Consider the following 144179-nt stretch of genomic DNA (forward strand, 5'->3'; position numbering starts at 1 on the left):
ATAACATATTTCATTTAACATTAATAACATAATTCGTTTAATATTAATAACATAATACGTTTAATATCATAATTCGTAATGTTTTGTTTAATTCCTTTTATTAGTCTAAGGTTTTTTTTTTAAATTCTGATATCTCAACAACTTGAACTAAAATTTTTACTTGATGGCACTCCTAACGGAAATTTCACTTTTCGAATGAAATGAGTTTTAAAAATTATAAATAGTTGCTCAGTCAAGTGTAATAATTAAATTTGAATTCAATGCCTTTAATATATTTATATATTGGAAAGTGTGACGTTAATCTGATAAACCATTCAATAAATTCCTCATACTTGTGGTTTAAAAGTGTCATTTTAGACAGACATCCAAGCAGTTTCATACGATAAGAGTTACGATTAGTATTCTTTCTTATATGGTCATCTGCCTGAATACGTTTCGAAACATAAAGTTTTTTCTTTACTTGATATTATAATTTTGTATGTGTTCCAAGAGAAGGTAAGCCGTAACAAAATAAATTTGGTAGAATTATGTACCTTCTTCACTCCTTTGTATTCTACACAGATACGACATTTATTAGCATACAAACGGACGAAAGTTTTTAAAAGTAATGCGAGCTATTTTTTAAGATCTGGAGAACATCTAGAATTTTGGCATTTAACTCTACTTTTTCTCAAAATTTTCTAAACGAATCGTTTATTCACTTAAATCTGAAGTCGTTGTCTTAGGGATGAATTTCAATCCCTGCAATCCTTTGATCGTATCGAGGAAATTTATGGAAATCTTAAATCATCTTCCCATTGTTATAGCTACGAAATGAAAGTCTGTGATTTTATGCGGATATAAAAGTTACACCGCTAGTCTCAGATGCACTTCCATAGTCCATTAACTATGTAGAATCAATCCGTGTTGCTTGTTTATACCGAGTGAAAGAACAGCGTTAGAGAGGCATTGCATCGATTAGAAACGTCACTCGTAGCCACAGGTGTCGCTGAGGTACTAGAGGTGAGTAGCAGACAGCTCTCTAGTACAACAGAACCATAACGAGACGGTCATTCAAGCTCAAAGATCGTTTAGTGTTCTCTGGTTGAAATGGCAACAAAAGAGGACGTACCGAAAAACGACTCAAAAACTGTTCAAGTGACCGTTGTGATTCTTTATAATGGAACGTACACAGGAGACACAAAAACGGATCCTGCATTAGAGATATTGGAAATAGTTTTATTGGTGATTGTCTTCCTGATCTCTTTTGTAACCAATCTCTTCCTTCTTGTCACTATTGCATCAAGTTACACATTGAGAAGAGTTCCTTTTAACATGCTCTTTTCAAACTTGTGTGCGGTATTTCTGCTGGAGAGCCTTTGGAACATGATTGTTGCAATAATCTATGTGTCCATGGATACTTGGAAACTTGGGGCTGTAGGTTGCGCCTTTAGCTCTTTTATGGTACAACTTGTGACACTGGAAGTAACTTTTTCTGTTTGTCTCATGTGTGCAGAGGGCATGGTGTCTGTATGGCAGCCATTTCGTTTTCAAAGTTATTTAACCATCAAGAAACAAATAGTCGTCATAGTGACCATGTGGACAGCAGGTATTTTGTTGTGTATCCCTCTTCTGGTGAAATCAATGACATCTCACCTATTTCCCTCCAGATATAATTGCGCCTCAGCAGGTAATTATAATAATCTATTTTACATTCAAATTTCTTATGCAGGGCAAAAGTCGTTGCCGAGCACACAGGTATCTTTCAGAGACATAAAATTTGACTAAAGACAAAGAAGGGCTTGTCTCTCGTCTACAGTGTTTAATATTTCATGAGAATGCGTAAGTCTTCATAATAAGTCATGATAGAGCTTGTTTTTTTTCGTGATGATTCTTTTATTAAAAGCTACATCGTCCACACCTAATCAATCAAGTTTTCATAAATATTTATACTGCCATGATGACAAAAAAGATCTTCACAGGAGTGTTCTCATATATCTGGATGATTGTTTACTACTTTGTAATCAAATATAAGGCTTGTCATCTATGAATAGCAACATTGTCTAAGGTAAAAAAAAAATGTTATTGCATATTGACTTTTATCAGTTATGTTTTAAAAAACTATAACAAAACATTTAAATATTATATATTGTTGGGTTTCCTTTTCAAAATAAACACAACAATTTAATTTTTAAACAAAATAATTTTTTCAACAAGACAATTTTTTTATTTTCAAAAAATATTATCAGGTACTTAAGGTTTCAAAATATCTCAAACATCAGGTTTTTAAAACTCATTTTTTATCATGTATTTCTCATTTATATATTTTTTTAATAAATAAATTTCCAAAAAATTCTATGTTGGTCACAGTTAGGATAATTTTAAACTATGAACAATAACTTGAATTTCAGGTGAAAAATTTTTTTAAACAGAAAAATCAACCCACTAACAGAGTCGTAACTAACTATAAATAAGTTTCTTCTGTACTTCAGAACGGAAATTTATTGATTTAGAAAATTTTTGTCAAAATGAATGAACCATCTGATAGTTACAATAGTAGTAACTTCGTGGTGTTGATAATTATCCAGTATTTCTTGTTTACATTGTTATGTATTTCATAGATACACGAAACCTTACCTTAATTTATTCAAAAGAAGTAATTATGATATAAAGTTATTTTTTGAACATTCATTATTATTTTAAATATAAAGTTATTGGAAAATACATATTTTATTTTTATCCTTTCCTTTTTATTTTTCGAAGTTTTTAATTGATAAGATGTTTAATATAAGTCAAAAAAGAAAATTTTTCGATTTCATATTTTATAATAAATTATACTTTATAAATCTCTACTAATAATAAGGATGGATATGTGGGTATGTTGACTCTTCACAGACCAGATCGCTTGAAGTAGGGCTATCAAACTTGGCATAGCAATAGCAAACTTGTAATTTTGGTCTCGAAGTAATTTTTTTTAATTAATTAAAAATTAAGTGAAGTTTCAATATATTTTTGCAGTTAATCCCAGTCTAATTCCAAATTCCGTATTACTCGTATATCATAGCTTAAAATAAAAATTAAAGAAATCTCTTTAGTGATTCGTTTTGATTATTATGGAAAAGAACATTTTTGCTATAAAAAAAATCTAGGTTAAAAAAAAAAAAACAAAAAACAAAAACGTCAACATATGAAGAGTTTTTATTATATATTTCAATTATTAATGAATGATTGAGAATTATCTTTTTTATGATATACTTTGTGGTTTTATTTTCATAATGCATTGCTTTTACTACTTCCTGTTTTTATGACTTTTGTTTTGATAACAGATAATTTCACCTACAGATTTTTTTTGCAGTTTTTTCAACTTATAAACACATTAATAAAAGTTTTATTTAAAAAATATTTTAATTTTTTTGTACCTTTAGTCTTTAATATACATGATAATTCATTTTTAAAATTATTACTTAACCCATTACACAATTTTTTTCTGATTCACTGCCAAGTAACACCTCTCATACGGAACCAAAATTAAACTTAGCTCTCGAAATATTAAAAAATTGCATTGTCAGGAAGAATATTTAATGGTTATTAATATCAGAACTCTATTCAGTAAGTTCAGAACTACGATTCAATGAGTAAAAAAACATTTACGATATTACATTCCTACAATATGAAAAAAGTCAAATTAAATAATAGCTTGTAATACAATGGAAAATTCATCACTGTGGAAGAGTACGAATCGAAAAAAGTTTTATTAGTTTTGGCGCGAATAGCAAACGGTGTTTTGACAGCTGCTCAGTAGATTTCTTAAGCGCGATAAATAAATGAATGTCAAATACTTTTATTTAAATTTATTTGTCTTCTTAAAATTATTTTATTTGTAAATGGCATGATAATTTTTGGCACACTTTATTGATTGGATGAATTATTGAAGAAATGAAAGTTAATTATATAGTATAATCTCACTCTTAGATTATATAACTATTTTCTAATAAGAAGATAATAAATCATTTTAGACAATTATTTTATAATGGCTTGTAATACAATAGAAAATTCATTACTTTTGTAGGAAACGAAAAAAAAAATTTTTTTTTTACTCGCTCGCGCAAGCAGCATATAGCAGATTTTTAATAATCTATTAAATACTGAGACAAATAAAGATTTCTGTATGTTTTAATAATGGTCAGTATGTCTAATACTGGGCAATCAGTTTGAAAGTGGTTTCATGAAGAAAATAACATATCTTAAGTATTACCTAAACAATGCTCAATACATACTTTAGAAATGAAGGCATTGACTTTCAATGCTATTTTTTTCCATACTTTCGAGTTACAAACAATTTTATGAAGCACTGTATTTTCGTACCAAAAAATATAATTGTCATTGTTTAAGCAGTATATCTTTCAAAAATAAATTTGGAATGCAAAAATTTATAAAACGATCTCTAGTTGTGTGTAGATATATATCTGATGTCAAAGAATTCAATCAACTTCTTCAAGGCAGAGATTGATATAACTTCTTTTAATATATCAAAACAAAGGCTAACTTCTTTTTTTCTGTGCATACAGACATGCGTTGGCGATGAAGAGTCTCTGTTAAATTTGGCGAGAAGATATCTTCATTTATCCTTCACTTTAAAATATCGTACCAAATGTCAGTTTTCGTAGGTTCTTATTCTCTCTTATACTAAAGTATAGCTATTTTCAGATAGCTCGGTCAGTGGCATTCTGTATGTTATATACTTAATTCTATGGAAATAAGATCTATTCTTGTTTTAATTTCTATTCTGAAAGACGCATTAGGACTTATATCCAGAAGACATCTTATGTTTTCTTGCAAAGTTTGCATTTATTTAAGCAAAAAAATTCCGTTTATTCGCTAAATGTTCACACCCAAGAATTTACATTTATTCACAATTATATTGTCTTCTGGAACATCGTTGTAAAGCTGATCAACTGTCGTGTGTGACTCTTGAACTTATTAAAATTGCAATTTTATTTATAGCAATCATGTTCGGAGGCAGGTTTTTAAAGAAATTGATGCCTTCAACGAAAGGCATTAATACAAATGCACGTTTAATCACTTTTAAATCTTTTAGCTTAAACATTGTTGTCGATTATATCAGAGATAATTCAAATCGCTGATGACCATCCTGTGGCAGGATGTTTTAAATTCATCTGTCGGTATGACTAATTGTGGTGTCTTTACAAGGGCAAATGCTTGAATATCAGCTATGCGAGTTTCAAAACTCTCCCGTTATCTATTAGAATTCGTTTCACTGATGATGTCTTCCAACTCATGAAATTGATTGAAAACTTGTTGACAAACTGATCTGCATTTACGCTTTTGAGCATTTCCTTTGTCTACCTGTTGACTGAGGTTATCGTTCTCTCGCCATTTTCGAACCACTTCATCCGTCTGTTGTTCTTAACTAATGCTTATTTTGGAGGACACGGCTAGTATTACAAATATTTTCAAAAACTAACCATATAGCTTTTTTTATTGCTAGATTCTGTGTTCGGAAAATATGGCACTTGAAAAGTTTTCCCGTTTCATTAATAACCTTGTATACTTTCCCGAAAATAGAATTTCTCAATCTGAAGAATCGAGTTATGAATAGAAATAAAATTTACTCAATTTATTCGTAGAATTTGTTTCCAACTTTAATAATTTGAAGCAATCTTCTGAAAAACCAACTACATGTATTTTATGGTAGTAATAATACTCGATGAAAACTTTGATTTAAATTAAAGTAACATAAATTAAATGCCATCATTAACACAATTGTTTTGTAAAGTACGATAGATTTCTCTTGTACTAAAAATCGTAATTAGTTATTTTAAGTTTTTAGATATATTTCCTGAATATATCTAAAAACTTAAAATAACTAATTACGATTTAATAGTGTTCCAGAAAAGGTATTTACTATCTTCAAAATTTATCTTGTAATTGTAAAAACATACAATAATTGTTCGTGGTATAGATAAAAAAAGAAACCGTTATTGTTATAAACTGAAATTTAGGTATTTATTCATTTTTATACTGAATAATAAGCTAAATAATGAAAGCTCTTTTTTTAAAATTAGATTTTTAAAACAAAAGTAATGTGCATTGTTTGTTGCTTGATTTTCGTATTTTTATGGAAACAGATTAGATAATACATATAAAAAACAATCAATGAGTTTTTATATCATTCCAACTCTTGCATTTTTTTAAAAGAAGAAATAATTTTGAAGCATGAGATACAAATAGTACAATTAAAAGGAAATTATTAAAATTATGAAATTAATCTAGAAGATGCAGATGATTTATAAGTATAAAAGGAGAAAATATTTAACGAATTTCGAATATCTATATATATGGTGACTACTTTTTTAAAATCTCCTTTCAGTGTTAAATTTCTGTTTATTGTCTAAGCCTCTTCAAGGGATTTCTTATCTATTACAAACAGAAATCCCTCTATTTTGAAATCATAAAAAGTCGCATCACTAATGTCACTTTGTGTGTGTTTGTGGTTTGGCATTCACAGGAGATACACGAAATGTTCATAGCTTAAAATGAATTAAATTCTTTTTAATGAAATGAATCTGATGAATGAAATGCTTATCTATGAATTCTTATGATTGGATATCAATGTGAACATTTTAAATTGCAAAGCTTCGACCAGGTTGTAAGGTCTTATCTATTGGATAAGAAATTTCCAAGTTTTTTCTTTCAATATGATGTGGAAGTTTGAAAAAGAAGATACGAGGTCAGATGCCATCAACATCTGACTACGGTTGATTGCGACACCCTTCTTAAAGAAGCCTTAACTTTGCTTCAAAATATCGCTTTAATATAACTGAATTAAATCACTGCCTTTTATCTCTGAAAATCATATTATTCAATATCTTTTAAATTTAAGAAAAGCCATTCAGTAACTTTTAATTAAAAAAAATGTGCTAATTATACAATTGGAGACTTTTGTTATTTGCCAGTATAATTCAGTTTCTTTAAAATTTTCAAAGCCAATGTCAAAACAAATATATTGGAAAATTCAACAATTATATTTAAATTGGAAAGAAATAAGAAAATAAGAATCTTTAATGTAAGAATTTTTATTAATCTTTCATATCAAAATAATCAGAATTTGATTATTCTTTCAAAAATTAAACATGAAATTTTTGTGTTATATTAGTTTCGAAAGATATAAAAGAAGTCCGCCTTATTTAAATCCACACCTAGATCAGATATTTATTTTATAAATTCAATTCTATTTGATTTTGACTTATGGCTCAACGATTTAAATGTGGCTTGTTAAATAACCTTTTAACACGAACATAATTACGCAGCTGCAGTTTGCATTTAAATATCACCAATTAAACCTTTGCATGGAAGAATAACAGTTCTTATTCTATTTTAAAGTAAATTGCCAAATATGTTATTTGATTCTTATAGAGAAATTTTCAAATTAGTGAAATAGTTGAAAAACTTTGTTAAATGAATATATTTTTATAAAAGTTGTTCAGTGGAATATTCACTGAGTTATTCCAATTTAGTGTCTGAATTGGAATAATTCGGACGGTAATAATATTTCTCATAAATTGGAATTGGATCATGAAAAGGAAAATAAAAACCGCATCAAGGATTGACATTGATTTAAAAAGAACAAAAGGAAGAGAAAACGAGTTAATTAATAAAATGTCATATCCAAGTTCATACATTGTATAATGCAGTGAATTACAGTGTCGAAGCATAACATTACTTTAATTATTTGGGAAACCTGTTTATTTAATAGGACCGATAACATAAATTTATATTCTATTTTTTATTAATGCTGTTATCAGTGTATTTCTTCAAAATTTAATTATATTATTCTGAAGGCAAATTAATTGCTTAAAATACTGCTACTTTTTTTAAAATTAAAATTTTTTTATCAGAGCACATTAAAAAATAGTTAGGTGGTTCAAATAAAGTATCCTTTAACTACATTTGGCAAATAAATATATTTATTGTTTGTCAACGGATTCTAAAATCCTCCGCGCTTTTGCGCATGCGTTAGGATGGGTTTAATTCGTCAAAATAGGGGAGATGAAAGATGAAAGTGGGAGATGTTTACATTTAACAATAAAGTAAATTTGAATTACTCGCAGACTAAATTAAAATAAAATAATAAGATCAGAAACGACAGGATACTCACATAACGTGAAAAAAAATGAACGAAAAAATATCGACTAGGGAGGAAATCAAGGTTAAGGAAAGACGAAGAATTCCGAAAATGAGCTTATCCTTTCGCGTCTTACTCCTTAGATAGATAGAGACGTCGAAAAGTGGTCATCTCAGGATACTGAAACAAACAAAAGAAACAAGAACACTCAAGAAAATAAGCTTGCAAACATTATATTCGATAAAAAATGTAACTATTCTATAGAACGAATAATTTAATTAATATAGTAAATACTATAATAATTGCAACCAAAGACCAGAAAATATCAAGTAAATAAATCTAGGATGATTTTTGTTGTCAGTTTTAACATTTATCCCTTTCAGTTCCAAGGCTGAATATATAAATAATTAGACTGGTGCAAAACTAATTGTGATATTTACAAATATTTAGTTTAATCACATTTTTGAATAATTTCTGCCAGTCTTTTCATTTGATGTTAATTATCTGATATTTTAATTTTACTTTTGGCGTAAATTGCACATATTTTTCCGTTAAGTTGTTTGTATGATGTTGATTAGGTTAAAAAGATGTTATATTAAAAGGCAAAGGTTAAAAAGCTGTTAATGAGGATGACAAAATGATACGCGAGTTTTAAAGTGTTGATAATTAAGTTAACACATTTCTCAGAACTATTGTACCGAATTTCTTTCGATACATTTTTCATTAAAAGTAAACAAACATAATAACTGATCAACTCAAATTGTTTATGGCCAAGGAATTGAAATAACCGTGTAAAATCAAATTAGGGAAAGACTTGAAATTCACTTTTTAACCATCAACAGGTAATTGTCAAAGCTGAGAGTCATGAAAAGGCCTATACAATCACATTGATTTAAATAAATTTAATAAATAAAGACTATCAAATCTGCAGTTTATATTCCAGACTTATGGAAAACAATCAATTCTTTATAAAAAGGTAAATGCCAATGAAAGTTAAATTGTTTATCCTATCTTATAACTTGAAACGAGCAATTCTTGTATATATATATATATATATATATATATATATATATATATATATATATATATATATATATATATATATATATATATATATATATATATATATATATTGTGTATCTTTCATTCGGCTCTAACGATTTCGATAAAATTTTATATATAGATATTTTTATAAGAAATTTGATATCTGATTTCCATATTAAATTATAGATCATAAAAAAGATAATTCTTAATAATTCATAAACAATTAAAATATATAACAAAGCCATTTCACATTTTGACGATATTTGTTTTCTTGTTTGACTTAAATTTCTTATAGAAAAAAATTTCAACATTTTAGTACAATAAGAATTTAAGTCAGGAGGAGTTATTAATCAGATTTCATTTAAGGAGTTATTAATCAGATTTCTCTGATTTTTATAGATCTATATGAAATCTTGTCTCAAGTCGGTCGCATCGTGGACTTTCTGTTAAGCTTATATATATTAACACAATAATTCAAATGAACTGAAGCAGTTAAATGAAATTTGATATTTGATTTTTACACTGAAATTGAAGTAATAGATAGCACTTTAAACCAAATCAATGGGCATGTAAAAGTATTGCTTTAAAACAGATACTTGATTCTTTGCATTATATAGTTCAACTTCATACAAAAACGCTCCATACTGTTAAAGAATACAGCGAAGACAAATGGAGAGAAATATCCTTATTATTTTTCTTGCAGGTCAGTAAATATCTGTAAACTCCTCTTCCTTTTTATTAGTGAAGTTCTCTGACTTTGCTATTCAGTTAGTGAAATAACTACGAGGATTTATCGATTGAAACAGTTCACTCAACAAGTGTCACTTTTCCTTTCTCCATAAAATAAAATTGCAATGAAAAATCGATAAAATTATAGAGAAGGGAAAATCAATGACAATTTCTTGAAGGAAATACAAAGTAATTTAAGTAAACCATCAAAAATGCATTGGATATTGATATGCTTCTTGAAAACTAGATGTAAGAAAAGTAATAATCAATGCGCCTTGATAGAAATGAATCGAATTATTTTTTTAATATATATATATATATATATATATATATATATATATATATATATATATATATATATATATATATATATATATTGATATTTTTATATCTCTATCATTTTTTTTTCAACTGCACTTACTAGTGACATTGTAAAAAATAAAATCAATCAACAAAAACAATTAAATTAATTAATATCAATAAGAAAAGTTCTTTAAGAAGAAATTTAAATAATTCTTTAGAAATTTATCTGAAGGTTTCATAATTTTTTACAGTAATACCTTTCTACTAATATGATAATAAGAAAAAAGAAAATTTTTCCAATAAATTTATGAAAAAGAAACGTTTTTGTGCTTTGTGTTATATTTAATTACCGTATATTTTCAAATATAAGCCGATCCATATATAAGCCATGATCGATCTTTTACTCAAATATTTACACAAAATTTAAAACCCGTATATAAGCCGAAATATAAAATTTAAAAAATCTTGCGACATTTAAACATGTCACCATGATAATGAAAATATTGTAAAGCAGGTAAAACGCGAGGAATATTTCCCAATCGAGGCGCTGTAAATGCTAGACGCCAATGGCAATAATTTCAACTCTGGCAATCTTATTTGAAACTAGAGTATTTTTTCCATTCATTTGCTATCTTGTATAAGATCTATTGTATCTGTGCTAGTTTTATTTTCTGTGTCAAGCAAGAGAAATTCTCATTTTTATAAAAAAAAATAAGTCATTTCAACAAAACGATTAAATCTTCATTTAACTTTAATTTTTTCTTAAACTTAAGAAGTATATGCTATAAATAAAAAGTGGCTGTATTTATACTAAATGTATACCATTTTTTTATGTATAAAATTTGGCTGCATTTAGAGGTTAATCGCTTGCGCACGCTCGTGTACCTACCTACTTTGTGAGATTAGCGGATCCGTAAATACTCCCCCCCCCCCCCAGTACAGCGATAAGGAAAGTTCCAAAAGTTATCAACTTATTCATGAAAATATACGGTATTGTCTATCAAAATAAATGGAGCTCAAGAAACAAAATAAAATAGCAAGTTTTTTATTTCAATAATTTAAAAAAATGCCTCCATTACTGTTGTGCATTAACTTCAAAGAATTTCAAAACATCATGGAACTTTCTTGTCAAAGCTTTTATTCCGTGCGCGAACTCTGCCCTACCCAAGACTTACTTTCTGAAATTAATGAATGCAGTCTTCCTGATTCTATTTTTCTTAAGAATTCTTTTATGCTTATTAAAAGAATTCTTAAGGACTGTTAAGATTAATTAAGTTTGCCCTAGCCAAGACTCGCTTTCTGGAATTAATAATTGCAGTTTTCCTGGTCCCATTTTTCTTAAGAATTATTTTATGTGGATTAACTGAATTCTCAAGGAGTGTTAAGTTTGATAATTTATTAAATCTTCAGAATCTAAAACTAACGGGTTTTAAATTCTTAAGATTTAAAAAATTAATAGCCTAAAAAATAAAGTTTTTGATATGTCAGTTGTTACAAGGAATGCAAAGTTGAAAGATAAATTCCCAAATCTTTTAGGAATTACTTATAAGACTGTATTTTAAAAGAACCAATAACGTTAAAAATTATTTATATTGAAGGAATGAAAGCATACCAGCATTTGAATAAATTTTACTTCGCTTAAGCCACTATCCTTTCTTTAACACTTTGGCTTTTGGATGGATTCTGACAAGGATATTTTTAATTCGAGCAATTTTTTTTTTTGCATTTTTACTTATGTATGTGCTATATAGGAGTGAATATTAAGCAATAATTTAAAATTGCAGTATTTTTCGGAACAAACAACGTCGAAAAATTTCAATAAATACTTTTCTATCTGCCCGAAAAAAAATCATATTTTAAAAGTGTTTTTTAGTTAAAAATATTTCCTGTATGTTAAATTTGCGGGCTGAGGTTTAATCTTATGACGTTTGTCGCTCGAAAAGCATTAGGATATCGGTGACTGGAGAAAAATGCGCATTCAATATTTTCTTCTGAATAACGATTATATAGAAATCATCTGAAATAACAAAACTTCATTAGAAAATATTTGTAGTCAGTTTTCGACAAAACCTTCGAAAAATAATATGGATATCAATCTGAAATTTTAACCAGATATTCTTTTTCTCCAGGGGGTACCTCAGATATGGGGATGGGGTATGGCATGGTGGTTAGTTCTTGCCGTCCCAGTGAGTATAAAAACGGAGTGGAGTTGGTTACTCTTTACTGATGACATGACGTGTCTCCTTCGGGAGGGGTTGTATTGTGTCCGGTGATGGCGTTAAGATCTAACTATACTTCTGAGTTTGCAGTTGCTGCGTTCTGCATTCAGATTTTATCCGAGTGCCTCAGGGAGGGTGGGAGTGATAGATCATGAATAACAGATGTTCTTTCTTGTATAACATGTACTATTGTGGAATTGTAAAAATTTCGCTTAACAAAATCCGGCGATACACTCTCATACCGACTTTCAAACATTTCAAAACATGCGGGAAGATAGATATACTTACCTTTCACAGATTCAACAGAACTTTATGTCAGTTTCATAGAACTGTGAATAGATTTGTGGAAAATTATAGTTATTTAAGATAAGTGGCTTCCAGCAAGAGAAAGTCACACAGAAAATTTATTAACAAATTGAAAAGAAATATAAACATATTAATTGAAACATATGAAAAAATTCATATGTTTTGAAGAAGCCTTCACCACAAAGAGCCAATTTCGTTTAAAAAATTCGATAGAGATAACGATTTTGTTGTCACTTTTTAACCATAGTCCAATTCGCCATGGCAAGTACAACATACTCGACTGCATTTAAATTGCTGCCTACATTCCTGTGGCATTGTTATTGTAATATCAGTGTCAGCGAAGTGACACGTCTAAACACGTAATAACAGGAGTCATATTCTATCCTCCTGCTACATGCAGTACCAGAAGAATCACATAGTCAAATTCCGTAAAAACTTTATAATTCAGACTCTAACTTCGAATAAATGCGTAAGTCCTTTACTTTAAATATATATATATTTCAAAGTTTTTATTGTATAATTATACTTTATTTAAGAATAAAAATAATATAATATTGAGTCATTTGTAACTGTAAACTTGCTATTTTCTTCGACAGTCAAGACCAAAGTCTTGCTCTTTGCTTTGGTTATCAAGACAAAAATCTTGCTGTTTTCTTTGACAGTCAAATCAAAAGTTTTGTTGTTTTCATTGACAGTCAAATCAAAAGGCTTGTTGTTTTCATTGACAGTCAAATCAAAAGTTTTGTTGTTTTCATTGACAGTCAAGACAAAAGCCTTGCTGTTTGCTTTGATAGTATTAAGACTAGAAATATTTTAAAATTGTATTTTATATATCTGGAATGTAATCGAGGTGTTCATGAGATGTGAACAATTCAATTGCTGCTGGATTTTTAGAAGTTTTTATTGCTTAAATATAATTCATTTAAGAATCAGAATAACATAATATTGAATAATTTGTAGCTGTAAACTTGCTGCTTGCTTTGACAGTCAAAACAAAAGTCTTGCTGTTTTCATTGGCAGTCAAGACAAAAGTCTCACTGTTTGCTTTGACAATATTAAAACAATAATTGTTTTTAAATAATATTTATATATTTTAATTTAATCGAGGCATTCACCAAATAGATGTGAACATTTAAACTGCTGTTGGATTTTTTAGAAGACGCGGAATAATTACTAACACTGAAAATTAACAAATTAATTATTTAAACACAAATGATTTTAGAAGGAAAAAAAATAAATCCAAGTTGCAGTGTTTATGAAGATTGAGCATTGATTCATCCTATTTCTTATTTTTTAAGAGAGTTACAAATTTTCAGTTTTAATTCCATCTACTACAAGAGGTAAAGCAGTTTTAATTCCATCTACTACAAGAGGTAAAGCAGTTTTAATTCCATCTACTACAAGAGGTAAAGCAGTTTTAATTCCATCCAACTGCGATTCTGTAGAAAGTCATTTGAGACGTGCCCATGCACATATCCGATGAAGATTGTTAATGCGCTCTGGTACATAAAAAGGAACATACTTCATGATGATCTTCACATTGAACTTGTTTTGGAATTTATTAAAAGAACATCAATTAAGTTCTCCCAAAAATTGCCTCAGATTCGCGATTACTTCAACTGCCAGCATATGATCCTGCTGTGTCCAGCTCTAGGAAAAGACTTAGGGCTGCTATAGACAATATTTAAATAAATTTCACATCTGTGAAAAGACAGAGAATTTCTAACTCCGTTGCCAATTTGGTGGATTAAAGTTTTTTCAAAATTATTTCTGTTTCGGCCTTTGATAGCTACGAAATTTTCTGATTTTTTTTTCAAAAATAACTCATCAAAATAGTTAATTAAATCAGTTCCCATAGTAGAAGGCACGTCAATCCATTAAAGTTCCCTATTCCACCATAAATAATCAAAATATTATTTTTCTATTAATAACTATATCATATCAATTAATTTAATAATTACACCAAATTTCCTGACTTTAGAGCTCGAAAAGCTGGTCTAAACTAGTTTCAATTAATTTTAATCTTTCCTTCAAACTTACAAATTATAATTGCCATTCCAAATTATAAAGTGGAGGTGCTCGTGACCACTTTGTGACACCGCAGCACCGCAGAACTCCGAAACATCACGACGTTGCCGAGAATTGTTTTTAAAATTGTTTTTTTTTTTGTGTATATTTCAAGTCGATATTGGAAAAACCGTCTTATTAATGACAAGTCCTATCGATTAAGTATTTGAATAAAAAGATTCCAGATATTTCAGTATTATAAGAGTTGTTAATCGACAGAAAAAGCAATTTCAAATAGTATTTTATTTTTTTCAATACAGTGTGAGTAGACAAATAATTCGTGACGACACGGTAATATTCTGTGTTGATATACAGTGTCAGATAACTAAGTAACCGTTCAGTTTATTATCTGACACAAAATTCAATTTCCTGGAAACTCGTTTCCCAATCGATCATCAACAATTTACTTGAAGTCTTTTAAGTTACAATCTTTTCGCCACTGGAATCACGCCAACTTTGGGAAAAATATTCTTGTCAAACATTCATTTGTCATCCATCAAAAGGTTTTGGATGATTATTAAAGAGCGATATTTTTGTCGGATCAATTTCGTTAATAGAACTGCGTGCGTATTTTTTGTGTGTTTTGGAATTATTTAGAACTCAGAACTCTTATTCAAATTAACTATCCAAGCCCATGGTTTTACTTAATTTCGATCCACGATCTTGCTCTTTAATTGCGTTCTATTTTTAGCTATTTTATATTTAACTTGATTAGTTTCATCTTTATAAAACTTTACTTTCGCAATCGATTTTTCTCTCACTTCCTGTTATGCAAGAGAATTGAAATTTGTACAATTTTATAATCTCGATGGTAGTACATTTTTTATTGCTTATCGAACATAATTATTATTTAATCATTGATTATATTACATTTTAATTTCATACCAGAGCCACCACCTGGTGGTGAATTTCATTAACTATATATCTCATTAAAAGGAATAAATAAGATAGAAAATAAGTTTTGCTATTCTATTTTCACTATTAAATTGTATGTTTTTGCTATTATATTCTCAATAAAATTTTTTATTTGGTACAGTGATAAAAGTTTGTTCGAAAATTTTTTAATTAAATTTATTTATTCATAAATTTATTTCAGATTGTTCATTTTTGATGTTTCATCATTTTTTTCTTAATTTATTTTTACATAATACAATTATTTATTAGCATTTATATATCAAGATATATAAAACTAATACAGCAAATAGAAAGAAATGAAAGTATGAGATTCCTTTTTTTTATGATAAAAAATGAAAGTATGAGATTCCTTTTTTTTATGATAAAATACTGTTCAGCTAAATACATTCTTTTAAAAGATTCCTATGATTCCCTTACTTGTGAATGACACGTGCTAAAAATCCTTATTAAAATCTCACAGTATATATTCACAGGGACAAAATTTTCATGAGTTTTTAATGATGAGTTTAATTGATGAGTAAAATTTTCACGTGTTGTGCCGTTCTGTGTTGTGCTTGTCGCTTCTGCTTGTGCAAAAAATCATGTCTCCCGGGACAAAAATAAAACGAAGTTAAAAAATCGAAAGTCTCTTCATTGTATTCAAACATATATAGAAAACTTAAATTTATCTTTTAAAACATTTGTTGGTTTTCAACCAATGTTTTAAGTAATGAAATGTATACAAATATATGTTTACTACGCCACTTTAATTTTGTATTTTCGATGCTGTATTTCCATTTTTTTTATAAAATAAGTTGACTCAGAATTAATTTTATTGCCACTTTTTTGAACGCATGATATTTCTTCTTTGCATAAATAAGTTTCTTATTAAAATTTTAAAAGCAATTGATGAATAAATTATTATCTTGATAACTAATGAAATTACTTGCGTTTAACATTTTTTATTTCAATAACAATTAATGTAAGATGTAAGAATGTAAGAATATTTGCGCAAATTCAATAAAGATGTATAAAGGTTATTGTATTTCAAAAGCATAATTTAAATGAAAAGTATTTAGAATAAAGTTTTACCATTATAATTTATTTACAAAATTAATTACATAATTACATAATTTATTAACAAAATAGATAATTTATTTAATTTTTTTCATAAAATTTATTGATTAAGTCAACTGTATTACACGAGTCAAAATAATTACTTTAAGTAAAAATAGGTAGAAAATTAACAATCGTATCTTGTACTAACAAGCCTATCATATTATATACTATATTAATTGTTCCTTTCTCCAAATTTGGTCTTATTTGCGATAAAAATTTTATCATTTAGATTTATCTTACCCGGTGAAATAGTAGAAAAAAAATTGATTCATTTGCGTTTCTTATGAAATATTTTTATCAATTTTTCAATCACAATATTTTTCAATAACCTATATATTCTCATAGTTAAATGTTATAGTCAATATATAACCAAAAATACCTGTAAACGTTAGCCTAACATTTCTACTATTTGTATACATATTATCTAATATCTTAAGAATAACCAGGATAAATGTTTTTAATAATAGGTTAATAAATTGTGCAAGTTAATAAAAATAAAAAGAACAAATATAAAATTGAAAAAAAAAAATTAAAAACGAAATAACACTATAACAAGAATTTAAAATGGAAATGGAATAAACAATATTGATGAGAGATTAAGATATGGCATGCGGGAATGAATGGAAACAATTTTAATTAAAAAATTTCAATTTTTTTAAGATTTGCTTTTTTTATTAGTAATTTAAATAATTTATTAGTATTTGTAGTATTGAAATTGAAATAATATTATTGATTTAGGGATTCTACTGTTTTAATTCATTATATAAACTTTTTTAGATTTTAAAGTAATATGCAAATTAAGACAAGATCTTAACTTGGTTAAATACTCTATAATTCGTTCTCTTTTCCGTTAGAGGATTCAATTTTATAGTTACCTTAAGAAATTTTCATTCAAATTTTAGTAAACGGAATACTGTAAGAGCATATTTTTAAAAGAATTATATCAATGCACATAGTCATTAAAATTAAACATATCCAAAAACGCATTCGTAAATATTTTTTATCTAGTCTTACATAGAATTCCGTAGACTATTCTAAGCTTATAAACAAAATTTAAGGAAAAACATTTTTTATTTTTTTTATTTTAGGTATATTTAGATATGTAAAAAAGTATCGGTAAAACATTGTTAAAAAGATACCAACCAGCATTAAATTAGTATAAGAAGAAACACTCGTACTTTTAGTAAACTATAATTAAACTAAAAAAAAAAATACATACATTGAAGTATATGCAATGACCAAAACCCAAAATCAGTCATTTTAATAATTGGCTATCCATTTCTCATATTAGAGAATAAGATGATATTGATGCGCTTAAGGTAAAATCAACCCAATATTTCTTAGATGGATGCATTAAATGTAATTAAAAGTTTTAAAATAAGCACGTTGATAATAAGCAAACCTATTTTGACCAATTGTTATTCCCAATTATTTAAGCCTAATTTTTTAACAATCACAAGTTCTGTACTGCTTGACAGTCAATATATTTAAGAGTGAAAAAAATATTGAATTAGGATATGTTTTACAATAACATTGCAAGATATATCAATGGATTTAATATTCAGTTTTCTAAAGTAGAGGAAATACAGAATTACGTGAATTCTGCGTAACATAGATATAAATATAATCCATTTATTAAATGGATACCAGTTGAATCCAGAATATCTCACTTATTCGTTATGATAAATTTCATCAAAAATGCTTTTTTTGTAAATTTTGGACAATACAATACGAGGATGCAAGAATTGATTTATATGCTTATGGAATCACGAGGAATATTCAAGGTGTAATTTGAATACAATGCAAATGATTTGTTCAGAGTCTTTTAGTATGAGTATTCTACAAACAGAATTAAAGAGACTTCAAAAGATACATGGCGCACAAGAATTTTAAAACACTGAATTAAAATATTTTTCACTAAAATTCATTAAAACATTGGAAAAGTGTTGGACATCTTTTTTTTTCTTTTTCAATTTTGGTTGAATCAACCTAATTTAAACTGAACGAAACTAGAAAGCATAAAAACTTTTTGCTTTCTTCAGTACGATTTACAATTAAAGAAGAAAGATTGTTTTGAAAAATGGAAATTTGTTCTTAGATCTTGCGATTTTGACACAGTAAGTATTTTGAATTTTCCTCAGAATTTTTAAATTCGAGAAAATAAGTTTTTTTTAATCGCTTTTAATCATTTTAACTTGTTTTCGTGTTTATAAAGATACAATTCTGTAATTCATTTTAATTGTCTTTTTGATACATTTGAACTCTGAACTTTTATACAATTGTGCGCTTCCGATGAATATATAGTATTTGAATTTATAAAAATTTATTTACACTTTTATAGAGTGATTTTAATTTAATTTTAATGCCATGTGACATGCATTATCTTCTAAAGAATTTAAAAAAAGTTATCGGTTTTCAGTTTCTATACTATTTATAATAATGAATTTTTAAATATATTGAATGCAAGTAATAATTATAATAAAAAACTAGAAACATATTTTTTGCTAGTAGTAGTATTAGTATTATTGAAAATATTATATTATGTAAGTTAGAAATATTAAATGAAAGAAGAAAACAATTTTTTTGTCAAAAATATTGGCGTCAAAATAAATTCGTGCAAAATGTATGATTTAGAAAAAATACGATAAAGAAATTCAGCCTCGATGAATATCTTAAAAAAGAAAATTCCAATAAAATTCAAATAAAAATGTATTATAAATACCAATTAAATCGCCATTAGTAAAATTCCACTAATATTACTATTTCTATCAGCGCCTCACGCCTAACTTCCAAATTTTTAATAAAAGAATAATTTCTATTTTACACTAATAAAAGAGCGTTTTGAATTTTTTTTATTAATTTTACATAAGCTACAATTTCAATATTGTTGCTTTGAATCCTCTGGAATGAATTTAATGAACATTAATTTAATATTTGTTATCACTAATGGCTTCAATAACTAAAAAATTTAAAATCTAGATGTACAAAAGTAAGTGGTTAAAATACTAACTTTAAAAGAAAATATATTAGTTGGGTTTTATGCTTGAATTTTGTATTATTTTTTATGGGAATTAATTATTTCCAAAGACATCACTTTCTAATTTGGATTATAAGAAGGTTTTTAAAAGGTTTAAAAGAAATCAGAAATGCACTATGAAAACGCATTTATTTGGAGAAAGATATATAATCAAAAATATGTGATTCGATCATTGTGGTTGAAAACTGAGATGGGGGGGGAAGCAGGCCTCCTTAAAAATTTATATATTTCTGAAAGGATATAGTAGTTTCTAAAAATTTACATTATGAATTTTGAATTTTTATTCTGAAATATGTTTTATAAATTGAAATTTTAAAATAAGATAACGCATGATGTTTAGTAATAGTATACTGTATAAATATAAATCTATATAAATGTAAATTTGAGTTGTGATTTTCCTAGTACAAAACCACAAAGCAAAATGTTACACTTCATTCATTAAAAGATGTGTTAATGCAAGAAAAAGCACAACATACAGTACAGAAATACAATTTTCTGAGTTTATTTAAAAACAGTTATTTCAATATAACATTTAATACAGTAGCTTCATAATTTATCAATAATATAACAATATAATTAGTGAGTATTTTATATTTTTTTGATAACGTCGCAATGCTCGTATAAAGGAGTATAAACATTTATTTCAAACGCAGAACTGAAAAAATACTGATGATAAGACAAAAATATTGAGACTATCTACATTTTAAAGAAAATAAATATATAGAGCTGTATCAATATCATTGTCCAGGAAACTTTTTATGATGGTTTTTACATATCAGATAAAAATAAAAGTCATCGTGTCTATGTATTTATATATGTATATATGTTCTGCATTCTCCTCAACGAGTGAGCCAATTTCAATCAAACTTTGCGTATTTATTCTTTAGAACAAAAAAAAAAGAATGTCGTAAACTTCTCCAAGTATAAAGTGTAATTGCTCATTCAATGAACGATAAATTAACTGAAATTTTGCAATTCTCTGCGGTAACTTCGGAGTAAATTATTTTACAACAAATATTTTAAAATCATCTTAAAATTCAAAACTTTCTGTTTCTGTAAAACTTTTTCATTCATTTTATTAATTCTTTTAAAATTTAACGCAGACAATTTTCATATACAGTAACAGTAAGATTGTGATCAACTCTAGTAATATATTTTTCTGAAATTTCTGTTTCATGTCTTTCGTATTTGTTTAAAAAATGTTATTTAACTTCGTCTAAAATAACAGGTATACATCTCATTTTCAAGCTTTTACTGGTGATATCAAGTCCAAGGGCAGTCAATTAAATAGTATGATGTATTAAAAAGATTGTATGTATTATATTAACTTATTCAAAATCAGTTTTCGTATTAAAAATAATATAATACATGAAGGTTTTGAAGTTCCGACCAATGCCAGATATATGAACTAGTATTTTATAAAGGTTGAGCATTGTGTCGACATCTTGAAGAATTTGAAGTTTGTATGCATGTGCGAAAAGATTTTAATTTAAATCTTCAAATACTTTTGTTATCGAATAAAGATTATTTTGAGATATAGGTTAAAGACTATTTTAATGTTATCTATTAGACTATATTAATATAAGATTCTTTTAAATGAATACTTGATTAAGTGGTACATGCAGAAAGAAAAAAAAAGTCCCCGCAAAACTGACTTTTATATTTTTGAAATGCCAAATCCCAAAAAAAAGAGTACTTTTATGTGAGTTCGGGAAAATTGGTGACTCGCACAACTCATAAGCTAAAATATAAGTGTTTTTATCTTTGAATTTAAGTAGGAGTTCTTTTTTATTTGTGCTTAAATGGCGTACAAAATTTTTTTCAAACTTATTGAGTTAAAATAACCTGCAAATAATATTCTTTTACTTGTACCTGCAAATAATATTCTTTTGAATTTAATATCCGAATATAACATGCGTGTAATATCCGAAGTGATATACTGATATTTTACAAGTAAATAAACTATATTAATAGCTTTAACTGCATTCTGTTATTTATTTTCTTTTTTTACAGGTCACGATGGATTTGTACATGCTTTATTCCTGACTATATGGTGCTACTGTCTGATGATAGCGATTGGATTTGGCTGTTTATTGAATCTTGGGATTCGGCAATGTAAAGAGTACAGAATTCAAAAAAAGAAAAACGCTGCTAATTATTCAAATGTTTTTATGCAAGGTGATTTGTGGACTGAATGGGTTAATTTTAAGTTAGTAGCATGGCTTTCCTTATTTTACTTATTGCTTGAGTTACCTTATATAATCATTCATCAAGCAGGGGCTTTGAGGACATCGCCTAGTGAATGTGACAACCAAAATGCTACTTTATCCTCACCTGTAACTGAATGTACACCTAAATATGAAACAGTTTTTACTTGGTTCAGATTCATCTATTCTTTCCTCTTCGCATTATTAGTCTTCATTATGCGTAAAGACATTCGAGCAAAATTTAAAGCTCTATTCAGTTGTTGCCATGGCAATGTAGTTAGAGACAATTCTGCTGGTCCAGTTGTTAGACATGAAAACAAAAAACCTCCCAAAACTAACAAGAAAGACTCTGTCATGCCTCTGAGTCTAAATACTCCTGTACTCTATATCTCACCTGATGGTTTGTGCCTGAGGCAATTAGATCCATCTTCAAAAGTGTCTAATAAGAATTCAAAACTTAATGGCAATGATCAACCAAAATTCGTGAGTTACTTATGTGATCTTGATAGTTCCTATTCTACAGAAGACTTTACGAATGGTTCACAGAGTAGTTTGAACTCTGAAACTAATTTTGAAAGAAGACTCTCAAAGGAGTCTGAAATCACTCTTCCAGACATGGGGACTGGTTCCTCAGACAATCGCTTGTCTGAAATACCGATGAAAGATATTCAGGTGATAGATTTAGAACCTGAACTAGAGGCAAAACATCCGCCTCCTAAAAAATCAGTTAGATTTGCTGATACTGTTACTATTTTCCACACTTTGTCAGGTAGTGAAACTCCAGAATGGGTTGTAAGTACGAAAAAAACAGCTAATGTCCGAAAAAGAAGAGGATCAAGAATTCCAACAAGAATACGTAGAACCGACAGTGTAAGTCCTTGGAAAAAGGAATTAAATTCAACTTATAGGGTGAACAGTCCTGTTATAGAGCCAAAAGTTTTAAAGCAAATAGTAAACGAATCCAAATTAGGTTCCGGAACGAGGTCAAACAGTTTGCCTAGAAACAACAATTTGAATAACAGAAACAAAATGAGGAGAAGAAGTAGTATGTCACCGCCTCAGTGGAAAATCAATAAATTATCAAACTGATTCCAGCTAGCTAAAAGAATATTATTTAGAAATAAGAATAAACAAATCACATATTTTTAATTCACCGATTTCATTTTTTTATATTATAGAATCTTAAGAATAATTGCTTAAAAGAAAAATTATAGGTGTTTGTGTGATATGCGGTTTCTGTGAAGAAATACTGTTTATTCATTTATTAATGATCCCATGCAGATAAAAATAAGACTGAGTATTCATATCACTAATTTTAGACAATTCATGAAAATATTTGTGATGGATTTCAATAAGCATTTGAAGTATTCATTGAAATAAAGTTTTTCTCAGATGTGACATTGTTAATTAAATAATCGTCGATTTTAACACACAAGAAAAGGAAAATATTTATTCCACTTTTACGTTCCTAAACCTGTTTGTACAGCATGTATTTTAAAATTTTATTACGATTACGATTATTATAATCGAAATTTAATAATCTTTTTGCTTAAACTCTTGGTGTCTTGTTGTCATAACTAGAATATTTCATCAATTAAAGAATGTTCATTTGTTGTTTTTGATTATTTTAGAATGTTTTCTTAGTAAATGAAAGCTAACATGTCTAAATCAGGGATCAGTTACAGTTTCAAAAAGAACTCGAGTTATTGATGATTGGTACAAAGGAGTTTCTCTTTCATTAAACTTAAACAACGTGTTGCCCTTTTTATACAAATTGCGTTACAAAATGGTAATATGCATGCTACATAAGAGTCTATCCTTATTGACAACAAAAGGTCTATCCTTATTGACCTTGATCTTTTCATAGACATTTTTGAGGTTTCATTAATTATGCAAGACTGTAAAAAAGATTCTAATTTTGACAATTGATTTTTAAATAATTTTGAGTAATAATTCCAAAAGCGAAATATGGTTTTTCATCAAGTAGCGATTTCATATTTTGGGGGAAATAAGTCAAAACATTTTTATATTTTTATTTTTATTTTACCACCACATAAATACAAACTTTGCATTTATATCCTAACTCTGAAACGGTTCAAATGTTGAATAATTTTAAGAAAAAGGTTACAATTACTTACGGTACAGAATTCTCTTTTCACGAAACTTCATTTTCTTCTGACCAATTTGCCGTAGATGGCCGCTTGTCAACAATAATCCGATATTCTATCTTCCTTAAAAATCTCCTTTTTTTTTTTTTTTTTTTTTTTTTTTTTTTTTTAGAAATGTGGCTTGGTGAAATTACTCACTTTGCTCATCTCTAATTATATTTCAAGCAAATGCAAATAGTCCAGGTGCAAAAGGGGAAACAAATTTTCACTCTCATATTATACCCTAATTTGTTGAAATCTGCTAATGTCACTTCTACCAGATTTTTATTTTGGAAACCACTGGTTTACAAAAGGCTAGTTATTACTGATTTGAGAGAATCCCAGACTGTTTTTCAATTCTTTTCATTTTTTTTTATTCTCGCTGTATAAACTTCTTGTGTGCCGACAAGTATATCATAAGGCCTAGAAACAAAAGTCAGCACACGATTGATAGTAGAAGAAATTTCAAATATAAAGGGTGCAGGTATAAATGCAAAAAACAAGAAAATACACACAAAATCGCGCGCATACTAACAGAAATATACAGTATTGTGACTTACTGCACTTTTTATAAGCCTGCTGACAGGCCATCTGTCAGCGATTTAAACCGAGTGAGCGTCTCTTGTTCTTTCAGCAGAGCCAACTAGGGCCAATAGTAAGCCTTAGCTACTTCTTGCGTTACATTCGCTTGCACAATCCCTTTTCACAGGAGGACATTTTCAGACAGAACACAGAAGAAGAACGGGACAACCAGATCCTCGAACCCTGGACAACCAGATCACGGGGAAGACGCGCTACCCCTATGCCATGACGCCAGCAAATATACATACGCTAAATGATATAATGAAATTGGAGAAGTATGATCAAATAAAAAAATGTATTCAAAATACAAATGCAAAAAGCATACAAGTGTATATGCAAACATATGTAGGCAAGCACACAGAAATAGTCTAAATAATACTGGGAAAAATACTATTAATATGCGTACAAAAGGAAATGATCGATGATTTGATGTGTACAAAGCCTGATAAATAAGGCAGGAGGCAAAGCTATATTGTTCTTGAGAAGGCATTTTTTTTCTTTTTTTTTTCATTTTGAGCTCAAAATTTTCATTTTTTATCATTTTTTTGATTCCAAGTTCTACAAATACCCTTTCATTCAATTTTTCTTTGGATAATCCCGGAAAAAGTTCATAAACGTATTTGAAACATCTTCCTTCTTTTAGTAATGCTCAAAAATTTTCTTCTAGGAAGTCAAATTTTTTATGAAACTGTGGAAGGAAATGTTGCTGACATTCAGTTTCAATGTTTTCTTCTTCCTGTTAAAGTAAACAAAATGCCCTTTTCCCAAAAAGTCTGAAATGTTTCCTTGCTATTTTTTTTACTCTATAGCTACTGCAAATTTCGCAGAAAAAAATTAAGTGAATTGATTCATCCTTTGAAAGCCATTTCTCTAAGCCACAGCACAAACTAAAAGGAAAAACCACTCAACCAATTGAAAACTCGGAATCCTATTCACATGGTCAGTACTGAACTAAGCAAAACATCAATGGGTGATTAGGAAAAACGGAAGGAAGTAAAGAGAAGTAATAAAAAAGGAATGAGAGGTGGGGGAGGTAGAGGACAGATATGCACCAATGGTCAAGTGGCTTGGTTTTCATTTGATTTCTCTCTAATAAGTTTGAATAGATTGTTTACGTTTTAGATCACTTGGTTTTAATTTAATTTCTCTCTAATAAGTTTGACCATTTTTGATCAAACTTCTAATAAATAAATAACTTATTCTTTCTCATACATAATTTATATAAAACAAATTATTATATGAAACACAAGGTCTTGGCCTTTGTGTCAAAAGGTTCCAGGCTCGAAATCCTATTCCACTGAAAATCTGTCGTGTAAATGGGTGGGATGTCATTAAATATGATGCTGCGGTGGTTCTCTCGCATTGATGTTGTGCAGACGTTTGGAAAAAGAGTGTCAGCTCAGATATTGTCCTGGTCATCCGATCGAGGTTCAAATTTACGAAATCCGTCGCAAAATTATCCTAGTATCGCTTTCTTTGTGGAAAGACTTGCACTTATTCCAAACATAATTATAACTTTAAATGTGTTTTTGCATTGTTAAAAAAACCATACTGTTACGTTGAAAAATAGAACAATAAAATTTAGCTTTAAACCTAAACTCAAAACAATCGTCATAGCTATCAATCCTTTTGAGAAAAGATTAAAAACGTATAAACGTTGCGAGTATCGTAATATGTAATAAGACTCCAGAAATTATGTAATAGTGTTTGTTATGTATTAAAATTTCAAAGTTCTTGAATTTTTTCACAATCTTACATTATGAACGTTAAAATACTTTTTCGTAATAAATATTACTTTTACTCTTTCTTCCTAAATGAACAGTCTATTTTTCAGTAAAGCTGAAATGCATTCTATTAAATATATTTCCTGTCAGCACTGGAAGGAATTCTTACGTTTATTTAAAGGAAGTATTTTTTAAATGCTAAAATAGTATTTTATAAAAAAATTAACAACTTTATTTAAATATAAATTTTTAGTAGATTTTTAATATGAAAATATCTGTTTTTAACATGTGAACATAAGATTTTAAAGTTAGTTTTTGTTTTGTTTATATTACTCCGTCTCTATATGAATTACAAAAAAGACCCTTCTTAGCCCATTGTTATCAGATACAAGGAGGTCTATAAAATTGAAAATTATTGTACTATGAAAATGGCTTAAAACTTGGATGAATTTCTTACTTATTAGTAGTATTACTTTCGGGTAAAATATTATTATGTAATTATTATGTAATGGATTAAAACTTAGATGAATTTCTTACTTATTAGTAGTATTACTTTCGGGTAAAATATTATTATGTAATTATTATGTAATGGATTAAAACTTAGATGAATTTCTTACTTATTAGTAGTATTACTTTCGGGTAAAATATTATTATGCAATTGTAGATCAACATAACAAGATATTAATATTTAAAATAGATATTATCATTGGGCAAAAGGTGCATATACTTTTCTATAAAAGCTAGAGCTCTTATTGAACTACAAAATGAGGTCTTTCGATAAGAATATGTCTTTAAAAATTACCAAAGAATGAACCAGAATGGCGTTTTTCTCCCCAAAGTTTAAATCAAAAATTGTTTATCAAAAAAAAAAAAAAAATACAGAGACATTAAAAAAATAGTATGCATAAATTACATGTGTTTGTATCTAAACTAACTCTAAAAAATGGATGAGTTATATACAATATTAATATTATATCCTAAAATTAAATAAATCTTTGTTCCTTGTCTTGAAACAACCTATGTTGAAATTTGTATCATGTAATTTTATTTATAATGCAATAACGTAAAGAAATATCTATGCTAAAAATCAAAAACAAAATCGATAAATCTATACAAATAATAGTGAAAACTTAAAAATAATTTCTAAGCGTACTCTAAAGTACAGAAAGACTTTCTTCAGATTTTACTCACAAATGATATGAATTATAAAGAAGGTTTTAGTAAAAGTGCAGTGAGAATTAATTTTATAAAACAACTAATTATTTATCAATTAAAAGCTATCCTATTTTGAAACCTACAACATATTGCAAAGATTATATTATCATTAGTGTTGCCGTTCCTTGTTAAGCAAAAATATCATAGATATTTTAAGTTATTTTATTTATTTGCTCCCGCTGCCTTTTGTATTTAATTTCAATTATATATTTAAACTAATTAAGAAAATTCATAAAAATTATTAATAGCTTATAAGTCATATCATATCACTGACTCTTCGACCCGCCAGAAGGAGCACGGATAAAAATTACTGAATGACGGGATCGCCGCAACAGCAACACTGGTGTGAACTGTGGTTGAGTCTTAAGGTCCATCACCGGCAACGGTACAACCCTTTCCTAAGGTAGTACGTTCCGTCATCGATGGGAGGAGCCAGACCCCCACCTTTACGTATACCCTCTAGGGTGGCGAGAATCAACCACCATACCGGAAATGGGTTGTCATCCGTATTTCGAGGTGCCAATCGGGGGTCATTAGTAGCTTATAAAAATACTTTGCAGTGGGTTTTAAAAGTCGTTTGGAAGAATCTGTAATATCTCGAGAAACTACGAGATTTGAGAATCGTCAGTTGCAATTAACATCTTCTTTTAATTGAACGTAAAATTACAGACGATTGGAAGATTTTTTTATTATTTATTATTGGAAATGGGAAAATTTTGCGTAATATTTTACATATTTAAATATTTTTTTACTTTAAAAATATTATATAGATTTTAAAAAAAATATGTTTATTATTTAAATGAAGTAATATTAAAGTGATAATATTAAATATATATTTAATTTATCGTATACCACGTTTTCGCCATGTAGTTGTCAACGGCTTATTTGTTAATAAAGTAAGTGCAACCCTTTTTAAATTACAAAAAAATTCAAATTTTTCTCACAAATATTGATGCTTAAGAAAAGTTTCAGTGAAAAAGTAGTAATAATTAATTAAATAATTACAAAGCAGTAATGCTTTTTTTAAAAAATATTCAATGACTTATGCAGGTGATCAAACTTTAATTATAAAACAAATTGCTTCTTAAATCTTTATGTAATTCTTGCTTTCCTAAAATATATCTTTAAGTATGCATATTTCATAAAGCATTTGCATTTTTAAATTAAAAGTAATAGTTAAGCCTTAAAATAGAATATCTCGTATGGAAAACCTGCTTAAAAAAGCATTTTGTTTTGTTTTTGAATTAATGTTACGAAATAAAAAAAAAAAATTAGTGGAAAGGTAATGTACGATAAAATGTTCGAGAAAAGAACACGCCATATTTCGCTTATAGCACGCACCATCGATTTTACACAACTATTCATTTCTTAGAGCAGCTTCATGTTTTGTCTGCCATCAAGGAAAACTTTTGTAGGCAGTTAAAAGGTGGATTTTTTCACCTTAATATCTCAGATTAACACGCACAGGATATTAGAAAACGTTCTTATTCGTTTTTATGAAGAAAAAGAGTATGGCATATGTATTATACACCCACAAAAGAGAATTTTAAAAAGGAACACTAAAGATTTCATATGTACTATATTTTCATATGTACATGTGGAAAAAAAATATATGTATACGATATATGTACACAATATATGTATACGATATATGTACACAATATATGTATACAATATATGTATGTACAATATATGTATGTATACAAAATATATGTACAATATATGTGTACAATATATGCATGTATACAAAATATATGTACAATATATGTATACAATATATGCATGTATACAAAATATATGTACAATATATGTATACAATATATGCATGTATACAAAATATATGTACATGTACAGTATATGCATACAATATATGCATGTGTACAAAATATATGTACTATATTTTCATATGTACATGCATTTAACCATCTTCTGTAGAAGTTTTAATACACACATACAATTAAACTTTAAACTATACAGTCAAGAAAATCCAAAATAAAAAAAGTTCTTAAAAACAATATTTTATTAATGTGTTAAAATGCAAGAACAACAATAATAATAAATTGAACAATGAAAACAAAATCGTAATAGCATAAGGCACTGATTTAACTACTCTAAAAAAGTGACTTTTATCACATTTACATTACATATTTAAATTTTTAATGAGAGTTTTCCTTCTTTTGTTATAAATTATGACATTATTTTTTTTATAATGCTATTTTCAGTGCCTAATGTATTTGTGAATTTTTTGATATACACTTATTTGATAAAAAAAATATTTTCTACATTTTAGCATATATAATTGTTTTTTTTTAAAAAAAACCTTTTCATTTTTTTTTATTTATCAATAAAATTCATAATTCATTGCTGCCAATATTATATCATCGTTAAATCAGTTTTTTTTTCCGAGAAAATTCACAATTAGATGGCAGTATTCATATGGAATTAAAATTATATGATTAAAATGATAAAACATTAAGATATTGCATTGTCCTCAGGAGTATACAACTCTCTAAAATACCAGAACACCATAGCATCTAGAAATGAATGGAAAATAGATAGCAAAATTTCATTTTTAAATTACGAGATAAGTCAAATTAAATGAAGGCTTGCAAAGATTTTTCTGAATGTTGTCAGTTTGTACAAAGGGGAAGGCAAAGGAGAGAGAATGAGAAGTTTAAAAAATGATTTTGGAAGAATTGCCGCTTTTAAACATGTTTAAATTATTATGGGAAAGTGGAGGCATCTTTATACAGTGTTCACGGGACTAAATATGTAAAGGAAAAATTCAGGGATAAAGGGGAAAAAGAGAGGGATAGACTGATTACAACATCCAGTGAGGAAAGTTTGGTAACGAAAGCTGCCGAGTTTGTAACGAGATTGTTTGGAACGATTATATCTTTCAATAAAACAAGGTATTAATGTAAAATATCAAATATAACATAAGTGGCAACGACTATGAGCTACTTTGTAGTTGCAAAAGTAAATGTATTTGACTACAAATCATAAGGAATTCTTTCGGAACAATCAAATTTCAAAATTTCTACCTTTGAAGTTACTGAAATATTTGCAGAATATAGAACAACAAAAACGATTATGGTATACTTTAGCTCAAACTTAAATTGTGCAATAAAAATCGAATTTTAAGATTTCGTTTGATTGGGATTAATGTTTGATTATATGTCTTTCCATATTAATTATGCATTTAATTAAATTATTATATATCAATTATTTGGAGGAATTCACATGTTTTTGTTCCTTTTTCGGTTGATTTGCTTAAACTGACATTACGACAAGTCATCAAAGGTATAAAATCTGCTGTAACATCTCTAATCACTACCTACTTGAATTTACGTAACTATTTCTTTACTCAATCATATTTTTCTATAATTTAGATGTCGAAATGAAAAAAATAAATATTACAGACAAAGGAAACCAAAAAAGAAAAAATACTTTTATAGACCACTAAAAGATGGATTTTTCATCTTAATATCTCAGATCAACACGCACAGGATATTGTGAAACATTCTCATTCGTTTTTATGAAGATAAAAAGTATTGCATATACATATACATACACAAAAGAGCTATTTTGTACTTGTAAAGAAATGTGTCTGGAGAAAAATCATAAGGAATTCTTTCGGAACAATCCAATTTCAAAATTTCACCCTATGAAGTTAATTGAAATATTTTCAGAAAATGGAGCAACAAAAACGAGTTTACTTTAGCTCAATTTTAAATTTTGTAATAAAAATAGAATTTTAAGATTTCCTTGGATTGGTGCTAGTATTTGAATTTTATGATTACATGTCTTTCAGTATGAATTGTACATTTAATTAACTTATTATTTTTAAAGCATTTGGACGAATTCGAAAGTTTTTGTTTATTTTTCGGACGATTTGCCTAAATTGACACTACTTCAAGTCATGAAAGATACAAAATTTTCTGTAACAAAAACATCTCTAATCACTACCTACTTGAATTTCCGTAACTATTTCTTTACTCAATCATACTTTTCTATATTTAAGATGCCGTAATGAAAAAAAAAAGATAGCAGACAAGAAAAATCAAGGAAAACTTATGAAGAAAGAAAGCGTGGAATTTTTATTTACACCACAAAAAAACTACTTTGCATTTGTAAAAAAAGTATCTGGCGAAAAATCATAAGGAATTCTTTCGGAACAATCAAATTTCAAAATTTCTACCTACGAAGTTATTGAAATATTTTCAGAATATGGATCAACAAAAGCGATTATGGTATACTTTGGCTCAATTTTAAGTTTTGCAATAAATATCGAATTTTAAGATGTCGTTTAGTTGGGGTTAATATTTGAATGTTATGATTACATGTCTTTCAGTATGAATTGTATATTTAATTAACTTATTATTTCTAAAGCATTTGGACGAATTGCCTAAATTGACATTACGGCAAGATATCAAAGGTATAAAGTCTTCTGTAACAAAAACATCTCTAATCACTACCTACTTGAATTTACGTAACTATTTCTTTACTCAATCATACTTTTCTGTATTTAAGATGCCAAAATGAAAAAAAAATGTTACAGACTAGAAAAATGAAGGAAAACTTTCGTAGACGGTTAAAAATAGTTTTTTTTTTACTTAATATCTCAGATTAACACGCACAGGATATTAGGAAACACTCTCGTTCCTTTTCATGAAGAAAGAAAGCATGGAATTTATATTTACACCACAAAAAAGCTACTTTGCATTTGTAAAAAAAGTATCTGGCGAAAAATCATAAGGAATTCTTTCGGAACAATCAAATTTCAAAATTTCTACCGACGAAGTTATTGAAATATTTTCAGAACATAGATCAACAAAAGCGATTACGGTATACTTTGGCTCAATTTTAAATTTTGCAATAAATATCGAATTTTAAGATGTCATTTAGTTGGGGTTAATATTATGATTACATGTCTTTCAGTATGAATTGTATATCTAATTAACTTATTATTTCTAAAGCATTTGGACGTATTGCCTAAATTGACATTACGGCAAGTTATCAAAGGTATAAATTCTTCTGTAACAAAAACATCTCTAATCACAACCTACTTGAATTTACGTAACTATTTCTTTACTCAATCATACTTTTCTATATTTAAGATGCCAAAATGAAAAAAAAAAAAAAAAATGTTACAGACAAGAAAAATCAAGAAAAACTTTCGTAGACGGTTAAAAATAGTTTTTTTTTACTTAATATCTCAGATTAACACGCACAGGATATTAGGAAACGCTTTCGTTCGTTTTTATGAAGGAAGAAAGCATGGAATTTATATTTACACCACAAAAAAAAACTACTTTGAATTTGTAAAAAAGTATCTGGTGAAAAATGATAAGGAATTCTTTCGGAACAATCAAATTTCAAAATTTCTACTTTTGAAGTTATTCAAATATTTTCAGAACATGGATCAACAAAAGCGATTATAGTATACTTTGGCTCAGTTTTAAATTTTGCGATAAATATCGAATTTTAAGATGTCGTTTAGTTTGGGTTAATATTTGAATGTTATGATTCCATGTCTTTCAGTATGAATTGTATATTTAATTAACTTATTATTTCTAAAGCATTTGGACGAATTGCCTAAATTGACATTACGGCAAGTTATCAAAGGTATGAAATCTTCTGTAACAAAAACATCTCTAATCACTACCTACTTGAATTTACGTAACTATTTCTTTACTCAATCATACTTTTCTGTATTTAAGATGCCAAAATGAAAAAAAAATGTTACAGACTAGAAAAATGAAGGAAAACTTTCGTAGACGGTTAAAAATAGTTTTTTTTACTTAATATCTCAGATTAACACGCACATGATATTAGGAAACGCTTTCGTTCGTTTTTATGAAGGAAGAAAGCATGGAATTTATATTTACACCACAAAAAAAACTACTTTGAATTTGTAAAAAAGTATCTGGCGAAAAATGATAAGGAATTCTTTCGGAACAATCAAATTTCAAAATTTCTACCGACGAAGTTATTGAAATATTTTCAGAACATAGATGAACAAAAGCGATTATGGTATACTTTGGCTCAATTTAAATTTTGCAATAAATATCGAATTTTAAGATGTCGTTTGGTTGGGGTTAATATTTGAATGTTATGATTTCACGTCTTTCAGTATGAATTGTATATTTAATTAACTTATTATTTCTAAAGCATTTGGACGAATTGCCTAAATTGACATTACGGCAAGATATCAAAGGTATGAAATCTTCTGTAACAAAAACATCTCTAATCACTACCTACTTGAATTTACGTAACTATTTCTTTACTCAATCATACTTTTCTGCATTTAAGATGCCAAAATGAAAAAAAAAAAAAGTACAGACACCGAGGAGGGGAATTTCAAGGGCAAGGTAATTTGCAAATCGGCACGCGTTCTGTGCGCAATTATAATCAAGTATTTTTTCTTTTATGAGCATTCAAAAGAAAAAGTGATATATTTAAAGAGAAAACATTGTTGCTAATTAAATAAGTCTGAGATTACCATACCTGTCGGAGAGACCACAAGGTCGCTTGCGAATGGAATACGACTCTGACCTTCGCGACGCAACGAAAGGTGATTGAACAGTGCCGTGTTAGTGTAAGAAGAAGAAATGTTTAAAAGACAGAAACAGATTTCATGTTTCTAAATGGCCTCTTAATAGGTCTCATCAGATCCGAAGTGGCGGCGCCTGAAGCATCGGCACTTGGGGATCCTCCTTGTTTACATTACCATTTAATTCTGGCTGACCGCGCCCACGAATGAAGGCTGGAATTAATACTGGGGAGAGATACTGATGGAGAAATGTCCACTAAGTATGTAGAATGTCACGTGGTAACGGCTAGACATTGTTAGTGTTGGATGATAATGTCTTTGTAAACTAGGTCAAAGCTTCATATTTTATTTGGAGCAAATAGGACAATTTATGTCATCTTTGGGATAGGACCTATTAAAGTTAAACCTTGACTTTTCATATTTGCTTGAAAAAAATCTGGATCGAATTTTCTTTCTAGATTATTTTACTATAATACCTAGTAGAGTAAGATAAAGGTAAAGATAAACACGATGATAATGATGTCACGATTGGAAGAAATTGTTTTTCGTTCTGGCATTTTGGTATGGATGAAAGCTCTTTGACATCAAGGATCAAAAATTATAAATCTATAGCAAAACATAAGAGTAATCCTTTATCAAAAAATATTAGCCATGCCAATTTCCTGTAATGTTTTATTGAATATCTTATCTTCAACAGTGGATAAATATGTCTTTGTTTTTATCCATGCACTAATCGATTGGATATTTGAGATATTTAAGAAATTTGTGCCATTTTTTTAATCATTTTAATAAACTGACATGAAAAATATTGATCTCAAATTCAAATTCTGCCAATAGAAACTTTGATTAAACTCTTCAATGTATTGGGAAAGTTGAGATCAAGTATCTTGACTGTATGTAAACATTGTAATTCAGCATCACAGTAATCAGGTGGAATGGCAGATTTTATAAATTAAAATGATTTTGCAAATTCAAAAACAACAATTCAGGTTTATATGACTTTTGAGAACTATTCAGAATCCTTTCCGATCACGCATATCTGTTTAAACTATTATAATTATTAAGAAATACATGATGAGTCTGACTCATGAAAGGTGTGATTCCTGAAGACGAGGTTACGAATGGAGAAATTTCTCGGTTGTTTATCATTTTGAATTTTGATATTATGGTGTTTGCAAAGAATTTACAAATGTTATAAAGAAATAAAGACCACCAGTCTTCAGAGAATTCCAACTTTTAATCAATTAAAAAATTGTCATTGCTGTCAGAGATTAGGAAGTAACGGAAATAAGACTAAAAAGAATCAGAATCGTACAACAAACCAGTAACAATTCTGTGCAGATCAGAAATTCATATATGTTGACAACGCTTTTGCTATGATCTGCGTAGCAATTCCCCAAATACTATGTTGTAATAATAATAAAAAAAGTCATAGGACACTTTTTGTCAAGATTTTTGAATTGTTTTTTTTTAGCATGGATTATTTTCTTTCGTTGTGAAATCTATAAATAAAATTACAATAGTGTTTATGGTTAGGCAGGATAGAGCTTAAATTAGATACATAGTGCAAATGTTAAACTTTAATTTAATCGTGATATGCAAAATAAATAAATAAATAAATTTCACTGCAAAATAAATATTTATAAGAAAAATTACTACATTTAAATAATTGATGTTAAAAATTAGCAATAAACGACTTATCTTTTTTTATCTTCATAAATTTGAATTTAAAATGTCACTTGAACCCATTTCAAATATAGGTGACCCACACGGTGTGATGTGAAAATGTGAAAATAATGTTCCGCATGTGAAAATAATTGTTACTTTCAATTATTTTCACATGCGGAATGTTCTGCTTTAACAGTATTTTCTCCTGCCGACGTCAAACATTTCGTAAATGTCTTTCAAATAGCACATACAAATTTCGAAATTTAAATATTACCATATTAATTAGATAGATATACGAACTATTGCAGTTTATCTGTTGTATAAATACGTAATTCTATATTTTGATCTATTATTAGGCAAAATATTTAAGTAAAATTAACAATAAAGGAAAACATCATTTCTCAATAATGTATGTGTTGTGGTATTTTCATCTATACTAAATAATGCTGGTAGCATATTCAGTGTTTTAATGCAAATGAGTCAAAATGATAAGAAATTTGAAAACGGCATCATTAAAAAAATATTTTAATCATTTATGAAATCATGATGCTTAAACTTGATAACCAATGAAGAGAATGAACATAAAAAAAGATAAATATATATTAATTAAACTACATTTTCCCAAAACCATTCCAAAAATTACGTTTTTAATAAAAATTTGTAGCATGGTACATACACCATGACGTGTTGTTTAATTGCCTTACTCTCCATATAGTAGAAATAATTACTATTATTTTCAAGTAGAGCGCAAAATGTAAGCTATGTACCTTTTGTCAAAAACTATTACAACTCATGAATTGAACATAAAAGCCTGAAGGTTAAGAATTTCATTGAATAAAAAATCAATAGGAGATAATCAATACAAGATAAATGCTTTTCTCGATGTTATAAATTAAAAATGAACAAGTCATGCAGGAAACACCTAGACATTAAAACCTAAGGAAAGGAAAGTGTTCACTAGGCGACATTTCAATGAGTCGGTTGGTACTTAGGACATGGGTGGATATGGGCAATTATGTCCTAACCAATTTTGGATTTAATTTATCAAAAAATAAAAAAAAAGGTCTAATGATGTTACAGCCTTCTAAGAAAAAGGAAAAGATTGTGCAAGTTCTAGAGAACGAAATAAATTTATTGGAATATCTCTGATGATAATTTCAAATATAATTTGTAATTTTCTTTGCAATAGATTTATATTGCTTTTAATACGTTGCTAAATCAATGTTTTAATGAGTAAAAGTACTGAATTATACAAAATGGTGAATACATATCGATTGAAAGCTAGAAAATGTGAGAAAAACTGGGAGATCAGAAAATTTTTGGAAGACATACAAATGTCTTTTAAGACTATACTGAATAAGTCTTTCAAAAGGGGACTGTTGAAATTTGAATCATTGATAGCTCGAAGTCAAATCAGGTTTTTTTTTGTTCTCTTTAAGTAATAAATTATTAAATATTGGTTTGCAAGTTAACAAGTTAATATTTCTAGGTCACAGTTCTTTGTGTCCTCATAAAAAGAGTTTAATTTTCAATATTTCAAGAATAGAATATGATGAAATTATTAAACCATATTCAGTTTTTCATCCTTAAAAATTATGGAAGCATTTTTAAAGCTCCAATAAATCTCGAATACTTATACATTCAGCCAAATATAAACATCTCACAAGGGAAAAAGCAGCAATGAATTAGGGAGAAGGAAAAACAATTACCATTTTCGGAAAGGGGCTGCTTTTTATACTTAGGAGATGCGATTCAAATTGGCTATGACAATGTAAAGAAATGAAAATAAACATATCGGTCTTATAATTATCAAATTAGATTTCAAATAAATTAAACCTGGTCACATCATGATTGGCCTTGATAGTAGTTTGGACATAGTTCAACATAGGTACGGACAAATATGTAGAGATTTTCATCCAGAGGTCTGTAAATTTGTGCGTTTTTTCTATTAGTAATTGTGAAAGAGCTCATGACAGTACATTCCGAAACATACCATATTTTCTAATAATATCAAAAGAATTGCTAGCAAAGTGAGTAGTAGGACATCTCATTTATATTCCATTGGTTAGTGCTAAACATATCTGAAACGACGAATAGGTTTGTTGATTAGACTCTATGGAAGTAGAAAATTCATATGAAGGACGGAGTTGCTGTATAGTATGTGGAGGTATAGTCTACAGTTTTTTTTTGAATATTTGGCTTACGTCAGCATTTCAAAGTCGGCCACTGTAGTACTCTGCTCATAACATTGATTTGCCATTCTCTAGATCATAGGTTCCCAAAGTGGTCCAGGTGGACCCCCAGGGGTCCATAGGAGACCACACGGAGGTCCACGTAGACGTGAAAAGAAAACAGGGGTTCACAAGTTTTAAGTGGGGGTCCACGAAAAATTTTCTGGTTTTCATAATAACGAAAAAAATTTTTGGCTTGGATTTACCTATCAACGTAAGTAGGTAGCATCATTCACTAGGTAGGTACTCAGAAATATTCGAGACTCAGTTCAAATACAGAATTAAATAGAACAATAGATAATAGTACAAGTGTACACCACATGTCGAGACTTCCAAAGTGCCGCCCGTGCGCCCGCTCGTCCGGGATGATTGTTTAGACATGCAAAGGAATGAAATGCGACTTGGGCTGTGCTACTTTTTTAAAACTGAAAATGTGCTACTTTTTTCTTCTTCTTAACACCCCCAGTTTATTTTTTAGGAGTTTTGAGAATACAGTAGAAATGTAGCAGCAGGGGGTTTACCGAAAATAGTAAAACTTTGAAAGTGGTCCACGAGAAAAAAAAAGTTTGGGGACCTCTGCTCTAGATGCACTGATCTATAAACACTACCTGAATGAAATTGAATCTCTTCGTGATGTCAAAACGTGCATATTTGGGATACAAGTAGAAGGCATTCATCTGACCATACTACACTTCATCAGTACCCATAATCCAGTATCTATGTGCTTGTACCCTCATCTGTTTTAGGATTGTTGTTACAAAGCAAGCTGGTACAACGCAGTACAGTTCCACTGTATTAAACAGTTTGCACTCTGAACAGCCGGACCGAATCGAGCATTTACATGTACCGTAGGCATAATTCAAATTAGCTGTACATAATCACCTGGAATAGTACAATCTTTGGGCCAGCATTGCATTTCCGTGGATTGTTTGTTCCAGATAACATCCGTTGTTTATGCATTGCACCTACGGTGGATGATCGTAAGTCTAAGAACACTAGAATGTTTACTATTTCGAGGCCGCGTTCTTGCCCAAACACTACGATCTATTTTTGTTAGTCTCTGATGTATTTGGAGGTTCATTTAGAGGTATTTATAGATCAGCGATGTCCACTGACTTGAGCTGTCATTCGTCCATTCTGTGACTTTTATCTCCTTTTTTTTGTTCGCATAAAAGAAGTGTATTGCAAACAGGTACTCTTATAATATAGGTTTGCTGTAAATATTAGTTTTGTAATATTTTCCCCTGATAGATTACAAACAGCTGCGTTTTAAAGGAACGCTTTTATCTGTGTCTAACCAAATATGAAAAATTACTTTCTAAAGTAAAGAAATATCTTTAAAAAAAACCGCTGATTAGCATTTTCTAAAAAAAAAGAAGAATATAATTAATGTAATTCTTGTATTTTATATTCCTTTAAGTCATATCCACTTTTAAAATTACTTAATTTTGCAAAAAATAAATTCAAATTCCTTATTTATTTTGGTATGAAAAATCACCATTTTAAGAAGAATTAAGATAAGTATTGAGAATTTGAATTATTTATAAAAATTAAATTGCTTTAGTTTAATTTCTGTAAGTGTTTCATTTACTCATCCACTCAAACCGACATTTCTTGAAAGTTTATTACATTCAGTTTTTTACTCCGTATTTTACACTTTTGCTTCGGAAGAGTTTTTAATGATATATTAATAAATAAATTTCTTAACACTAAATTAAATCAATTAAATGGAAGTTTGAAAGACACTTTTACTTCGTAAAGGCTAACTACAGTTTATTTGAGAATAAATTCAGAAGACCTCTTTGTTAAGCTATTACATATTTTCGTTATTTCTAAGAATATAAGTAAAGTTTATAAATATTTATCGTGCATGTAACATCAATAAAGTGTATCAAATAGCAAACAATAGTTTTTTTTCAATTAAAAAGTAATGAACAAGAATTTTGAAATTAAAAAATAAAGGACAAGATATACTTAGACCATATTACTATTTTCAGTAAGAATGTTTCAGTGAGTCTCAATAAAAGCAGGCGTTTGCCGCAGAACTTAATAATCAGATATTAAGCTGAAGTCTATTGCTTAAAACATGAAACTATCTCTCACCCCCATAAGACTCGAGAGTCAGATCTCGCAGATAAGTCGGAATTTGACAAAGTCTCAATAATGGGAGTTCATAGCATGGACGTAGCTGATAAAAAATAAAAAATACCCGAAACATGCCAAGTAATACAAAGAACACATCCAATGTTTATTAAGTTATATCCTTTGTTTTAAATGCAAAATGCTTTATAACATACAAATATTAATAATTTTGCACATAAATAATTTTTAAGATCGAGGGAATCAATAAAAAATACAATGCAATCGTAAAATAAAGTTTATACAATCAAGTTATCGAAACAAGAATAAAGAATTAGTTTATTAGAAAAGTTATCGTATGCTTTTTTACTGGAACATATTTGGGCTTACCGATTACAATAGATTCTTTTATAGACTAATCCTTCACCATAGGGCAGTTTAAACTAGAGTTAAAATTGTTTGTAACCTCAGTACTTAACATCTTTTCTAAGATAGCATACGCATCCACTTTTTTTTTTTACAGAAATTCAACAAAAATTGAATCTTTAATAGCCGTTATTACTAAAAATAAAAATTACGCGAAAAATTTAAATGTCTGAAGTGTTCCCTAAATTGTTTCTAAACTGAATTAATATAGCATATTCCTCAACTATACAAAATCCTTTAATTAGATTAATGAAAAAATTCCGATATCACAGACCCAGCTAAAATTTTTAAGTCGGTTCAAAACAATAACGGACACAACACATTTAGAGTAATAATGATTTCCAATCACATACAAATCAACGTATTTTTATTAAATGAATACATCTATAAATACATTTAAGGAAAAACAATCATGGCATTCAGGTTTTCAAAACTTAAAAAAAATAATTCAAAAACAAAAACAAAAACACAGAAATTCAAAAACTCTGAAAAATAAAAACATACAAAATAGTTTTAAATTAGTTACAAAAATTAAATAAAGGCATAAATATAAATGCATAGCCTTACTAAGAAATTCTCTAGGCGAAAAAAAAATAATGAAAAATTATACTACAATATGAGTATATCAATATTTTATAACATGATATATGCTTGTACAAATATTTTTATCCACTTCCAACTGGACGTAATTATACAATTAGGAATCACGCACCATTTTATTGATTCCAGATTCACTACCGAAAACTGCAGGATGTTTGTCACTGAATTTGTGCAAATTCGATACTGATTCCAGATTCATTATCGAAAACTACATGTTATTTGTCACCGAATTTGTGCAAATTCGATATTGATTCCGGATTGACAATCGAAAACTATATGTTATTTGTCACCGAATTTGTGCAAATTCCATATTGATTCCGTATTCACTATCGAAAACTACATGTTATTGGTGACCGAATTTGTGCAAATTCGATACTGATTCCGGATTTATTATGGAAAATTACATGTCATTTGTCACCGAATTTGTGCAATGCGATATTGATTCCAGATTCACTATCTAGATACATGTTATTTGCCATCGAAAATAGAACCAATTTCAATTTGTAGTACAATAGTAATTAGCTTAAAAAGCAATTATTAATTTTGTGCAAATGCGATATCAGAAATTTTACTGTGCCGTTTTCCAAAAACAGTTTACATCTTAAAATGTTGTGCAAGAGTTGGTCCTTTATTGCATAGCTACGCCCAATTCTGCATTAAATTTTTTAAGATTGTACGAAAATCTTTATGCATTTATGCTGAGTTTTTGTGAGTATTTTTTAAACACTGGATTTTCTTTCCAAAATTACTTTGTCTTGGTGAAATTGTTTTGTGAGTAAGTTTATAAATTTTAAATATTTCTATATTTTACCATGCGATTTATGTGCGATTCTTTTAAAGGAAGATGTGAGATATATAGATTCCTTTAAAGGAAGTTTTAAAGGAAATAAGGAAATTTTTCGTGCGACTCAAACATCAAAGTTTCAAATTCAAGAAAAGAAAAACTGAATTGTAAAAATTTAGATAATTTGCTGGACAAAGGTAAAGTTGGCAAAGAACAGCTGCATAGATTTAAGCAAATTATAGCTGTATATGGAAATTTTCCATAATGGTTAACAGCTTAATCCTCTTAATCAGTGGTTCCCAAACTATGGTTTGTGAGAGCTTAGAGAATGGTCAGCGGGAAGTGGGGTGGATCTGGCAGTATAGATAAAAAAGTTGCCAAATAATGAGGTAACCAAAAAAATGAGATAAGATTTAGACTGAATAATTTTAAAGATTGAAAACAAGGTTGAAACAAAAAGTGAGTATGTTAATCATGCATCTTTTTTGTGAGAAACTTATTCTTAGAACTGCTTTCTTGTGTCTTTGATGAGGTTGAGCGTTTTTAAAGGAATAAAAGTGCCTCAGGAATGGTCCACGGGAGGATCCGGCAGCATATATAAAAATATTGCGAAATCACGAAGTAGCCAAGAAATGGGGCAATATTTAGACTGAATAGTTTTATAAATTGAAAACAAGGTTGAAACAAAAAGTGAGTACGTTTTTTTTGTCAGAACTGTTTTATTGTCTACCTTTGCTGAGGTTTGAGCGTTTTAACAACTAAATGCACTATAAAAGTTTTTCAAAGTGTACTTTTTAGCATCCTAATGTTTTAAAAATTTCCGGGGGAGAATCCAGGTTTCCCCCTTTGGCTGGGGGTATTCTACCCCCCCCCCCTTAACTTGCCATATAATTGGATATACTTGGAGACAAAACTTCCGTGGGGGTATTCTACTGACAATCTACTGACTAATATGGTCAGTAGATTTGTACGGATTTGAGAATCATTGTTGTAGATGCATATCCGCGGATTAAAAATGTCTGCTTCGCACTGCGTCTCGTGTTTGGCACAGGATAGTGAAATGTGAAGCAAACTATGATCCATGGGTGCCTGCTTAGAGGTTGAAAGCAGATTTTAAAATAATAGTACGGAAATTTAATAGCTATTAGAAATGTTATATTTATAGCAAGAAGCGCTATTTATAACAAAATATAACTAGTAGAAATGCATTCATACCTAATATATCGCATCAGTAATGAAGAATTTTTTATTGAATTCTTTCTTTTGAATCAATATGTTTTTTTTTTTCTTTGGTTCGTTCTTAAAAATGCAGGACATATATCGCATTTGTATTATGCAGTTCGCTTTCGAATTGTTGGAAAGGCGGGTACAGTTTATACTATTGTAAGGTAATATATAAACAAGACTTCAAATAAATGGCACTGGAGCGGTATGATAAATAAAACTTTAGTGAAGAGATAAGATAACTAGACTAATGAAAAAGATGAAAATGGAATCTTGGAAGAAGAAGGGATGGGGCGATCAGAATCTAGAGATACATAATAGAAAATTGATATGATAGCAGAACAATTATGCAGAAAAATTTATAATCAATACGTGGATCTAAATGATAAGACAGTATCAATTAGACGAACTATGATCGATTAGACGATCAACTACGATCTACAACGATGAATACTAATTAATCTACGATGAATACTAATCTGCAATGATGAATACCAAGTGTTACCCATTAGATGTTTTACATCCAATCTTTAGTTTTACCTAATTAGCCAAATATGAAAATAGTTATTCTTTTTGTGGTATAAGATATTTTATAATCGTATATGAATTTAAAATTAGCGTTACTAAACTTCTGTTTTCCTTTGCATTTTTCGTAATTAGAGAAATCGCAAGCTATTCACTCTGAACACGCATTTAAAGTGTGGAATGTGATATGGTTTAATTAGTTGTGATATGGTTATATTACAAATCAAATGTTTAGAATGGAATGGCTAAGTTCTGTTCACGTCGTTTTTTGCTTATAAGCTCGATTGGTAAGTTAAATTGATGACTCAGTGAAAGTTTAGGTAAACTAAAGGAGGCAGCAATTATTTATAATATATTAATATATTATTAATTATTAGCAATTATTTATATATTATTAAAGTGACTGAATTAACTTCAAATTAAAATAGATTAAAACGCGGTAGTTGTCGACTATCTCAGTCTGTCCTGAATTTTGTTCCTATTTTTGACTAAAAAAAAAAATTCCTAACTTAAAAATAATTTTATTTTTTCTTAATTTCTTAAAGCTTTACAAAAATGAATTTCTTTAAATACTGAAACAGGAACTCAAGACTCAATACTGCATTCTATCTAAAAGAAATTCTTTTTTTTTTTTTTTTTTTTTTTTTGCAGCAATCTTGACGTTTTGCAAATTTGCAAATACACGCGTGTCTTTTTGCCCGCTCTTTTTATAATGGCCATAGATGAAACTTAAATTAACTTTAAATGTTAAATTACAGCACTGAAAATTTTCGACTAAGATGATGAATAATGGAAACACACATCAAGTTGATAAGGGAATTTGGATTCTTTCTTCTGCAAATGTAAAATCCCCATATTTATATATATATAAGTAGTAGTCTAAGTGACGTTGATATATTATGCAAATCGTTCCTGGACGACTTTTAAAAAAAGAATTTTTCATATGATGTTTATATATCTAGACTGGTTCTTCATACATGCGATTACAAACAAATTTTGTTTGCCATTTCAAAAAAGTTAAATACACCGGGTAATTCCTTGACTAGTACATATACGTGTATTCGTCTGATAATGCTATGTACAATAAAAATCCAAATTAGAAAAAAAATGCATATATTAACATTTATTTTTATAGCTGCGTGTACTATAAATTCCAGAATTGAGAGAGAAAACTATTATTTTTTAGTTCAGATAGTCCTTCTTTTGGCTATTATTCCTTAAAAAAAATCAGTTTAATTAGTAAAATGTTTTCTAAGAGATTTGAGTAATTTTTTCAGAAAACATTTTCAGTTATTCGGCATCAGTTATTTTCAGTGTTATAGCGTAAACAGTTTTACTACAATACTGAACACATGTCACATATTTCATTTCATCCATATATTCAGCTATATATCCATATATTTATCAGCTTTTCAGGTGAAATCACACAATTTTTTTTATATTTTAATAATCCTGATTTGTTATATTTTGGCTAAAATGAGCTGAATGGTTTAGCTTCCTGAAAAGCCCTTTGATTAGTTTAATTATTTGAACAAGGTTGCCTTAAGAGCCACATGATTAGAAATAATTGAAATTTTATTACCAGGCATCTTTATTTAGCTTAATTTGTTTAATGCTTGTACAAGGATTTTGTAATAGATAACTCTCGACGACAATAAACTATTCTAACAAAAATATTTTCAGATCTTAATAAAGCCAATCATAAATTAAATTAAATTTTGATTCCATAGTAGTGGCGCCACCCAGGAGTGAGTTTGAGAAACACTATAGATAGTAAGATTAAAATATAAAAAATAATATATATATTTTTTTGCCCTTTAGGTATAATGGGATTTTTCAAACTTCTTTAATTAGAATAATTTTTAATTAATTATTTAATGAAGGATGCAATTAATTTACGGAAAAATATGAAAATAAGCAGCAGACTTTTCTCTCACTGAGTCTAGTCCATACAAGAACAAGCTTTCATCTGGTGTCATTCACAACTTCAACTGAGCCTTAATTAACTTCCATGCCTTATCAATAAATAAACGTATACACTAAAGCAGATGTTATAGTTCAAATTCACATCACCGGTTCTTCCCAGGATTTATCTGATCACATTTAACGAATTGTTAGTAACACAACGACTTTAAAAGAGTTATAAAACTAAGCACATTGCAGATTACAAGTTTCTCTTTCCATTAATCTAAATAAGAAATTCCATACGAATTTTTATTTTTACTGATATGCTCTGAAACGAAAATTATTTACAGCAGATGATTTTGAGGCTAAAAAATACCAATTTTCTCTCTCAACTCTGGTAATGCTCAACCTTTCTTATATCTGAAAGGAAATTATGTAGAAAACATAAACGAATGAGAATAAAATGTCTTACAAGGGATTATGAAATGAGATCCTGGCAGAAATCTATATACTTTGATCCAGCAACTCAGGACTCCCAAACGCTATAAAAACAGTGAGGCTAAAATTAACAGAATCAATACCACCTGACTAAGCAATGTGCTCAGTTAATATTGATGCCTAGGTTAGTGTCCCTGCATAGGGAGCTATGACGGACAAATAAAATAGAAAGTCATGGAAATGACATGACATTAAACAAGTTGAAAATTTGCAGGTATATATATATATATATATATATATATATATATCCTCATATTTTCAGGGCATTAAAAAAAAGGGGACATTTATATGTTAAAATGGGCATTTGGAAACATTTCCTCACCAAACAAAAAAGTTTGTAAAAGATACACATTTAGTAACATTATACATACGGATAATATACATCTATCTATCTATATATATATATATAATCACAGATAATTTTAAAAGCACTACATGAAACATCAATTAATAGCGAGACAAGCCCCGTAACATTTTTTGCATCAAAAAGCATTTCATCCAATTTTACACAGGAAACAAGTGCGTATCTTAATGTTGACTATAATGGCAAAGCAAGAATAAGTAACCAGCAGTTAAGCAGTTATGACCGGACAAATGAAATGGGAAGTTATGCAGATGACATTACACTTAAGAAGTAGAAAATTTACAGGTATATATTCCCTCATGTTTTGAGAATATTCAAAGAAAGAGACACGTCCTCTTAAACATAGATGTTGGAGATTATACCTCACCAAAAACAAGAGTATGTAAAACAGTGACATTCAGTAATAGTATATACTCACTTTGTAACATTATTCATAAGACAGATAATTTCAAAAGTACTACATGAAATATCAACTAATGACGAGATAGACTGTGTTGCATTTTATACAACAAAAAAGCATTTCACCAACACATACACAAAAAGCAAGAGCGCATAGCTTAACATTGACTATAACGGTGAAGCAAGAGAAAGTGGCACCTGGTGGAACGTTGTAATGCCAAACATGACGAAAAGCCCTTCTTTTTTGCCCCCCTTACTTTAGATGTAACGTTTGGAAGGAAAAATATTTTTTGTCTCCTTCGTCATCATAGGTGCAAAAGAGCGAAATAAATGCATGGCGATTTTGTATTCACCTATAGCTGGCGTCTGGGACATATAAACATCGTTGTTGGCCCAGTCGCTTTGCTACAAGCTCGATCCCTTTGATCACAGTAAGATCACAAACAATTCTAAGTACTTAATTTTTTTAAATGATAATTAATATGAAACTACACTAAAGAAATTTATGTTTAAATGCATATAAATTCTATTTGGACCTTAAAAGCCTCTTTCTCTGTATCACATATAAAACACTGAAAGCTATAAGATGCGATGAAACACGCCATTACACAAAGAAGCTATCCCAGCCCTGCCTAAGCGCCCAGGTTATCTTTCTGACCGAGTTGCTAAGAAAATTAAAACCGGCATTATCGTGATAATCTCTATTAATGCGCAGCTTATGTGTCTACATATCACACAGAGTTACGACCATTCATCGGAGTGGTGGTAACTCGATCACACACTAGCGAAGCGAGAACCACTTACCATAAAAGCTTTCCTCCCAATATCTGAAATGCCTCCAGTGGGATATATCAAATGCTAGCATAATAGCGAACAAGAATATGAACATTCACAATAAATACTTGAACATTACAATTAATATGTCAGAAGGTAGGCACTTAAATGCCAATGCCTGAAAGCAGGAAATCTCATATTGATTAGAAACCCATATGTTCGATTTGTGGTCATTTGTATCACTGTAAAACATTGCTTAACAAGCAAAACTACTTATCTTAATTTTCCGAATTGTACAAGGGCAAGAAAGAAAGAATGGGGGTGGAACTGAATTTTTCAAAAACCTATAACGAACATTCCAGATTTATTTCACATCTGGTAAGAAAATACTGAAGGACATAATACGGATGATCATACTAGATAATAATAATTATATAAAAAAACAAGAAATGTTATTTATTAATTCCGAAAAATGAAGTTTTTTCTTGTTCGTATAATATGAGATAGGTGGTGTTGCTTGTTAAACGACGATATATCAAACTTTTGTCACAACACTAATCTAATAAAGTACCCATTAAACGATTATGACTAATGATTACTTCTGCGCATTCTTCTCGCGCTGGGGGAATGTTCTTGGTAACATTCGTTTTCATACACAAGTGTTGTCGAGACCATTTCTTCACGATTAGATTTACCCTTCTTGCCGCTTTTCTTTGAACCAGAATTGCTTGTCGGGTTTGAATTGAAGCCGTAAGGATGGCCACTGGACTCTGTATAGGCCACAGCCCCATTGCTTGAATGCCGTTGTCGCTGATGGGAAAATTCAACAGGTTCGGAATCGAATGTTGGATTAGCATAAGTTTCAGCCCACGTTCCTTCAGGATCTACATTCTGACGGATATGCTGCTGCCAGAATCTCAAGTTTTCGATTGCGCATACCAGAGTTATAATTATATCAACAGCAATTACAGAGAGCTGAAATTGAAAAATAAAAACAGTAAAATTAAGATCTTAGTGTATGTTTAGCATATTTTCAATGAAACAGAAATAATAATTGTCAAAAATAGATTTAATACTTTAACACATCTTTTACAGAGATAAATGTAATCAATCTAAGCAATTTGCGTTATGATTATAAACGAAGTTCTTTGCTTTTAATAAGACACATTTATTGTTGCATCTGAAAAGCGATTTTCATAAATGTAGATTTGATTAGATTAACTACATTTTAAAAAAAAATTTAGGTTCTCGGTATAGAATTTTTGTGTGCCAACAAGTATAACATAAGTCGTACAAACGTAAGTCAATACTCAGTTGATAATAAAGAAGTTTCAAATGGAAAAATACAGGCACAAAAGAGAAAAGTATCAAATGGGGGGGGGAACAAGAATATAAAAATAGGAAATAATAATAATAAAAAACAAAAAACAAAACAAGAATTTACACAAATACAAACAAACAAAAAATGTTCAAATGCAAACAGAGACGTTCAGTAATTTAGATAATATAATGGGAAAGGTTAGATTTACAACATGAAAGTTCAAAATTAAAGATAAATGAAATCCCAATTTTTTACTATGGTGAAACAATAATACCTAATTCGCTAACTCCCAGTTCAAATTTAAATATCAAATTTTTACATTAAGCCAAAGAAAGGCCATTTGATATATAACGTATTGAACGTGAACCAAACTTGCATATGCGATGGAATTTCAAAGAAGTCGACATATACCATGTATACCAAACTCTTCGTCTAATCTTTTAAAGATGCAAATTAATAAAATAAAACAAAGTATCCATGATATTATTGGAATAATAACTTAAAATATAAATTAAGTTTAGTTATATATTCAGCTGGGATTCCATTTCGAATGCAACGAATTAGTCCCTGGACAGATTTCAAGCCAGATTAATTGCGATTAATTCTGGACTTAACATTTTGCATTTTCCTTTTGAGATATGAGAAATGGCTTTATAATTTAGCCATTCCTCATATTTCAAAAGGAAAATACAAAATGTTAAGCCATTTCTCAAAGGAAAATACAAATTTAGCCATTAATGACAGCGTCCATAATCAGGTCGTATGAACGGTTTCTGAAAAGATGCAATACTTAAAGAATTAAATCCTTCAGCCAAAAGGCGGGATCTTTTGGTAGATTTTCAGATCCAAAATCTCACTTTAAAGGCAAAATCTAATGCCTTTTAAGAGCTCTTAAACGAAAACTTTCTTTGGAACTATCTTAATATTAAAAATATTTTATTCTTTTTAAATGTGCATCATAAAGTCTTTTCTGTTTCTTTTATAATAATAAATCATATATTTTTTTTTCTAATTCATGTACCAGAAATTGTCACTACTTTAAAAAAATATTTCTTTTTATTTGCATTAATTTCTTATTTTTCTTTCAGGGCACCAATCTAATTATTTTATTTCTTTTTTGAATTTTTCAAGAAACAAGGGAAAGTTTACTTACTTAACAAACTTCTTAATCTTTATAAATTTTGACATAAGTCACAAATTTGCTTTCAACAATGCTTTCTCTCATTCTAAGTTTCAATCAGCTATTTTTGTGATTATAGATACTTGGCTTATTAATAAAATTTTCTAATTGCACCACTCATAAACAATTTCGCTTAAACTCTATAAAAGAAGAAAGAATTACCATACCTGTATCCAAAATGACCACTCTTTTCGAACGGTGTATTCTGCCTGACGATTTTCACCCACACTGGCAAATATGGCAACTAAAATGGCAAATATCACTGAAAAAAAACACACACACATTCTTTTTAACACATTCTCAATTAAGTTCATGAAACATGTAAGAAACAAAATTATTCTTAATCATGAATTCATATGGTTGTATGTCCTAGTTAACTGTTCTTAAATTAGTCTCATATCTCCCATACCCTCAAAAAATAACAGATGATAAATGAAAGGGACATAAATTAGTTCGGCAGTTTCAGAACTGCATAATATATGAAGCAATAATTACAAGCTACCAATTCAGTCGTAGATTAGTAGTATTTTATCTCACGTTTGTAGATAGATTGCCCTAAATATTTCATGTCCGGATATCAGCGAAATGCAGTTCGCAATTTTTCGTCATTTTTCCTGTATTCTCGTAACGATGGAAATGAGTAACAGTACAGAGGAAGCAGAATGCTGTCTATGGTTTCATGAAACTCACATCGCTGTACAAGTATAACTAAATTTCCAGCGAGTAGTATAGAAAAGTTCTACGGCATGTTTTATGCTCATAAACATACGCATAATATATATGGAAAAAACTAATTTACCGAAGAGCCAATTTCAGAGTAATGATGGACAGCAACACTGAAAGTATAACAGTTGCACATCGCTGTACAAGTGCAATGAAATTTTCAGCGAAGATCAAGAAAAGTTCTACAGCTTTATACTCATAAACTTGTTCCTTATGCCTATGGCAAGAATTAACTTATCGATGAGACAGTTTCAGAGTAACGATAGACGGCCACACAGAGAGTTTGTCAAAAAGGTAACTTTGTGTATTCCATCATCTTACACTCGGCAATCGAACACAATAAACTACTATTTTAGCCCATCTAATGAATGTCCAATCTTACCCTATAAATATAGCCTTTTTGACAATTGGATTTACTCTCTGACCAGAACACACGTCATTATAACAGCTTAAGTGCATTTTAGTAAACGGATATTCGAAAGATGATCCCTTTAGAGGTTTCATACACAGAAGAACCTACAAGTCAATTGGAGTGAAAATTCATTATGAGATGAAAGCTGTACGAAACCACCCAGGATAATAAGCCTTTATAGACGGCAGGAACGATGATACATCAATAAGTAATGGAATAAAAAAATTAACAGCCATCAAAGACTGAATTAAGACTAAAACAAGGACTATTATTGTCTGTAGCAATCAAAATAGTAGTAAGAAATATGGCAAATTAAGATAATAGCTAAATTTAGCTAACTGGCGCACTTTATTTTCTTTTTTTAAATATATTTCCACAAATTGTTTCTGGTTCTATGAATTGCTTTCGTTTAACCTATGAAAACTTAAAAAATTTGAGTTTTTAATTCTACTTTTTATTTGAAAAAATTAATTCGAAACTTTAACTCCTTCCACACCCCTACAAAAAAAAAAAAAAACAGCTTAATGAAATTCTCTGTATCTAAATGATCAAATTCCTACACTTCAAAATTGTTTTTTAAAAAATTTGTGCAACTATTCAAAGCTTCTTATTAACACTAGGAATACCAGATATCGACATAGTCATAGATTCTACCAGAGATCAGCATAGACATAGATTCTACCAACCAGTTATTTTGACTGATACGACAATTCTAGTGTTAAATAAAGAGCAATTTTGAGTACTGCATTCCTTTAAACTGTACAAAATATAATGATTGACTAAACTTACCCGAGATGAAAGCTACTGATATTTTGGTAATGCACAATGTCTTTGGCTTAAGGCATAAACCTGGTGCATTTTTTATCCTTTCTATGGCCCAAAGTGACTCCAAAGGCACAAGAGATAGTAACATCAGAAGATGAATAATTCCAATAATTCCAGCGACTTGTAGGAAAGAGGGAAGTTGAAAGAAAGTGTCCAAAGGATCACAGTCTTCAGTCCAGTGGGGGCCTTTCGTGTTACATAATGTCCATAAGCCATAGTGACCATCTTCTTTAGGTTTGCCTAAGACATCAACACTAATCAGTAACAAAGGAAGAAAGATAAACTGGTACAATAGTAAAATATGAAAAACGTGAAAGAAAGTGGAGCGAGTACATGTTTATGGGTAAAAGTGAAACTCAATGAAGCACAATTTAATTTTGGAAATCACTGTGGATCTTGTTGGACTACAACGATACCATGTATTGTGAGACAATGTTTGGTTGTGTATTAAAAGACAAGCGTAGTTAAACTTGTTATCTTAAAGCGAAGTAACGTAAATTGATTTCATTAATTTTTAAATTATGCTTGACTTCTGACTACAAACTATATGTTTCAACATTTAGATTAACCATCAAGTATGATCCTGGTAAAGGTAAATGTAAATGTTTCTATCAGGATTTATAGTTTTTTTTTGTTATAATAAAAGAATATCAAAATCTTATAAAATCTGCAATCCATTTTCTGTTGTATTTACAAATAGATTCACTCGGAGTTTGAGGATATATGCCAAATTGAGGATATACGCCAATACAACTTGAGGATATATGTCAATACAAGTTGCCAAAATAAATCACATAAAGCAAATTTTTGAAAATTATTCCAAAGTAATCAAAAAACACAAAATTAATACATTTCTGAACACCCCCCCCCCCCCCAAGAAATTACTGTTCAATTTTGCAAGTATTGGAAAGAACCTGCAATCGAGCATATAACTGTCTACGAACACGCATGAATGTGCCAGAACATTCATGTGATCAGTTGGAATGTATTGATAAAAAAATTCAAAACACGAAACTTCATCGATTAGTTTTAGAAATGAAGTCCTCGAATAACATACACGAGCTCATTCAAAATTCCAAAAAACATATTTAATCAATTTTAAAAACTTTAAAGCAAATATTGACGCCCAATTTAAAAGACTCAGAACTCTTTTTAGATGCTAAGCACATTTTAAGAGATTACATAAGTCAGTAAATTCCTGGAAAGTACAAATCAGCAACAATTCCAAACTGAACTAATGAGTTACTTGTTGGTAATTTTAGGAAGGTTTAATTGGTACAAAAGCCATAACTGACCTTTCTGCACTAGACGTCTGGTTAGCTTATGAGTTGTAAATCCGAATGATGCTATCCAGTCTTTACAGTGTAGCAATAAAGTTGTAAAAATACAATAAAAATGAAAATGTGTCATTAAAATGAAAAGAAACATAAGCTTCATTTGCATAAATCCTTAAAATTTAATTTTTCATCGTATTTATGAAATCTAAACATAGTGTGTTTTTTAACTTAAACTTATAGTTAATTGCCTCTGTCACAATGACATTCAATTATTTTTTTTCAATCATTTGCCACGAAACGTAAGCCTTAACAATTTCTTTATGAAGTGAATCTACGTCCATACCAAAGTGGATAGGAGTCATAGAAATTATAGAGAACGGAAGAATCGGTGTTAAGTTCAGCATTTAAATTTAAAATGTTATTAAATTAAAATAAATGTCGTTAAATAAAAATGTTAGCATGTCAAAATTCAGAATTACCAATTGTTGCCTTGTTAAACAAGGTCGTTAATATCATACTAATAGTATTTTGTTCCTTTTAGAGATTTTAAAAGTTGGGCAGCATTATGTAAGGGATAATTCAGAGTTTATCTATTGAAAAACAAAGAGCTACATGGGCTTAAATCAAAAGAAAAAGATGCCGGCCACGGACAGCATTCATTAAATTTAGATTAATGCGATATTTTACATGGAATCTTTTTCAGTTAATCTGTCAACTGTGACACAAAATATAAACAAGCTCACAAATTCCTTGAATAAATAATGGAATTTTTTGAGATAAACATTGATTAGAAAGATAGAAAGTTTTCAAACACTAAAAAAAGTCCCAAGGGACATCTAGAATAAAAACTAAACAAATATTTAAAAATAGACAGAAAGGTCAAGTTTTCATGGCAGTCATTTTTCATTCGCAATATTGTGGTATTCAATCATCGTATTAAAACACACACACACGCGCGCGCACGCACATACACTTTGTTCCATTAATAATCTCTTCGACAAAAATTTTACAATCTAGTTTAAAACGAAACAAGAAAAATCCAGTCAAAAATGCGTCGCTTTTTAATTAAATTGATAAGAGATGATTATCACTGAATTGATCGTCTATTATAAAAAGTGTTATAGTCGCATTTCCAGGTAATTGCTATAACCGTATGTGAACATGGGTGTGAATTCCAGAGGCAAATATTCTAAAACAAAAACATGATTCTCACCTTCAGATTCACCCTGATCTCTCTGACAGTGCACCGAATAAATAGCATAAAAGCAAAGCAATACCAAGAAATGCGACACCGAAACAAAAAAAAAAAGGAAGGGACCGAGAACTGAAATGATAGATCAAGGAAAAATATGACTTGCGTAATATCCAACAACTGAATGAGGGAAAAAATGCCATTCATAAACACTCAACGCAAGGATAGCACTCACCCTGAAAGCCATCTACATTCAAAAGAACAGGTATAAACATCTTAAACCGGCTTTTTCCAGATTTACGATCAGTCAATGCACAGTGCAAATCGACAATATAAATACGCGAAACATTAGTTGTAGGGTGGACAAATGCATTGCCTCTTTTCTTTTACGGGTCTGCTCCAACAGTAGGAAACAATGGGCCATTTAACGACGACAATAATTTCACGAGTTGGAGAGAATGATTCTTTCGAAATGACTGGTAGTGATGACTTGGAGACCATTTCCGCACATCGTTGACTTTGTCAAAAGAGGTTAAAGAGCGGTCATAGCACAGATTTATTAACGACCCACGAACGTTTAGAAGTCATGTTTATGGCGTTTTAATTTCGCGTGTTAAATGTTCACGTCTTCCGATTATTTATTCAATAAGGAAATACAGGAATGAATTCCAGAAGAATCACAAAAAATAAAATTCGAAACATATAGGGCATAAAAAAAGACCTATCTGGTTCAAGTTGAATGTTATATGGAGTTTTATAAATTGAGAGCTGTTTAGAAATGAAGATTGGATACCGTAACTGGGGGCATAATCACTTTGACTACTTGATCACACTTTGAACACATTTGACTACTTGACCACACTTTGAACACATTCGACTACTTGATTCCATTGGTGTCTCATTTTGAAACAAAACAATTATTATTGGGAGATTAATTTCGTAATTCTGCTGATCAGAGGCTTAGAAGATGAAGGCATCACATGGTTGAGAAACAGATTGAACGTTGTGGCAATAAGCCATGATTCAGCTCTCAACAAGTTCTATATAAAATTACTAAATTGACGGAAACTTTAGCCGCATAAAGATCGAATTATTGCCATAGATATACATACCAACGCAGAATGAATTAATTCGGGTTATGTCCTTAAGCAGTTAGGAAATAAATTGCTGGCTGCATTTGGGCTGTCTTCTGGTGATTTTTTTGGTTTTCCTCAAAGTGAAACACAAATGTGAGCCAGTTTCTCTGAAAGTCTACTAGGAAGACATCTTACTCCCATACATAGGGGCTCAGTCAGATTTCTAACTAGGTGCTCCGGGTTACTTCGACTAACAAAAGATGTCCCATTTCCCAATTATCATGTTCCCTTCATTCATGTACTTGGTTAGACATGAAAGATTAATTGATTTTCAAACAGTGCTGTATCCCATTTAGTTGACAGTTTTTAACTTGATGGAACTTGAAATAAATTCTTCCTCTCAAAAGTTTCATCCACATAAATAGGGTAATGAATGACATCTGGTGAGTTTAATGTACGCCACCTGATTCCACCCAAGCACGCACTCACGGTAAAGTTTGGGTGGAAGCAGGTCTCGAACTTGTCAAGTCAAGACAACCACTAGGACGCATTCTATGAAAGTGAAAAAAAAAATGTAAGAAATGGAGTTTATTATTTATTTACCTCCGTTATTAAGAGCAACTTGTAAAAAGTTTAAGAAACTGAATCAATAAATAGAGTTAATTCAATCGTTATATTTGTTGAGCCTTATATCAGTGGCGTACCTACATAATAGGGCGCCCGGGGCAAATATTAAAACTGCGCCATTCTCATTCATTTGATTTAATTCATTTGATTTAAACATTATAAATAACTTAACAATAATCGTTATATATGGAGAGCCCTTAAATATAAAATAAATCATAAGAATATTTCAAAAATGTTGGGAAAACAAGTTTTTATAAAATCAGTTCGGAAGTTTTATGCCAAACTTACACAGATAATTTTCTCCATTCTCATTTAAATAATTTAAATAAGGCTCATAAAAAATCAAACAATTGTTAGCGTGAAAATTTTAATACATTAGAGAAATACAAATAAAAAAATGATTTCTATTTATATCATCATACTTGAAAAAAAAACATAAAATGCATGCAAACTTTCTAATCCATCGAAAAAAAATACACTATATACAAATAATAATGTAAATGCTATATATATATATTACATTATTCCCTTTAGGTATTGAATGAAAATTCTGAATATTGAAATAAATTTTTATTTACACATATAAAATCATTCAAAAGTTTGGATAATTAAATTAATATCTTTAATATACAAAACTATTTCATGCATATCGTTAAATTTATCTATCAAAATTCACAATAAATAATGTTTAAATAAAATATCTAGCACCCTATGAGAAACTTAAAATGCATTGCATGAAATAAAAAGTTTAAAATTACGCAAAGACTCAAAAGACATGATTCAAATATAAATTAAAATTAACACATTATTAATTTGTCTATGACATGTAAAATTGCACTTAGTTATAAATTTACTAAAATTTATTTATATACATATAAGCAGGGATACATTATTTCCAAAAATTTTCGAAGGTTTTAAGTGTCAGAATTGTTACAAATCCACCTTTCTCATTTTTATCGATGCGTAAGTGTTCATAAATTCGTTGAAGTCAGTTTACACTCAAAAGAACTAATTCATGGAAGCTCTGACATATGAAAATATACGCTTTAATAAGCTAAATGATCTTTCGCAGCTTGCACTTGACAGTGCTATAGTCAAAAGCACAGAGAAAGAGTTCTCTGTGGTCAAAACTATCACCAGAACTATCTCAAATAATTTAAAAGTAAGTTGAGCATGTGGGTGTGGTAAAATTATCCGATCGACGTCTGGTTATTATATCTACCTCATCTTAAATCATAGTATATATTTTTGTTGCATATAATTTCCATAATAGGGCATTTTATTTTCAAAGAAAACTCTATCCGGTTTTTCGCATTCAAAAGCGTTAGTCCAAATTCCAAAAGTTCAATCGTTCAGAGAATCATTAATCATTAATTGATCATTTTATCTGATTAATAGAGGTTTCAAGGAATGAAAATAAGCTTTGTCTTTATTACATTTTATTTACATTTAGTCTTATTACATTTTACTTATTTACATTTAGTCTGCCACCGCAGTTTTTCTCCCGTCTTCTATTGGCACTCCAAATGAAAAGAACTGGAAAATTTAGTTTTATTGCGAATACAGTCAAACCTCGCTTAACAAGCACTTTGTACAACAAGTGATTCGCATAACGACTTTGTACAATGAGTGATTCGCACATTGTACAACGAGCACCTTGGACAATGAGTGATTCGCACGAAGAGCAAGATAAAATGTGAAAAAAGTGAATCACTTAACGAGCGATGTTTCATAGTACGAATGTCAAGGAGACACTGTGACATGTTGGATTAGTTCTACATCAATCTGTGTTGAGGGTTTGTTTGAAGAGAGCACTTATATCTGGTTTAAGAAGCAGCTTTGGCTGGATAGCGTTGTCAAACGTGACTTTGAGGGGTTTGAGAAAATGGTAGTGAAGTTTTAATGACGAAATTTTGTATCTGGTCAAGATTTTGGGTGTAGAGGTGGAAGCAACGACATCGATGAGCTGATGGAAGCTACAGAAGAGCTTATGGAGCTACATTCTGTGCCACAGCAAAAAACTGCGGAGGAGATTTGGTCAGGAAAGGAAGAAATAATAGATGCAACAGAGCAACAACCTTCCATTGAAGTAAAATAGATGTTGAAAGCAAGGAAATTATTGCATTGTATGTTGAGAAACATTACCCTCATAAGGCAGTAACTTTGCGTGCTACAAATTCATTTAACCAAAATACCGCTTCTCATTTTCGCCAAATTTTGAAGACAAATATCTTTAAACAGCCATATATTACCAGGTTATTGAAAGATATTTTTATATTTTTATGTAAGCAATATACTTCATTTTTTAAACAAATTAATGGGTCAATGTCAAGAATTGCTATTGCTCAGTCAAGAACTAAAGAGACAGCACAGATGGAATGAATTCAAAGTCCTTCGTTAAACACGAGATTACAGCTGATATTTTAACTGAAATAGTGGTATTTCAATTTTTAGAACATACAAAAAAAAACTATCTTTTGTTAAATCATCATATTTAAACTGCTTGTATAAGTTGATTTTAAAAAAAGCTTTATAATTTACGGAACATTCCCAGTTCAATGAAAATTATGGATTCAGCCAATTTGCGACATTCGATTCTGAAAAATAAATAAATAAAAACCCGAACTTGTGAATATATTTCCAAATAAAAATTTCCTCGCTTCTGTGTACAAAAGCAATGTATAAAGCCAGATAATTTAAATTATGAAATTGAATGAGTACTTCCTTTAATGAATCTGGAAGAAGTCGTCATATCAGAACGAATCCCTAATACTTCGTGTTTTCTCCCTCCTGCCACCATTGCGATCAATACTTTTACGTAGTCTCAACAGGTGACGTACCGCATGAGGGGAATCTCTATATTAAATTATCAAATATGAGCATAATGGACAAATAATATAAGCGTCTTTCCTTTTTTGAAAAAGTAATTCCGGATATTCCAGGAAATTCTGTCTCCAGATTTCAGCACTATATGCAACACCAAGAATTGTATTCTTGCAACAATGAGAATTAGCTTCTCGTAAATTACATCACTTTCTCGTTTTGAAACTTTGCTTGACTGATGTTGTTCTAGTAGAGAGAGAAACAAGATGACTGTTGTAATAACATGGTCATGTCAGCAAAAATGTTAATTTTATTTCAGAATGGATAAATCAGTGATGGCAGATTCGAAGAGCAATGTCGTTAAAAGGTCGTGGCTTCGTATCTATCATTATGACACCATAATTACTTGAAAGATACGTAAAAGTCTTTACTCAAATTGCAACATTTTACTGATTCCTTTCTCATTTTCTCATTTAATTACAAGCTTTTCTTTCATATTTCTAGGTTTAGTTTAGTTATATTAAATCCCGTTTTAAAGCAACACTAGGGCTATTTTGGGACGGACCTCGCAATTTTAAAACGCGGTCAAATGACGAGGACGACACCTGAACTGGCACCCCCCTCTCCACACCACACCAGCCGGAGGACGTTTTGCCCGGACGATTTAACGTGCACCAGACCCGTACAGAAATATTTCAGTTGATTTTAAAAATAAAATTAGGCAAACAAAATAACTCGAATATTAACATCAAACTAATGTATTAAATAAATATGGAAGTTATAAATTCAATTCATTCGCATTTATTAATTAATTAAATTAATTAATTAACTAAGTTAGTCAGGCTACTACTGTCTTTTCCCACATATATCAAGGTCTATTTTCAGTAACTGTTTAATAATGAGCTGCCGTATGACGTGAAAATAACATGCCTAAAAGAAACGCTGGATCATCTGTTTTACGGGAAAATCTTTTTTTGAGTAAACAAACATTTCAAATGCACTTCCACATTTTGTCTGTTTTCAGTCGGTACTGACAGCAAGTTACTTAGGTCCCTATTCATGTTTCAACAAACAAAATCGTAAAATAGTCCCAAAAAATGCAAGCATTTGGAAAGAAAAAAAAAGTAAAGAAGTAGTTCAAATAAGTATTCAGTTCCATCATTTAACATCCCACATTTCATACACATTTTAATAAACAATGAAATAGGATACTATACAATGTTTTTACCTAGATCTGTTCGAGCTGAAAAGGCTGCCCACCAAGTTGTAGTCAGTGTTAAAAGTTGTAAGAGGAAAGCTGCTAAAACCAAGAGCAGGCCGAATACAGAAAGGAGAGAATGACATCTTAGAGACATCGTTCATGGGCATTCTTTCACATCGAATACTCTTTGTTGAAAAGAAGTTACCTGTTGAAAAGAAGAAATGAAAATGTTAGAAAAAGTTTTAAATTATGGATCAGGGGTGAATTAATAATATAACCGCAAAAGAGCTACCCCCACCCTGCCGTAGAGATTGGGGTAAACTGAATGATATTCATCAACACGACAGCACTCTGGCAGGAATTATGGTTAATCTCAAAAGTTCATCACTGGCCACGATACAGTCTCTCTTAAACGGCGGTCCCACGACCGGAGAAATCTTCAGACGACAATTTGTCGGTAAACTAGACAGGCATCAAAGCACCCCAGAAAACCGCAAGAGGGGTCGAAATTGGAACGCGTGGTGCGTCTTAAGATTTCTCCGGTCATGGGACCACCGCTTTATAGGAGGTATGCCCCGTTGTCGGTATAGACGTCGCAAGTCCCACACCGAATAGATGCGAAGACCAACCACAATACCGGAAGCTTCTCCACCTTATTTTTGGGGTGCACTCGGGGGGAGGGGGGATTAATAATATGACGAGATTTAAATGTATTATTGGAAAAGCAAATACGTTGTTGCAGATACAAAACTTGAATTAAGTAAATATCTGTATCTTAATGTCGATTATAATTTTCTCTTAAATTTTTTTTAATATTTAAAATATTGTCAAAACATTAAATTAGTTACATTTCAAAATCTCATTGGAATTTATCAAAATTTACTAAAATACTAAGGTATGTGAGTTAAGTTAACAATTACGGTCTTTTCGTTGAAAATAAATATGCTTTAACTAAATAAAATCAAAAGAAGACATCCTATGTTTATTACTTTCAACAAAATTATTTGCTCTGACTTATCAATTTACATTCCATTTATAAGTTACACAATTTTTTACTCCATTTATAAGTTTTATATTTACTCCATTTATAAGTTTATGCTAATTTTCATGGTTTTGGACCAAGATCTAAAGATGAACGAGAATTTGAAGGAAACCTACAATTATATTATAAAACGTTTTCAATAAAATAAAAATAATGTTTAAATAATCAAAATTAAAATTCCGCATTTTTTGGGGGGTGGGGGTGGGAATTATAAACAATTGTGAAAGTAGTTGTAGTTTTAGATTTTTCAAGTTTCTTTTCAGTAGTGTTTTTTTTTACATGCAGGATGTTTCAAAATTCGTGGGCCATAATTTAGTATGCAATCTAATATAACAAAACAAGCACAAATCTCCAAATAATGTACATCAGGGAAATCATCATAAAATATAAGAGAATATAAGATATACAATATAAAATAAAATACAATAAATATAATGCGAACTATTTATACACTATAAACAGTGCGTTTATATTTTTTTCTAAAAAAATGCACTCTAATGCTTCATTGCTTGAGTTTCGAGATTACATCGCATGATGATTTGTGCCTCTCTAGTTATATTTTAACATTATACATGAATTTTGAAACATCCTATATAAAATTCCTAATAGAGAAAGAAAATTTGAAACAAACTGTTAAGAAATATACAAAAAAGTGAATCAATTGTAATCATTTAGAGGTAATAAACAGGTAATCAATTGTAAGTTTAGAGGTAATAAACAGGTAATCAATTGTAAGTTTAGAGGTAATAAACAGGTAATCAATTGTAAGTTTAGAGGTGATAAACAGATAATCAATTGTAAGTTTAGAGGTAATAAACAGGTAATCAATTGTAAGTTTAGAGGTAATAAACAGGTAATCAATTGTAAGTTTAGAGGTAATAAACAGGTAATCAATTGTAAGTTTAGAGGTAATAATCAGGTAATCAATTGTAAGTTTAGAGGTAATAAACAGGTAATCAATTGTAAGTTTAGAGGTAATAAACAGGTAATCAATTGTAAGTTTAAAGGTAATAAACAGGAAGAAAAAGCGGAAAAGAAATGCTTGTTTAAATTGCACGTGATTCTGAATTAAAACTCAATCCGGAAACAAGCGCACTCTAACTTTAGCTATCACGTTCAACCTAGCTCTATATATCCAAGTCGATCGATACTGCATTACCTAATGATGTGCATGTTAAATACAATTAAGGAAACAGGAAGATGCCACTGCACATGCGTGTATATGTATGGATCTATCTGTAAATCAATATCAAGTTCGTTCGTTGCCCTTTCTTTTACAAACAAATAAAAACACTCTACTTTATTTAATACTTTTACAATAAAACATATTTAAACTTTAAAATCTCCCTAAGAATTATTGTAAAAAAACCACGTTATACTCAAAAGCTAATAGGGTTTTTAAATTTATGTAAATATAAAAAAATATAAATAATATTTTAGAATATAAAAAACTTATTTATAAAATAAACATCTTTTTAGAAGCATTATTTTACTTCAAAAAGTGCACTGAAAAATGCAAACGATAAAATAACTGATAATAATAATAATAAATTCATTTTATATAATCTGCTGTCACATTTCCTAATTCTTTCGAGATTTTATTTTCAGGTGATTGCTTTTCAAACTGCTCACTTGAATATAACAACTTCCGGATATTAAGGGATACTAAATTCCTTTCCTATCTATCTATCCTAGCAGTTCTTCACTATAAGTACTTTAAAATTCTGAAATTATTTCATGCCTGAGTTTTCCTGTTTTTACAAATATAGACAGTAAAAGTTTTCAAAATTCAAGCATCTCTGTTTACGTTTCTTTTTTAAAAAATTTAAATTATTTAAATTATTATAGACTGACGTTTTATGTTACTGCAAAAGGCAGGCAAATTAATTAAAAAAAAAAACGTAACTCTGAATTAAGTTTAAACTGAATAATTGTTAAGATATATTTTTAATTAATACAATACATAATAATTTTATGCATTAATTACGAAACTATTCAAAACAAGTTGTAAAAGACAAAAATATAACCAATAAAATACAAATCGCAACGGAGTATAGAAGTAAGACCCTCAATGCATGACGAGCAGCATATCTCGGTATTTAATTAAGTAAATCAGCATATTTAGTTTCCAATTCAATTCAGAAAGTAATTGCAAATTCAATTCAGAACTAAGAAGTATCCTTATCTTAACGTCAATTATAATCTTTCTTTAAAACATACCTTCAAGTTAAAAACAAACAAACTAGGAATATAAGTTTTGCAGAGTTAAGCCTCGATATATTATCCAATTGATGACTTTTTACACAGTTTTATTTAATTTAACTTGTTTCATGTTTATAAATACAGAATTTCGTAGATGATTTTTCACTCATTTCCCTATTGTAAAAGTTTCGAATTATTTTCAGTGTATTCTTGTTAATGCACTATTTCTATATTTTCAGAAATTAATTATCAATTAATAAATTAATATAATAATATTTGGCTTTTATACCAATGGCATGCCCTTGGTGTGCAATATTACTTTCCCAGGTTCCATACTATTTATAATTTTGAATTACAAATGGAAAATTAGAAAGGAGAAAATGATTAAAATGATAAAGATCATACTCTTTATATATTAATAAAACAGCGTTTTTAAGAAATGCTTTTATAAGATTTAATTCATGAATGCCAAAACAATTTCTGTCAATTACGCATAATTGAAAATACTAATAAAAATTTTGCCGATTTATCTTAATGTTTAAAACGGACCCAAGTGACGCCCACCAAGTTTAAACTTATTGGGGACCCAAGTGACGCCCACGAATTTGACAGACTATACGGATGATATAGCGACGGCCATTTGGTGTATAATGGCTCAAACTAGAGCTAGCACCAACAAAACCTATATAAATTCATTTAATGTCATTTATGTTCAACATGAGTCGATTTATTTTAGAGCTTAACCCTCGTTTCTATGTTGTGTAAGGCCTCAACAGCAACACATTCAAATCGCTGTCAGAGTATTGGTTCTACAATCAAGTATATGGTTTTCTATGTTTCTTTTGATGCGCAAATACATTAGCCTTACACGATAAACATATCGATATAGGGATCAATTTTAACTGCAATAAAGAGTAAACTTAAGGATGCAACTTTTTCTAAGTTAATATACACAGTCAGCAATTTCAAAAAGGTGAAGGCTAGCAAGGTATCTAAAGTCTTGAAGTTAATGCATCATGTAAAAGTGATTTATCGATTAAAGAGAATATAAAAAAAATTCTGAACGAATCTCCTCGATTAGATTGAACATTAACAAATGATCGGTTTTAAAAATTTGCATGCCCATAATAATTTTCTTTGCATCAAAAACAATAAATTTCGTTAAAAAAATGAGTGAAAATTTTTTGTCTTTGTCAAAGTAAGATAGGTTTACATTTTTATATTATATTTATAGCTACTCATAAGATCATGAAGTTTTGAATTATATATAAAGCAAAAAATTAGCATGATTATCATTGCATAAAAGAAAATTAATGTATTGTATATAAATATAAAATGTTTCTGATATTTTAAATATCATTTAAAAGTGCACCTAAAATGATTGTTTCCATTCTATATTTTTACAGCAGCAAAAATTCATAGAAATATATTTTTTTACTATAGAGAAGGAACTGAAAATTAAAATTTCATTCAATAAGAAAATCTCTATTTAAACCTATTTCCATGATGAAATATTGGTTACGACGTAATTCGAAGACATTTAAAAAATACATTTTTCTTCAGAGATGGTAAATGTCTTAATATGAAAAAAAAGTTATGGATATCATCAACCTTTTTGCTTCAGATTAATGCAATAAGCGTATTTGTAAATTGCACGAAATGTAAAGCTTATGTACTTTAATGCATAAAACCAATATGATCCTTCGCATGGAAAAGCCAGAGAAAGCAATGTTACAAAATAAAATTAATTAACGTTAAGACATAAGTTCCTTAATATGCATCCTTTAAGTGGAAACCGTACACAAAAATGCAAAACTGTAAAAACATTTCTTTCTAACCAATATACATTTTTATGTGGCACATCCATTAAATCTACAGAGCAATATAAAACAGACAAATCATTTTGTCACAAAATAGTCATATATTCAGTCAAATTATGTACCCAAGAGTGAAAACTATCCGAAACGATGATTTTCATGTTGCATCTATCATCGAATCGTATCTCTACAATCAGCACTCAGAAAAGATTAATACGCGATTATTTCAGTCACACTTCCAAATGAGCTGAGACGTTTCAAATGAGTAATAGTTTCTTTTTCTTTTTCATCATCACACATCGGCTTAGTTTCGCAACGTTCAACTCCATTCACTAATCATAGGATTCGAAATCACTTTATCATTTAAATAAATGAATCTATCTGATAGGATTCAGATGATAAATCAGTTTTAATTATCGGGCGAGAATTCGTTGATACCCAGTTTCTGCAAGACAGCATCGCGTTGGGCCGATAGCCTTGAACATAATGAATGAAAGCAACGGTGCAGAAAGAATGAATGATATTTTTATTTTATTCCAAGCGTAAAGTCACCATATTTTGTTTATGGGAGGGGAAAAAAAAGAATGAGTTCGAAATATGTCATAATAGGGAAAAAAAAATCTATTATGTATACAAAATTTGCAGTATTCTCTATGGCATTCATTTTGTTGCTAGCAACCGGTAAAAATGATTTTATTCACAAAAAACAGATATAAAGGTGATTATATTCAAAGATGCGATTTTAAAACGTTGCAAATAAATAGCGAAAGGTCAAAATGACATAAAATTTAACCTGAAAACATTTGAAGCGATTAAATCTAGTTAAAGAAGTAAAAAAAAAAAAAAACCTGGTGAGCAACACTTAATATTTCTTGGGAAAATAATAGGTGTTTGTTGCAAGACTTTCTATTCCAGATGCTAATTGCCACTGTTAACGTTTAATATTGTTTTTCATAAAAAAAATTGGTATTTCTCGCAAACAGAATATGTTTCTATTATGCTGATAACATTCCAGCGTTCGGCTGTTTTGAGTGAAACATCCCTCCTACCCCTACAGCAATTTCTTTTCTTTGTGGGCTTTCATTAGATTCATTCCGAAAACGCTAATTAGCAATTCATTTTTATTTATTATTTTTTTCATTACAACACAAAATCTCACTGATCCAAGTAAATTCAAGTCAAATTCTTGGTCATTTTGATCAGTAGTTCTTAATTTACAGCGTTAAGTTTTATTTATTAAGTTATGTTTTCATTCCCACACAAAATTTCATTGCTTTAAGTAAACTCAAGTCAAATTCCTGCTCATTTTGATTACTAATTCTTAATTTACAGAGCTTTAAAGTCGCAATGTTAACTGTAATCATTATTAAATACCGCCTTAACTGTCGTTTTAACATTAAAATTTATACTCGAACTCATTCTATGACAATGTTATTCAGACTTTTTTTTTACGATATAAATTTTACCGAATAAAACAACTTTATTTGCTACAAACTTTTCCTAAAATACATTATTAAGGAATATGACAATGTCATGAAAACGAATAAAACAACGTTATTCACTTCAAACTTTCCATGAAATAATTCCAATTAAATATTTTATCCATATTCCGTATTTACTTAAATTTCACTACAGTTTTTTTTTCAAATAAATTACTCAGTGAATTCTAGTTGAAACCCTTGATACAGAATTAAGATCAACCGACAAACTTATACTTAATATCTGAAAATATTATGATACTGGATTTTCAACTGTATCATGCAACTCTTAAAAATTTCATTTGCGCAAATATAAAACAAGTTAAACAACAGTTTCTTATGTATATATATATATATATATATATATATATAAACTATTCTTGTATGTATTAATTAACGAGCTTAGTAATGGTGGTTTTTAAGGAATGCACCATAAGTTCTTAACTTACCATCTTTCATAGTTATACTTTTATGATGATGTTAAACTCGGATAGATTGACTTTTTAATATTTACTGATAAAAGCAATTAATAATGTAGAAATGAATTTAAATTATTATCCATTTCTATCTTTTTTTTCTCAAAAATATGGATTTTTCATTCCACATAGTTGTTAAAACTAATTACTAATGAAAAGGTAGAAAGGAAATGCAAAGGATCGTTTCGATTCAAATCAAAATCCCACAAGGGAAAAAAAATGACTGCAAAAAAATGACTTCTGTTCAAAGAAATAAAGAAATATAGAAAGATTATATATAAAGAAATATATTATTAGAAATAAAAAAAAAATATAGGAATGATAATCACATGTTAGTGGATTACTGTTTTATGTATATTTAAAATTTCAAAATATTTTGCGAAATGTATTTTGGTCATCTCATTCAGTTTCTGATAGAGTTCCAGAATGCAATTAAAAAAAATGTGAATTAGAAAACTTTGAAAAACGGAAGAATTGTGAATAGGAATTATTTCGGATTTCGTTAACGATTTCAAATTAAAAAAAAAAGAACCCACAGTGCTAATTAATTTAAAAGAATCGTTCATTTGAATGCTTTCTGCAAGGGTAAAAAAAGAAGCTGTTTCATATCGGAAAAATTAGTATTCCTAGAATTTTTCATTTTAACAACGAATTTGCATTTTATATTCGTTTATAACTAATATATCTTAGAAGCTTAAACAAAAATAAAAAGTGGACAATTATAAAATGCAACATTTTATCAATGATAAATTTTTCAAAAAATTAAGCATAATTATGAATGAAAAAAAATATCCGTTTGTTTTGTACTTATTTACAGCACAATTACCTTTTCAGTGAATAATATTTTTAAAAAATGATAATAGTATTTCATTTTTTATTTTATTATATTAATTTATATTGGTAATAATTCAGCGAGGCAGAAAAATTTAATTATTCTTCGGAATTTTTATGTAAGAGATTTTAATTTCAACCTTGGAAATTCATTGGAGTAGCTGAACAATTGCTATTTATTAGACAATTTCATAGCACATGTCGTAGATCATATACATAAAAACAAAATTATAAAGAAATTCAAAATAATTTTATGAACTCTATGAAATATGCTTAAGATTTTTTTTTTTATTGTTGCAAGACCATTTAATATGAAAATATTGCAACAATAAACATTAAAATTCTTCGTTTGTGGATTTCGTATTACAACAAATGGCGCCACTGAAAAACGCAGAAAAGTACCTTTATAAAATATTTTTGTCAAATTCGCAACACAAATGTTTATGAATTTCTGAGTGCAAAATGCAAGTTTGCAGTTTCATTTGCTGGGTCACTCTAAATTCATTAACAAAGCAAGAGAAATCCGGGGCTATTTTTCTATTTCACAAATTAAACTCGAACTATATTCTTCTATTTAACAAATTAATCTCTGATTAAATTCTTCTATTTAGCAAATCCTATTTTATTCTATATTTTAACATACAGAAAACGCCTAAAAATGATCTTTTGAGATCAACAACGTTTTAAAACACTGCTGCAGGTTGTGATTATTCATTTCAAAACTTAAGATTTACATATATTTTTACTTTAATTTCAACTACAATTCAAAGAATATTTCAACTAACTTGATTGATGCCTGTTTATAGAAACCAGTTCACCGATCTACTTAATTTACTCAGTCAAAAATATAACAATAAGATTTTTACACTTCATGGGTTTCTAAAAATAAGAGGAAATAAGATTTAAAAGAAGCACCAGATCAAATGTCAATAATAAGATACACGTGCTAAGTGAAACAAAAACCGGCTTATGCGACCTATTTTTAACAACAAATATATTACTTATTGTAAGCCCAAATAAACCATAGAAGCAATGAAATTTGACACAAAAACAACTTGCAAACTTGAATGTTAATTTATAAATTTATAATGATACTTAAATCAATTTCTTAGTCTTTCAATCTATAATGTAAGTTCTATAAAAACAAACTTAGTAGGAAAGGAAGATCTCTTTAGCAATAAGAAATCGATAGACAACAAATATTGTTTATTTCGATGTATTACTAAATCAGTAGGTCAAGATGTATTCAATATTCTAAACAATTATTTGCTTGCGTTTTAAAAATATTGATTAATGACAGCACGAAAGCAGTTCGCTACTGTTCAAAACTCTTCCTGTTTCTATTCTTGCGTGTTAAATATTGATTAGGAAGAGGTCGAAATTCCCCATGGATTGCTTTAAAATCGATAAGCGAACAAGAACAGTTATTTCTACAACGTCGCTTGAATTGAAGATAAAACAATTTATAATGGATTATTTTAATAATAATACAAATGGCAATGGCATCAAATAATTGCCTAACGTGAATAAAACAAAAATCTAAATAGATAAATACTATAAATACTTACTGGTAATCTAAAATGAATACCTTAATACATAGCGTATGTAAATAATTCAATACTATATTCTTTGAATTTAATATCATAGCTTGAAAATACACATAAAATTTTTATAACTAAATGTTTAAATTTATAATTCTGCTACATGTTTATAATTCTGATAGATTTTCTTATTTCTGCAGAGAGCGGGGATCAACAATCACATGATATCGAACATTGAGTCAAAGTATAGCATATGCTTTTTCGCTTCAAACATTTCTAATATAAATTCAAGCTCTGACAGAACACCGTATATATAAAATTACATATTTCTGAAAAAAAAATGGAATAAGATTAAAACAGTTCTGCGTTAAAATCAAACCGCATGATTGAACACCTGCTGTCAGGCAGTCCATAAACAGAAACCACCTGTACATTTATGAATTTTAATGGTACTCTAGCGCCATCTTTTGCTTGAATCATAAACCAAGTGTGACTTCCGAGTTTCAAAATTTTTCACTTTCTAACATAAATCAGAGCAGAATGAATACTTGAAACACTATGAGAAATAACATAAATGTTTAAAATCTTACCTTTTGATCAGAATCTTCACGGATTGATCATTTTCTGAGGATACAATCATGCAGGGATTCACGATTGTCGGAAAAGAATACCAAACATCATAATCTGCTAAGATTTTGTACGTAAAAAGTGGTTACGGTATCATGATTAACTATAAAGCTAATCCATTGAAAAAATTTTCACGGTATGACAGTTTCAGTTCAAGGATGTCATAGCCTAGATTTCTAAGGTTTGGCGGGGAATCGTATGAAAACGTGCAATGTTTTGTGGGGGCGCTACTGCATGGGGTGAACCTTGCGTTTTGACGTTCGGTTGCTAGTATTTGATGTTTAGCATCGACTTTTGATCGCCAAGCAGCATAAATGCCAAATAGCGCCAAGAACTGATCTAGTTTTATACGTAGTAGATATATATATATATTTTTTACTATCCTGAGGAGATTTTTCTTTTTTCCATATTTAATTAAATCCAGTTTAACGTACTAAATTATTCAAGTTTTATGTTAAATTAATCTAATTTTAAATGAATTAATTTCGTTATACGAACTAATTTTTTTATTTACTATGCTGAGGGGATTTTACATTTTTCTTTCTTTTATATATACTTAGTCCCCGATTTTCAAGTGAAGTCTTATTTATTTTTTAAATTTTCCAGTTTTTAAAAGAAAGATTTGCATTATCACTGCACATTCAGTTAATTATGTCTAAAAAAAACGATAATTAAAATATATATATATAAACAGTAAAATTACATGAAATAATAACTTGCTGCATGGAACATTAATAATTTTGATAACGAAAAATGATTATTAAATTATAATATTTTCTGATATAACAAAGAGTTACAGTTTTTAAAAATAACTCACGTTTATTAAATTTTTATAGTTAATCGATATATCCTAATATAATTTTTGAAGGTCCTGGGATGATTTCTATTTGTTAATTACGCTTAGTGCTTCTTAAAATGATTACTACTTACCGAATATATCGTTAAATTAAGATATAATAATAAACAATATTATTCGTTGTTTATAGTTACCAAATATTAACAACGAATAAGTACTTTTTTACTATTTTTGAACAAATATTCGTTATTTTTTGTTTATCTATTCTATATGTTCTATTTTTTGATAGTACAAATCATTAAAAGTACGATTACTAAGCAATTAGCTGAAATATATTTATATTTACTATATCACTTCATTAATTTCTGTATATAATAAAAAACGTAATACATTTTTTATATTTTTTTGGAATGAATAATTTTAATCAGACGTACAACGGCTGTATAACTTATTCCATTGTTTAAACCTAATTCTTATCTGTATGAAAAGTGTTAAGTACTATTTTTGAGTGAAATGCTTTACGTCATTTTATTTCTATCAATACAGGTTGGTTTGTTGGATTTTATTGGCGCAAGAGCATGTTTCGACTAAACTGCGCCAGTCAAATGGTTAAAATTATTTCAATAGCAGTTTAGAAATGAGAAAAAAACAAATTGATTTTTCTGAAATGTTTTTAAATTCAACATCTATCAATACAGAGAGCATTCTATCGATACAGAGATTTGAATCCAATTTCGAATTTTCTGCTAATAATTTTAAGAACAATTAATATATTTTTTTAAATATTTTTTAGTATATTTTCTGGCATATTTTATCCGATTTATGCTTAAACAAGTTTTTAGGTTTCTTTAGATTTTTACCTTATTTTGAAGCTATAGCAGAATTTTTGAATACGGTCATTGTAATTTTGAAACATGGCTGCATGAATTATTGTAAAATAATTCAATCAGATTATTTTCTTTTGTAGCAATTAATTGAGAGAGAAAAATGCATTGAACGGAAATTGAATCCATGCAAAATTATCGATATTATCATTTGGAAAGTCTATTTCTCAATCCAAGTTATAAGTTGAGATAACTGTATCAAAATATCACTGTATATAAAACTGAGTTAAAAATGCAAATAAAATTATTAAAATAATTTAAAATCTCGTGCGTCCAGATGAGACATTTTGCACTACTTGCGCCACTTTACCCTAAGTACCGCGGGGCAGATATTTGGAAGTAATAGTCTAAGTAAAATGTTTTAAACATTTGGGAAATCAATGAGCATATAAAATAATTTCTTTAATATATAACCTTAAACAACGTTTATTAGTATCTATTTAAAGGCACATTTTATGAATAAAAAAGGAAAAATGAAATAATTTTGTGACTTGTGAGAAATTATTTTTCTTTAATTCATATTGCTTTCTATTTGTTTCTTATCCTATATTTTTTCAATTGATTTATATTTTGATTTTTGTTATCTTTTTTTCTCCATTATGTATAGTATACTACATTATATGACTTTAGGAATATCTATTTATAAGGAGTCTCTTTTAAAATAATTACAGCAAAGAACTGTTTTTAAAGATGAAATGCACATTCAAATTATAAAAGAGTCATTTTAAGTCCATTTATATCTCTTTTGCGGAATTGCTGCGAGATTTTTGAAGTAATATATATATATTGCCGTTTGAATTAATCCACAAAAAAAGTTGCAAGATAGATTTTTTTCTTTTTTACAAAAACATGCTTTAACTATCAAAGTTTTACAATCAAATGTGATTAACAGTGTTCTGATAAATTTTGATATCCGAAAGGTAGGTACTTAACCTGAGAAATTGATTTTAATTTCCTTTGAAAGGACTGGTCAGGGACGTAGCTAAGGTAAATGGTGCAAGAGGCTTAATATTGTAAAGTTCTTAATATCATCAAGTCGTCTGAAATTGAAGGATGTATCTCAATTCTGATCGCTGAGAGGGATGTCGTAGGCCTCCAATGTTGTAACAGCAGACAGGAAGTAACAATATGCTTTCTGCAATATTATGCCTTTAATTACTGGCCACATTATTAAAAACGCACTGTAAGCGCATGAGTATTTTTTGTTGGAGTTTTTCTCAACAAAAATAGCAGAGTATAAAAAAACCCAGGTATTTAGATTAAAATCAATTTTTTAATGAAAATATAAAAGGTCTGCATTTTGCAGAGTATACAGCTTCAGTACATAAACAGGCGGTGTCCGTTCTTTTTATTTAAAAAGAACACACATCCAATGACAGTTCATCCGGAAATGCAACGTACTTCCGGTTACAAAATAATTATTCAATAATGTTGCTCCTCTGGGACAAACCTCTGCCTGATTTGACTATGCAACAGATTCTGTTTGGATGCGCTGTAAGAAATAAAGAGGGAGTGGGAAGTTTTACTAATATAGTATTTCAGTCGTCTTACCATACTTAACTGTAAAAAGTGACAAAAACGCACTACTATTTTGCTTTAATGGTGACTACTATTTTGCCCCGGTCACTCTTTCCTTCTCTGCTACCATGCTTCTGTTTTTGGTGAATAAATGTCTTAATCTTGATCCGTGGTCAGGTGAGGAGGAAGGAATCTCTGACGTCGCTGAAGATGTGCAAATCTTTTTTACCTTCTTGGTCATTTTGCTCTTTAAAAATGTGAAATAAGCTAAAAATAATTTGTCTTCGATTCCCCTTCTGAAGGCTGATCCACTGTGCAGCGATTAACCCTCCTCTTGTTATGTCACTATTGACACCTCATTCTCCAAAATTCGCACAAATACAACAGATTCAGTACACAATTAGGTTCATGATGGTTCTTGATTATAACTTGACAGTAGCAATCTATAGTCTTTCGAGTTATAAGCTAAGATTCTGTTTCAAATCTATTGAAATCAAGTAATTTATAATAGAAGACTTTCTAGATGGCGCGCCCTAATGAAAATGAGTCAAGCAGAATGTTGGGATTTCTCTTGTAGACGACTATTTTGCCAGGAGAAATCTGTTATGTAAGTGGTGGTGGCTCGTTGCATAAAGAAAAAGATATCGTGATATCGTGACTTTGACTCCTCCAAACAGCTTTAGTGAACAGTCAGTAGCAGATTTAGGCATTTTGCGGTACTAGAAAGTACACAATTTTATTGGCGGACTGATGAGATTTACTGGGGCAAAAGCCATTTTTGATTATACAACACCAAACATAAGGTGAATGCAAGCAGATGATCCCTCGTACACAGTGTGAAATCGTTCTTTTAATAAATTGAACAGCTTTAAAGTAGTTTCATATTTCAATATATTTTAAGTTAAAACCATGCTAACAAATTATTTTAAGCTACTTTTTTGTTCTACTAAAACTGTGAAATGCGCATGTTTTTATTTATTTATTATGACTCACTCATAACGTTTTCTCATATTATTGATATCATGACGCATCCACGTTTTCACACATTATTATTTAAGCAAACATTCAATGTTTATAAAAACTCCACTATCTAAGTAAATGGAATGAAATAGATAGGATAATATCGATATTTTGACAGGGTTTAAACAGGCAGACATCTTTTCATTATCCTGCAATATCGTAAACATATTACAATGCGTTTTGTGCTACTTGGGAAAAATTTTTCGAAATTATTTCATGTGTGCAAATTAAACTGCTCAATTCATAATTTTCGCTCCAACAGTCTTTTATGGCTGAAAAGTTTGACGTGAATAAGTAGAATTTTTCTTTTTAACTTCCAAACACTATATCTTTTGAGCCCTGTTCAATAAAAGATTCCTTCGCACGTTGGTATACCGGGAAATGAAATCGCAGAAAATCTAGCGAAATCTGCTACCAGTATATTGAAATCTCCTATTCCATTAAAAGATAAAAAAAACCACGTTAAATCCAGTTTGCATTTAAAATGGCAAGCCCAGTGGGATCTTACAGAGGCAAATAAACTTAAAACATTAAAACATCTAATCGATTGTTGGCCTTGTTTGCCTAGTAGAAAATTTGATACCATTCCTACCAGATTAAGAATTGGCCACACACGACTCACACATAAACATTTTCTGTTGGGGTAACCTGCACCCCGATATAGAGTATGTCAGTGTTCTATGACGGTTATTCACATTTTAATAGAATGTTCACAATTTAACCCTGAACGAATTCGCTACTTTCACTCTCCTCAAATCAAATTAAAAGATATTCTTCATAAAGTTCCCCATCCCCACCTTTTTACCTTTTTAAAAATGATTGGCTTTTACTTTTCGATTTGATTCTTAAATAACTTTTAGATTCTGTTTTACCATGCTATTACTTTTTGTAGATTTAACAGGTTGACAAGTTCAGGAAAATGATGCAATTTAGAAAGAAATTTTTAAACTTTTAAAATAGGATTAAATCTTACCGTATGTTTGGCTCAGTTTAATCAAAAATGGTTCTTGCGCCAATAAACTCCACCAACCAACCAACCATCAATAAAAGATTAGAATAAAAGCGTGTTGAATTGTTTTCTGATTGAAGCTTGATAGCTAATAATGCATTCCCTTGTAGCAAAAGATATTTTCATGGTATTGTACAACTCCACAAATCTTAAAGAAAACAATAAAAATGTTATACAACATTTGTGCCAGAGAAAAGATATTTTTATACTGATCCTAGAGCCAGATGCAGGTCGATTAAAAAAATATTGCTCAAGTTGGCATATAAATTAATTTGCAAAAAAAAAAAATTAATTGTAAAATATTAAGACCACAATGTTCGTTAGCAGTGATCATAAAAATAAATAAATTGAAATATACTTATTTACTTACAGGTGGTTATCAAAATAATGGAATCACCTTAGATTTATAAAGAATCCTTTATTAGTGTGGTGTAGGACCGCCTTTGGCATGCAATACATCTTGGATTCATACTAGTGTTGTTTAGAGGAATATTGTACCATTCTTCCTGGATATATTGTGAAAGTTCTGGGAGAGATGCCGGTGGAGGATATCGATTCTGTAGGTCAGGTGTCTGTGCGGACCAAGGCAGATGTTTAACTTCATCCTCATGTTCATCAAACCATGATCGGACACGTCTCGCTGGATGGATAGGTCATTTTTATCCTGGAAAACTCCATCTCTCGCAGGAAACAAAGTTTGCATCATAGGATGGACCTGATCAGCTAAAAATTCTCTATACTTCTCCCCAGTGATTCTTCCTTTCAGGAATACGATTGGTCCAGCAGAGAACTATGATATGACTGTCCATATCATGACAAATCCACCTCCATGCTTGACAGTTGGAAAGAGACAATCACCATCATACGCTTGTGCAGGTATCCTCCACAAGTGCACCCATCCTGTTGTTGGGAAAAGTGGGAAACACGATTTTTCAGACCATATTATTTTCTTCCACTTATCAACCGACCAGGTTTTGTGAGTGTGACACCACTGTAGACGACGCTTACCATTAACATCTGTGACAAGTGGCTTGGTAATCGCTGCTCTGCCATAGATGTTCTGTTTATGAAGGCACCTTCTAACTGCAATCACTGACACTGGGGAATCCATATGGGTATTGAGCTCTGCTGTCACATTTGCTGCAGTTGTTCGCTTTTTAGACGACATTACAATCCCCTGCAGTACCAGTCGGTCTCTTTCCCTGAGCTTCTCTTTCCGCTCACTATTTTGCTTTGCCGAGCTTGTCTTGCCGCGCTGTTTTGTATGCTGTCATGACTTTAGACACCGTATCTCTAGAAACGCCTAAAAGTTGGGATGTTTCGGTCACACTTGTTCCAGCTAGACGGGTTCCTACAATTTGGCCTCTTTGAAAATATGGGAGGTCCAACATTTTATGCTTTTGAAAAAAAATCCAAGATTTAAAGAATTTTAATAAAGCTATCATATACTACCAGAATATATACACATTGTTATTTATAAAAAACAACAACAACTGGTGGCTATTATTATATTTTAATGATTAAGAAGCGCATTCAAAAATGTCACTTTTATTCACAGGTGTTTCCATTATTTTGATAACCATCTATATTTATAATATATTGGCATATTCATTATTCATTTAATCGATTATGCTAGATTACATTTGACTGCTCCTGTAAAATAATAATTTTTAACACAGGGTTTGCTTGAAGTTTATTTGATTATAATCTATACTAATAGTTAAATTATTTTATTTGTAAATCAGGAAATCATAATGTAATTCTTATGATTAGAAGTATTAGAATTATTTCAAGAATTTTACAATTTAGGAATTTTTTTCCCATAGTATATATATTAATAAATAAATAAATGTATTTTCACCAAGTTATTAAAATAAGCTAAAATAAATCATTAACTTGTTGATTAAGTTAAAAAATGGTTGAAATGCTTGAATCCTTTACTATATTTACGTAATAGAATTTTGCATATGTAAAATCTGTAAATGTCTGTGATATAAGTATCTAACCAGTTAAGCCTTAATGACATAACATGCCTTTCTTAATGTGTCAAAGTGGATAAGGTTTATTTTCCTATTTAGAAGTTCATTTAAATTAGTACAATTTGCTTTTCATCCATATTTGCAGAATCTAAAAATGTGGGATGATTTAATTGTAACAGTAAAAACAGATTCAAAAACAACTACATTTTTTTTTTTTTTTTTTTAATACGGTTCCATAACATAAACACTTGCAACTAAAAAGAGAAAGCAAAAGACTGAAAATGGTTTGGCGATGAAATAGTATCCGATGAATGTTTCCTTTCTAGGGCAACCCTAACGTTCAGGCAGCAGGTTTTAGTAACGTGACTTGGTTTATATCTTAACCCTTTTTTTTCTTCCCCACGACTCTGGAAGAATGATCAATTGTTTAAGGTATCAACAAAACATGAACATTCTGCTTTCTCTCGGTTTTGGACATTTACGAGCGTTTGAAAAAACTTCATATGATTCAAAAGAATAGAATTTTTTTGTCATTTTTAAATCATCAGGCCTTTGTTGCAAGAAAAAAAAATATATATGATGTAGCATAAATATCGAATGATGGAAAGAAAAACATGAACATTTCAGGTGTCCCGAACTAAAATAAACAACGTTTTTTCTCAACTGTTGGTTTATTTATGGTTATGTTATTGTTTTATTTATTTTGGGGGAAGATTGTCTTGGATATTTACGGAACAAATCGAACCAAAGTTTTCAAAAAATTAACCAGACAAATAAAGAATGAATTTTATTAATTTTTTAAAGATAGCTTTAATTCAAACGCAGAATGAATATAGAAATTTTATAGAAATTAAATAGACAAGCTAATTTTCAGAAGGAAAGAGAAAATAATAAGCATTTTTAACCATTTTTAAATGTAATTAAAAACGATAGAATGGATAAATGGTGTTTATCTCTCTTATAAACTCCTCACACAACCTATACACAAAGCATTTTGTACAACTTTTTGAAATTATAAATATGTTTGTGTGAAATAAAAAACTATTGCGCAAGAATCTGTAATTAAAAAATCATTTTTTAATACTATTATCTAAAATAATTCATAAATTGAACTATTATTTTTATTGTGTAAAATATTTACGTTATTATTAAATTGTTTGCGTAAAATTTTAAATCAATATTATAAGGTAGTAATATATTTATTTTTACAAGATATATTTATTTATGGCTGAAAATGCACATTTTCATGGTGCAAAAGATATTGCTGAAAATTCTTAAATTACAAATTTTAGTGTTCAATTAATAAAGCCTTACAAATGGTTCGGGCTATAAATTAAAAATAACCCTCCACAATGTTAGCATTTTCTTTACAATAGATTGATGCAAACAATAGTGTAGATTTAAACAGATTTTTTTTTTTGATTTTAAACTGCTGCGTCATCTTAGATTTGTGTTTGCGCATCTAATTTTTATTACAGTGCAAATAAAATAAAAGTAAAAATTTGCAAATATCTCGATCCCGAATTTTGCGTAGTTATTATAAATTATTTTGATAAACAGTTTAAGTTTACTTTCAAGATTCATTTGTTTATATGCGAAGCAGAAAGCATCACATTCGTATGTCAAATTCCTGATGTCATGGACACGTGACTTTATTTTTATAAAAATGCTTCATTTTGAAATTACATTAAAACTTTTGAGGGACATAACTTGAACCATGAACAGATAACAAAAATGACAACTAAACTTTCAAAATCAAGACACCACACACACATACCGCCATCAGAAATGATAAATAATGTTTCCTTCATTTTACAGTAAGCATTGCAGCGTAGTGTTTAAGTTGGTTAAGGCCTTATACTTCGATTGAAGTAAAAACTTTCGGAGGCCATTGATTTTGCTAAATAATGCATTTATATCGTCAACAAATAAATAATTGCACGAAATAATTGAAATATATCATAATGCGCCTTATGTTGATTATTTATATTAGTACTGTGTGATACTATACTTTGATCTTAGCCAAAAGGTCGAGAAACGATTCTAGTTCGACTTACCTGTGTAGCACCGAAGAAGGGTCTATAAATCACGCGATCAATGGCAAGAACACAGACTCAGATGGCCCAGAAATTGGATGTATCTTGACGACGAACTCTTAAAAATTGCTGTCATTAAATCTTCTATTAAGAACATTTTGTCAAACTTTAGTTCTCTCCTAATATAAAAAGTTAACGTGCATTTAATGTATTTAATGCATTTTTAATGTTTCACAATTTAATATGTAATATAAAATGCAATGGTTTTTTTTCTGGACTAATATGCATTTTCTCTAGAAGGTCCTTTGTTGTTTGCAAGCGTCTAATATCATCAAGTATCGTTTGTTCATTCTTGATAGGTGGGATTGCATTTCGGCGGCCCCATCAAGCTTCCCGTATGGCCTCTGAATATGTTGGGGTATTGCATACATATACTAATAATGTGTGCGACATAGTAAGAGAAGAGTATTGCTTTTATAAAAAAGAGAGACGTTTTAATAAAATCATTTACACCAACTATATAATCATTTTGATAAGAATTTAAAATACTTTAATATAAATTTATTCATATCAATCCATTGCATTAATTGCATGATTAAAATAAAGAAATTTTCATGGAAGTCACTTTAATATTTATGTCAATCCATTGCATGAATTGCATGATTAAAATAAAGCAATTTTTAAGGAAGTCTCTTTAATATTTATATCAATCCATTACATTAATTGCTTGATTAAAATAAAGCAATTTTCATGGAAGTCTCTTTAATATTTATATCAATCCATTGCATGAATTGCATGATTAAAATAAAGTAATTTTCATGGAAGTCTCTTTAATATTTATATCAATCCATTGCATGAATTGCATGATTAAAATAAAGTAATTTTCATGGAAGTCTCTTTAATATTTATATCAATCCATTGCATTAATTGCATGATTAAAATAAAGCAATTTCCATTAAAGTCTCTTTAATATTTATATCAATCCATTGCATTAATTGCATGATTAAAATCAAGCAATTTTCATGGAAGTCTCTTTAATATTTATATCAATCCATTACATTAATTGCTTGATTAAAATAAAGCAATTTTCATGGAAGTCTCTTTAATATTTATATCAATCCATTGAATTAATTGCATGATTAAAATAAAGCAATTTTCATGGAAATCTCTTTAATATTTAATGGTGAGTAAATTGATTCCACTCTGTTACATTTATACATAATTGATGTAAATAAAATTGAATGAAAGTGTCAGTTCTTGATGGAAATACGTATTATCTAATTGAACTTAAATATGTGTCAGTATTGTAAATTGTATTACTAAACGTTCCTTACTACCTTACCCACTTTTTATTAACTACGACTTAACCCGTCTTAATTTATTTCAAACCACATTCTAACTTGATTTGATTTAGTTTACAATGTGTGGGAATGATTAACTTGATTCTGCACACCTCTGCTAACATTTCCTTTCTTTTATAAGCGTAGGATTCGTTAAATGACTGCCTACTGGCTCCCACATTTAAGAGGATATTTTTGATAAACAGAAGAAGGAAAGAGTGAAATAATAACCCATTTTATAGTAGCTCAATAAGATTTCTAATTTTAAAACTAGGATGTTCTTTGTTTTTTATTATAGGTTCACAGTGAAAATGAGAAACGGAAATGAGGCTGATAAATGATGAAAAATAGAATTATTATCAACACATTCTATCAGATTGAAATTTAATTATTTTTTATACGTTGATAAATTTTGGCATTTTGACACAGATCATTGTGAGATTTCAATGACAATTTCATGCTTTTGCTACAAGCATCAAATGAATTTTACCAGTTTAATTTTGAAATTCATTGCGCATTTTTTCTGAAGGGGGAAAAAAAAAAGATGTGGCAAGAGTAAGACAACGTGCAGTTAGATGTTTGATGATATTTGATTTGTGAGTCTCATGTGATTGTGGTGCCATGAATCGATTATTTTGCTTCAATACCTGTCATTTACAGTGATACATTTTCAGGTTAGGATAAAGGGGTTTAAGTCATATCACTGACTCTCAGACACGCCTGAAGGCGCACGGATAATAAATGCTGAATGACCGAACCGTCGTAACAGCAACACTGGCGGGAACTGAATCCACCGGCCACGGTACAACCCTTCCCTATGGAAGTACGTCCCGTCATCGAAAAGAGGAGCCGGCCCCCATATTTCATATACCCTCTAGGGTGGCGAGATTCAACCGCCATGCCGGAAGCATCTCATCCTCATTTCGAGGTGCCCCGGGGGGGGGGGGGTTGGATAAAGAGGTTTAAGAGGGCGGGCAAAACTTTTCTATAAATCTTCGCGAATTAAATATTTGAATTATAATACTACATGCATTGTATAATTAAATCACTAGAAACGAAATATTTTTATACATTTATGAAATAATTTTTTAACATTTCTGATTTCAAAATGAATAAACTCAAATACATTTTATTTTATGCATTTTATCTATACGTTGATTGAAATTTTATAATAAAGGTTTATTGTGACATTTACATTTTTTATAAGAATCATTTGTGACATAAATCAACGATATTGATCTCGCCCTTTAGCTTACGTCTTTTTTTTATTGCATGCCATAAAATAAAGGGTGTTCCAAAAATAACGCAAGATTTAAATTTGATACCATTCGTGCAAAAAAATGTTGGCAGTCCTATTAAAAAAACCATTTAATAGCTGATAGTTTAAGGTTAGTAAAAGCGGAGCGCTACGCGATAGAACAAGATTTAACGCAAGATTTGAATTAAATTAAAAACAAAGCTTTTTCCCCTTAAATTGTTAGATTTTTATTGAATTGAATAAAGTGCATAGGATAAGGTTATGTATGGAATAACACATAGCGCAAATGACCTCCAGGCTTTGCTGGCACATGCACATTCTTTTGTTGATATTTTCCATGACCATTTTGTATAAATGTGGCTGAATTCCGTTGATGCAGCGTTGAATTTCCTCCTTCCATGCATGCGTGCTTGTGGGCTTGTTGGCATAGACCTTTGACTTGAAATAACCTCATAAAAAGGAGTTAAATGGTGTTAAATCAAACGATCTAGGGGGCCAATTCTCAAATGTTCGAATTGTGGCCGCCAGACTTTAAATAGTCTTGAATCATTGTTCAACAACGAAAATACGTTGTTCCATCGTGTAACGTTCCATTTTTATTAACCCTAAACTATCAGCTGTCAAACGGTTTTTTAATAAGGTTGTCAACACTTTACTGCACAAATGGTGGCAAACTCAAATTTTGCGTTAAGTTTAGGAATAATTTACTATTAAAACTATTAAATTGTAAAAAAAATCGTTTGTTGTAGAAAACGCTTTTTTTTTTTTTTTTGCATTACTGATTTCGAAAATTTTGTAGCTGCATTACTTGAAGCCAACGTTTTCGGACAGGTGGACCATAGGATGATGTGTTTATTAGAATGAAATGGATTAAAAGTAGGGTTGAAAGATCCATTTCTCATGATGCACGTCAGTCGGCTTGTCTTCAGAATACTTCACCTTTAGCAAAACAATATTTCTTTTTTACTCGCTTGCGTATAACTTCATATGCATCATTAAAAGTTAACAGAAGTCTTATGATTTCATTGCTATATTTTTTTGTTTCAATAAAAAGTTAGAGTTTAAGTCCATTTCTATCCTTTCTGGAGAATTCACTAAATTTCTGATGAGTGATATTCTTTCAAAGTACGGTCTGCAACCAATCTCGGTTTCAGGATGGTAGCAGAATATCCATATTATAGCATATGTACCTTGTCTTCCAAAAATGACTGATGGGTTTTGAAAATCAATAATAATAATTAAAAAAGAGAGAATGAGCTAGAAATGTAAGGTTTGCGGCTTTACGCTTGGGAAATCAGGGGATTTTATCTCACTAAATTGCAAATTTAGTTAACACTGTTGCCAAGATGTGGCGCTTCAAAATAGGAAAAATAAAAACCAGTGTGAAAATGTTGTAAGGGCTGCAGTAAAAAATTAAACAATTATGTTTTCAATGTAGCCCCCCCAGTTGTAACAACAACGGAGTGCAATCTGAGTCAAAAATTTCTAGATCGCAAGTATTATAATTACATTTGTTCTAAATCGACTAAAGCGCATCCTATCGGTGACAGTCTTAGCTTAATTTGCAATATGGTAGGATAAATTTCCCGATTTCCTAAATATAAGGCCGCAAACGATGCATTTTTATCACATTCCGTCTTTTTTCTTTCTTTCTTTCTTTCTTTTTTTTTTTCTTATTGTTTGTCAAAATCCATCAGACATTTTTGGAACACCTTGTAGATACCGTGCAAGTTAAATCTGTATCTTTTGTTCAAAACAAGTTTAATATGCTCGTTTGAACAATGCTGCCTAAATGTTGATACGGCGCTAAAGGTAATATTTATGACTTATTATCATGGACCAATTCAATGCTGTCAGTTTCATTAGATCGCGATGTATTTTCAATTTAAAAAATAACCAACCCAGTCCCTTGTAGTACAGGGTGTTCATTAATTATTGTCGGGGTTTCCGTACCTCATAACTTTCGAATAAAAAATATTACACAAAAACCGATTGCGTATTCGTAAATTACAACTCAAAGAATTTTATTAATGATATTAAAGTGTAAAGCTTGCACAATTTGCACTCTGTAGGCATTCAGCTGAAGACGATTATGTATTTGTAAATTGCAACTGAAAGAATTTTATTAATGATATTAAAAAAAATTAATGAATTTGCACATGGCTGTCCTTCGTGGCTCGTAACACATCGAGACGAAATTCGATTTCCCTCCAAGTGTTCTCCAGCATTTGTGGGGTAACATTTTGGATCGCAGTAACAATTCTACGCTTCAGTTCATCAAGTGAGGGCACAGGGGTCTTGTACACAATGTTCTTGACAAACCCCCATAGATAGAAGTACAGCGGTGTTATATCTGGTGATCTCGGAGGCCATGGGATTGGTGAACCTCTTCCATACCATCTGTCGGGAAAGTTCTCGTCTTAAAAGTCACGTACAATCATGCTCCAATGTGGGGGTGAGGAACCGCATACATCTCCAACATGTCAAGGTATGTTGTTTCAGCAAAGAAGAAAGGTCCAATAACTTCAGTATGTGATAAAGCGCACCAAACATTCAACTTTGGGCTATCTCTTTCCAATTCTCGATAATCGTGCGGGTTCTCCGAGCCCCATATTCTACAGTTATGTTTATTCACTTTTTCTGACACATGAAAAGTGGATTCGTCACTGAAGAACCATTTCCGAAGGTAATTTTCATCATCCTCAATTCGAGTCAAAATTTTTTGAGCGAACTCAAAACGACGCGGTTTATCATTCGGGTATAAAGCTTGCACAATTTGCACTTTGTAGGCGTTCAGATGAAGGCGATTATGGAGAACGTTCCACATCGTCGTATCCGGCATGTGTAACTGCACTACTCGTCTTGTTCTCTCTTTGATTTTCGTGGACTGCTAGTAAACGTTCCTTGGATGCGATCACCATTTTCCTGCGAAGTGCTCGGTCCTCCCTCTCCCTTTCATTGTAGAACGCTACCAGTTTCCTGAAATTGTGTTAACCAGTATCTGATAGAATTTTCCGAAGGAGGATCTTTCTTGTACGTGGTCCTGAAGCGACGTTGAGTAGTTATGACTGATTTAGTTTCGAAAAACTACAATACACACATTGCTTTTTCTTGCACGGTCGCCATTTTTATTTATGACGTCATAATTACCCAGACTGCAAATGAACTAAGATCGCATTGTTGCCACGTAAAATTCTTTGAGTTGTAATTTACGAATATGTAATCGGTTTTTGCGTAATGTTTTTTATTCGAAAGTTATGAGGTACAGAAACCCCGACAATAATTAATGAACACCCTGTATATAAGATCATGAGCTTCAAAATGACTTCTTTTCTTTTGGTGCCCGAGTGCAGAATAATTGAAAAAAAAAAAAGATTTCTGATTGTAGTAAAATCTTCATCAACTGGCCATGGTTCAAATATACGAGATTTGTCCTCAACAACTTTTGTATCATTTTGAAACGTAAGGGTAATAATGCATATTAAAAAAGAAGCCAATCGGCAAACACACACTCACACAAAACTTTTAGTACGAAGCTGAACTGTCTTTTCCATAGCTCATCTAATACGTTTCTTCATTTTAAAAATACATTTTAATTTAATTATCGAAGGAACCGCTACTAAAATTATTTTCTTTAAAAAAAATGAATGTTGAATGTATTTGAATTTCTTGATATAAAGTAATATTTTTGCAAGCGAAATTTTGGTTTATTTATTTTCATTAAAACAAGTCAGATAGATGAATTAATTCGATCAAACTTGTCTAGTTTTCGATTAAGCTTGTCACAATCTTTTATAATTTTAAAGTGATTCAAATCTGCTGAGATAAAAAAAAAAATCAGCTTCTTAAGACAGGCAAAATTTTGTGTGTGAACCGAGCATATTCTTATGTGATATCTCATTTTAATAATCGAACAGTCTATAAGGAAAATCTACTCTGACATTATTGGCAAATCTACTCAAAATTGCCAAATAGATTAATATTTCCCATTTGGCAATCTCTTCTAGATTGCCAAATATATAAAAAATTAAAAGCGCTTTTTCTTAAATTTATTTTGAACATTTAATTCATAGAATATTCATAATTTTTGAGACAAAAGTCTTAGGGAAAAGAAATCGAAATTAATTTTCAAGAAGTTGAATTTTTTCCCCTTTACATTTCGCAAGAGTTATTATTATTATTTTTTTTATTTCCATCCTTCATTTTAAATAAATACCGAAGAATGAATATTTTAAAGAAAAATATCGAATATTTTGTTGTGGTCAGTTGTTGTTGTAGCTTATGGCACTTTACAAGCCCGATGACAGTTATCTGTCAGCGATTTCAGCCGAGTGAGCATCTCTTGTTTTTTCAGTAGCGTCAACTAGAGCCAAGAGTACGACTTAGCTACATCATGCCTCACATTCGCTTGCACAACCCCTTTTTACGGGGGGTATATTCACAACCATGTCCGGACCGGAAATCAGACCACTGGGAAGTTGAGCTACTCTTATGCGAAGACGCCGGCTGCTGTTGTCAGTAATATTATATTAACGCATTTTCAGGCGCTTAGATAAAAATATTTATTTTCCGTCGTACATATACGGCATGAGAGCAGGAAACATATTAATGAAATTATTGTGACTAACATCCCCATAAAGTATTATTTTTTAAAAATAATAGCTGAGAAACAATGATTTTTTTTTCTGTATAAAAGGATATGCTTTCAAAATTTTATTTTTTCCGTTTTAGAACATAATAATAGTTATATAACATTTAAAGCTAACTAATATTATGAATAATTTTGGCAATATTAATTGAAATTCTGTATGCTAACATTATCCATACAAGCATACCTCATATTATATAAAATAAGATGAGTTTCTTTCATTTCTTAACTTCAAATTATAACATTATGGGTCATGATTCAAATACAATTGTGTTTGTTTTAATGTTGTTTTCTTCTTTCAAAATTTCACGAATTTATCTGCAAAAATTATTAATGAAATCATCTTTATTTATAATATTTACTTAAAGTTTCTACAGATGTTTTTTTTTTAAATTGAACTTTTAAAATTTAATTTTACTGCTGGTTTTCATTTTCTTATTTATTTTCCAGTTCTGGTTACAGATAAAGTTTTTCGAATGGAAATATTGTTGTAAGTGGAGATTTTGAACTAGAATCATTACGCATTCAAATTTTATTGAAGTCATATTTTTTAAGAAATGCAAGCACATCTTCCCATTTCATTGCTTGTATAATCTTAAACACCTTTTCCTGCTTAATTGGGAAATACAATTGATAATATGATAATTTCAATTAAAAAGAAATAAAAAAAACCTTGTTATATGTCAATATATATTTATATAAATTTCACTCCACAAAATGAGTCAACAGATGTCCTCCATGTCAAAGTGTCTGGAGTAATAAGAAGATCGAATTGCTGCATTTGCATTATCAAACACTGAAGAGAATGCAAAATGGCCCATACGCCACATCTACGTAAGGCTAGAACCTGGTATCGGTGTAGAGGTATTTCAACCCCACACCCTTATTATACCAATTGGGGAAGGGAGAACCTGTTTACTTATATTAAAACTTCTCATGACGATATTTGAGTGTCCTCCCACCCCAAGTGGGATTGTCTATACCAGTAAATCGCAAAGATTTATTTCCCGAAATAAGATAACATTTTTATGTCTTTTTTTCTTCAAAATTCATTTTTTCAATATTTGCAAAAAAATTTAATTGTTTTTCATGTGGATATACTGAATTAATATTTTGATACAATTTGGGAGGTAGAGCTTATTAAATGCTGTTTTTTGATCAAAACCTTTTCTGTACATTATTTGATTCTGCAGACGCAGCTTAAGATTTTCACTACGTTTCAGGGAAAAAAAATCAATGAAATCTTTTTACTTTTCCATTAGATACTCTCTTTTTCTGATCATTCATGTACCCTCTAGCCAGGCTTCCGAGAAATCTGAAGTCTATTTACAGCATTGAATGGGACTCTTTGGCTGCCACGTGTAACATCAAAAGAATTAATTAACTGTTTGTATCCCTTCAAGGAAATTGTAACCTTCGTTTTGACTTTTGTGGTTTTCTCTGAATTTTTCAGAAAGGGTCATCGATCGGAGGAATATTTTTGTGGTTTGTAAATGAACCTCATTAAGGAATCACTTTCGATTTCGATAATATACACAAATAAAAAAAATGATATTTGGGTCACGTCACATTATTAAGAAGAAAAAAAAATGATATATTTGTACTCTGATTTTTGATTTTATTTTGTTTTAAGAGGCTCTACAAGAAAATTTTTAATAATAATATTTTTGAGTTTCATTATTGTTGAGAGTTTATTACTTGATTGTGCAAAAATGATGTATAAAATGGATTTGTTTGATTAGGTCATTGTACATTTTTGAAGTTATAGTAAAACTATCTGATTTCGGAATATGCAAAAGAGGTCTTTGTCTCGAAAATTTAGATTCTGAAATTAGGTGATTGTGACATCAAATTTCAAGCTTTAAAACGTGTTTGGGGAGACAATTTATATGAGTATTAATCTTGTAACATCTCTAGCAAACGGTAGGCTGATGAAAATTGGATATCTTCAGCAGATGATTCTGCAGACCCAAGACCGGCTTTAAAAGGCAAGGGGTCCATTTGAAAAAAAAATCATTTATCGTCCTGATTTTCAGTAAACTTGCATTGCTATGTTTTCTTTTTTAACACACTTTCAAATTTGGAATGAATTACAATCAATAAAATTTTTAAATAAACGCAGAGTAAAATTTTTTTGATATTTTATTTTTATAAGTTTTAAAAATGATGCTGAATGCTTTATTGTTTAATTTTTAATGTAATGTGTCTGTAATGAATTTTTTTTTTTGAATTTTTAAATTTCGGTTGAGAAAAAATTAATTAGAAAATTAATTTAACCCTTTAAAGGGCCATTTTTTTCTAGTCACATTATGTAAAATATTTTTAGGCTTGAAATTAGAATAAGAAAAGGGATTCATTTAGCTTATTAGATAAATTTAATTTGATTAATTAATAATTAAGTAACAAATCAAGGCAAATGATTTTGTCTGAGTTAAAGAACTGAAGCATCAATGTTTCTGACTTACTAAAAAAATTTGTCAGAACTTATACCAACCTACATAATTTCATACAAAGATTGATAAATTTGGTGGGAAGCATACTTTCCACGGCCCTAGAAAGGGTTAACCGGGCCCAAAGATCAGGTTGTTAAAAAAAATTGCATGTATTAAAATTTTTTCGATTTATTTCGAGTAGTTTTTTAACGATTCTAAGGACTTCGAATTAAGGGGGTAAAAAGGCTTTATAAATTGTTTAATATTTGTGAACCTGTAGTAAAGTCACCTAGGCCACGTGTCATGCCTACCTCACTCTAGTTACACCGCAGAATTGAATCGAAAATGCAATGCAATTTACAAATACTCTTATATACAATTTAGGAAACAATCAGTATTTTAATAAACTCTATTTGCAAAAAAAGTCTTAAAAAGATCGAATAAATAATCATAAAGTCAAATATATCCCTCCAAAAAATTAAAGTAGTCAGGAAAATTTATTTCACTTTTCATTCAAAGGGATTCTGGTAATCTCCAGATTTATAAACTAGTTCAATGCTTATGTCACCGAAATTATCTGCTATTATATTCTCATTCCAGCATCCTTAATATTTTTTACATCCTTAATATTTGATATCTTGGTAGAATTTCTGAAAATCAAAATTAAATATAAAATGGTATAAAAATCTTCTGAAGTAACTTTCGACCATTTCATTTTAATGTTAGTACAGTAAATATCATAATGTCAAGAATAAAAAGGATCTGGAAGTTCTGAGCAGAGTGTATACTATATATAATACGTACAGAATGTATACAATATGTAATACGTACAGAATATATACTATATATAATACGTACAGAATGTATACAATATGTAATACGTACAGAATATATACTATATATAATACGTACAGAATGTATACTATACGTAATGCATACAGAATGTATACTATACGTAATACGTACAGAATGTATACAATACATAATAAGTACAGAACGTATACAATACATGATATGTACAGAATGTATATGTTACTGTCAAAGCCCGAAGTTCGGCCAGTTCGCGTTTTGGCCAAAATCCGAAGTACTTGTAATTAATATTTTATATTCTACTTTGGCTGGCCAATTCGCGAAATGGCTGGGAATCCTTGGCCAAAGCCCGAAGTGATAATCTATACTTACAAATAAAGCTCAGTGTGTGCGCGTGTGTGTGCGTGTGCGTGTGTGTGTGTGTGTCTGTGTGTGTGTGTGTGTAGTCCAAATCGTTTGACATACAGTTTACAAATTTAACATATCTATCTTGCAAGTTTGCAAATATAGCAAATTTACCTTCGAGGTCCGGAATGGGCACCTTGGAGCGATTTTTTTAAATTTTTAATTATAATTTTAATTAATTAAAAATTAAGCGTAATTTCGGCGTTTTGCCACTATAACTTCAGAAAATATTGCAGCACAAAATCGATTTTTACATCAAATTAAAGCTCAAAAAATTACCTTTTTAATGATACCATTTTTTTAATTTGTAAATTATGCTTAGATTTTTAACGAATTTTTAAAGAAATATTTTAATCATATTTTTCAATAATATATTTCGCTCAAAATAAAAATAAAATTTAATCTGCACTAAATTAAAAAAAATTTAGCTTTTATCAACATGTTGCCATCACATTGATAGAAGTTTAAATTAAAAAATAAATCAACTATTACTGCAAATTTAATAAATAAAATTATAATTTTCGGCAGGTGTCTGTATAAAATTTAAAAAAAATGAAATTAGATATTTTCTGAAAAGTAAAAGGAGAAAAAGTTTTCTACGAGTTTTGACAATACCTATATTATTAATTCAATAAGGCAAACAGGGTTTAATATACTTAGGATTATCATTCTAATCAGCAACCATCAGCTAATTTAGGGCATACATTTGCTAACAAAATGGTCTAAAGGAACTAAATAATTATATTTAATGTAACTTTAGTCAATAAATGCTCCGATGAATTAGGAATTTTAAATTTTTACATAGGTCCTCAGCTGTTTGAATCATATTTAACAAAATATTCTTGAGACACCAATATTTTAAATAAATATTATGAACTCCAATAAACTAGATCAATCACTAAAACTGACAGATTTATGAAATTTCAATATCACTCTTCTATAAAAACTGGCGATTTTAGACTACTTCACCTACTGTCTCAATGAAGATTCGCTAATCTTCTGCAGGGTATCTAGACAGTGATTGGCCTGTGATTATAAAAATGTTGATTGTTCTAAAACTGATACATAAAAACTTCATAAATCGGTCAGATTTATCGCAGAAGATAGGGACGCTTATTTATTTATTTAAAAGTTGAAGTACCAAGAGTATTTCGCAGAATAGGATTCCTTGGGACCAAAAGCCTGTGTAAAATTTAAAATTCGTAATTTTTTCATAAGTTCATTTATTGACTGAAATAAAAAAAATAAATTTATTTGCATCATTTAAATCTTTTGAAAGTAAAAAATTAATTTTACGATGAATCAGAGAAATTTTTGTTGAATAATTCATTAAGATATTATATAAATTATTCTGCAGTGCACATATAAATTCACTGCCGAACGACTCTGATTTCAATTTTCATATTTAAAAAAAAGACATGGTTAGCTTCAGTATAAAAAGCTTTTATATTGATTGCAGTTTAACATTTCCACTTTAATTTAAAGTAGAAATTTTATGGATGCTGAGAGAACATTAGAGAAAATGATAAGTAGTACAATGAACATAACTGTTTAAGGCCTACATAAGACTGAATCATACAACTTCCAAAATATGAATCTGGAAAGTCTTTTGCAGAAAAAACTACTAAGAGAACAAGTTACATTAATTGAAAATTTTAGCTATCATTAATACTGCGAACCGGCTGGTCGCCAAAGGCGACTAGTGGTAAATAAATATAATGACATTTATGTATAAAATATAAATAAGGACATGTTATAGGTGAAATTCGACAAGTGGCACCATCAAAGAAATGTCTTTAAAAGATGTTAACAACAAAACTATTTTTTACTTCAAATTTGTTTTAATTAGCCCTTATATTTGCTATTTGCCTTTGCAAAAAATTTCATATTTTTTGAAGCGATATTTCGGGAGACAGTGTGATCTGGGATCTTTAACATTAGGTCCATGGAGCAGAAAAAGATTAAGGATCACCCTTAAAGGTAGTTGAAAATTGATTACTCAATTTGCATTTGTATTCATACACGATACGCAACGCCTTTGCTCAAGTTATAATTCGTTCATTTTGAAGGGTGGAAATCTAATCTTCACGCTATCACGTTGTTACAGCATATAAGCTCACTGAATAATTCCTATTATGGGTTTGATATGAGAACAGAAAACACGAGATTATATTTTTTATATATTACAAGATTATTTTTAACTCAGAGGTGTCACTTATATTTGAACTCGTTTCTGAAACAATTGTACTTTGTACAAAAATCAATTGTAATTGTACAAAAAAAAAAAAAAAAAAAAACAGTACACAGAAGTACCCCCTTTTAAATACTTCATTTTTAATAGTGTGTAAAACAATCTGCTCTTGATTCCTTTCTTCCTACTTTGGCCGATCGTCCCAAGCCACTGGCTGGCCAAAGCTCGAAATGAAGAAAAGATCGGACATTGGCCGGTAAGTTTACAGCAACGTTGGCCAAAACGCGAATTGGCCGATTTTGAGCTTTGGCCGTAACATATACAATACATAATGCATATTATTCATCATACGTGATAATAATGTTTACATTGTTAGTGCAAATACATCAAATATGTCTGTCCTTTAGAGAGAATAATTTATAGATTAAAAGAATACAATCATATTAATACTGTAACTGTAAAATTTATTCATTCGTATTCATTCCTTGTATATTATTTTATTCGTGGGTACACAAGTAACACAAATATATTATACATCATTTTTTGTAATATTGTTCAGTATTTGCAATGTAATGGAATGTGTTGCTTGGATACGACGCTTACAAATAATGTTTTATGTGTACTATTATTAATTCATAACATTTAATTCTCATTTCAAATAACGTTCGAGTGTTTCCATAAAATTATATTCTCACTGTTCTTAAAAATAAAAATGAACACAGCATTTTGAAACACTGTGAGTATAGACATGTTAAATTGTGATTCCAAACCTTATTTATTGTAATTAGCTGTCCTTCCTAAACACCGAAAAGTTTTGTCATTGCATTTTTCAGGAAAATTTTTAATCAATGAAAGAGATCAAAAGTTTGATAATTATCTTTAGATGACTTTTTAAATAATTTCAATTCATCAACGCCTGAGAATGCAGCCTTTATTAGCCCAAAATGTACAACAATAATCTTATTAGTACAAGGTATTGTGTGACACCTCCACGATGGTATCCCCATTCTGAATGCAGGCGAACATTGAGTGAATATCGTAACAATGCTGTGGGCATTTTGTGCTATTAGGGATTATTATATATTTACGATATTATAAGGCATTTGGAATGTCGAAAAACTGTATGGAGATATCTCCCAATACATTGTGCCAATAGAGGAGATTCAGTGCAGATGATAAATCAGAGAAAGAGAGCAACAAATTAGAACTGACTTTTTATAACTTCGAAACGGAAGACAATCGCACTATGCTCCAGAACCCTTTTGGTTCAGAGGACTCTCTCATGAACATTGGAAAAAAATCGAAGCAATAATAAGAATTCACTGATTCAGTAGTTTTTAAAAGTATCACAAATCTGATCGGGGCAGATGATCAAGATAAAAAAAAAAAAAATGAAAGTTGCAGTAATTTTAATATGAAATATGCATGGATTTAAAGGATTTTTTTTAGATGCATAACATAAAATATTATTTGGAATGCAAATACAATTTAAATTAAGGCATATATAATCAGGAATAATTTTATTTTAATAAAATCATGATGAGAAACAATGAAATTATATTAGACGCATTATATTATGAATGAAAATATTTAGATGAATAATTAGAAACATAATGTGAAACACAAATATAATTTAAATTAAGGCATGTATGATCAGGAATAATTTTATTTTAATGAAGCCATTGTAAGAGACAATTAAATTATATTTAACAAATCAAATTATATTTACTAGAAGTTAATGCATCATCTTTACATTTTTATCTTATTGAATTTTAATATTCTAATATTGATTAACTATAAATAAGGGATTGTGGGATGTTTAGTAGCAATGCTGTCACCTCTGAAATCACTAAGTTCAATCCATTAAATGTTTTAATTTATCTCTTAAAAATTATGTTCTTTTCGAAAATTACATTTATTTATTCGTGCTGCCATCTAGGGGAATTGAAGTACAGTATAAATTTCGGGCGAAATCTTAAATACTTGAAGTGCTCCACAATTTCATGCAAACTTTTGGACCATGCATAAAACATATATGAAGCAGGTTAGTAGCACTAAAAGGAATTTTGGCATGAGAAAATTATTCCAGGAATGTGAGCTTTTAATATTCATGAGAGCTTTTAAATATCCATAAAAAATATCAGTAAAAATATCGATTTTTGGAAACTTATTTCATTTAGAGTGTGAATATTCATGACACACAATCAGCTTTAGTCTATCTATTAATTCTTTTAGGACGAAACATTTAAGTATTTAATTGCTTCTCAACGAAAATTATTTACTGCTGTTCCTAACTTGAAACGCAATTTCCTCAGTTTCAGATTTCTGCCCGCATTCAATACAAATAAGAAGATTAAAATTTTTTTTCAAGAAAATTTAGTGTTTGACACGACAGAGGTTACATTTTGCCAGTTGTATTATTTAGAAAAGCGAGTATTTCACAAGACAGAACTAAATTTATCTTAAATACTAAATTAAGAATACTTTTGTTATACAACCTGTCACTAGATGGCGCTTAAAGCTCCTTTAATAAGTACAGTTTCTTTCGATTCAAGAGCCGATCCAAAGTAGATTATGATAATAATATATTTTTTTCTGTACTGATATGACAATTAAAGTTTTATTTCCAAGGAAAGCTATGTTTGAGAAGATTGAGATTAAATTTTTCCAGTAGTAACATTTAAGAAAGCGAGTACTTGACAAGACTGAACTAAATTGATTCTAAATATTCGATTAAAATGTGCTTTTGTTAAGTAATCTCCCACTAGATGGCACCCCAAGATTGTATGATAAATACAGTATATTCTGATTCTAGAGCAGATCCACCAGTAGATTAAAATTACTTCTTAAAAATTATAACTAACTAAAAAATGTTGATAACATTTTTTCATTCATTTACCATATTTTTTTTTACATTTTATACATTGCGTGAAAGTTCAGCAGCTGAAATATATAATTCAATATAATTAAATATTGAATTAATTTTCAATTCAATAATTTAATTGTTTGAAGAGAAAGTGGTAATAATTTTATTCCTCAGAACTACTACATTTTTCTGTAAATCAGTATTTCTTAATGTACTTATGAGCAGGTTGTCAAACTTTTGTTTTTAACCAATACTTCTCAGTCGTTAAAAATTTATCTCTGTAAATTTTTTTCTTAATAATTTAAATAAATAAAATAACTTCGTATATGAATTCCATTGAGCATGTTTGGAATGTTCTAGCAAACATTTATCTTATGCTTAATATACAGGGTGGTTATAATTAAAGTTCCACTTTGAAATGGTCATAAAAGGAAAACTACTGGACCAAATGTTATCAAACTTGGCAATAGTTTAAAGGATGTCATGGAAATTTCTTTTCCACCAAAAAAAGTTCAAAAACTCAACACCAGATGAGAAATGGCGTTGTATGCAATATTGTTAAGCAAAATAGGACATGAAGACATCGGTTAAAAATGTATTTAATCGTTTCTGAAACGTGTTACAAAGCATGTTCAATGTGGCATCTACCATTTTCTAAAAACAAGTTAAATTGCAATACTGCATTCTCAACAGTAGTTCTTAACATATCAGGAGGAAAGTTACGCACATGTCGGTGTATCGCTTCTTTCAGTTCTTTCAAATTGTTTAGATTATCACCATAACAGTGCTTTTGGGATAATACATTGAACATGCTTTGCAACACATTTCAGTAACAATTAAACACATTTTAAACCGATGTCTTCATGTCCCGTTTTGTCTACCAATATTGCATACAGCGCCATTTCACACCTGAAAATGAGTTTTTGAACTTTTTATTTGGCAGAAAATAAATTTCCATGACCTCCTTTAAATTATTACCAAGTTTGATAATATTTGGTCGATTACTTTTCCTTTTATAACTATTTTAAAGTGGAACTTCAATTATAGCCACCTTGTATTTAAGGCAACTAAAAAAAGGGGGCGCTACAAGTCTTCAACTTGCCCTTACAGACAACATGATCATTAGCGTAATACATTGCTTAATGTGCCATGTAGCTACGGTGGACAGTTTACAGCTCACACTGAAATTAATTCAAACATATTTGGCTTAAGCAAACACTTTTAGTTAATCAGTTTCATACATGTACTCATTTCTAAAGTTCGCAGCATTCATTCTTCCTTTTGCCTTAAAAGAAAGAAAATGTAAATGGAAGACATATACATGTTTTATTACACAATAACTGTCATTTATATAATTGAATTTTTTTTGTTGTTGTTGCCGTGTTTAAATACAAATAAAATTCTTAAAATGTTTTGTTTTTTTTAATTCAGAGATTCCTGAAAATCAAGAGTTCCTTTTTTATGACGATTGCGATATTTTCTGTTTGTATACTTTGTATACAAGAAAGTAAAAAACAATAAAGATTTGGAAAAAAGGAATATCGATACTCTAAATGTTTATTCAAACACAAATTTCAGTGAAAGAACATTTGGTCGTGAAGATTTATAACAATACCTTATATTCAAGGATGTTATGGTATAATTATTAAAAATGGTGTATGTTACGAGATGTGGCAAATGTTGAAAATTACTCAATATAAAATGGCGATAATTATGCGTTTATCGTAAGAAATTCTTCAACGAATTGTGCGATTTTATTTCTTGTAGAATTTAAATTAATTTTAACGTTTGTTTATATAATACGTTTGTTCACTATTAAATGTTTTTTTCCCTTTCTTTGGCTGAAACTAGCAAAAACTTTTAACTTTCTTGTGAACGAAATGAATTTTGGAATTTGTCTTTTTCTGTGGGCCCGTTATATGAACCCCTAATCTAGACGGATACCATTTGGAAATGTAATTTATTTAATAGGAGTGAAGATTGCATGAAATTTGGACTGAACGCATTTATTGTTTGATATTCTGCTGATCTATCTACTCATTTATATATGGATTGACTTACTGAATAACTCAAAAGGCAAGATAGACGAATTTCAATATTTACGCTGATTATAATCGTGTGTCCAGTTTTGAAATAAATCTTTTGATGGATAGATAGTCTATTTGCTTTTTGTCAGTGTATATATGAACGCTGTAACTCATAAGCATCATAAGCAAAATGTGTGAAATTTGACATGAGATCTTGACACAAAATAGGTAGATCTTATTTTTTTCAGTCTCAACCGGTTGCTGAGTAGGGTTTCAATTTGCCTATTCAGATATTTTTACTACGGTATGGAGCTAAAAAAAAATTATCCGTGTAGTTATGTGAAAACGGGGAGAAGAGAACTTCAAGCGGTTATCTTTCGTTTTAGAGCATATTGGTGGCCTGGTAGTAAGGTTTCGGCTCGTGAGCCGTAGGGTCTCAGGTTCGAGACCCGATTCCACAAAAGAACCGTCATGTAAGATGATCTGTTGCGTGTTAAATCCGTCAGGACAAACGTCCTCCCTCTGGTGTGATGTGCAGAAGGGGGCTCAGGTGTCGTCCTCGTTATCTGACCGCGGTTCAAAATTCCGAGGTCTGTCCCAAAATAACCCTAGCATTGCTTTACAACTGGATATCAATACACCTAAACTAATTTAGAGCATATTTGTTTACTATTTCTATGCAGATATAAATATTCTAACATTAGGTAACTTTATTTTGCTTTTAAAATTTTCTGTTTAAAAAAAAATATTAGTGAGGGAAGCATTTTCATGAATACTCAGTATTGGAATTGTTGGTACTATCCATGCACCCATTCTCTTAACATTCCTTTATCAGTTTGATGGACACAGAACACACAGGCACAGATGCACAAACACGCATGCACGCGCACACACGAGCGGTTTTTTTTTAAAATTTGAATAGCAAGAAAACTAGATCCCAAATTTGATAAATTTTTTAGAAACCTGTCTGCTGTTCACCTGATTTCTTCAAAAGACTTAAGGAAGTGAATAATACACAAAAACAATGGCAATTGCACCCGCGTAAACACAAAGTACACTTTCAACATTCACGTTGTGTCACCTAATTTGGGAGGGCGTTTTGTAACAGTGTGTGGATGTTTTCAAGGCGTATATGTTACTTACTAATGGATAGTAGGACTCTTGCGTACAGGACTTATGTGTACAAGTCATTAACATTCAATCAATCATCTGTAATTCGTCAAAAAGAGTGTTTGGGGAGTGATAAGTATAAGTTATAGCTGTTGGTAAGAATATTTGATTAGTGTATACGGGGAAAAAGGCATTGGCATTTAAACTAAGTTTTGAGGCTTAAATATAATGGAAATTTTTTTAGTTCTATTTCTTAAAGTTACTGATAACTTATAATCCCCAATAACTTAAACTGATTAATTTTTATGAAAATTCACTGAAGGAATAACTTTTCTCCGTGCGCAAATAATCTATTAATATTTGAATTAAATTTTGATGCTTAAATATAAGGAAAATATACTGAAAACTTTGTATTTAATAAAGTAAAAAAAGTCAATGGACGTTAATCTTGCAAATACACAATCTTGCTAACTCACAGAAAATATAATTAATTAGTGTTGATGCTTTTACTTTAAAATTAGCAAAGTTTTCGTTTCGGGACCTTTCATGTTTGAGATCTGATTCCACTAAGCGCACCTTAGGCACGTTAAATACGACAGGGCAAAGTGTTCTTCCTCTTTTGTGGTGCGAAAGCTTAGAGAGGGGGTGATAGTTCAGGATAGTCCTTGGCATCTGACCACGGCTAAATGTAGGAGGTTTGTCTCAAAATCGCTCTAGTGTTGCGTTTAAAACGGGACGACCATATAACTATGTAAATTAGGCATGCCAAATATAATTCTAAAAGGAAAACTATCTACTTCGCATACTATTAATGGAAAAAATTAACGACTATGAACTCTAAAAAATTATCAGAAGTTTTGAAAATTTTGGCTTTAAAAAAATCTGAATTTCCCATTATAGCCACAGAATTGTTATGATTGTAATTGGATGGTTTTGTAGTATATTTCAGCTAATTAATAACGTATGAATGAGTAACAGACTTTAAAAATGAAAATGTGCTTATTTGAATTCCAAAAATTACTTGTCTTATTAAAATACTAAATAAATTAATGCCCCCAGAGCTTTAGAATTTCTGGTAATTAAATAAATAACTCATATAAGGAAAATCTAGGCAAGATAAAGAATGATTTACTTCATGTTCATATTATTTATACTCTAGCATTTAATTGATACTTCTAGCATTCCATATTACTAGACACTAAAATCTCTCACAGTACTGCTACCATATCCATGTTTGTTAGATGATGTTAGTGAATTTAAGTCTAATATCTTGCGATTTTTCAATGTAAGATCCCGTTATCTAACAGGGCAATTTTTTGTTATAGATGATTGTATGATAAACGTTATCCCCCATTATCCAACAGGGAAATGTTTTGCTATCGATGATTGTATGATAAACTTTATCCCCCTTTATCCAACAGTGTAATTTTTGGCTATAGATGATTGTATGATAAACGTTATCCCCTGTTATCCAAAGGGAAATTTTTGGCTATAGATGATTGTATGATAAACGATACAATTTTTACCTTTCCAATTTATTGATATCTTATTCTTGTTAGTCCTGCCAAAGTAATCAAATGCTATTGATGCTTTCGATCAGGACAAGACGGCCAGGGTATGTAGGCGACTTAAAAATTTTGCCTCGAGGCTTTTTATTGTTTTCTATTTGCTGTTCATATGCAATTGTTGTTTATTTTGTATGATTTTCTGGTTTTCAATGACACACAAACTGTTCCAAACTATCCTGTAAGGGCCATAGACCTACAGATAATATTTTAACAATCTTACCTTACAAAAATATATTAGAACAATTTTTACCATCCCAATTTATTGATATCTTATTCTTGATACGTTTACTAAAGTAATTAAAAATCTAGTAACGTTTCCGATCCTGACAATATGACAAGGGTAAATTGGCGACTTCAAAATTTTGTCCCAAGACATCTTATTGTTTGTTATTTATTTTGTATGGTTTTCTTGTTTTTCACGATCCACAAACTGTTTCAAACTCTCCTGTAAGGCGCATAGACCTACAGATAATATTTTAACAATCTTATCTTATGAAAATCAGTTTGTTCAGAAGTAAACACATATGGCACAGCAAAAACATTTCAAGTAACAATGGCAGTAGGTTCAAAATGAAAAAAAAATGTTGCAAAGAAAATGAAATTTGTTTCTTGTAAAAACAAAAACCATTGATACATTGAATAAGTTGCAAAGAAAATGAAATGTGTTTCTTGTAAAAAACAAAACAAAAAAAAAAAATGGAGCAAAAAAAAAAAAAAAATCTATGCTCGACACTCTTGACATCAACTGAAATTTCCAAAGAAATAACAGCTCAGTTCCTGCATATTGTGAGATCTATTTTGTCTCTCCAAAGAAAAAAAAATGCTGCAAAAGCTACACATGGGAGTATGATGGATGATCACAAAAGTGTGTTTTATTTTTGATAATAAAAAAACATTTTTGGGTTATAGAAATCAATTATGAGCAAGAATTTTCACACAATATAGCTTTCCTTAAATAATACGGAAGAAAAAATATTTGACAATGTTAAATTAATTATTATATTGTTTAAGAATAAAAATGTTAAAATGCTAACAAACTTTCTTTTAGGTTTATAACCTTTCCACGGCATTATGGTCAGAGGACACTTTTGTTTTATCTTTATAAAATGTCAAACTAGTACTGATTATTTTTCCAATAAATATTTAGCAACTAGATACAATTCAATAAAAGGCTATTCTATCAATATTTACATTGAAAAATGTTATACCTCAAAAACAGAATTTATAAAAACAGTCAAATGTTAATATCATCCATTTGTTCTGGTTTTCCCTCAACATAAAATGCATTCCTTATAAACATAATGTATGTATAAAAAATTAATAAATCTCGCACCTTAAAATCTATAAAATATCATAAATAATGAAAGCATTATTATTTCCTTCATAAATATTAAATGAAGATTTTCACTTAAAGCATATATGGGATCTATTGATTTTTAACAGTGTAAAGACACATAATTTAATAACTAATAAAGCAACAAAATTAATAAAATTTTTAAATTTTAAGATACTTTAAAAATCATTTTCGGAAGTTATCAACAAAATAAGTTGAGATTTTCTTAATTTTTGTGTAATCAAAATTCTAATTAAAAATATTTAAAAGTCTATCCGAGTTGCACATTCCTTCCTCCAAAACATATTTGCATTAAATTTAGTAATTCTGTATACAATGATCTATTGTGTAATATAACTTGTCAAATTAAAAGATAATCTTTTATATTAGGGAACGAAATATCTGTATTTTTCTTTGTACATAGAATATTTTGAAATAAGAAGATCCAAAATGAAATGCAATAAAACAATTCTAAAATCAATTCTACATTAATATACTTTATAGCTAATAAATGTATTTGAAATTTTATGTAGAAACTCTTTTAAAGTCAAGAAATTACTTTCATGTATTCTTCTAATTTAGATTTGCTATGACAACTGTTCTTGAATTTGCTGCTAGCGGTATACATATCTCTATATCCTTTGCATTACTGAAAGTCTTTAAAATTACTAAAAGTTTTAGAAGTCATTCGAAGTTGTTAAAATGTGTATGAAAAATTGTTGAAATAGAATTATTTAAGCATTTTTCAAAGATGTTTATTTGTATTATATCTAAGATTGTCATAGAAGAACTGACTTTTAAAAGTCTTAAAGATCTTAATTAAAATAATGCAAATTGGTATGCAAATTAAAATGATTACTCAAGTGTAAATTATGCAAATTAATAATTCTAGTAAATCATATATTTCATGAGTAATCAACATGAAATAAAAGACTGTCCTATATTAGAAGAAATGAATAGAATACTGAATAATTTTTTTTATTTATTTGCTAGTAATAATACAAGCATCATAAATTAAGTTTGATTTACTTTCCTCATTTGCATTGACATCTGCATTATTTTCATTGCATTTATTTTATCTGGATTTACTTTTCACTTCGCATTAACATCTGCTCCATATTAAAAATAAATAATAAAAAAAGAATAAAGGAGGAGAGCGGAAATATTTCCTTATGCAGATGTTAAATTCTATTCTTCATTCATTGGTTTCATAACGTATCGATACAGAATAATGAAAATTAGAATTTTGATACTTTATTTTCAATTTACAGAATTTATAAGCGGTTATTTTGGAAATTATTTTTAAACTTAAATTTGATAGAAAAAAATTAATAATTTTTTTTATGAATGGTAATATTATAACATTAACATTCTGTTAAATAGTCCTACAAATTTAGCGGTTAAAATTTTTTTTAATACTTCCAGCCTTGTTTTGAGGAAAAAATTATAGTTGATACAAAATCAAAATAATGCATGATTCTTTTTAAATCTAACAATATTATATATTTTGTATTGAAAGGAATTAATTTATTTTATATTTTAAATATAGTCCAAAAATTTTATAACAGGAAAAACTCTATAAAAGATTTAAATAAATTGTATAATTTATGACTGAAATTAAATTACAAAGCGAATACTCAAGCATATAATTAAGAAATCAAAGTTTTTACCGAAGCTTTCTGAATCTGGTAGTGACGGTTTCTCGTGCAGTTACCTAAACCTTTAACTTTATTCCTTTGAATGAAGAAACTAATTATCTAAATCAATAACTCTGCTTGAAAACTCATATTGATTTGGAGCGGACTCCTTATAATCTAGGAGCCCTTTGCGTAGGCCCCCAGACTCTCGAAATCAAGATGTCTGCTGCATGAACAATTTCCTTCTACAAAAGGATTTTCCTGGAAGCCCGTCATTAAAAACCAGAATCAATGGACACACAGATGTGTCTCCGTAAATACACGAAAGATAAATATAAAATAGAGCCAAAATAGCTCAGAGCTTACAATAGGAGAGCTTCGAAGACAACAGAGCAAATAAATTTTAAATTAAACAATTCTATTCAAGGAAAATGTTCAAAGGAAAGCCCAAATTAGAAACATATTTGGAAATTGGAAATAATTATCAAGTATTTGAAATAGAAAAGCGATGAATTAACTTCTGAGTAAATTGATCTTTAATTTTGCAAACTTTGTGAGAAATATATATTTTTGAAATGCATTAAAAAAACCTTATTCATGAGGATTTTAATGAATTATTTTACTTATAAGAAAAGTCTTTAAAGAATTAATTAAATCCATGAAAAATATATACAAAAGTACATTTTTATACTATTCAAATTATTAATTGCATTTTTTTTTCATTTGTGGATTTCGGTATCGTTTAAAATTGTTACATGTTATTTTGCACATTTGCATATTGTAGATGAAAATCACAAATTTAATGTTATCAAAATTTTATTAATTAATTGAATAGTTAAACTTAATTTTTTTCCATATTAGTGACATCTCATGGCAATAAAATTGAAATAATCCTACTACAACTGAAGTAATTGAGTAATCTAATAATCCTGCTTATGAAGGTGGATATTACTTCGTAATTTTCCACTCATCCTCCAAACCAACCAGAAATTGGAATTTCATACATTTACGTATTGTTGATGAAAATCACAATTTTAATATTTTCAAAATTTATTAATTGTTTGAATAATTAAACTAAATTTTATTCCAAATAAATGGAATCATATGGAAATAAAATGAAAAAAAAAGAATGATTTCAATATTCCATAATGATGAATCATAAGATGAAGATTCAAATGCATAAAATTATTATTTCTTAAATATTATTTTGCACCTTTACGTTTTGTAGAGAAAAATCATAATTTTAATACTTGCAGAAATTTATTAATCGATTGAATAATTAAACTAAATTTTATTCCATATTAATTAGCGTCACATAGAAATAAAATTGAAAAAGAATGATTCCAAGATTCTAAAATGATTAATCATAATATGAAGATTCTTAAGTATAAAATTATTATTTATTAAATGTCATTTTGCACCTTAACGTTTTGTTGATGAAAATCATAACTTTAATATTTTCAGAATTTTATCAATTGATTGACTGATTAAACTGAATTTTATTCCTTATTTGTTTCATCACATGGAAAAAAAGATTTCCAGATTTTATAATAATAAATCATAAAATGAAGATACGGAAGTATAAAATCATTATTTGTTAAATGTTATTTTGCAAATTTACGTATTGTAGATGAAAATCACAGTTTTAATATTTTTAAAATTTTTATTAATTGACTGAATAATTAAACTTAATTTTATTCCATATAAACGGCATCACATGGCAATAAAATTGAAAAAAAAATATTTCAAGATTCCATTATGATAAATCATGAGATGAAGATACAAAAGTGTAAAATTATTTGTTAAATGTTATTTTGTACATTTAAGTATTGTTGATAAAAATCAAAATTTTAATATTTACCGAATTTTTTTAATTCATTAAATAATTAAACTTAATTTTATTCATCTTAAGTGACATAATATGGCAATAAAATTGAAAAAAAAGGATTTCAAGATTCTATAATGATGAATCATATGATGTAGATTCAAAAGTGTAAAATAATTGTTCGTTAAATGACATTTTGTATTTTTACGTATTGTTAATGAAAATCACAATTTTAATACTTTCATAATTTTATTAATTGATTCAATAATTAACCTTAATTTTATTCCATGTAAGTGACATCATATAGAAATAAAATTGAAAAAAATATTTCAAGACTCCATAATGAAGAATCATAAGACGAGGATTCAAGAGTATAAAATAATTGAAATTATAAAATAATTGAATTAATAATTGAAATTAAATTTATACTCTGCTATTTGATATATCCAACAACAATTTTTCGTGATTCAAACATTTTAATGTCAAATGCTTTTAATGTAAAGATAACTGCTGTATAAAATGTTACAGGATACAAAATCATTTTGTCATCTGAAACCGTTTCCAATTAAATGAAAATATCAGTTTACCCAGAGTATTTTTATTTTGAAAAAAATAAATAAATAAAAATAAAAATAAAAAAACTACCACCGACTTCGAATTTTCCTCGCATTAATAAAATGAATAATTCAAAATTTCCTTTTCTTCTCAAATATTCACTATTACCATATTTCCTTTCTATTACTTTATAGCACGCAATCAAAGACAACAAAAGATTTTACCAGCAGTAATTTTTTAATCAGATTAAATAAACTTCTAGATTTACTTCAAAACTGATAACAAAAAACATTGCCAAAAATATTTTTGAAGATAAAGCTGAAATAACAAAAAATAAGGAAGAACAGTTCAGTTACACAGCGTTGCCTAGCAACGGCGTTCCCGTGTTTCAAAATCCCCTGCATCTATTCAATTATCGATCAAATGTTGAAAAATTAATAATAAATGAAAAAAACATCACACAGTAAAAAAACTGGTATCGCAAGAAAGATAAAGTTTTAAATTTTAAGATGATTCAAAAATATTTTTTGTAGAGTTATTTATTTCAACGGTATTCCGGAAAAACAATAAAATTTCAAAATTCCGATTAATTTTTAATTTATTGAATATTTACTTCTTTTGTCTTAAATAATGACAGGCGCGAGGTTTAGTCCAATTCAGTGATTATTTAAGAAAAGAAGTGGAGTAAGCATACATACATGCGAACAGAATCACCATGACTTTATTTATATTTGTCAAATCACTTTTGAATTATTGACAGAGACAGATATAATTCTAAAAATGTGTTTACGGATCCAGGGAAATCTGAAACGAGCAGATTCGTCAAAATCTTGAGATCGAATTTTTTTGACGATTAAAATATTAAACTTTGGTGTATTAGAAAGTAAAAAGCAATAAAAAAAAGTTTTTTTTTGGGGGGGGAGGGGGATACTAATCCTTCGAAATGTGTGCGGAAACGTACATTTTAGTGAAAGAAACCAGGGGTGTAAAGTGTAAAGGCTAATGTCGATATCCTATGTTCAAGGATATTATGAACTGTTTATAAAAATGGTGTATTATTTGTGTATTATAGTTTTTTCCCCAATTACTCGACATAACTAGCGATAATTAAGCTTTAATTATCAGAAATATTAAATGAGTTATTTTATCTTATTTCGTTTGATTTAAACAAACGTTATTGTTGATTTATCTAACACTTTTGATTATTATTATTTTATTATTATTATTATTATTATTTTGCTCTTTTGGCTGATACTAGCCGAATTTTTCGCTTCCTTTTGTTCGAAATATACCAAATGGATTTATTATAATCAAAAAATTTGATCTCTTGATTTTGATAAATTCTCAGATTTCATATATCCTTAAAGCGAAAAGTCTTGGAATAGAATCTGTCTTTGGTGAACACGATAATATAAAACTACAATCTAGATGGATGAAATCTGCCACCTAGTTTTATTACAAGAAAGGAAAATCTTTTTAAACTTGTACTTAATATATTAATTATTTGATATTCTATTTATTTGTCAATTCTTGCATGTGTGGATCGAATGACTGAAAATGCAAGAATCTAGATGGATGTATTTTAATATATAAGCAAATATCATGGTTTTGCATCTAGTTTTACAATGAACCTTTTAGTGGATAGATAGTCTGTTAACGTAAATATGAAAAGATAGTCTGTTAACGTAAATATGAAAGCAGAAACTTATATGCTCCATAAGCTCCATAAACATGATGTATGAAATTTGGCATGTGATCGTGACAAAAAATTGGAGGATCGAATTTAATTTCAGACTTAATAAGCAACCGAGAAAAGTCGAAATGGCTCACTCGGTTTTATTCACCATGCTACGAAACTTAAAAAAAAAAAAAAAAAAAAAATGAGTATGTATGTTGTTAGAAAGTTGAAAGGAGAATCCTCAGATTGTTTTCTTTCGTTGCAGAAGTTATTTGTTTGTTATTTCTCATTGGGTGCCGATATTCTAACATTCGACAACTTTAATTTGCTTTTTGTGTATTCTGCTTTAAGAAATTCAATCCAACTTTTGCGATCAGTTTGATCGCCCAAATTATTGACCTTTTAATCTGTAATGCATAAAAAAAAAAACATTTCACATTTCTATTTGATACGCCTGAAAAACAGGAATTCACTTGAAAAAAATGTATATATTCAGAAATCCCATTTCAGAGTTAGTGATTGTTGCAAATACGCGATTGAATGTTTTGTTGGATGAGAATAAATAAATTTTCTGTTTGAAGCATATTTCCTGTTTTCTTTTATATTTTTTCCCCATCTGATTAAATGTATTTTTTGGTGACTCGCGAAATATCTCCAGAAAACATTTAATCCTATTTTTCAGTTCTATTAATTAGCTAAGCGAAGCTTCGTATTAAAAGTAGCTGTAAAAACGTTAAATGAAACAGTTTGAAATTCGTGTGATGATTTGCTCTCGCCTGATAGTTGCCATTCGGCAAAAAGTTAAGCACGATTTCTGCGCCACTTACGTTAGCATATTATATAAGGTCAAACCTGGCTTTACGAGCAACTCGCATAGCGAGTGATTCGAATAACAAGCAAAACGAAATGTAAGAAAGTGACTCACTTAAAGACCGATGTTTCACAGAACAAGTGGAGATGAGACAAGGTGACGTCATTAGACAGATCGGCTTGTATCAATCTATGATGAGCACTTATTTGAAGGGAGTACGTACATTTACATGGAAGAAGTTTTGGCCCGATATCGTTGTCGAATGCGACTCCGAGGAATATGAGCATTTGTCTGTCTAGCCTTAATAGATGAGATTTTGTCTCTGGCCAGAATTATGGGGATAGAGGTGAATAACAACGACATCGATAAGCAGGCGGAAGAACATAGACCAAACTACTGTAAAGCTTATGGAGCAGCATTCTGTGTCACAGCAAAAAGCTGCGGAGAAGACTTGGTCAGGAGCGAAAAAAACTACAGATGCAACTGAGCAATAATCCTTTAGTGCATTAAGGAAGATGCTGAATACGTGGAAATTACTGCATCATATGGTGAGAAATATCACCCTGAAAAGACAATAACAGTGCGTTTTGCAAATTCATTTAATGATAATGATGTGTCTCATTTTTGCCAAATTTTTAAAGCGCGGCCAAAGGCAAGTGTCTTTAGACAATTTTCATGTAAACAAAGGATGCGATAGTCTGATATATAATAATGGATTTTTGTTTGTTCGTATTTTATGAGCGATCGTACCCTTCATCGGATAACGATAAAACTTTGCCAACTTATTGCTTGTAGTTGCGAGAAGGTTATAGTCACAGTAGAATTATTATCATTTATTTTGAACATCATAAAATTTACAAACATCGTTTCATACGTTTCTAACCTTTTTTTCTGCTGAACATTAATCCAACCCGATTGTGTAATGAAACAAGACTCGATGTAAAGAAACTGAATGCCGAATCTCATCGAGACAACTATTCTTGACAGAAAAGTCGAATGGAGAAGATGTGTTCATTCCATGCATTCCCATTATTCCCACCCACATGTCTTTTGATTTAAAACGACTGCAGTTCCCAATTTGACTTGCATTCTCGATGGCCATCAACCAGGCGTATGATCAATCACTTCAAGTGTGCGGATTGAACTTAGAAAATCCATGTTTTCACATCGCCAGTTGTATGTTGGGTGCTCACGAGTCGGACTGCCAAGAAATTTATTTGCTTTTGCTGAAGACAGAAAAAAAATGGTTTACACTAAAGACCTGAATAATAAAGTAAAACAAAAGGGAATAAATATTTTTTGTATTTCTTTATATATCAATCAATTTCAATGAATGTACTCATTGTCGACAAGAAAATTATCATTCCTTCTACCATTCCAAATTAAACAAGATAGCTATTACGAATTTCAAAAGATATTTCCAAAGTGATTTCTTCTGCGGCAGGGAGCGCCGGGTACGAGCCAGTAAATAATAATTTACATTATTATAAATTTGTTTAGGTATTTGTTTTATCAAAATGGAATGTATTTTATTTTATATGGATTCCTATGAAAAAAAAATTGTGATGCTTAAAGAGTGTTCGCATTACGAATAAGATTCGGGAACAAATTATACACGTTACGCGGGGTTTCTCTGTGTATAGATTGAATTCCCACGTATGCTCAGAAATGAAAAGGCAGGTTCTGCCCTATAACCCCTGCACCCCTTCCCTTTACGTTTGCTTTTCATTTGTATGGGTTCAGGACACACACACTGATTTCTAATATGCTTTTCAGAATCTCAAGAAAACTGGATTCTTTGTGAGTGCCGCTTCCTAGGAGCCCATCTGATGTTCAAAAGATATTTTTCTCGGAATCCTTAAAAGGGCCTAAGTGAATAATGTATGAAAGCAATGAGAATTTGAGCTCGAGCCACTCCAAAACATCCGGCCAGCTTTCAAAATGTGGTCGTCTACTTAGGGAGTGCATTCGGTAACTGCGGGGGTGCACATTCACAATGCGAATATGGGACTTATTAATGGAAGAGCTCCCACGTAGACCGACAGCTCTGGCATCATGTTTCATCCTTTAATGCAATGCGGCAATGAAGGGTTTCGAAATAAAGAAGGCACTAAAATGATTCGTGGAAGGAGTATTTGGAGAATCCAATCTGAAGAGAGTAATTAATGAATATTGTATGTAATGAAACATTTAATCATAAATAAGAAATAAGCAAAATATTCGTATGCTTTCTGCACGAATAATATCAAATATACATATTAACCCATTCACTGCCATTCACGAGATATCTCGTAGGAAACTGCTGCAAAAATCAGCGTCTGTAAATTTCTCTGGCATTGAATGGTTTTAGCACCTTGCTAATATTCTTATTGTTTTTAAGTAGACATAATTCACTATTTAGATGTTTAATGTTTTTAAGGCACTAGATTCTTTCATCGTCTTTGTCAATCCTGGTAAATTAAGAAGTTCTTAATTTTTTTTTTTTTAGTTTGAATTTTCGAAAAACTATCAATCTGAATGAGGAAAGTAAAGAAACAAGCATTATTAAATCGAAAGCTATACTACATATCAGAAGAAAAAAAAAAGTAAAATATATCATAAAAAAAGATTTCATAAAGGCATTTAATATCCTTCGTTCGAGCTATAATTATTAATTTCACAGTTTATTGATTTTGGTATAGATTTCTGAAATACGTGGTTTAAGTTTATTAATTGAAGGCAGAAAGTGATTAAAAATATAAGTATATGACAAGGAAAATTAAAAAAAAAAAAGAACGAATGGCCAGATATTCTATTTTGCTGTGGTAGTCTCATCGCAGTTTTCAGATGTTTACTGGAAAAACAAAAAACTTTTATTCTAATGATATTTCTTGGAGATTTATTTTTACACACTTGTTTTGTCTCCTGCTTATAAAGATTGAAATTACTAAGTGATTTTTCCACTCACTTTCTAACCAACTAGAATATGAAATATCGTACATTTACGTATTTTTGATGAAAATCACAATATTTTCAGAATTTTATTAATTGATTAAATAGTTAAACTGATGCAACTGAGCCTGCTGCAAATGAAAGCTTTATATTTAAATAGTTATCTTTTTTTAATGCTATTTTTTTCAAATGAAAGCTGTGAAAATTATAAAAAGAGATTGAATTGTTTTAAAGTAAGAGATTGACCCCCGGTTGGTCACCGCGAAAAGAGGATGAGATGCTTCCGGTATGGGGGTTGATCTCGCCACCCCCTGGAGGGTACACAAAAAGGCGGGGGATCTGGCTCCTCCCATCGATGACGGGACGTACTTCCTTCAGGAAGGGTTGTACCGTGGCCGGTGATGGTCCTTAGGACTCAACCACATTTCCCGCCAGTGTTGCTGTTGCGGCGGTCCGGTCATTCAGTTTTCTTTATCCGTGTGCCTTCGGGCGGGTCGGAGAGTGAATGATATGACTTAAGGTAAGATATTTAGCAGAAGTACTAAGATGAGAAAGGAAATGTAATCACACAAACATTATGCAGAATGCAAAAACAGTTTTTTTTTTCGTTTTTAAACATTTTAATTTCCGCCATTACTACGTTTAACACTTTCAATCCACAGATTTCTAAATAATTTAAATTACTTGCTGATAATTTAAAAATTTAAGATAATGAGTTTTATTAACAAGAGACTGAGTTTCGTTATTTTCTAAATAAACACTAAAATTGGTTATGAATAATTAACATTCAATTTTGTTATTGCATCTAATTAATATGATAGATCGAAAAACATGATATTAAAACTACTTTCACTAAATCATCTTTTTAAATCGATTTATCTTTTTGGGAAATGTTAAGATGTTTTGAAAAAAAGTATTTTTACTTTTTTTGCATGCTAAGTGTAGATAAAGTATCTTAATCGTCATAAAATTCGAATTCCAGATTTTGATGAATCTTCAAGTTTCAGATCTCCTTGACTCCTTGAGTCAATTTATTTCATTTGGTAGAACCTACAAATATTCTGGTGTTTTTTAAACCAGTGCTTGTATATTCAACATCACTTACTAGTTAGTATTTTGCCGACCTCATGGCATAGGGGTAGTGCATCTTCCCGTGATCTGGGCGTCCTGGATTCTAGTCCCGGTTCGGGCATGGTTGTTCTTCGTCTGTTCTATCTGTGGGATGTGTGTATCTGCCCCCCTGTAAAAGGGGGTTGTGCAAGCGAATGTGATGCGTGAGTAGCTTAGACGTACTCTTGGCCCTAGTTGGCCTAAAAAATAAGAGACGCTTCTAAAGAGACCCTACTTCTAAGAGACCCTACTAAAAAATAAGAGTCTCTTCTTTGGCTTAAAATCGCTGTCTTCGTTAGTGAGCTTATTCAAAAATATAAGCATTATGAAATTAAAACCTATTTCTGAAACAATCTGCAATCAAAATTATTTCCGAATCAAAGTAAAAAACAGAAAAAGTATCATTGTATTTAGAGAGCGTAAATGCAACTACTACGAAAACACAGATGAAGCTAGACTAATTAGTAATAAATGCCAAGTTAAAAGAAAAAATAAACCAAATAAAAAATTTGGTTTCTTTTTGATTCCATTTTTCCTTTTAACTTGGTATTTATTACTAATTAGTATATATATATATATATGTGGTATGTGTGTGTGGTATTGTTTGTTCATCCATCCGTTTGTTTTTCTGTCAACGTGATGAAAAAAATATTTTGAGATTGACAGTTGAAATTTGGTATATGTTTAGACCCAATTTGTTGATTTCTATCAAATTTTTAAAGAAATCCATTCAGGGAAATTTGCCTGCCTGGCTGTTTGAGTGCAAGTTAGTTCAGTAACTACAGAATATAAAGAGCTGGGTAGATAAAATTTGATCCACAGGTTTAGCATCGAAAATATAGATACGTAACAAATTTTGAACCAAATTTGTGAAACGGCTGATTCCTTGTTATCTGTGCTTTCGCATGCCTGTAAACGCAATGACTTAAATCAATGAAATTCGATATGAGCTCTTGTGACTACAGCTGTAGTTCCTTGTCAAGTTTTGGTTTCGAATAATCTCGTTAAATGAGACGCTATTACCTGTTTACGAGAAATGCACACACCTCAGGAAATGTCGTTTTGTAAGCCTGCACTATTCAAAGAGTGATTTCTATTGCCTTGCTGCGTGCATTTCTTTTTAAGTTCAACAAAGAACCGCCTCGCCATGCACAAATTTACGTCTGGCGCAAGAAATTCGAAGGGAAAGGGTCGTTCTCATATGTCAAATGAAAATACTCAGATTATCCGAACTGTTTTCGAACGCAACCATAAGAAATCCACAAGCAACGGAGACTAAGAGTTAAAAATTTCGCAATCGGCAGTATGGCGAATATTTAAAATCTATGCCTACTACTCATGAATATCTGTAAGATCGAATTATTTTAGTAGATAGTAGTCAGTCCATAACTATTGCAGTTGCTACTTAGCAAGATCTGTAAAATAGAATTATTTTAGTAGATAGTAGTCAGTCCATAACTATTGCAGTTGCTACTTAGCAAGATCTGTAAAATAGAATTATTTTAGTAGATAGTAGCCAGTCCATAACTATTGCAGTTGCTACTTAGCAAGATCTGTAAAATAGAATTATTTTAGTAGATAGTAGTCAGTCCATAACTATTGCAGTTGCTACTTAGCAAGATCTGTAAAATAGAATTATTTTAGTAGATAGTAGCCAGTCCATAACTATTGCAGTTGCTACTTAGCAAGATCTGTAAAATAGAATTATTTTAGTAGATAGTAGTCAGTCCATAACTATTGCAGTTGCTACTTAGCAAGATCTGTAAAATAGAATTATTTTAGTAGATAGTAGCCAGTCCATAACTATTGCAGTTGCTACTTAGCAAGATCTGTAAAATAGAATTATTTTAGTAGATAGTAGCCAGTCCATAACTATTGCAGTTGCTACTTAGCAAGATCTGTAAAATAGAATTATTTTAGTAGATAGTAGCCAGTCCATAACTATTGCAGTTGCTACTTAGCAAGATCTGTAAAATAGAATTATTTTAGTAGATAGTAGCCAGTCCATAACTATTGCAGTTGCTACTTAGCAAGATCTGTAAAATAGAATTATTTTAGTAGATAGTAGTCAGTCCATAACTATTGCAGTTGCTACTTAGCAAGATCTGTAAAATAGAATTATTTTAGTAGATAGTAGCCAGTCCATAACTATTGCAGTTGCTACTTAGCAAGATCTGTAAAATAGAATTATTTTAGTAGATAGTAGCCAGTCCATAACTATTGCAGTTGCTACTTAGCAAGATCTGTAAAATAGAATTATTTTAGTAGATAGTAGTCAGTCCATAACTATTGCAGTTGCTACTTAGCAAGATCTGTAAAATAGAATTATTTTAGTAGATAGTAGTCAGTCCATAACTATTGCAGTTGCTACTTAGCAAGATCTGTAAAATAGAATTATTTTAGTAGATAGTAGCCAGTCCATAACTATTGCAGTTGCTACTTAGCAAGATCTGTAAAATAGAATTATTTTAGTAGATAGTAGCCAGTCCATAACTATTGCAGTTGCTACTTAGCAAGATCTGTAAAATAGAATTATTTTAGTAGATAGTAGTCAGTCCATAACTATTGCAGTTGCTACTTAGCAAGATCTGTAAAATAGAATTATTTTAGTAGATAGTAGCCAGTCCATAACTATTGCAGTTGCTACTTAGCAAGATCTGTAAAATAGAATTATTTTAGTAGATAGTAGCCAGTCCATAACTATTGCAGTTGCTACTTAGCAAGATCTGTAAAATAGAATTATTTTAGTAGATAGTAGCCAGTCCATAACTATTGCAGTTGCTACTTAGCAAGATCTGTAAAATAGAATTATTTTAGTAGATAGTAGCCAGTCCATAACTATTGCAGTTGCTACTTAGCAAGATCTGTAAAATAGAATTATTTTAGTAGATAGTAGCCAGTCCATAACTATTGCAGTTGCTACTTAGCAAGATCTGTAAAATAGAATTATTTTAGTAGATAGTAGTCAGTCCATAACTATTGCAGTTGCTACTTAGCAAGATCTGTAAAATAGAATTATTTTAGTAGATAGTAGCCAGTCCATAACTATTGCAGTTGCTACTTAGCAAGATCTGTAAAATAGAATTATTTTAGTAGATAGTAGTCAGTCCATAACTATTGCAGTTGCTACTTAGCAAGATCTGTAAAATAGAATTATTTTAGTAGATAGTAGCCAGTCCATAACTATTGCAGTTGCTACTTAGCAAGATCTGTAAAATAGAATTATTTTAGTAGATAGTAGTCAGTCCATAACTATTGCAGTTGCTACTTAGCAAGATCTGTAAGATCGAATTATTTTAATAGATAGTAGCCAGTCCATAACTATTGCAGTTGCTACTTAGCAAGATCTGTAAAATAGAATTATTTTAGTAGATAGTAGCCAGTCCATAACTATTGCAGTTGCTACTTAGCAAGATCTGTAAAATAGAATTATTTTAGTAGATAGTAGCCAGTCCATAACTATTGCAGTTGCTACTTAGCAAGATCTGTAAAATAGAATTATTTTAGTAGATAGTAGCCAGTCCATAACTATTGCAGTTGCTACTTAGCAAGATCTGTAAAATAGAATTATTTTAGTAGATAGTAGTCAGTCCATAACTATTGCAGTTGCTACTTAGCAAGATCTGTAAAATAGAATTATTTTAGTAGATAGTAGTCAGTCCATAACTATTGCAGTTGCTACTTAGCAAGATCTGTAAAATAGAATTATTTTAGTAGATAGTAGCCAGTCCATAACTATTGCAGTTGCTACTTAGCAAGATCTGTAAAATAGAATTATTTTAGTAGATAGTAGTCAGTCCATAACTATTGCAGTTGCTACTTAGCAAGATCTGTAAAATAGAATTATTTTAGTAGATAGTAGTCAGTCCATAACTATTGCAGTTGCTACTTAGCAAGATCTGTAAGATCGAATTATTTTAATAGATAGTAGCCAGTCCATAACCAGAGAAAAATTATTTCACTAGTGGCAAGAAATGGACTTCCAATTCGACGTTTATCGCATAATAAATGCAACTCATATCGAATGTATATAATAAAAAGAAATTTTCTCTATCCTTTGATGTATCGCATGTGCTCCTAACTGTTTATTAGAAATAAATATTTGAAATATCCTCCTTCCTTTTTAAAACCTCCTATATTTGCTGCTAGAACTTTTACAACGTGCACAGTCTGAGACAACATACAATATGCACACATGATATGCGTAGGGACGTCTGCCGCGTGGATTAATTCCGTTGAGAGCTATAAACTCGACTCCCATCAAAAGTTTTCCTGGAAAACGTTTAATTAATATTTTAATTTATACTTTTTTTGATATAGCAGTGGCTGTAAGTATTGACATTGCAACTGTAGCTTTAATCTTTTCCAATCGGCGGCACCTATGCTGTACTGTTATTTTTTCTCTTCTTTCATTTGCTTTGGCTGTGACACAACTGTTGCTCCATATGATTGAGAGAGTCTCTCCTCTCCCCCCTCTTTTCCCAGAAGTTGCCCCCCGGCCCTTTTATGAGCGCTGCGGTGTCCGTAATTGGGTGGAGGAGATATTTTTCGCCAATATTACCAGTCCTGTGCACATTTAAAATGATTGGCGATGTTAGGAACAAGAAATTACAAAAATGAATAGAAATACTCCCAATCGATAATTGCACGCTGGTCGCGATAGATGGAATTTTCTTTCCTGGTTTTTTTCCCTTACAGATTCCTTCGTAAATTTCTGACGCAAATGCTGATTGAGAATCTGATAAAGGATTAAGCCGAAAAAATTATTTCAAGGATAATGAATCAGAGTTTGGAAAAGAATTAGAAAATGGATGATAATGAAGAGATTGATTTTGATACATCAGGGAATTTTGTTTAAAAAAAAAGTAGAAAGCTTATTTTCATGGAAAGAGATAGCAGATTAAAAGTTAATACCGGCAATTAGAAAGATGAATATGATTTTCCAGGTTGTTGTACAAGGATTTTATCTGTTTTGGTTTGAAAATGTGGATAAGAAATTAAGAAATTTTATCAATTTTGGTTGGAAAAGGTGGATACGAAATTTTTATCAGTTTTGGTTGGAAAAAATAGATAAGAGATTTTATTAGTTTTGGTTGGAAAAGATGGATCAGAAATTTTATCGGTTTTGTTTGAAAAAACCAATAGGTATTCTTCGGATATACTTATTATCCACGGAGGAGAATTTGGTAAAAGGAAACTTACACCTTTGTGGAAACCTACTAGATAAATATGATTAGAATAGAAACATGAATATGATTTTTCAGACTGTCGTACATGGATTTTATCTGTTTTTGTTTGAAAACGTGGATAAGATGAATATGATTTTTCAGGCTGTCGTACGTGGATTTTATCTGTTTTTGTTTGAAAACGTGGATAAGAAATTTTTATCAGTTTTGGTTGGAAAAGGTGGATAAGAAATTTTTATCAGTTTTGGTTGGAAAAGATGGATCAGAAATTTTATTAGTTTTGGTTGAAAAAACCAATAGATTCTCTTCGAATATATTTATTATCCTTGGAGGAACATTTGGTAAGAGGAAACATGCACTTTTATGGAATCCCGCTGATATCAGTTTAGTTTTCAAATTTCTTGGTTTCGTGTTACTGATGGGACACACTGAAAAAAAAACTTTCAGGATTATTGGATAACTGATAATTTAATTGAAACTCTAGGTTTAATAAAGGATATGCTCGTGATCCTTTCTTATTGATTTAAAAATTTCTACTCTTTTTCCATTAATAATTAAAAGGACGCAGAGATTCTCCCTATTGCGACACACTTTGGAAAATTATCAAAATTTTTGAGTGTTTTAACAGAGCAATTGATTTCACAGAGAGTTCATATTTCAATGAAGTAATTATTTAATTTAAAAGAAAGGTGATGTTTAAACAACATATTAAAAAAAAGAAAACAGTGTGAAAACTGTATAAAAATGCAGAAGTTACAGTTTATATTTATGATATGAGGACATATCAGGAGAAAGAAAAATTAAAAGAAAAATTTTCACCATCTGCGTCATTTAATTATGACTGTACAATGGAAAAATATGTAAAATATTTAAGTTCATAAGACAATTTATTATGGATTATTTTTATGTGCAATTCTTTTCCTTTACCAGACCTTTTAAATGAAGGAGAAAAAAATTTATTTCTGTGGAACGACACGATCTAATATAAAATGTTTTAAAAAGGATTTAGACTCAATAAAAATATAACAAGTCATTGTTGTTGTGAAGTTCTGCAATAGAATGACAGTATGCTGGATAGATAAAGACCAAGTGTCTATGTTAACCCAGATATGCACCAGAATTGATTTGAATATTTGAAATAGAAATTTAAAAAAAAGCACCGTTTAAAACAAATGTTCATTCTTTTTTTTAATTAAGATTTAAATTTCTCTTTGAGACAAAAATCAGAATATGAATTAATGTCATGTTTGATATGATTAAATATTCAGTGAAAGATTTATTACAGCACAAAATGCTATAAACTATTTTCATTGGAATACAAAATAAATAAATAAAAAGTTTGCTTTATGTTTGCTGTACTTCAGCTTTACTCAATAGATTTGAAAAAATATTCTATTAAATTTTAAACCTTTGTTTTAATCGATTAATTTAAATTATTATATTATTATTAATTAATTTGTGTATTATATTATTATTATTATTTAATTTGAGTATTGTACTATTATTAATTAATTTAATTATTTTTAATTATCTTTAAATTAATTTAATTTCTTATTAATCACATTTGAGCAAATTTAGATAGAAAAGGTTTCGAGGATATTGATAATTGTAGATTAAACAAGATTTCAATTTGGAAAGTAGTTTGTAATGAGTTTTTATACTTGTTATATCTTAAAATGCTTTCTTTTGTCGCATATTTTGTCAAATAATTTCGAAAATATAATTTTATTGCGTGATTTCCTTTATTGCAGCTGTAAGTTAACCACGAGCCTTACAGAATGCGCTAGAGTGTGCGTAGAGATCTGTAACTGGTCCTATATATATATATATATATATATATATATATATATATATATATATATATGCATATCAATAAGCAACGTAATTATAACATTCGACAGTTCTTTTAATATATATATTTAAAAAAATATTTTAGTAAAAATGTCTACTACTTTTAATGTCTAAATGTCTACTTCTTTTAAATATTAATTGAAATCATGCGTCCTTTTAACTATGGTAATTTTTTTAATATTTAATACCAAAATATGTCTATAGTTTTTTCAGAATCAAGAGAACTATTTAAAAAAATTAAAATTAATTACAAATAAATAAATAAAATTTAAGAGTATTTTAACACACAAAGAATAATAAAATAATAAGTTATTAATTTTTTATAATATTTTTATAATATTTAAACAATAGATAAATCTTGTTTCAGAATAAATTACAGACTTAAAAAATTACGAATGAAATATAGTAAGTAATTATTATATTATTCTCTTTTTTCTTATATGATTATTTTAAAACTGAAAGATAATCTATAATTATTGCATTAAAAGATATAATTATTGTATTAAAGATAATATATAAATATTGTATTAAAAGATATAATTATTGTATTAAAGATAATATATAAATATTGTATTAAAAGATATAATTATTGTATGTATACTGTACTTCAAACTGAACTAAAAATACTATTTTAATTTTAGAATTTACTTTAAAAGAAGGAAATATTACATACAGCCAAATTCAGAATACTTATAAAAATATAAGCATTTCAAAGCATTCAAATATAGTAAAATAATTAATGTGACATATGAAGCCAAATCTAGGAACCCTTCTAATTCAAATGGATACTGACTAAAAATCGGCAACCCTTCCCCTCACCCCGCTGTAAAATGAATATTGACATACAGGAGGGAGGGGGAGGAATTATCCGCTTTGTGGATGAAGCCGACGAATGAAAGGTAAGTTCTCCCTTATTCTCTGCCGATTCTCAAAGGTTAATGTTCTATCATGACCGCCTTGTGGACTTCAGCATATTTCAACACAGCGTGTGACACACTTTCACGATTTTTCCATTTACGGATTAAACATATTTCATATATTAGACATATTCAGCATTAAATTAATTTTATTATTTTAGGACTGGGAAAGTAATGCAGTTACTCACATCCAATACACGAAAAGATGATTTCGATCGCCTCTTAAATAAAATCACTTAGGGTTTCATTTGGTACATGCCAAACTCGCTATGCTATTTTACCTTTGAAATCCTTTGTGAAATTTGCAAGATGAGGATAATGTGATTTTTCAGTAAAGTGTCAGACCGTGAGCAGTTAATATTAGATGGGATAAGTTTGTCACGTGATTAAGAGTTAGTTTTATCGATACATAATGCTCTTTAAAGGACCCTGCTCCCCTAAAATAATAACATTATTAAATAAATGAAACACAAAAGAGCCCATTGCTAAATTGAGTACTTATCCCGCCGGACATAAAATGATGTAACGTAATGTACGCTATAAGACTATGTACAGGTATATGTTAGATGGCATACTCAACTATATTGCCATGCGATTGTGACCTCTCGTGAATTCATTCTCCTTCGATTCAGATTTACTTTTCTAGATATGTAGTAATGTTACTTTTACTTTTCTAGATATGTAGTAATGTTACTTTTACTTTTCTAGATATGTAATGTTACTTTTACTTTTCTAGATATGTAATGTTATTTTTACTTTTCTAGATATGCAGTGTTTAAAAACTGACAAACAGCACTCTTCAAGAAATTGGTAACCAAAGGTCCATTACTCAGCATGCGAATGAAAATTATGTGACGTCACAGAATCCTGTAAGACAAAGTGCAGTTACATATAAGATGCTATAAGCAGTTATGTTTGCTGCCTGATTATAACGTCACACAAAATGATTCCATTTCAAATAAGATCTAATTTGGGTGATATTAAAAATATCAAAGATAAAATCAGTTTAAAAAAAAAGAAGAATGAATTCAATGGTATGGAAGTAATGATAAACCACGATTAAAACAGTCATATTTATAAAAGGCAGTCGAAGTTACAAAAAAGTCATACATTAAAAGTTTTTTTTTGAAAATAAAAACAATATTTTTCAGAAATTATAATATCAAAGTAACAGAAGTTTTGGTAAACAGCAATTTAAATATTCATGCATGTATAAAAGAAAATCAAACATACAAAACAGCTATAACTATAAAATATTCATATTTAAAAAAAATCGCTAAAAATCAAAAAAGAATATTTTTCAAGAATGATCAACCTAAGGATGCAAAAGTGATATGTTAAATCACATTTAAAATAGACTTGCATATATGTGTTACTTTTAAAGACCAAATTTAGAAAATGTTAACATTCTGAAGTGAATGTCGGATGGTGATTAAGTGAATGCTGACATTCGTCAGAGAATGATCAGCCAGATTTCGGTCTTTTCACACGCACACACATAAACCCTTTTAATTTCAAAACGATTACTGTATCATTAGATGGACAAAACTATTTTAACCACACCCTTTCGAACAAATTCTATTATTACTCAAATGTAGTGATATATTAATAGTAATTCGGTTGTTGTTCATTTTTGCAGTGAATGTCGGCACTACCGTCCGGTGAATGTCGGATGGTGACTATGTGAATGCTGACATTCATCTGAGAATGTCGGCCAGGTCTCGGTCTTTCGGAGTAACCACACACACACTCGAACTTTTAATTTCTAAGCTATTTCTATAACATTAATTGGGCAAAACTATTTTAATTACAACTTTTCTAACAAATTCTGTTATTACTCAATTGTAGTGATATATTAAAAGTAATTGGGTTATTGTTCATTTCTGTAGTGAAGGTCGGTATTATTGTCGGATGGTGACTATGTGAATGCTGCCATTCATCAGAGAATGTCGGCCAGATCTTGGTCTTTCGGAGTAACACACACACACACACACACACACACACACACACACACACACACACACACTCGAACTTTTAATATCTAAGCTATTTCTATAACATTAGTTGGGCAAATCACAAACTTTCTAACAAATTCTATTATTACTCAATTGTAGTGATATATTAAAAGTAATTGGGTTATTGTTCATTTCTGTAGTGAAGGTCGGCATTATTGTCGGATGGTGACTATGTGAAAGCTGACATTCATCAGAGAATGTCGGCCAAGTCTCTGTCTTTCAGAGTAGCACACACACACGAAAGCACTTTTAATTTCTAAGCAATTACCATACTTTTGTGGGACAAAACTATTTTAATCAGAGACTTTCGAACAAATTCTATTTTTATTCGATTGTAGTGATATATTAAAAGTAATTCGATTGTTCATTTTAATTGAGATAATTCTTCACTTCAGTAAACACGTGTACCAATTACTAAAGCGGCTAAACCAAAGTTAATATGTTGTGGAATGCTAACCTTAGTACATACCCTAAGATCCAGCAGCTTCACATAGCTGCGTTCAACAGCTGCATTCCAATGGTCTTCACTTTTAATTGCCTTACCTCCCGGCAGCGGAGTAATTAAATCGTAAAATTTTGACGCTCATTTTGATTTGCTTATTGCAACAGAATATTCCACTCTCTAGAGAATAATTAGAGTATTAACTTCGTACTTATTGTTTAACAAATTACAAACTGAGTCTTAAATTAGGTTTATAGATATCAGGCATCTGTTTGTTTGTTTGCTTGAAGTCTACTTGAAAATCAATGTTTTTTTTTTATTCAATATTTTTTAAAATGAAAAGTAAGAGATGGAATAGTTTTCGGAAAGATAATCCGTAGTTAAACTGGATTAATTTTAAAAACAGCAAATTGTAATTAAATTGTAAAATTTTGATGCTCAGTTTGATTTGCTTGCTGCAACAGAATATTCCACTCGCTACAGAATAATTAGAGTATTAACTTAGTACGTACTGTTTAACAAATTACAAAACTGGGGTTTAAATTAGGTTTATAGATACCAGACGAAATTTTTTTAAAATTGACTTGAAAATCAATGTATTTTTTATTCAATATTTTTTTTAAAGAAAGACAAGAAATGGACTAGTTTTCGGAAAGATAATCGGTAGCTAAATTGAATTAATTTTAATAATAGCAAATTAAATCAGCAAAAAATAAATAAAAATTAAAAAGCAGATGTTTAGAATTTTTTTTTTTTTTTTTTTTGAAAAGAGGTACAAAAATTCATTGATATAAATAAGAAAAGGCGTGAAAAAGCTTACTGTAATTTTGAGACGAAAAATGCATCAATTTTACGGAAACTATTTTAGTTGGTTAAATGTGTAATAATTTAATTGCTTAAATGTGTTAATTATTTAAAAATATTCAGGTTTTTCATTTCACGTAATGCTGTTAATTTTTACTTACTTTTATGTAATTTGTGTTGTTTCGTGCTCATAAAAGTGTAATTTTGTTTTTGATCTCCCCCCCTTCCCTCCACTTTCTAATATGTTAGAGTTTTGAAATTTTACGCGCTTTTGTGTTTCCAGTGAGAAGTCACCACTTTAATATTTTAGATGTCTTAGATCTTATGTATTAGTTAATTGGTTTAGTTAAATTTTGATTCCAGGCCCTTAGCATTTCTTACCTATGAATTCAAGGAGAAAAAAACTGATTTCATGATTCCATAAACTTTATAATTATAATACTGAATTATAAATTAACCAAATAAGGAGCTGTAAGTAATAAAAATAAAAAAAAGTTTATCAAAATACTTTATTTTATTTTTTTTATTTTTGGTACACGGATAAAATTGTTCGTTTTATTAGAATTTCAAAAACTCTTGGTCAAAGTACCATAAAAATGTACTTTGAGGAGCTTTTTACAGTAAATTTATTCTTAATAATTAGTAAGAAATGGAAATTTCAAAAACAGCTTTATAAAAATTGTACTACGGTAACTTTAATTTTTCAATGCCTTTTTTTCAACGTTATAAAATTCAAGCAGCGAAGACAGTATAATAACGTGACAGAAATTCCAGCAAATAATAATAATAATAATTTGCAACAAAATAAGAAAAACAATTGCTTTTATCAAAAAATATTCAAGAATTAAATTTCTTTTTTGAGAACTGTATTCATTTCGTCGCGACATGATTTACAACTGAATGTAATATGTCAATTACATTGCTACGTTTTATGTATTTTCTTTAAGATGGTCTGCTGATAGTTGTTTTCGTAGTTCATTTTGCTCATACACGCAGCCTGTCGAGGATATGAATTACATTCTCATTCTTTATCTATGCGTGTCCGAAATCGTTTTGGATTCATTTGGGAATATCAGGATTTACTATAGTTTCATAGCAAGCCATTTTATTTTTCCAAATCATCCATCTTTACATCGGGAATCACAATTTAGATTCAATGTACCGAACTTAGTTGTAATACTGACATTGAAAATTTCAAGTCTATTGACTCAATATAATCAAACATCAGTAAAGAAAAGACAATTATTTAAAATCGAACATATCGGCGCCTGGCAAATAAAATGGGTAAATGAATTTCAAGTAAAGAAAAGCCAATTATTTAATATCGAACTTATCGACATCTAGTAATAAAATGGGTAAATGAGACTCAAGCAAAGAAAAGACTATTATTTAAAATCGAGCATATCAATGTCTGGCAATAAAATGAGCAAATGAATCTCAAGCTTTATTTCTCGTTTCATCTCTCTCTCTCGTTTCATCTCTCTCTCTCGTTTCATCGAAGATGATATGCTTTAATAAATCACACTAAAGTTAAAACCATGCAATGAATGTGACCGCGGTGATCTAGTTGTTAAATCGCGATTGGAGGGCTTCAGGTTCGAAACCCGTTTCCATCGAAGATCAGCTATGTTTATGGGGCTGTTTCAAGCTGAATTTCATTTCTTGGGGTAAATGTTCTGCTTGTTTTGTGTGCTCGTTTGGAGAGGGAACACTAGTTCAAGACCACTTTCACTCAGAATATGAGACCCATTCTTTAATAGCCTTTGTCTTGTTTTCAAACTGGACACTTAAGGTGTACGTACACACTTGAAGATTTTTTTTTAAATTTTAACTTTAAAAATCCAGTTTTTTCACAGTAGGTTATTAATATATGTTTAAATTCATTTCAGTGAGAAAAAACCATATAACACTAATTATTAATTAATTAAATAATATTTATTGAGCTAATTAGCCTATTTTTTGAAACATGATATCTTAAATTCTAATTTTTACAGACACACAATTCTAGTTGGAAATTATGCCTACTATTAGTCTTCATGTTGTCTGCCTCAATCAAGTTATAAAAATGTATAGTTTTTTTTAAACAGTTTTTTTATCAACGATGAATAGAAAAAGCGAGATTTTTTCTGTCATTTTAACTTTTAAACAGCTATTAAAAATTTATTTCTATAAATATAACTTTGATTGAAGCACAAAACATCCGCTATTTCATACAGATTATTTTGATACATAAATAACTGTATTTGGTTAATTTCTTGTTGAGTTATGATTGTTTGAATGAAGCAACATAGTGGGAAAATATCATTCTTCATAAAATGAGTTTTAAAAACATCGTAACATCGTTTTTAATGAAAGCACTTCAAGAAAAATAGTTATAACTCGAGAAATATTTCGAATATTGACAACATCTTGGTATCGTTTGAAAGCTAAAGGATCAGAGAACATTAATAAGCAATAAAAAAATATTCGATATTTTGAACGATTTTCGAATTTTCAAGTGTGTACATACACCTTAAGTAAACAAAATTATATTAAGTGGCTATAGGATCTTTAGCAACTAAAATAAACCTCAAACGTAAGAAAAATATCTTAAAGCTAATGGATTTTTTAACCACGGTTTTATAAGACGTTTAACCTTATAATTATAAGTTTTCAATTCAGTGAAATGATTTTCATTAATTAAAATATTTGTGCAAAAAACTTGATCCGTATAAATTGCCTAAAACAAATTATGTTTGCCCGCAAAGTCTTTCAGAAAATAAGCAACTTAAATTAACAAATGTTATGTTTCACCAATTTACACCCCAAGAACATAACATGATAAACATGCCAAGTTGTTATTATTTTAACAGACTTACTGGAGTTACTTTAATTTCTTTGTTGTTAAAACATGATAATCCTTTTCTAAAAACATTTTTACCATATTAGCATATGATAAATACTTTAATAGATTTACTGGAGTTTTTTTTACTCTTTATATTGTTAAAACATGATAACACTTTAAAAAACATTTTTAGCATATTAGCAAGCACTGAAAAAAATAAGCATGATAATGCTTTGATTTTGCATGCTTTTCTTTATTATGAGCGTATAACCATACCTGGAAAATTTCATATTGATACGATGATTGATACCATTTTGATTTATTTCGTATTGATACCATTTTTTCTTTAATCCTGAGCTCTGAAAATGTAATATTGAGAAAAATATCTATGAAGTAAAAAATACTTTATTAAACTTCTTTCTCTATTGACGAATACCACAATCAAATATCACTGACTTTCGCCGTTCTGACAGAAAAGTCAACAGTGACCTCCAGGTTTTTGACGCAAGTGTGCAAAACCTTGGAATGCCCAGAAGGATTTCGGCTATCAAATGAAATCCTTAAAAAGAAATTCGAAAAATCAGAGATTTAAAGATGGTGAAATGATGCTTCATTCAATAAGATCCGACTCGAACTTATGCCAAGAGAAAATTAATTATATTAAGATAAAATGTAGTGACCTTCATGTTTTTGACTACATCTTTTAAACTAATTAACGTACACATGAGCAATACCTTAAAATGTGCAGAAGGGTTTCTGCTATAAAATGAAATCATTAAGAAATTTCGAAAAATGAAAGGTTTAAAGATGATGAAATGATGCTTCATTCAACAAGATTCGACTCGAACTTATGCTAAGAGAAAATTAATTATATTAAGATAAAATGTAGTGACCTTCATGTTTTTGACTACATCTTTTAAACTAATTAATGTACACATGAGCAATACCTTAAAATGTGCAGAAGGGTTTCTGCTATCAAATGAAATCATTAAGAAATTTCGAAAAATGAAAGGTTTAAAGATGATGAAATGATGCTTCATTCAACAAGATTCGACTCGAACTTATGCTAAGAGAAAATTAATTATATTAAGATAAAATGTAGTGACCTTCATGTTTTTGACTACATCTTTTAAACTAATTAACGTACACATGAGCAATACCTTAAAATGTGCAGAAGGGTTTCTGCTATAAAATGAAATCATTAAGAAATTTCGAAAAATGAAAGGTTTAAAGATGATGAAATGATGCTTCATTCAACAAGATTCGACTCGAACTTATGCTAAGAGAAAATTAATTATATTAAGATAAAATGTAGTGACCTTCATGTTTTTGACTACATCTTTTAAACTAATTAATGTACACATGAGCAATACCTTAAAATGTGCAGAAGGGTTTCTGCTATCAAATGAAATCATTAAGAAATTTCGAAAAATGAAAGGTTTAAAGATGATGAAATGATGCTTCATTCAACAAGATTCGACTCGAACTTATGCTAAGAGAAAATTAATTATATTAAGATAAAATGTAGTGACCTTCATGTTTTTGACTACATCTTTTAAACTAATTAACGTACACATGAGCAATACCTTAAAATGTGCAGAAGGGTTTCTGCTATAAAATGAAATCATTAAGAAATTTCGAAAAATGAAAGGTTTAAAGATGATGAAATGATGCTTCATTCAACAAGATTCGACTCGAACTTATGCTAAGAGAAAATTAATTATATTAAGATAAAATGTAGTGACCTTCATGTTTTTGACTACATCTTTTAAACTAATTAATGTACACATGAGCAATACCTTAAAATGTTCAGAAGGGTTTCTGCTATCAAATCAAATCATTAAGAAATTTCGAAAAATTAAAGGTTTAAAGGTGAATAATGCTTCATTCAATAAGATCCGACTCTAACTTATATGATACGATAAAATTAATTATGTTAAAATAAAGTGCATTGACCTTCATGTTTTTGACTACATCTTTTAAACTAATTAACGTACACATGAGCAATACCTTAAAATGTTCAGAAGGGTTTCTGCTATCAAATGAAATCATTAAGAAATTTCGAAAAATTAAAGGTTTAAAGGTGAATAATGCTTCATTCAATAAAATCCGTCTCGAACTTATGCTAAGATAAAATTAACTATATTAAAACAAATTGCCGTTCCAAAATTGAAACAATAGTCATGTATACTTCCAAATATGATTCGGATTAATGAATTCTTTTCAGAGTAAATAAAACCCCATATGTTTTTACCTTTGTGACCTCTTCAGAAAAAAAAAAAAAAAAAAAAAAAAAAAATCGTTTTCTTTTGACAGCTGGAGCGGATAATGTAATACGTTGGCTACATGTTCGTAGATTTCTCAATAGGTATTAATATAAGCTTATTAATATAAGCTCTTTAGTATCGGGATTATACTACATAAAGTTCCCTAAGAGTGAAAAATATTTTCCTTTTCCGCCGAAGAAAAACATCAGCTGTAACAACAGGTTATATAATCTGCGATTTGCTTGTTGCTACTGAAAATGCTATATTTCCCGCATATGGAGAGGATAGAAATGGAGAGGAATACGCCTCTTTCATAGTAACAGGGTAATACTTTGAAACCTCTTTTTGGAGAATTATAAAGCTTTCAGTAGTGTTGGAAAGTGGGCATCTATTCCGAGAATTAAAAGGAGACACCCAAAGCTTATACACCAGCCTCATAATGCTGCTTTGTTGTAATAATAGTATTTTTGTAGAATGTTCCGAGATTTGCTTTCATATTTCCATTTGATTTCATAACAGTGATTGTTAAACATTTTATATAACGTTTTTTTTTTTATCAAGGTTTCAAATGCAATATAAAAATCGACTGATGATTTTATTGTTTCATAATGTATATTTCTTTGAAATGTTTCTTTTTTATGAAGTTTCTTATAAGCATGTTTTGTTTAACACTTGCTTTCTCTATGTGTTTTTTCTGTACTTAAATTATTTAAAACAAGTGATAGTTTGATAGTGCAACCATAACGTATATTATAGGAGGTTTCTACTTGCTGTAATATAAGAAATGGCATACATTTATATTAAATCTACTCTGAAATCTCAGCGAGAATAATTTCCCTCGAAAGAGGAAAGAGTGAAAAAGTAAATTATTAGGAAGAATGCATTAATTTTCATTTGTGAGCGGGCATATGGGTTGCTCGCATAAGGGGCTCAGTTTATGTTGTTTTATCTGCGGTGGTCCGATCATTCATCTGTATGGTAGTATATATATATTTGTAGTTACTTGCTATTTACCCCCACAGAATGAGTACGATGATGAGAAGTTTCTCTATTAGTAAGCAAGTCCTCGTTTAAGGTGTACGTGCACACTAGAAGTTTTTTTTTTTTAAATTTTAACTTTAAAACAGTTTTTTCACAGTAGGTCATTAATATATGTTTAAACTCATTGCAGTGAGAAAAACCATATTACACTAATTATTAATTAATTAAATAATATTTAATGAGCGAATTAGCATATTTTTTTAAACATGATACCTTAAATTCTACTTTGTACAGACACACAATTCTAGTTGGAAATGATGCCTAATATTAGTCTTCATGTTGCCTGCCTCAATCAAGTTATAAAAATATATAGGTTTTTTTAACAATTTTTTTCATCAACGATGAATAGAAAAAGCGAGATTTTTCTGTAGTTTTAACTTTTAAATAGCTATTGAAAATTTATTTCTATAAATATAACTTTGATTGAGGCTCAAAACATCTGTAATTTCATACAGATTATTTTGATATATAAATAATTGTATTTGGTTAATTTCTTGTTGAGTTACGATTGTTTGAATGAAGCAACATAGTGGAAAAATACCATTTTTCATAAAATGAGTTTTAAAACCGTAAACACCGTAACTAGAATTTTTAATGAAAGCACCTCAAGAAAAATAATTATAACTCAAGAAATATTCCGAATATTGGCAACATCTTGGTATCGTTTTACAGCTAAAGGATCAGAAAACATTATTAAGCAATAAAAAAAGAAATCGATATTTTGAACGATTTTCGAAGCACCAACCATAGCACCTTAAAATTGGTGCTATGGTTGGTTAAAATCCCCATGAGACGAGATCGATTTCGTTATGATAGATGAAATGTATTTTGATGATTGTCAGCGCCAGTACTGACAGGGCTTTCTTCATAGCTAGTTTTCCTTTGTTGCCCTTACTGTTTACACACTTAAATGTGCTTCTTATCCATTATTTAATTAGATAATACCTTCTCCTATTTAGGGGATGTATTATCGCAATGATCCAATTACTAATCCAGAGTGCATTTGTGATGTTAAAGAGTTATTTGTCCTTTTTTTACGAATATTAACGATTATGAATAAGCAATTTGTAATATTTAAGTATCATAACTCGATACAAGAGTTGACATTAAATACCACATTTAATGCATGTGGCTACATTCTTTGAATTCTTTGAAAAACCTTCTAAACAAGTTATATTTTTAATTTTTGCATAAAAATATTGAAAAAAAGTCTGTAAACCGAAAATACCAGTTAAATGATGAAAAATTTAATTAAATGATAAAAAATTTAATTAATTAATAAAAAATTTAATTTAATTTAAAAAATGGGAAAAAAGTGCTACTTTGGACTAAGATGTAGTATAAAAATATTTAAATATAGAGGTTTATCAAATGATTTGATTAAAATTTTATAAATACTTTAAGAAATATATTAACTAGTCCTTGAGCTAAAAAATAAGCTGGATTTAATCTTAAATATTGGGGTTCGGCATAAAAATAATTTGTAACTTTCATTTTTTTTTTTTTTCATATTGTGAAGCATTAGAACAACAATAGAATGTTTCTAAATGAATAGATTATTTATTTTCTATTTCAGCAACTGAAGAACATATCGAGAAATTATTACCCCAAATTCGAACAAAAAATATGCATTAGAATTTTTATTCGTAAGAAAATTCCACCAAAGATGAAAATTTGAGAAAATAGATTTTAAAGATGCAAAATAGCCTTAAAACGTATATAAATGTAAGTACAAAAATCAGTGTAACTTCCCTTTATGGGACATTTATTTTCCTTTATAAAAATGAACTTTAAATGGTTAAAATTCAAAATTCAAACGTTTTATAAAGAAAACTATTCAAACTTTAAGAATATTAAATAAAACAATTCATCTTTTCGCAAAAAACTTTTCAAAACTTAATACTTTCACGCCTTTGTCTCACCCTCTGCGATAAGATATATATATATATATATATAAGATGCCCTGCAATAATATAGAAAAACCTTGAGTAGAGGACGAGTTATCTCGTCCCTCGCGATGAAAGTGTTAAGGAGTTTATATATTACGTTAAGGAGTTATAAATATTTATTACGTTATTCGTTTTCGTTTCAAATACCCCTCCCCCCTTTATGAAAAATATTTGAAAAGAATCAAATCAAACTCTAATCTAGTCTATTCCTTCCAAAAATAAACTTGATGTATCTGAATTATGTTAGAAGATATATATAGCACATCTGATGATCAACTGCAAACTTCAGATGAAATTTAATGCATGCCCCAACATACCATAAACTGCAATAATAAATTGATAAAAGATTCGATTTAAATTCGAAAGTAAAACGAGATTCTTTTCCATATGCAAGAAATCAATTTATTCCCTTTTCATTTTTAGAAGCTTAGTTCTTTTTCAAAAGAACGTCGAAAAGATTTTATTACTCGAGTAACTCAAGATTTATAATCCAAGGAAACGAATATTTTCGACTTGGAATGCGACTCCCCGGAAAAACCATTGGAGAAAAAAAAAGTCAGGCAATAGGACTTTTATATAAGCCAGCAAAACATCTTATATTTTGAGGCAGATCAAAATTTCCGTAAATGTTACTCATAAAAATCCATTCCTTCGATTCCTTCGAATCTGAAGAAAAATCCCCGAAATGGAATACAAAAATCCTTCTAAAAATGTAGAATCTACTGATTCTTTTTTTTTATGATCATACAATAAGGAAGCTTTAGAATAACGATTTCTTTCTTCCGCAGAAACGCGTGCCATACATGTAGGATGTCTAATTCCCTTACGGGGCTTTCTTTCTAACCTGAGTGAAAAGGCTTTCATTAAGTGTAATCTCGTAACATGTTTTCCACTTGCTTTTCCGGCATCCTATGCTGTTGCTTCTCTTCCGAATAAATTGCTAGTAGGAGAGCAAAGTAGACTCAGATTTCAAACGGAAGGAGTGTAGCACTTTTTTTCCCAGATGGGGGACTCGTGTTTATTTTCTTTTATCCGGGAGATTGTCTATGTTTATTTTATGCAGGCGAGCGGGATTTCCGATTTATAACAAATATTAAAAGACTTGATAAGCACTTTTTGTGAGAAATAAAATGATCTGTAAAAAAATTAAAGAATCGGTTGTATGTAGATTGCGATTTCACTAATGTAAAAAGTTTCTCTCTAAAAGTACATGTGTTATTCATGTTGAATAAGATAATTTTCTACTGATACTTTTTTCTTTTTGCAGTTGCTGCAATTTCTTTCACTTAAAAAAATTGTGATAAAACTTTTATTTCAGTAAACTTGATACTTTAGTAAAATGATAAAAGATATTATACAGTCAACTAATCAGTGGCTAGAGAATTAAAAAGGGCATCGCAGAGCTTTGGAGCATGAACAGAGGAAGAAGGTTTTATATTCTGATCTTTTGTTTTGCACATACCCATTATTACTCAAGATATATACTGATTCAATAATGATTATTAATATTACTCAAGATAAATGTGCACTTAGGCCACTCTTTTTTAAAGGGTCGAAAAATTTAATTATTGATTTTAATTTAATTAATTTTATGCTCACACTCCTTAGTTTTTAAAATATTATTATATGGATGCATACATATTTTTCCAATTTATAAAGATTAACTCTTTCCTTATCTGGCTTGATTGAATAATTATGTAAGAAAATCAGCGGGATGGTTTCCCCGAAACTTTCTCGCATATCTTCAATGAAGGTCATTCCTTTCCCCTGCATAAAATTATGGATATTGGATAGGGCAACAAATGGTATTAGCGAACAATAGCTACGATGTATAGATCTTTGGTGAAAATCTACTTTTACTGAATTATCTGGCGAATATTTATTTTTAACGCCTTTTTAGCGAACCAATTGAAATCCAAATGTAATACGGAATTTCATTTGTAATTACAATTTAACATACCGAATTTCATTGATTTAACTCATTACGCTTTTGAATTATTAAACATGAGTATCAAATTTTATATAGCTCTTTCTGTTTCTGAGTTATCGAGTTCACTTGTAAGCGAACAGCCAGACAGACAGACTTCCTCTGAATGGATTTCGTTCAAAATTTGATAGAAAACTACAGATTTGGTCATAAGTCCATAAATTCCATTTTTCTAATTCAAAGCATTTATGAGTTATGTGTTCACAGATAGACAAATATAATGTCAAAAATGTGTTTTTGGAATGAAGGAAGGTTTGAAACATAGAGATGTGTCAAAATCTCAAGTGATGATTACAATACTTTCTCTATTTTTCGTATAGATAGCATTAAGGATTTCTCTATTTTTCGTATAGATAGCATTAAGGATTTCTCTATTTTTCGTATAGATAGCATTTGAAAGTGCGTCTTTATTATATTAAGAGATTATATAGGGTTAGCTGTAAAATTTTTATATAACATTGTTAAAAGTGAATATGTAACAACAAGTTTATATTTTAATAATACAATTTTAAAAATTTTGGTTTAAGAGTAGATTTCTTTCATTCTTAGTTCTCGACACGATAGAAAAGAAACTGCTTCTATTCTTCATCCACAATTAAGGTGTATGTACACACTTGAAGATTTTTTTAAAAATTATAACTTTAAAAATCCAGTTTTTTCACAGTAGGCTATTAATATATGTTTAAACTCATTTCAGTGAGAAAAAACCCTATTACACTAATTAATAATTAATTAAATAATATTTAATGAGCTAATTAGCCTATTTTTTGAAACATAATATCTTAAATTCTAATTTGTACTGACAAACAATTCTAGTTGGAAATTATGCCTAATATTAGTCTTCATGTTGTCTGCCTCAAACAAGTTATAAAAATGTATAGTATTTTTTAAACAATTTTTTCATCAACGATGAATAGAAAAAGCGAGATTTTTTCTGCAATTTTAACTTTTAAACAGTTATTAAAAATTTATTTCTATAAATATAACTTTGATTGAGGCACAAAATATTCGCTATTTCATACAGATTATTTTGATATATAAATAATTGTATTTGGTTAATTTCTTGTTGAGTTATAATTGTTTGAAATAAGCAACATAGTGGAAAAATATCATTCTTCATAAAATGAGTTTTAAAAACACCGTAACTAGAGTTTTTAATGAAAGCACCTCAAGAAAAATAATTATAACTCGAGAAATATTTCGAATATCGGCAACATCTTGGTATCGTTTGAAAGCTAAAGGATCAGAGAACATTATTAAGCAATAAAAAAAATATTCGATATTTTGAACGATTTTCGAATTTTCAAGTGTGTACATACACATTAAGAACCCATTTAAATCTTCATCATTTTCCGTCTTATTTCGGCTATAACACGAACAAGAAAATAACAATTCTAGTCTTTTCTTGAGACTAAAAAATAAGAATATCTCTATCGCAAAAATCTGAGCTGAGATTCAGAAAACTAATGTCGACATCTAATTTTTTTTTTCATTTAAAAATATTTGAAAAATGAAGCCTTCTATTGTATTTTTTAAAAATTATCAATTATAAAAATGAACAAATTATTTAATACTAGCCGCCTTTGGCGACCAGCCGGTTCGCCAATCTTAATGTTCGTTTAAATTTTAATAATTGAATAGGTTAAACCGGAGTTGAACCCCCTTCTTCGCCAAGTTGCGATAACGCGCCAATGCTGGCAATCTTTATTATGCACTATAATTGAACATCTGCTCCTTTGCTTTTGAACATTTCGCAAGGCCGTTGTTGGCGATTTTTAAAAATTCTGCCAATCAGGGGGTTAAACTCCGGTCGTACCATTAAATATTTTACGCAATTCCAACTTTAATAGATTCTTCAGCAAAATATTTTAAAACTTAAAATTTTGATAGTCATATAATTCACTCATAATATTATAAAGGCCTTCAGTCATAACGTGATATGTATCTCTCTCATTTTCTGTTACCCCTCGTAGAATTTATGGTTTAAATTAAAGTGTAAATGATTAATCTGCATTTAATATAATAATATTTTTACTGAAACACCGCATTTTTTTAATAATATGATTACTGATAATAGAGTCACTGAGCGTTTAAGCTTTCTGGGCACTAAAGAATATCTTTCTTAATTTATGTAATATCTCAAGAATTTGTCAACAAAAATTTCTCAGATTCATCATGAACAGATCGATTCATTAACAATGTTTAATTTTAAATGCATCAAACACAAAGAAAATAAAATGAATCGTTTAAAATAATCGGTCGAAAACAAGTTTAAAGAAACTACTTAAAAAACGATGTACTTAAAACTATAAGTATATACAAAAAATATATAACTAACATAAATACAATTTAATTACAAAAGCATGCCACTAACCTAAAAATAATTTAAATCATTGATAACAGGTTAAAAAAACTACTTAAAAAACAATGTACTTAAAACAATAAGCATATACAAAAAATACATAACTAACATAAATACAATTTACTTACAAAAGCATGCAACTAACCTAAAAGTAATTTAAATCATCCGTTGATAATGGTTGTCATGGCAACAATCAGAAAAAAATGCGCATGCTTGAATTTTCTTCGCCAGTTACATTAACGCAAATGCGTGAATTTTTCTACGCCAGTTGGGGTAACGCTATGCAGATTATATATTTTTAATTTTCTTTATTCTGTGTTATTTTAGTTCAAAAGTACTTTAGAATGAATCTGAAACATGGATTAATTAACAATGTTTAATTTTAAATGCATAAAACATTAAGAAAATAAACAGAATCGTTTGAAATAATCCACCGAAAAATGTTAACCCTAGTCTCATTACTGCTGGGAGAAAAAAACACTGAAACCTTACTCATTTGGCGGTGGGGAAAATGGAAGATTTTTTTGGCGGAAAAGTTGGCGATGGGGAAAATGGAAGTTTTTTTGGCGGGAAAGTTAGTTTTTAATTAATAATTAAAATTCTAATTAAAATTTCAAAAAAAGGGACCCCAGGTGCACATTCCCGGCCTCCAAGGTATACACGTGCCAAATTTGGTAGCTGTAGGTTGAATGGTCTGGCCTGTAGAGAGCCAACACACACACACACACACACACACACACACACACACACACACACACACACACACACACACACACACACACACACACAGACACACACACACACACACAGAGACACACACGCACACACACACACACATACACACACACACACACATTGAGCTTTATTATAAGTATAGATTATATTTAAAATCTGAATATTTTAATTTGTATATTTTAAGCAGAGAACCTGGTTAAAAATTCGTTAAATGATAATAATTGAGTGTCATTAAAATCAAAAAATAAGGTCTAATAAAAATATTTTTTAAGAAATAAAACATATATTATTATCATCAAAATCTTACCTGAGAAAAGTGTGAATAATGCAGTATTGAAGCTTTACGACGGCGTCCTGGCATAGGGTAGCACGTCTTCCCCATGATCTGAGAGTCCAGCGTTCGAGTTCCGGTTCGGGCATGGTTGTTCTTCTTCTGTGTGCTATCTGTTATGCGTGTGAACGTGCCCCTTTTAAAAAGGGGTTGTGCAAGCGAAGTAACTAAGTCGTTCTCTTTGTCCTAGTTGGCGCTACAGAAAAAACAAGAGACGCTCACTCAGCTTAAATCGGTGACAGATAACTGTCAGCAGGCTTGAAAAGTGCCTTAAGTCACAGCAAAATTTTCGTCTTTCAAATTCTCTTCGATACGCTTTATGTCGAATATTTACGTTTTTATCAAGAATTTCTAAAATGCTTGATTATTACTTTAGCCACTACCGATTATTTGGAAAAATGCAGGAAAATAAATGCATTTGTGGAGGAATCGGTACTGTTTACCACTATTTAAAAGAATGTATTGAAATCTCGGAGTTAAGAAAAAATCTGAAAATTATAAATAATGACTTAAGTGCAGTACTGATGGTACCAGGTAATCTTAAAACTCTGAAGGACATGATGTCAAAAATTGTCAGTTTTTTACCAACTATTTGAGAGTTTGTAGATAAGGAAGAAGGACAGTAATTGACCACTTTGTGGCCAATTACCTCGAAGAGAATGTCAGTTTGGCAAATCGGTCAATGCAAGGATGGACAATGCGAAAGATAAAAGTCGGCCACAACAAATCCTGTCGATACTGCTACGTTCTGTGGTGGCGGGGTGGTCGGCTGTACGCAAGAAGAAGAAGAAGCCACTACCGATTTTGCAATCACTACAGGTGATTGCAAAATTTCATCAAAGCAATTGATAAATTTATGTTTATGTTCTCTTATTTATGTTTTCTGATTTTTTAAATCTTTTAAAAGTACTATCAATGAATGAAGAACCGATTGCCAATGAACTCCCTAACTTTGCTTAACATAAACTGTCTCAAGAAGCAAGCAAATGTTTTTCGGATTTTATATTTCAGATACTTTTAGCTTTTTATTGTCTAAATAAAATACTTTAAAGATTATTAAAGGAGTAAATTGCTTTTGCCATCCATCATGCATAATATAAAGTCTTAGTATCCTGGTTTTAATAATCGAGTTTGAGTTCTTTCCAAGAAGTTCAACAAACTCTCAACAATCATGCATTTTTAAAAACTTTTCAGTGCATTTAAAAGGAAATTCATATCATTCTCAGTTCTACACAGTTTTCGCTTTCAGTTTATTTTTCTTTCAGGATTTATGTACGCCCATAAAATTGTCTTTTTTTAAAAATTATTCCATTTTTCTCTGATTTTTTAAAAATGTATTGACTATTAATCATTTAAGGTAACTTATGCTCTAAAACACTTCGTAGCAGTAATTCGTTTGCCTACATGCTGGTAGGTTGTGCTTACTCCGACAATATGTGATAATTTTATCTTATTCTAAATCCAATTCGCATATTTGACGCAATCAGATTTGGAATTGGCTGTGTCACTACAGAAACTCAGAGCCTTATCATACAATCCCCAATTGTTTAGGAAATTCCAGTCAGCTATTGTTACTCCTTCAAGAATTTTCTAATTTGAGTACTCGAGCCATTTTCCTTGTAGAATGATTTCTTTTCCTTTTTATGTAACAGTTATAAGCAACTATCATTTTTAAAAAAATACTATTGAACTCATACTAAATTAGTTTCATTTTCTTTAAACAATTCTTTAGTCTTAGAACCTACGAAAATCTTAGATATTTCTGGATGATACTTCGATTGATTGCTAGTTCATCCATGTTTCGCACTAAAGACACAGATATGGCTTTCAAGAATAGAAACGGCATTTCTCTGACAAATAAGCTATCGATCGAATATAGCCATACACTTTGGAATTAAAACATATTTCTTCCCACGCATATTTTTCATTCCTAAACCCAATTGCGCTTTTATGCCTTCCCTAAAAGACGTATGAATAATATTTGATGAAACCCAAGAATGCGTGCGAATCAGATGAATGCGTGCAATCATCAGTGATCTCACAACTACAATCAGCCTTAAACCATATGTTTTCGTATTGGAGAACTGAGGAGAAACTTTCCAAAGTTTCAGCAAAAATTTGTTTTGAAAGTGGTACTTTTGCACAATAGCAGGTAATTTTTGTTGTGTCGGTAAATTATGAAAGAAACTTATGAAAATCCAACAACAATTCAGTAGAAAAGTATTGTTGGGTCATTTTCGTTTTCTCATATACGAAGCCTATGATGAGAAAGTACTGTAATCGCAAAAATATTTGAAATGAGATATTGACTAACTTCCACATTTCAGATCGTCTTGAATACGAAAAACCGATTTCTGTAATTATGTTTGCCCGTCTGTGAGCAAGATAATTCAAAAATGATGTAAGCAAGACAGGTAAAATTTGGTGTATAGATTTCACATCACATTTTTTGGATTTTTTTGTACAACTACCACGAAAGAAACCTATGAAGATTCGACTACAATCCAGTATGAGAAGTATTGTTGGATCATTTTTACTCTCTCGTGTATGAAGCATACGATAAGAAAGTATTGTGGAATTATGTTTGCCTGTCTGTGAGCAAGATAATTCAAAGATGATGTAAGCTGGACAGGTAAAATTTGGTATATAGAATTTACATCACATTTTTTGGATTTTTTTGTACAACTACCACAAAAGAAACCTATGAAGATTCGACTACAATTCAGTATGAGAAGTATTGTTGGATCATTTTTACTCTCTCGTGTATGAAGCATACGATAAAAAAGTATTGTAATCGAAAAAAAAAAATCGAAACGAGATATTGACGAATCACCACGTTTCAGATCTCCTTGAATACGAAAAACTCATTTCTGTAATTATGTTTGCCTGTCTGTGAGCAAGATAATTCAAAAATGATGTAAGCTAGAGGGGTAAAATTTGGTATATAGTCTTTACATCACATTTTTTGGATTTTTTTGTACAGCTACCACGAAAGAAACCTATGAAGATCCGACTACAATTCAGTATGAGAAGTATTGTTGGATCATTTTTATTTTCTCGTATATGAAGCATACGATAAGAAAGTATTGTGGAATTATGTTTGCCTGTCTGTGAGCAAGATAATTCAAAAATGATGTAAGCTAGACAGGTAAAATTTGGTATATCGACTTTACATCACATTTTTTGGATTTTTTTGTACAGCTACCACAAAAGAAACCTATGAAGATCCGACTACAATTCAGTATGAGAAGTATTGTTGGATCATTTTTACTCTCTCGTGTATGAAGCATACGATAAGAAAGTATTGTGGAATTATGTTTGCCTGTCTGTGAGCAAGATAATTAAAAAATGATGTTAAGCTAGACAGGTAAAATTGGTAAATAGACTTAACATCACATTTTTAGATTTTTATCAAACTTTGAATGAAATCCATTTAGAAGTCTGTCTATCCGAGTGTAAGTGAATACAATAATTACAAAACGTAGATAACTAGATAAATGAAATTTGGCACACGAGTTTAGCATCTAAAATATAGATTCTTATTAAATTTTGAATCAAATTTGTCAAAAGGATGACTGTCTGTCTGTCAATACTTTTACATGCATATACGCGCAATTATTCTAAAACGCCATGCCTTGAATAAAAGGAAATTTAGAACATGAATTCGAGGCTATAATTGTAGTTCCATGTAATATTTTGGTTTCAGTTGGTCAAAAAAAGGCGTCCTAAATATAAATTCGATTTTTCTGTATTATCAACTAAAAAAATCCGTATAAACTCCGTAAAAATGGTAGATTCGCGCCAAAAATAGCTGATTGTCAATGCCATGCAATTTTATGCTGGAGGGGAAGGAGATAACATCCTTATTAGAGAGTATTATACTAGAAGGTTTTTCGGACGCAAATTCTGCTAGTTTGTGAAATAAAAATGGTTTCATTGTTAACGGGTTTACAGCTTTTCGTTATTAAATTTTATTGATTTTCCGTTTAAACGGAACAGTATGGACAAGAAACACCACTGCATCAATCAAGAAGTAGTTAAAGCGTGAATCATTTATACCTGGAAAAAAATGTGGTATACCCTTCATTAACTAACTCTGGTAAGATTATTTTACCTGTTATTAATATAAATAGTTAATATTTTTCAAAAATTTTGTTAAAAATGATGTTTAAAATAATGTTGGATTTTATTATTCGATTTAAGAATCCCTTCGTATAAATGAAATTTAACTCGAAAAATTGATTTTTTTTTGAAGTTTTAAAAATACAGATTTGATTAAAAGCCTGAAAATTCGAAGACATATTAAGTAAAATCAATTAATCCGAGTGGTAGACATTTAAAAGTGTAATTCAACTTTTTAAAGGAAAACATAAAACATCAAATGATAATGAGATGCTGGGTAATTAGATGCTGGGTACTATTATTTGAAATAGGGATTGTAATTTGTCCCTCAAAATACATTTCTTGGACTCACCTGAATTTCTTCCCTAATCTTAATTCTTTGTGAGAAGCAGGGAGAATGTTTTCGTCAAAATGTCGCTACTATAGAAAAGCCTGAGAGAATAGAATTGAGGGATGCTACCTGATTGTTATTTAACATTGAAGAGGGATGGTTCAGTTGCCAAACACTAAAAATTAGTAGAAAATTAACCAAACCGTTACCCAATTGTAAATATTAGCCACCCGTCTTCGCCAAAATGTCTCTACCATGGAAATGACTGAGAGAATCGAATGGAGGGATACTTCCTGATTGCTGTTGGGCATCGACGAGTTTCCAAATACTATAGAAAATTAATATCTCAAACATTTTAGGTAAATTGAATAGTATGAAGTATACACGAAAATATGCATATTTTATTGCCTTTTAATACCTATGTCTAAAAAACACGTGGGTAACGGAACCAAAGTACTTAAATATTTGAATCCAGTATAAAATATTCTTCTAAAGTTATGCATTTTCTCCTGTCTGCTATTAAAAATGTTTAATTTCTTATTCCAGTGTTATTTGCTTTTTTTTTTAAAAAAAAAAGCAAGTTATTTTATGAATGTTCACTGTTAAAATACACTTATTTTTTGGTGCATTTGTGTATTTACAGATCTATCGCTGCAGTTCCCTTAAAATCTCACATAAATTCACAATTCTAAATTTAGCGGATAGGTTTTACTTCCCGTCTGGAATGTCTGAATTCTAACACCCATTAGGCCGTTTGGATCGACGTGCATTTTGAAAGTAGGAAGACATCTGATAAGGAGGCATAAGCTAAAATTACTTTAGCCTTTAGTTCGAAATAAAAGGATATAAAAATGAGCAAAATTATATTACTTTCGCTGTAATTATTTCAATATACCGAGTTGACATATATTTATAAATAAAAATAGTATCGCAATAGTTTTAACTGTATTCTAGTACTTAAGTAAAGTATATAAAATAAAAGTAATGTATTTAAATTTCTGTAAATATATAAAATATAAATCAGTAATATTTACATCTTATCTCATATATTTTAAAATAAATGTAATATATTTATATCTCTGTCTTTAAAACATTGGATATGAATTGTATATTCTTTCAACAACTGGCTCTGCCTCGTACTTTTATTGTATGAAGTGTGCAAACAGAAATTATTATAAATTATGGGGTTTTGAAACCTGAATTAAAAATATATATCAACTGTTGAAAAAAATCCGCCAATAAATAAAAACATTTGTCGCAATAGGTTTAACTGTGCTTAATATTTGAGTGTAGTGTATAAAATAAACGTAATATATTTAAATTTCTGTAAATATATAAGATATAAATGAATAATAATTATATCTTATCTTATAAAGTTTAAAACAAAAGTTGTATATTTATATTTCTGTCTTTAAAACTGTGCAAATGAATTGTATATTTTCGTTTAACAACTGGCTTTGACTCGTACATTTACTGTACAAAAAATATACAAAGTTAAATTATTGAATTCGTCAAAAAATTCGATGTCATGATTTTGAAAATTCTCCATGTTCTATATCCACCAGATTCATAAAAGAATTTATAAATTTCTGTCCAGACGTCTTCGAACGTACTAATTTATAAGCATAATAAATTAGATGAATAAAAATTGACATGAGGTGTTAAAACCTGAACTGAAGATCTATATCAGCTGTTGGAAGAAATTCATCAAATGGAAGTTCATGGTACAATAAAGCAAGAGTCTGTCCGTCCGTGTATATGTGAGTCCGATAACTCAGACAACAAGTGATATTGATAACATTTTTTCGTATATGACTTAATCGAAAGAATTAATAATAGTTGAAAAATGATAAATTCATTAACGTCTAAATTTGTCAATGCATAAATTTTGATTGGATTTGTCGATGGATTGACAAATATTTTGATCTGTCCATTCATATGTAAGTGTATTAACTCAAAAACTTAACGAGCTAGATAAATGATGACAACGTAATTCATGAGTCTTAATATCCGAAATGGCATGCATTTACAATGACATACATACTAAAGATCTATACAAACTGTTTGAAGAAATTCATCAAATGGAAGCTGATGATGCAGTAAAGCAAGAGTCTGTCCGTCCGTGTATATGTGAGTACGATAACTCAGACAACAAGTGATATTGATAACATTTTTTCGTATATGACTTAATCGTAAGAATTAACAATAGTTGAAAAATGATAAATTCATTAAGGTCTAAATTTGTCAATGCATAAATTTTGATTGGATTTGTCGATGGATTGACAAATATTTTGATCTGTCCATTCATATGTAAGTGTATTAACTCAAAAACTTAACGAGCTAGATAAATGATGACAACGTAATTCATGAGTCTTAATATCCGAAATGCATGCACTTACAATGACATACATACTAAAGATCTATACAAGCTGTTGGAAGAAATTCATCAAATGGAAGCTGATGATGCAATAAAGATCAATAGTCTGTCCGTCCGCGTATATGTGAGTCCGATAACTCAGACAACAAGTGATATTGATAACATTTTTTCGTATATGACTTAATCGTAAGAATTAATAATAGTTGAAAAATGATAAATTCATTAAGGTCTAAATTTGTCAATGCATAAATTTTGATTGGATTTGTCGATGGATTGACAAATATTTTGATCTGTCCATTCATATGTAAGTGTATTAACTCAAAAACTTAACGAGCTAGATAAATGATGACAACGTAATTCATGAGTCTTAATATCCGAAATGGCATGCATTTACAATGACATACATACTAAAGATCTATACAAGCTGTTGGAAGAAATT

At 29.6% G+C, this 144179-nt stretch overlaps 2 protein-coding genes across 2 annotated transcripts; one reads left to right on the plus strand and one right to left on the minus strand.

Annotated features, from left to right (window-relative positions):
* The first annotated feature begins 1089 nt into the window (after positions 1 to 1089).
* Positions 1090 to 23139, plus strand: LOC129959357 (uncharacterized). The gene is made up of 2 exons (XM_056072175.1): positions 1090 to 1669; positions 21857 to 23139. The coding sequence occupies exons 1-2, from the start codon at positions 1090 to 1092 to the stop codon at positions 23137 to 23139; spliced, it is 1863 nt and encodes a 620-aa protein (XP_055928150.1).
* A 17955-nt stretch (positions 23140 to 41094) lies between these two features.
* On the minus strand, positions 41095 to 70645 carry LOC129958393 (uncharacterized). Its single transcript, XM_056070860.1, has 5 exons — positions 70386 to 70645; positions 60436 to 60613; positions 52177 to 52452; positions 50420 to 50514; positions 41095 to 48726 (listed from the first exon to the last, which is right to left on the minus strand). The coding sequence occupies exons 2-5, from the start codon at positions 60560 to 60562 to the stop codon at positions 48340 to 48342; spliced, it is 885 nt and encodes a 294-aa protein (XP_055926835.1). The 5' UTR covers positions 60563 to 60613; positions 70386 to 70645; the 3' UTR covers positions 41095 to 48339.
* Between the last annotated feature and the right edge of the window lie 73534 nt (positions 70646 to 144179).

The sequence above is a fragment of the Argiope bruennichi genome, chromosome X1 (assembly GCF_947563725.1).
Source record: "Argiope bruennichi chromosome X1, qqArgBrue1.1, whole genome shotgun sequence".
NCBI lineage: Eukaryota > Metazoa > Arthropoda > Arachnida > Araneae > Araneidae > Argiope > Argiope bruennichi.

Coding starts and splice junctions, on each gene's coding strand:
- LOC129958393 (XM_056070860.1), bottom strand. CDS start 60,562: ATGTCTCTAAGATGTCATTCTCTCCTTTCTGTATTCGGCCTGCTCTTG. Junction 50,515..52,176: donor ATCAGTAGCTTTCATCTCGG/GTAAGTTTAGTC, acceptor GTTTTTTTTCAG/TGATATTTGCCATTTTAGTT. Junction 48,727..50,419: donor AGTGGTCATTTTGGATACAG/GTATGGTAATTC, acceptor TTTCAATTTCAG/CTCTCTGTAATTGCTGTTGA.
- LOC129959357 (XM_056072175.1), top strand. CDS start 1,090: ATGGCAACAAAAGAGGACGTACCGAAAAACGACTCAAAAACTGTTCAA. Junction 1,670..21,856: donor ATATAATTGCGCCTCAGCAG/GTAATTATAATA, acceptor CTTTTTTTACAG/GTCACGATGGATTTGTACAT.